Source organism: Glycine soja, chromosome 14 (assembly GCF_004193775.1).
Source record: "Glycine soja cultivar W05 chromosome 14, ASM419377v2, whole genome shotgun sequence".
Lineage (NCBI taxonomy): Eukaryota > Viridiplantae > Streptophyta > Magnoliopsida > Fabales > Fabaceae > Glycine > Glycine soja.
This window is the reverse complement of record NC_041015.1, coordinates 5,060,250-5,202,191: the sequence shown is the minus strand read 5'-3', so window position 1 is coordinate 5,202,191 and position 141,942 is coordinate 5,060,250. Positions and strand designations below refer to the sequence as shown.

Genomic DNA, 141,942 nt, shown 5'->3' with positions numbered 1-141,942 from the left:
TTCTAGTGCCAGCTTAGAGTAAGAGGTATTCGAGAAAACAGTGTAATATAGGAAGGACAGAAAAAAAAAAAAATATTGAGGTTGACTCAATATCATTGGTACTTGTCCTGATATCTCACTTCTCAGTAGTGACTCAAATTCGCAGTGGATACCTAACTCACCACCTCCCCATTACAAGTTTTCAAAGGGACATACGTTTGAGAGAATAAAGTGAAAGGATTAGTCACATAATGAGATTGTATTGTATTTATATTTCATAAACTTTACGGCTTAATTTTTTTTATCGATCAACAATGATTAAATGCATCATTCATTAATCACTCTATTCAACTAATTAATATATTAAAATTAAGATTAAACAATTTAAATAATATTTAAGTTTAATTATTTACGAAAATAATTTTTAATTAATTTTTATCGTTAAACTTCAAATTAGTTAAAGTCTCATTTTATTATTGAATTGAAAGATTAAAAAAAAATAATACACCCTTCATTCATCATAACACATTTGCTCATTTGTTTAAATTAATATTGACACAATCATGATGAAAGGAACCAAATAAAAACAAATATAATTTCTTTAAAGAACAATTGGTAAGAATAGAATTAATGAAATAGGATTTATATATCATTGGTACTTGTTAAATAAAATGGAATTAATAAATATTTTTATTATTTTTCTTACATTATATTTATTACTTTATTACAAAAGTTTAATTTATTTTCAATTTCAATGTGAAAATTTTATTAGTGTATATTTTATAAACATATCTATAAGTAAGTTTTTAGTTTTAATGTCTATCTTAAACTTCTTAGATTCAACTCACCGTAATTCTTTAGAAACAAAAACTAACAAGGTAACTGGATTGACATTATTATCTTATATTTTCTCAAATTTTCACGTCAAGTAAACAAAAAGTATAAATAGTATTCTTGTTTTTAGTAGATTATAATTTTTTCTTTTTGAAATAATCTTATTCAAGTTGAATAAAATTATTATACCGACTTGATGTGTGAACAATAAATGGTGGGTGTTTGTCATCAGAAAACGAGGACTAGCAGAAGCATGGTCCCAAAAGCTAGCTCAAGGGATGAGGGTTGCCCCTCACTTATATATTTTATTCTAATGTGGGAGAATTATCCCTATATATTCTAGTGTGGGAGACTTGAATTATTTCCAACACACGCAACATTAACTATTCACATAATTTACAAATGCATAATTAATTTAATAGATTATCCATCTTAAATTTGCGACTCCATAATGTCATATAAATTTAGAAACTTTATGAAAAATTCACTTTAATACTAAAGTTGTTAACCAAGATACTTAACTTAATTTTCATATAAATTTGCGGATTCTTATTTTTGAAAGTACCTTTTTATTCATAAGAAAACAATTAAGTAACATTACTTGTATAAAAAAAATCACAAGTCAAATGCTTCAATCACAATTTTTGTTAAACAATACGTCTTATTTTTAGCAACTCTCATAAACAACGGGGTCCCACATGTTCTTAGTTGTGCGATTAAAACATTATTTCTTGTGTTGCTGGATTAGTACCAAGGCACCAAAAATTGTGTCTAAGTACAAGTATGCTTGAAAACACTTATTTCTACTTTGATGATTGATCGTGACTATCTTCTCGACATAAGATACGATGTGCATGTTTGAAAACCTAGTGCATTAGTGAATGTTTGTGTTTGATGCCCATGTCCAACAAGAAGCTATCTTCATGTTTTGAAATACATTACATTTTAAACACACATATCTTGTTATTTTCACGTCAAAATCCTCTATCAATAGAGAAATAAAGAATAGTTGTTTTACAAAATTCACATCACGTCAAGCTACGAATCGTTTCCAAGCACACACTAAACAATTAGCTTCCAAGATCTATATTGTGTGGCTGTAATGAAAAACCAAACACAGGCTATATGTGTGAGAAGAAACTATCCTCTTGTGTTTTTGAAATTTTAATATAAATGTAAAAATTTACATTATTAATTTAATAAAATCATGTCAAAATATTTTTTTATTTGTTAAAATGATTTCAAAGTTATAGAGTATGTATGAGTTGTCGTCCAACATGAGACGTGCATTTTAAGATTAATCTAACGGACCAACACAAAAATAACACTCCATATCGATGCAAACGTAATCTTGAAACTTACAAATGGATACTAAAAAATAGACATCTTGCTAGTTTTACACTATACACGAGAAATTACGTCAATAATGAGCGTTAAACTTCAAATTTGTATATGTGTTTAACAGGTTCCAAAATTTATATTTTTACTTCTTCAAACATAAAGATGAAATTTACTTATCACGCTTGATAAAAAAGAAAATTAGTCACACAAATAAGAGACGGATAATGAGATTTTTTATGCATGCAAGACAGTATATGCACTGTAATTTGGCGGATTGGTCAGCGTATAGGACCTTCATTAATAAAATATTCTTCGCCTTTAAAAAAAATAACAAAAATTATCTAAAATGACTCTAGACCATTGAAAATAACATAAAAACACTAAAATCTTACAGTAAATTCTAACATATCACTTAAAAATTATCAAATAAGTACTAATTTTGAGAGAATTAAAGTCTTTCAAAATATGATGTATTTTCACACTATCGTCAATGATAAAATGTCACTACTAACTTTTTTTTATTTTTAACTTTAATAATTTTATGCAATGCCACGTGTCAACCTATTGATTTATTGATACAAATAGATAGTTTTCATTTAAGAGTTTATAACTCCACATATTTTATCTCAAAAAAAAATCCACATGTTTTATTTGTTTAATTAATAACAAATGTTGGATTCTTAGTTTGACAAAGGTTGTTTCGATTTGGCGGGAAAAGGATTAATGAAATTGAATAATGCATTGAAATCCGCCGGCATCGATGCCCACGTACGACTGGTCCACGTCAGCCAGTGCTTGATTCACGGGATTCCTGTGAATACTCTCAGAAATTAGCTGCAATAAATGCACAGGTACGTGAGTTGTTTAATAGTTATTTTAATTTATTTTTTTAACAAAAGAAAAAAAAGTAAAGTACTATATTTTTTCTTCTAATTTTCAAAATCGAATTTATTTTTTTAAAAATGGTTTATCTTATTTTCGTGTGAATTGGAAACTCAACTTTCATTCTTCAAAATGTTTATAATTAATATTAATATTTAATTATAGTAGTAAACCATCACAAAATACATTTTAAAGATCCCATAGAAAGTATTTAGAAAAATAGAACAAATTTTTTAAAAGATTAAAACCAAATATTTAAAAATTAGAGAGAAAAGAACATAGCAGTGATGCAAAAATGAGTCATTCAATAAAGTTTATGTGGTTGGGTACCCCTTAATATCTTGTAACCAGCACTTGGGTTCAATATTCGGCTTCAATCCTATATGTGGTTGAGTATACCTTATACCCTGTAATCTATATATACATATTTTGTGTGATTTGAAAAAAAAAAAGAAAAGAAAAGTCAAGTCAACCTGAATTGAACTACCAAGCATATAGATTAACATTTTCACAGTTCTAGAGTGTACTTTATCCCTCCTGAAAAGTAACACGCAATTGCCTTCATTCATAAATTTACATTCGAACTACCAAGCATATAGATTACTTACCGCATATAGATTAATTGGTAAGTAATTTAAATTTTTAATTAGTAGTATCAAGTTTGGATATTTCATATGCAATTAATTAAACAAAATAAGTGTGTTAATGATTTATTATTTTATTTTTAAATAAAATATTATGATTTTAACTCTTATTAATTTTTTTTATTTTTTACTTTATGTAACTTTTTATAACATAAATATCGTCAACCATTTATATAAGTATCACGTTAATATTAATACATCACATCACAAATCAAAATTAAATTTAATTTTAGACAATCAACTAATAAAAGATCAAAATTGTTATTTGGAAAAATAGGAGAACTATGTCTTGATTTAAAAATAGAATAATAAAAATGATGGATTTTAAATTATAAAGAACAAAAATTACAATTCAACTTATTATTTAATATATTTTAGATTTCAATCAGAAAGCACCTCGGCCAAGTATATTTTGACAATCCGATTATATCTCGGCTAAACCCTAATCCTCTTGGATTAGAAGGCCATTTAGTATTATTCTAATCTAATCATCATCTTAATGTTATTATTAGATAATATCGGATTAAAATTTTCTTAATCAAAAAAGGTAAGGTGCATAGATCCTATGATTCACAAGTATTAATTGTATATAAAAAATTAGATTCTCAATGTAATGTTACACTGTACATCTTCATTATTACATCTTAATAATTATCATATAGAGTATCACTAACTTTTAGTGTCGGTGTGTTCCTGCCAAGTAAACTACAAAAGATTTTGGAGTAGGAGAAACACAACCGAAATTGACAGAACTCTACTAAAGAAAAAAAAATACTTCAATACTCCTGAGTCGTGAGCAATTACAATATGTTTTTACTTCTAAAAAACTTTTTTTTCCTTTTTTATTTGATACATTAAAATTTATAAAAATATCTGTCCAACTTTTATTCCAACAAACCCTTATATTTTGGAAAACAAAGAATTTTAATTAGGGAACCAAGCAAGCACGTTTCGCCCATAAACTGAAAAAAGAGTGTGGAACGAAAACATAAACGTGCACTAGATTATTCCAGACACCTACTTGCGGCGTATTCTAGAGTGTTTAGATAACATGAAGAATTAATTATAGTTTTCAAAATATGACAATACCATGAAAATATAAAAGCGACTCTTTTTATTGTGTTATCTTCACCATAAAAATACAAGTTATTATTTTTTTTATCATAAATATAATCTAAACACATTATTCGTGAATTAGCTTGCCATGTTCAGGAATCACGAGCTGAGCATGCGTAATGGTGTTTCCGCCGAAGTAGCATGGGACCTTGATGTTATCAACTTATTATTGCATGTCAGTGAAGTAGTAACAAACACCAGAATAGGGATATTTTCTGAGTTTTTGACCATGTCACTGTATCTTGGGGTCTCTTTGGCAGTGTGACAGCAGAAAACAATAAAAGGAATGCTAGTAATAAGCACTAATAATGTACAGTTATGAGTCAAATGTACGATGATTATGTCTGATCTTTTGTTTATGAACAGAGTTGGCTAATTAAAGAAACAATAAAAAAAAAATCACAACGAATGGAATGGGTGGGGGGTGCACTTAATTTGTAGTATTTAAGTAGGGGTAGGGAATTTGTTAAATATCTTTAGAATTATTTTTAAAAAATCTTATATATTTGTGTATTTTGGCATCATAAATTTTATAGCGATTTTTTTATTTTTAATTACTTTAAATCAGTCAAATTGATGGTAAAAGAAGAAAAGACTCAGGTAAATTAAGAAGTTAAGGTAACAAAAAAATTGCTAAAATGTCTTTAGAGTGATTTGTGAATTGTATGTTAAATTTTGATTGAATTGGTCTTAAATATGAATCGAGGTAAAAATAATAATGTTTTGTATTTGAGAATAGTATTTTAAAAATTATTTTATTTGAATAGTATATTATAATAACTTTTGAAGTGTATGTAAATAGTCAAAAGGCTTGACCATTAATTTTAACATTGTGTAAAAAGTACTCTTTACAGATATATTTTTGGAAGAAGAATTTTATTTTAATTTCTTAAAATGATTAAATATATTTTTTAATATTTATTTAATTAGCTTTTTTTTCAAGTAAATTTCAAGATAACGCTCTCGAGATTGGATAGGTGAGATTTTTAGCTCTTATAGTTTAACATATTTTTTTGCTTTAAAAGAAATTTAACATATTTCATCCAATGGCAAGGCTAGAATAGAAATAGGTATTTTAATAAAATAGATGATTGAAATAATTGTTTTAATAGGCAAAATAATTAGTCAAATTTATAGAGAATGTAAATCTTTCTTTAAATAATTTATAATGTGGTTTATTTTTAGATTGTAATTTTTAAGAAGAAAAAAGGTTTACCCAAGCATTTGTACATATTTTAAAAGTGATTTTTTTCAGGAAAAAATCTTAAAGAAACAAAGTCTTAAATATTAATTTAATTTGTGGGTTTCATACCCAAAATTAATTATTTTCAATTAAAACAAACAACTTTTTTTAAAAATCAATTTTATCTTAAAACTAATTTAAAAAGCTATAAAAATCATGTGAAACACAATTACGATAGTTGGATCAATTAATTTTAACCACCTACAAACCGTGTTTTTTTTTTACTGCACATACCAACCGTGCTATTAGTATGTTTTTCTTAACAAAAATAGTATTAGACTGTTTAATATTGTAAAATGTATTGGAAAAAGTAAATACATAGATACAATGCTCGTGTGAACAAATCAGAACAATATAGATTGTTTTATTTTGTTTATCCTGATTTTATATGATGATATTTTGTTTTTGGATTTGTTTTAATTCTAAAATATATGGAATATAAAACAGAAATATATATTTTTATAATAGAATTGATATATTTTTAATCTTCTTATATATCAAACACGACCAAAATATAATAGCTGCTGTCGCTAAGGACTATAATATAGAGTAGTCTGTTTCGGCCCATTCAGTTAATGAGACGTGCCTTTGAAGAGAAGGAAGAATCAGGGCCACATGGGGCAGTGTGATTGTGGCATTGTGCTTAGCTTTAAATAAATAAATAAAAAACCTTAAATATTAGGATCAATTAGGGGCACATCTCTTGAAGTTCAATGAAATTGTACTTAATTTTTAATATTATTTTATTTTCCTTCATTTACATAACTTCATAACAAATTAGGAATAGTTTATGTTAATGTTGATGAAAAAGTATATGATATTATATTATAGTTGTAGTTGGGGTTGCAGTAAAAAAAATGTTGGCTAATTTTTTTGATAAACTTAACATCTTCTTTATATACAATTATAGATAATAGTATCGAATTATCTATTAGTTATACCCGGTGTATTTAAATTACTTCATTTTTTTCACTTTTAATCAAATAGAGATGTTGATGAATATATAGTAGCAGTAGTAATAATAATAATCTAGTTATTTTTAATAATCTAGTTATTTTTATTTTTGACACTATAAAAAGTGACAAGATCAGCATTAAGGGACAATATAATTAGAAATAAAACTTATAGCTAGTTTGATTTAACATTCGGGACGTGATTTTTTATGTCAAAGCTGAAACAGTTAGTTCTAGCTTCTGCATCAAAGAGCCTTTAGACCTAAATTTTTTGGGTGCAAGACTCGGTTCCAAACATGCTCTTAGCTTGAATACTATTTTTAGCAACCTCTTGATGATGTGTGAAATTACATATACAAGTAGTAAAGAAAAAAAAAACAGAGAAATTACAAATACAAGTTGTAGTTACTGTGCTTTTTACGGTGAAAGCCACTTTCATCAGTCATAACAATTTAACAAACTATCAAAGCTCCACTGTTTTGTATATCCATATCTATTTATAAGAGTGAAAAAAAAAAGGTGAAATCTCAATTTGGTCTCTTGAAAAGTGGGACGCGGTCATTTATATCCTTGAAAGCATTAAAATTAAAAAATAGTTTCTAAAAGCGTAAATTTATCACTGAAGTTAGTCTCAGTGTTAGATAGAATATGTTGAAGTTAATGTTCATGACTATCTGACGTGTCATTTGTTAACATGGCAAAAATATTATACATGCGGATGACACACAATAATTTAATCATTTAAACTGAAATAAAATTTGTCATTTTTTTAACTTTTTCAAAACTTGTGATGTGGTATACTCCCTTAAAATTACTTAGGTTAACTTATTATTTTGTTGTCTCTAATTTTTTAAATTTATAAATTTGATTTCTTAATTTTTAATCGTAACATTTGGTCCTTTGATTTATAAAATGATAATTTTGATCTTATGGTAAATTATTAATAAATAATTATAATTAATAGAATTATTAAGTTAATAATAAATTAATTTAAAATTTTTAATTCAAAATTATTTTATAAATTTTATGATTTTGGTTCCTTGATTTTTAATTGTAACATTAGATCTCTTAAGCTTATAAACGGGCAATTTTGATCTTATGATAGATTATTAACAAATAAGTCTAATTAATAGAGTTATCAAGTTAATAATAAATTAATTTAAAAACTTTAATAAAAAATTATTACCTTAATAACTTAAAAAACCATTTAATCCTTCACAACATTGTAGTCCTCTTTTTCTTCACAAACATCTTTTTCAACTCTACCACTGCACGCGATCCCACTAACAACAAAATTACATTATGATTAATAATATTTTATTAACATTTTTTAATGATTAATAATTTTTTATTTAATTTATAATTAATATAACAACTCTATTAATCATAGTTATTAGTTAATAATCTATTAGGGGGATCAAAATTATAGTTTAACCTTTTTATTATTATTTTGGTCTTTAAACTCAATCACTCATTCTCATTAAATTACTTTCGATTTTCCAATTAAGTTCATGGGCATCATCATCTTTTTCTTTCCCTTCATTCTTTATCCCTTATATTTTCATCTTTATCTTGTTGTGTTTATAATCTATCTTAACTCTGACCTTCTCCATTTACATACCAAGTCCACCACTTTTAATTTTTAAAACAGGTAGAGTTAAATGCAAGCCATAGGAAAAGTTTTTAATTTTTGTAAGAGCATAAAACTAAGGTTCCATTTGAGGTGGTTTCTAATTTTTAGTTTTAAAATTTTTAAAAATCAAAATCAATTTTAATTTTGAATTTTGAGTTTTAGTTTTATTCCTTGTTTATAATTTTTAAAAACATGTTACATATTAAAGATAAATAAAACGAGTCAACAATTTTTTTCTTTTCTTATTCTATTATGAAAAAATGACAATGACAAGGGTAGCAAGGTGGAAGTGGGGGACAATGACGGTGGTGGCAATAGTGATGGTGTCAATGAAATGGTGGTGGTGGTGGTAGTGATGACGATGGTCGGGTTGAAATAGTAGCAACAATGATGATAACAGTAACGGTAGTAGTGGTGAAATGGTAGTGCCTATGTTTTACAACCTAGATTGACCATGATTGGTCAATCTAGTTCAATCGCAACCCGAAGGTTTGGCTAGATCAAGTTGCCTATCAGATCGATCATACATTGAACTTGATATAACCTGGTATGACCGACTGAGTTTATAGTTAAACTGGTGACCCACTTACCTAGACCAAGTTACACCCAAGTAAGGAAACACATTGGGCCATGTAGGTAATTGAGGTCAAGTATAAAAAATTAAATATGATGCGAGATGGAATAATGGTAGCGACGACGACAACAGTAGCGGTGGCGATGGTAATAACGGAGGTGTGGTGGTGATGGTGGAGGTAGCAAAGGCGAGGTGCGGTGGTGGTGGAATGATGGGAGCGACAGTGACGATGACAGTGGTGGTAACAACAGGTGTGTGATGGTGGAGGCAGCAATGACCAAGTGTGGTGGTGGTTGTGGTGACGATATGGATAGTGACAGTGATGGTGGTGGTGGTATGGTGATGGTGGCTAGAATGTATTTTTTAAAATAAAATCAAATTCAGAAAACATTTTGTCTTGATTTTGATAATGAATGTAAAACTATTTTAAAATTGAGTTAAAATCCATTTCAATTCCAATTTTATTGATTGCGCTTTGTTTTAAAAATTACATTTGAAAATCAAATACTCGCAACCATACCAAATGAGGCCTAAGCTTCAAACAAGATTTCTAAGATGTCAATGTTCGATGCAACCATCCTTCAACACCACCTCATATCACCATCATTTTCACCCACAATACTAATGACCACCATTAGACACTTAAGCGTTAGTCATGCACCCCATGCACACATTAAACCAAACAACGTCTTCTACCCAAATCAAGGTATTCACTTATATGCTATTAATGTGTGAATAATCTATTTTAAATTTTATTTTTAAGCTCTAATGAAAATCAAAGTGTATCTTATGGTTTACATTTGCCTCTGCGTGTTTTTTAAATTTAAATGGTGGATTTGGTATGTGAATGGTATAGGAGTAAGTCAATATGTTCTAGAAAGTTTGGAAAAGGAGGGTGAAAAGTATGGAATGAAAGTAAATGATAAGATAGTAATGTCTATGCTAATAATTTATTTGTAATGTGATACTTAATTAAAATTTTTAAAATATTTTCAAATACCAAAATGATAATAAATGATAAAGTTTAGAGACTAAAATGACAACAATTGATTAAATTCAGGGAATAAATTGAAAATGACACATGTAAAATTATAAGTATTGAGAAGGTAAAAAACTAAACTTCCATATCAGTATAACCAATTGAGTTATCGTGTATCACTTATATATATACCATTAACAATCACATGTGTAAAATTGTCATGTGTCATTCATGTATATTTGAGTTGTCAAATAGACAAAAAGACATATCATGTGGACACAAATATTAACTTTAATAATAAAAAAATTCTAACAATTAGACTATTGTGAGAAACAACTTGCATTTTCAAAAATTAACTTTAAATTTGAATGCTTGTAAGTTTCATGTGAAAATTAGAATATACAACTTAGTTTACATTAGCTACATATCAGGAAAGCAGTTGGATTATGGCCTTTTAAAAGTTAGTTGATTAAAAAGATTTACTCCAAGTCATTGTAATTTTTTAAGTCTAGTACTTATTAAATAAATATAAATGATAATATGTAGGTTTATAATAATAATATAAATATTATTGTATTAAATTTGCAGTATAATATTTTAAAGCTATATTATCTATTGATTTGTTTAAAATGCTTAGTAGGAGTATGCCAAAATAGATATAAATTCAAGTTTATTAACCTATTTAAATAAGTAGAGTACATTTTTAACCTTTAGAAGACTACTATTAAATACTAGTAGTATTTAAATTAAGTCAAACTTTTAAAGACATTAAATGAAACTTAAAAATAATCTTTTATTAAGTATAGTATTTAAGTCAAATTTGAAATTTAAATTTGAAAAATAAATTAGCATCGGGACTTATTTTGTCGATTTGCTCGTAGTGATTAAGTATCAAGTATCGACACACATTCAATGCATTTTCCAAGCAAACAAAAAAAAAGTCCCTCTTCGTTTAATTTGAAAAAAAAAAACACTGTCCATGAACATTACACAAACGACCCCACCGTCTTCAAAATTTACATAAAACCTTAATCTCCAGGTCAGCATCAGCGGCAGATCTAGTCACAGAAAAAAAAAAGAGTCAGAACTCAGAAGCTTATAGGAATTTAAATTTTGAGTGAATTTGGGCAAAGTCCAAAGTTTACCAAAAGCAAGTAGGGACAAAAAAAAAAAATGGAGTCCAGCGGAATTAGGTGAGTGAACTGCAAGTCCATCAGTTGTGAACAGTCCAAAATTTTTGAAAATTTGATTTGAAAACATAACAAACCTTGCAATTTGCAAAGGAAGTAGAACAGAAATAGTAACCAAGCACAAGGATAGCAATTTAAGTTCTTTAAACAAGTGATATATAACCTTTACAAAAAATGAAGTCCATATCTCCAAACATTGCCAATCATATGTAAATGTGGCTCTGCCGCTTAATTAATTTGAAAGATTAGCAGTAATAATAGAGTGGACAAATGGCAGGTGGGTTGCATGCAAGGACAAATGTCCCCAACCACTGGGCCAGCGTTCCAGTTGTTTACAAAATTCCCCATTTTCTCACTTTCTCTTTCATCTTCTTCATACCAATATTTTGATTTTGAACTGTCTCAAAGGGACCATGAAACCTTAATAAAAGCAACTTGTCTTCTTACATTCTATTATCCTCCAACTCACTTCTACTAGACCACCACCCCCCCCTCTCCTTTTTCTTTCTCTCTCTTCCTTTTTCTCTCCTTGGCTGGGTCCCAATCCCTGCACACACAGCTGGTTCATTATTAAATCTTCCTCAACCAGCAACTTCAACTTCCTCGTTCCCCCCCTTCATTACCCTCGTAACTCGTAACGGCTTCATACCCCTTTCTTTTCCTTCGTTCAAGTTAGAATCTTTTGCTTCACTCAGTGAGCCATGGATGACGCTGAGTTGGACGCCGCGTTCGGGTTTCCGTCTGAGTTCCCCTACGAGTTTGACTCGGTTGGGGCCGAACCGGCTGATTCCGGTTCGACCGGAACCGAGAGCAGCGACGAGGAAGACTTCTTCGCCGGGTTGACTCGCCGGCTGAGTCACACCTCACTCAATGAAACAAGGAAGGAACAACAAAAACTCAATGTTCCCATCTGCAACAGCGACAAAACCGAGGTAATGATAACCAAAGCGCGTCGTTTTGGTTCGTCTTTTTTCTTTTCTTTTCGGGGAAGCTAACGTTGTTTGTTTGTTTGTTTTTGTAGAATCAGAAGATGATGGCTCGCGGTTTGGCCGGGTCGCCTCAGTCTATACTGAGCGGAATCGGAAGCTGGTCGGGTCGGAGCGGAGGGTCCGGCGACGGAAGCCCGAACGGGTCTTCCCGTGTTGCGTCGCCAACCACGACGCCGTTTGAGGGCTCAAACGACGCGTTGGATGTGCTGTATGCAGCTGCAGGGCAAGTTGCGAGGTTGAAGATGAACGACGAAGTCTCTTCGAAGTTCGATTTTCAGAGCAGGGGAGTGCTGGGTGGTCTTCCTCCACCTGTTGCGGCGGAGAACGCGTTTTTTGCAAACCAGGGTGTTTCTCAGGTGAGTTAATTGAAATAGTTAAAACCGCGTTCAAGGTGATTGTGAAAATTCGTGAGAATTGCATGTTAAAATGGAGTGTTGTTTTTGTTTGTGTAGGTTCGGTACCAGCAAGTGAGAACAGAGCAGGTGCTGAAGCAGCAGTGTGGTTCGGTTTGGGGGAGGCAAGAGAAGGCTAATTGGGCAACTCAGCAGCACCACCAGCCCCAAGTTCAGAATAGGGTTCGTGTTTTGCGTGAGTTTGGGTATGACTATGAAGCTGTGAATTGCACGCACGTTTTGCCTCACTCTGCATGGCACCCTCTTCAAGTGAAGGACCAGAATACCCAACAGGTGCCTTATTTCGGATCCGGGTCGCGACCCGGGTTGCAAGGTGGATCCGGTGTTACTAAAAGGGGTTGCGCTGGAACAGGGGTTTTCTTGCCTCGTCAATATGGGGCCCCTCCTCCTGAATCTCGCAAGCAAACAGGTAAAATCACTGAATCTGTTTTGTTTTTCCTCCTTGGTTTAAGCTTTGTTTTTGCTTATTTGGTGGTAACTTAAATGTTTTTTTATGTTTTGTTCTGTTCTCTTGTTATAGCTGCACCTGTTTTGGTCCCAGCTAAGGTTATTCATGCTCTGAACCTCAAAATTGATGACCTCAATAGCCAACCACGTTTCTTGGGTGCTTTTGACGTGGACTATGGTAAGTGGGTCTTTAACATAAGAGTAACATTTCGGTTCAGAGTGAAGTTTAGTAGAGTTATTAATTGGATTTTATGTCTGACTAGTGTTTTGTTGTTTTTTCTTGGTAGATGCTTTGTTAGCGAGGAGGAATGCTCTTCTCTTGCAGCAGAAGTTAAGCATGCTGCGAGAAGAGGCAGCTAACTATGAAGCTCTTAGCCTGCCTCAAGAATGGACGTACTGACTCCTTTGATAATAGTGTTCATTCAAACAAGATTCAATTCCTATAAGTTAATCCTTGCTGAAGAAAGAAAGCTAGTGAAATTAGTAGGTTTGTGATAGGGAAGTTGGTTTTTTTAGTTTTTTTATGGTATAAAGATGAGATTCAAGAATGTGTTTGGGTAGTTTAGGGGCAATAAATCATCCGGTTTTTTGAGAGAGATGCAGCTTTTGGGATCTGTTGTTAGTTGAAGAAACAGTGAAAGATAGTAAGCAGTTTAGGGGATTTTTTTTTTAATTTAAATCTATGATTAAGAATATATTTATTATTTGTAATAAGTGGGGTTCGTTTTCTTCCATGTTAATGTTAAATTAATGTTGATGGAAGAAGGGTAAAGGGCTTATTGTGTTGGAAGAGAGGGTTCAAAGTCTAGCTGGGAAAAAGTGTTAGAAGATTGGCCATACTCTTTGTAAAAGCTCTTGCTGGTAATAGAATAGTATTTAATAAGTTATACAATATATGCAGGAAAGGCAAGTCTTGTGTAATTCCTCAAAATCCTCCGTGTCTCTATCCTCTTACTGTTGAAGGGTTGCATTTTAAGCTTTAGTTGGTATTCTTGTGGAATTTGTTCTGCCAAGGTGGGCAAAGGGCAATGTCAATTATGCGTCATTGACACATGACTCGCTCAGTACCTTCTTACCGCATCTTATTGCACATGAATATGTTTGACTTCGATTAATTTTTACAGAAATGCTTACTTTATTTTTTGGAAAGTTAATAAATTGGGGAAAGAAAATCAATAAATTAGTAACACAATGCCCAAAATAATAGTTAATGATACTGGTGGAAATGGATGAAGGCAGAAATTTATAAACTTATAAAAAATTTATCCATACTTATATTTTTCACTGGAATGAAGAAGTCATTAGTCATTGTCAACTGAATACAATAGGCATTGCTTGCTGAAGATGGATTGTGGGGAAATGGGATTAGGAGGGTACGTTCGATGGGTCCCTCTCTGAATCCAGTGTTAGGGCCCCATCCATCTGCATTCCCGCCTTTTTTATTTATCAAAAAAGCAATCTAAAGAGTTGTTTTGAAACTCATGATCTGATTTTGAGCGTTTCTTTTCTGATTTTGACTAGGTCAATCATTTCATTATTAAAATATTGCACTCGTTCTTCTACAACTTTGACATAATCTTTTAATTAAACGGCTTTCTCTATCTAATTTAAATATTTTATAAATTTATTCATTAAACAAAATAAGGTAATTTTTTTCTAAATATTATAAAAATAAAAAATATTAATTATATTTTTAATTTGCATTTTTCTTTAAAGTAAAAAGACCAACATCCGTTTTAGTGTATTTTAACATTATTTTTAACAATTTTTTTTGTTATTAAACAAGTTAGATATATTATAATTTATTATTCGTTTTGTCTTATTATAATTTGTGTTGGAGAAAAAATTATTCTAAAATAATTATTATTTTAATTTTTTAAATGTAATATTAATTATGATTTTTGATTTATATTATAAATTAATGATGATATAAATTAATGATGATATAAAATTAATTTTATAAAATCATTATTGTTTTATCTATTTTGTTTTTTTTTTATTTGTGTGGAACAAACTTGGAGCATAATTATTTTGGAGGAAAGGAGTATTAATGTTTTTTTAATGTGTTATGTCTCTATCGCTTTTTTCATATCATTATTTATATAAGCATTATTGTTGCTTAATAGAATCTGGTAATCCGGCTTTCTACAGGAAACGGAATCTTGATTTTCATTACCAAACACGAAAAGCTGAATATTCATGAATTTATGTTTTACGACAGTATTTCTAGATCACTATGCTCCTTAGAAGTTGGTCATATTATCGTACACTAACGTTTAGTACTCACCGTAACTACTAAGTTGTATTGATATTTTTTAAAGTGAGGTAAAATTGGAAACTAAAAGTTTAAAGAAAAGAATAAATAAAAGTATGCATAACTTATTCATGTAAAATATTAAAATTATAATGAAAGAAAATATTATAAAAATGACATTTCTTTTAAGAGAAGAGAGATCAAGATATTTTTAAAATAATTTTTAATTTAACATATAATTTACAGTGGGAAAAACTATGTTAAGAAAAAAAGCGCAATCAAGTATCCTTATTCTAAATAATAAGGACTCTGTTTCATTAAATAAGTATAAATTTTGTATGATTATATTGATTTACGATGAATGAAAATACAACACATAAATAAATTTTATTAACCTTTGTGTGAATAAATTATTAGGAAGCGTAAACTATTAGAATCGATTTAATGATATACAATTTAGACGATTTACGTAAGGTCCTAAGTTCTAACTTTATTTTAAGGCTTGAAAAAAAACTTTATTTTCGCTATTGTAAAAAAATAAAATAGAAACCATTAGAATATTTTATAGTATGAAGAAGATAGAACTGACCTCACGAATTTTTTTTTTAATAAAAGAAACGACTTATGGACGGCACGTTAGCATTTAGAACACATCAACTTGATAAATTATGCAGTTACTTGCTAGTTGTTCTGCTTGCTTGTTTAAGAATCTAAAGAAGCCTTCAATAAACAGTTATTTTATCAAATAAATCTTAAAATTATATAATGGATTAAGTCATTAGCTTGTATATTTTTAGGTGAGTTGATTTTTTCAAGACCATGAATATTCTCTTTAAGACTTAAACTTAAGACGTATGTGAATAAGTTAAAATTTAGAAAAATTCTATCTCAATTGATTTATACACTCGGTGATAGTTATTAGCTTGTATTAAAAAAAATATATTCTATGTTGTTAATTTAAAATAATTATAGTCTTATTTTAAAAATATTAATATAAAGTAATCTTTTAAACAGGTGTTGAGGTTTGGTTGCATTTTTTTAAGACTAAAAATAGACATATCTCACATAAATAAGTTAAGTTTAGATTATAAATTTAAAAACCAAGTTACGTTTGTTTAAAGATAAATGGACGTGATGCCATCTATTACCGTCCCTAATTGTGACCAAAAGTAATAGTATATTATCCTACATGCAATATCTATTTATTAATCATTTTGGTTCTAAAAAGTTAATGAACGAATAATTCTGGTGAGTTAATAAATCTTTTACGGTGCTTCAAAAAAGTAAAGAGATTGGTGGAGTTTTTTTCTTTTTCTTTTTATGATAATATAATAATATAAATTATGACTATATCATAAATCCATCTTTTTGGTTCAGCACAAAAGAGAAATTCATCTCCAGATTTTTAATTCTACGCGTTACATTGTTGAGTTATATCAAGGAGAGGGTAAACGACAACTACTACGACAGTTTTTTCTTTCTTCTTTTTGTTTGTTGCGTTTAATGAATAATGACCTAAATGTAATTAAAACGAACAAGCTGAACAAAAGGGTCATTGTGATATTCATCCTACGTAAAAATCCGTAACATTGGCTTATATTAATCCTTAGTGGTTGACTAGTGGTGGCGTAGTGGAGTACAGCTATAAAGTTTGTCACAGAGAATACTAACAGGGCAGATGAGTTGGTTCTTTGATTAGGGTTAGGGTTCCTGAGGCTGTGTGTGTTGTGTTTGCATGTGGGGGGGTAAGAGTAGGGTGCACCTTCACTTATTTGGTTTTTGCAACTTATGCAAGCAAACACATCGAATAAAACACACCTCTATGTAGTCTATGTCACTCGTGGTTAGATCAAACAATGAACACCGGAATTGATTGTTTTACTTGGCTACTAATTAAGTTTATAATTGACACATTTCACCTTCAATTCGGTTTTAATTCTTAGGGTATTAATCAATGTACGAGTGTGGCTATTTATTTTTAGTTGCAATAATCGATTAGGAACCATAATAGGCCATTTAGCTGCATCATGGGTGTCTCATATTCAATGGAGAATAAGAAGAGCTGTCTTTTCAGGGATCCAAGAGAGAAAAACTCGTTGAGTTGGTGACAGTTCAGACCATAGTTTTTGTTGTACTCCTTTTCGCTTAATTGACGCTCTTATAGTCCTTGTCTTTTAGATGAAATAGATCAATGTGGTTTATTGGACTCAGCTAGCTAGGAATTAGGATTGGGAAGTGGTTACTTGAAACAGTAAGAGTGTAAAACAAAGCACAATTTGAGGTCGGTGGCGGTTGTTGCATACCATTAATTAGTTTCTTTTGTTTGGTTACTCTTCTTAATCAAACCGAATAGGGGGTGTTAGATTTGTCCCCAGGGACCAACAAAACAAAGCACCGGACTCCTGTCTCCATTAAAAGTCAATTATTGTCATTTTTTTATTCCATAATATTAATATGAAATATCTATTAGTTTTATTAAGATTAATTTCTATCGAAAAATTGCATTGATCACCTCTCAATTATTGTCATTCAAGCCTGCTGTTAAAGTATTATCTACTATACAATTAATTAATTCAATCATAGTATATGTTAGTTTTCATTTTCAACCAATTTATTAGTTGTTCTTTTTTTGTGCGTTGGAGTTGCACCTTGCACGCCCATATGGGTTCAAGAAGGCTCTTTTGATTAGGTTTTCTTGGTGGTGGAATAGCCCCCTTCTCTTTAAAGAAAGAAAGATATATATTGATTGATCAAAGTTTTGTGCGTATTCATTCACTATTATGGACTTGTCTTTGCTACAAAGATACCAAGCAAAGTCTGCAAAATAATTTAAAGTAACGTGCAAGCAGAGATGGGTTGTCAACACGTGGAGGGTCACATAGATGCCATTAGGAGTGGCTGTGATAATATCATGGGTGTTGTGAAGATATTCTTTTTACTTTTGTTTTGTTTTTTTTTTTTTTTCTCTTCCGGCTTTTGATGGATGGGTTCTGCATTGCTTAATTTCTGGCCCATAACTAGCGGTCAATCACGTCCATCTATATTTTAACACTTTTGCTCATACTATCTACAAGCTTTGTAACTTACACTTGCTTTTTTGGATTTGTTAACTTACAAGACAGTTCGCAATACAACATTTGTTTGATAACATACATCAAAATCCTGTTAATATTTAATTGCAATACAATATCTATGCCAAATGCTTGTAGATTTTATCTATACGCACACTTTTAAGCAACAAGTACATAATTTTTTAAGTAAAACAAGAAGTGATTTTGCTTACAACAGATTATATCTAAATGAATTCTTCACTAACAACGGTTCATATAAGTAATAATGATTAATATTTCTTAATTAAAGTAGTTTAAAATTTAAATCCTGATTGATTATTAAGTATGAAATAAATTCTGTTAAGAAGAAAATACTCACTTGATATATACTTATGATGTCAGGTGAAGATTAATCACCTGTCCATTTCTTTTGACGAAATTAAATATGAATACTAAATGAGTGTATGGATTTTGATGAAGCTCGCTAATGTTTTGGCATCAATCATATCCTCCAAGGCCCACAACCACGCACATTCTTCATCGATTCATTGTGTTATGATAAACGCATACACTTGATCCTTATCAGTGACTGGCGTGCACATAATTCAATAATTTGCAGCTACCAATCTGTTAAAAAAGAGAGAATCACATTTCTGGCTTTCGTCAATTGTGAGGAATTTTTTTTATTTGTACCCTCTTTCTTTATTTTTTAGTTATTTAATTAAAGCAATTGATTTCTAAATTAAAGCTTTTGTCAATGATGTATTGATGTAGATGTAGATAATAGACGCAACGAGGGATTGGTTACTTGGTTCCAATTGTGTTTAGAATTATGGCCCGGGAATGATTCGAGACGGATGGATATTTTTGTTAGGATTTAATATATATGGACAACTAATATTGTATGGCATGGTTGATAGATAAGATTATTTCTCAATTGAATAAACATTTTTAGTTGATGTTCTACAACTGTTTAATTGGTATTTTATTTTTTATAAAAAAAGTTGATGTTAAAAATATCTACAACTTTTTTTTCCTTTTTTCACTTATGGTGTTTTATACATAGATTAAAAATTGCCTTTAATTTTTATGAACAATCTGTATAATGATTTTGAAACCGTTAATCAATTAGAAATTATTTTATATATAATTTTTGAAGTAATTATTATAAATACTTAAGAATCCTATTTTTACACATGGTAATCTATCATTGAATAACAAAGTAAAACATCTTTATATTATGAATATGTTCTAATTTTTTTTACACTACTAGTGTGTTTAAATTAAATTATTAATAAATTATGCAATTTGTAAATATTGCTTAAAGTGAAAAATAATTGCAGAATATTTAAATAATTTAAAAGTAAAAAATATTTATAATAACAATTAATTGGATAAATAGTGAATAAAGATGGAAAAGGGCAATTTAATTTATGAATTTAGAATAAGAAACTTTCTATTTTCTTTAAGTAATACCTCTAAGCCAATATTTAACAAGATCTTTTTTCTTTCCTTATGAATGTTGAACACTAATCCTTCACTTTTTTTCTTTTTTGTTGGAATGCAGGGGAACGCTAAGTCTTCACTATTCACTAGCACCGAATAAGATATACCAGCTCAAATGCTCAATGGTGCATGTCTGTAGCTGATCAATCAAATATGAACGCTTGGGCTTTTTACCGAATTAATGAAGTTTATGTTCTTGAAAAGACATTATTAGGCCTAGTCCATCTGTGTTTAGGGCCTACGATGCAGACTAGCCCAATCCAGCTAGCACCTTCGAAATTGAATTACATGTAAAGCACTAAGCAGGCACGTAGCTTGCCAAGAAAAGGAAACAAAAAGTTATCTACCATTTTGTTCCTCCACTTTTTTAATTTCATAAATTATTTTCTCAAATTTGTTCCTCGGTATTTTAATTGTGTAATTTTGATCTGTGTATTAACTTAACATAGGTTAATATATGAATCAAAATTACATAATTAAAATATTACGAAAAGTAAACTTTTATTCAAGGAACGAGGCAAAGTTGTCCAACCTTAATAGTACGTACTATGGAATTATAAAACATGATTCCAAGTAAAACCGAGTGAACATCTTACGGATGAAAAGCGAGCTATGGAGCGTGACTGCCCTTGGCATCAACACTAAACAGGACATGACATTTTTCTGTTGCAACACCGCATATATTTCCTTTTGTTACTAAAAGCCACATATAAAATCGTTTTTTTTAAACATCGATTTTAAAAGAATAAAACTAAAGACATATATTTTAGTAGTATAAAATAAAATATTTGGGATACATAATTCATAACAGCACATTCCTACGCATACATTTATATAGAAAAAGAAAAAAAATATAAATATTATAATATGTATGATATGATAAAAAAAATAATAGAATATTTAAAATAAAAATATTCATATATCAATATTCTTTATTATTAAAAAAAGTTACACAACACGACCAACAGTTCACCACACTATAACAATACATGGTAATAATATCTCACACAACACACCTCAAACTCAATTATTGAGACACATGAATTTTGATTGATTGAGAACACAACTTAGCCTTCAGTGATCTGAACGGGCTTGACATCGGGCTTCTTGACATCCACCTTGGGAACAGTGACAGTGAGCACTCCGTTCTCCATGCCGGCCTTCACCTGATCGAGTTTCGCGTTCTCCGGCAGGCGGAAGCGGCGGAGAAAGCTGCCGCTGGAGCGTTCGAGGCGGTGCCACGTGTCGTTCTTGTCCTCCTTCTCCTTTGTTCTCTGTCCGCTTATCTGCAGCACCCTTCCCTCCTCCTCGATCTCCACCTTCACCTCTTCCTTCTTCAGCCCCGGCAGGTCTGCCTTGAACACGTGCGCCTCCGCCGTCTCCTTCCAGTCGATACGCGTGTTGGCGAAGGCCGCCGTCTCGGAGCGCGGAGCGGAGAGGGCGGTGGTGCCGGGGAAGCCATGGAATGGGTCCCACACGTCGAGGGAGAAGGGGTCGAAGACGTTGGTTCTTCGCCCGGTGCCGAAGAAACTTGGAATCAACGACATTGTTATGTTGGTTTTCAATTTTCTGTTGAGTGTGAGAGAACGGGGAAGTTATATATATATATTGGAGGATTTTTGGTCATTGGGATGTTCGCGATGGTTCACGATGAATGTGCTCTTTGTTTCGCAAACAAAAAAAATAAAGAGGAAGAAATGTTTAGAGGGTTCTGGGGAATGTTTCGGCATGAGATGGCATCGTGGACCTGGTAGAATGATGAAGATGCTTCCGGAACGAACAAATAAGGATTGCCACGTAGAATTATGGAGCCTGAATCCATGCTCTAACTCTTGCCACCAGTGGAAATAAAATAAGAAAGAAAACAAAATTTTAAAAGCTTAATATAAAAAAGTAAATTAAAATTTTAACCAAGGAATCGGGGTAATTAAAAATTTCTCATTTAACTATATACTATTAGATTAGATTATAAATCACGATTCTAAAAGCCCACCAAGCTAAGTGAACAAATTATCAAGGATGAAAAAGTGTTTTTGGACGTGGCTGCACTTGGCATCTACACTCAATACAACCAAACATTTGTTATTGCAACACCTCATATACTTCGTTTTACAGAACACCACATCATACACAAATGTTCAAATGAGAGGGATGGCCTCTATGTTTTTTAGTTTAATTTCAATACATTATAAATATAAAGATTTTGAACTATTAATTAATTAATTAAAATTACATTTGTACCAAAAAAATTAATTAAAATTACTTTATGACTTGTACATAATTATTATATAAACTAATAGTTTTTATTAATATAATAACTCATAATTAAAAATCATAACAATATATTTGAATTAGATTCTTTAGGGATTCACCAAGCAAACAATGGTAAACAAATTATGGGAACAAAACCCAACTTTAATAGAAGTAGAAACCCCTAGAAAGCTATAGAAGGTAATTAATGTACGTGTCTCCATGCATGGGTATCTTTAATAGAATTCCTCGAAAATACTAGACACTGGTCTTGTTTTCTATAAAAAGCTTCTTCCTCTGTTTCTCCTTAGCATTGTAAGAAAGCCCTTCATCAGAGATAACTTGACAAATAAAATCACCATGTCTATCATCCCAAACTTGTTCGGTGGTAGACGAAGCAACGTCTTCGACCCATTCTCTCTGGACGTATGGGACCCTTTCGAGGGGTTTCCTTTTTCCACAGGTCACGTGCCTTCCTCTGGTGGGGAAAGCAGTGCCATAGCCAACACTCGCGTGGACTGGAAGGAGACTCCGGCGGCTCACGTGTTCAACGTTGATCTTCCCGGGTTGAAGAAGGAGGAAGTGAAGGTTGAAGTTGAAGATGGGAGGGTGCTGCAGATTAGTGGTGAGAGGACCAAAGAACAAGAACAGAAAGATGATAGGTGGCACCGCGTTGAAAGAAGCACTGGGAAGTTCATGAGGAGGTTCAGGCTTCCCGAGAATGCCAAAATGGATCAGGTCAAGGCTGCTATGGAGAATGGAGTGCTAACTGTTACTGTGCCCAAGGAGGAAGACAAGAAACCTCAAGTCAAGTCAATTCAAATATCTGCCTAGATCTTTAATTGGTTGTTGCTGTCTCTCATTCCAAACAAGTGTGTTCTGTTCTGTCTTTACTGTATGTTGTTCCATGTATTTGTTTATGCTGTGTGTTGTGCTTTATGTCATTTGTGAGGGTTTAATACTGGGGAAGTTGAAAGTTTTCCGTTAAATGTATCAATAAACTTTTATTGCTTTATCTCGATATGATTTTCTAAATCTCTCATTTTCAATCTTACCTTGGAGTCTTGAGAAGTATTTAGACAATAGGCTTCAAATTTGATCTTGTTGAATGGTGAACAGGCCTTTCAATACGCGTTCAACAAGTAGAGACAACAAACAACTGATAAACTTAACAAAAGCAAAAAAGTGAAAAAACTAACAATTCAAATTGAAAGGATCGGGACAAGTACTCTACGATCAACACTTTATTCAAATTGAACCTACAATTAAGCAACAACCTCAATCGTGTGATAGCGCTATCTTCAAGGAATTTTTCGCCCACATCAATTATTTTGTAGGATGCAACTGGCTCCTTCATATGAACTCTGAGTAATAGAACAAGATTTTCAAGAAAAAAAAATCAAAGAAAGAGTGCATGTGGATGCAGTCAAGGAAACTAATAAATATGATAAAAAAAAATTGCTTGTGGGTCGTCATCTCTCTTGTTGACTCAACGACTAATCTTGTTTATTTTATATGAATCTAGTTCACTTAAGAGAATTTTATTTATGAAAAATGAAATAATTAAATACTGGTGATTCATATTCAATATGTAAAAGTAACATGATCTTATATCATTATTCCATCCTGAAGGTAATAAATATAATAAATGATATAATGAAAAATAAAATAAAATTTGAAAAGTAAATATAACAATTGGTGCACGAGGGCACATGCATATATAACAGTGATAACAGTAACACAATTGCTCTATTGTTTTGTTTGAGTTTGAGGCAGTAATTAATGTGAATAGAGCTAACTAATAGCATAAGGACTTCGAGAGGGTGAAACTTGGAGAGATTAATGGTGAAATGGGTTTAGGAGATTGTTTCTTGTATTTTTTTTTATTAGAGTAAAGCTATGTGATAAAGAGAATTTTTTAAAAATAAAATTTATATTTTTAATAAAAAATTATTTCTTACTAATACAAAAATATTTATTTAAGTAAAATTATATATAAATTTCTTACTAATAACATGATTATGTGAGACAAAAAACCAAAAAAATATTGTGAGAACTAAAAAAATAACTTAAAAATCCCGCTTAACAAATTTCAATTGAAAATACTCTTAATCTTAAAGTCTTGTGTATTGGCGTTATGAGGGAGAGTGAACTTCCCCTGAAATCTACCAACTTTGCGCTTTGCATATAGTGCCACACGTCAATCTTGGTATCATGTTGCCGATGCAGAGCACCCTATCGTACTCTACGACTTCTATCTTCATTGGAGTCTCCTTGCAAGTAGGAGGGATGTTTAAAAAATTCAGTTATATAAAACTAATTCATAATCGTCCATATTTATACCTCTTTGAATTTATTTTAATGGATTGATTTTATATCCAAATCTAGTTTTTTTTAAAAAAATTTAAATCATATCCAATTGAATATTTCATTAGTTTTTCAATTTTATAACATTTTTCTAAAATAATCTTAGTCAAGGATAAAAGTAATTTTTTTAGTTGAGAGGTTGTTTTTTGATCAATATTAATTAAGGTTATTTTTTGATAGATTGACATGCAGATTTTCTCAGCTAGTATCGATTGATAATATTTTTTAACTAACCTCAATCAAGATTATTTTTTGGAGGACATCGATTAGGATTTTTTTTTAGCAAATGTTGGTCGAGGCTATTTTTTGGTCAATGTTGTCCAAAGTTCATTTGACCAACGCCAACTAATGATGTTTTTTGGGCGAGATTATTCTTTAGTTGATGTCAACTAGAGTTTTTTTTTTTTTGCCAACATTTCTCAGAATTATTTTTTGATCAATATTGTCCAGAGTTTTTGAGCTGATGTTGACTGATGATTTTTTTGGTAGGTTATTTTTCAGTCAACGTTGACTAGATTTTTGTTTGATCAAAGTTAGCTGAGACTATTTTTTAGTTGTCATCGACTAAGGTCTGTTTTGGCCGTTGTTGATCAGGGTTAACCAATGTTGATTAGGATTTTTTTAGCCGTCGTCGGTCAATGATGTTTTTTTGTCAACATCGATCATAACTATATTTTCAGTCGACATCAACTAGAATTTTTGGTTGACGTCAACCAAAATAATCCTAACCGATGTCAGCAACGAAACATGATCAATCAATGTCGATCAAACTAAACATCATTGGCTGACATCAACAGAAAAAAATTCTAACTTATGTCAACAAAAAAGTAGTCTTACTTGACCTCAATGGAAAGTAACCCTAGTTGATGTAGGTAGAAAAAATTATTGACAAACATTGATTGAAAAATTTCAATCGATCTCAACCAAAAAATAATTTCACATCGACCAAAAATAGTCCATTTGACGTCAATAAAAAATAAACCTAACAAAAAAAAAAAAAAAATCATGATTAAAGTAAGCTAAAAATAACCCTAACTGATGAAGTAGGTTGAAAACAAATTTATGATTTAAAACTAGATTTAAAATCAAAATAATTTTGATCTATAATCCGATTTTAAAATCATTTTAAATCAGTTAAAAAAAAATTCAAACTATTTTCATCTAATTAAAGCATATATAAATTTTAAATTCAATCCATTTAATTGGATATGAATTATGAGATTTTTGAAAATCCAATCCATGGACACCTGCATACTTTTGTGCCACTTTTGCGAACAAGTCATATACGGGTGCCGCCGCCGCAAAATGCTGATTCTGCCGCCATCATCAGGGATTGATTGAGGGCTAAAGAGAAGAAAGAGACAAGGACTTGTTTAATTTTGTTGGTTCTTTTCTTCCAAAACAGAGAGATTTCTTATGGCTTATGAGCTTTAATTTGTACCAACCTACATTTTTTATTTGCATTATTAAGTTTCCAATGAGCATGTAATATAAATTTTACGTTCTATATTTGTTGAAAGAAAATCACCTTGAAGTAAAGGAATTAAGCTATTTAGCAAATACCATATATTCCCTACAAGCATGACCAAGCCCCACAAATGGGATGGATGGTCTTAGAAAATGTAAGGTAAAGATTTACACATCCTCATCATCAGTTTCACTAGCACTTGAATCATCCACGTTAACGGCAGCTACTTTGGAAACACTAATCTTAAAAGAAGAAGCAGATTGAATTTTATAGGGCAACTTTGAATTGCTTGCAACCACCCGGCACTCTTCTACCCTTTTTTCTTCATCTCTCATCAAATCACGAGGTGGTAGGAAGCAATCCATGGACAACCCTTTGATGTTAAAATCCACTTCTTCAATTTGCCAAACCTCTTTTATTCTTGTCCTAGAATGGCTCTCAGGGCCTTCACCAAACCTTGACAATGCGACCCAAGTCTTCCCCCCGTGTGCTATGTTAATGCCATCTACAGTTCTGTAGTCTTGTATTAGGGACTCCATGTTGGTTTCCCAAAATATGGCATCACTTGCATTGGATTTGAGTTTGAGCAAGTGAGAGTCTTCTAATTGGACCAAAAGGCCTGTTCTCTGGCTGAAGTAGCCCCACACCGTGTGGCGAATAATCTCTACGTTGCTGCTACTTCTTGTTCGAAGTGAATTGGAATCGGCTTCAAGTTTCAATATGAAACATTCTTCATTATTCACTGTCTTCTCTCCTATGCATATGGAGTTGTTGAACAAATTGCCCGTAGACCTTGGATCAAGACCCTGTTCGAAAGGCATTAATTATACCAGAATGGAAGACATTATTTACATTGAAGGGTGTGCTAACAAGGGTCTCAAGAAAAAATATTTATTTTGTAAATTATAGAAAGACTTAAAAAAATCATGAATAACATAATTTTTTGTCATTCAATAAAAATATTTCTATTTTAAATTTTTTAATCAGTACCCTTGACATACCAATTAATATTTGTCTTATATTAAAATTATAATTAAAATGTGTATCTGTAACCTGTGTGATATTTGACACTAGCTACTAGCTAGTAATCTGGTATTTAGGTTTCTTAACACGGTAGATTTTCTTTCCCCTATTTTCTTCTCTCCTATTCCTTAATTGATTGATTGTATGTAGGAAGCCTGAAATGGGGCGTATGACTATGATATGTGAATCATGTATAAAGGAATTGGGGACATCAAATTAGTGAGCGTTCTTTGTGAGTCAAATTTCATGTCCTGGCAATAACCAAAAGATGCCTAAATGCGATTACCTAGCTGTGACACATTAAAAGGCTTGGGAAGGACACAAGAAAAAAAATGCTATTTGAAAAAGTGAATACAAAACAGTAACATAACATAACAAATCCTAATCATAATTAATCATGTTCCATTATGTCAAATATAAAAAAGCACACACATTTCTTTGCAAACTAGCAACTTTAATTAAAGGAAACAAAACAGAAAAACAAAAGGAAACATATTAGTGAACATGAAATTTAAAGGCTCAATTACAAAATTTGTCACTTTATTTTACCTATTACACTAAATTGGTTTTTTTTTTTTTATAAATTTTTTAGCTCACTATTTGAGTCTTTTTATATTTCAAAATATATCATTTTAGTTTCCACAACCGTTGATTGTTAAGAACTAGAATCATAGTCTTTGAAGTAAAAAATATATTCTCTTACCACTACACTCAAGTGTTTATTTGAATATTTAAGGTAAAATATAGTACTAATACAAGTTTTATGCGAAAATAGTTTAAAATTCAATTTTTTTAATTTATTATATTTTTATAATCTTATATATTATCTTTTAAAATATAATATATAAGATTAAATTTTATTTTCACATAAATTAGAATATGTATACTTATATAACCTTTATTTTATATATCATATTTTTATAATTTTATATATTTTTATCACACTATTCAAAACTTATTTTATAAATTAAATATATAATACAAATTTTATCTTAAATGCATTTTTTTATATGAATTATAATTTCATAAAATAATTATATTTTATTATCTTTTTAATATTTATATATGTGATTTAATGACAATATTTTTTTCTTATATTAATTAAGACATTCTTGCTATTTATTATAATAATATTTTTTATTTATATTTGACTTTATTTAATCAGATATGATTTTTTTAAGAATTAAATTATATAATAAAGATACATAATTAAATAAAATGACAATATTTTCTATTTTTAAAAATATTTATTTATGTAATTTATCGACATTATTTTTTTTATCTATATTATAATAAATAACATGAATATCTTAGTATAGATAAAAAAATATTGTCACTAAATCATAAATACTATTTTAAAAGATAAATATAAATAAAATTTAATCTTATATATTATATTTTTAAAAATAATATATAAGATCATAAAAATATTATAAATTAAAAAAGAATAAAATTTAAATATTAAATTATTTTCATATCAAACTTATATTAATATTATATTTTATGTTAAATATTTAAATAAATACTTAAGTGTAATGATAAAAGTATGTGTTTCTTACTTTTGGAACTAAAGATAATATATTTTGAAATATATGGACAATTAAAAATTAAAAAAAAAAATTAATATAACAAGCAAAATAGAAAGAGGGGCTGTACAATTAAGCTAAATTTAAAATTGAGATTACCTGAAGTAAACGCCTAAGTGGTCTTGGTGGGCCACGAGAAGCATGAGAATGGTGGAAAGGTGTTTGCCTCCATGCCACTTTCCCATCACTCCCGGCACTGATTTTGTACCCAGAAACAACCAGTTCCAAACACCACAGTTCTGGCTTCTTCTGCCACACAACAAACCCTCCCAATTCCCCTTTCATCTGCACCTTCTTTACCTTCCCCATCTTCTTGCTACTCACACATTCTTCCCCTGCTGAAAACTCTGACCCTACTCTCACCTCCCCCATTGCATACATGCTTTCCACCGAATTCAAAGCACTCTCTCCTCCCACAGCCGCCACGTACTGTTTCACTATGTATTTCGCCATCGAAGCCTCCTTCACAACACAAACAATCAAAGAGTTAAAATTGAGATGCATATACATCTATATACTCAATTAATCGATTATGATCATTGTATATGTTTAAAAAATAAAAGGAAAAATTTAGATACAGTTCTTTAGGTGTTGTTCTCCAATCAGAATTGGAATTTCATCTAAGTAATCTGCATGATAAAGGTTTGCAATAATAAAGATTAACATAGATTACCAAAATGAAATTCCAATTCTTATTGGAGGACAAGGCTAAAAACGCCTGTCAACAACATAAAGAGAATGTGTTTTGGTCAATACTAACAATGTGATAATGTTATGGGATTGAGAATTGAAGTTTCATCTCAATAATATGTATAAGAAAGGTTTGCATAGACATCAACATAGATTATCAAGATGAAACTCCAATTTTGTTTGGAGAGTAGCACGCTAAGGAATTGCATCTAAATTTTGTCAAAAACAAAAGGAGAGTGTTGTCTTATTAGTCATTACTCACAGTGTTATGGGATTTAATGGTGATAGGTTGGTTGTGAGAGGTTATAGGGAGAGGGATCAATGGCGCTCCAACAACACCAAGCAATAGTTGGATATCTGTGTTTTGGCCTCCAAAGAGTGATGATGATCTTGAAGATTCAACATTTGGCTTCATCCATGACTTCATGTTATGCCAAGCTCTGCTGGTTCCACTTTTGATGGTGAAAATCTCCTCTGGAATAGGAACCTCCAGCACCGTTTCGAGCCCATCCTCGCGAGTAAGATTGGGACAGAGCTTCTTCATACCAGAGAGAGAGAGAGAGAGAAATTAAACAGATGAGTTGAGAAAATGTACTTTGATTTTGATTACCATGAACACAAGAAAGCCTTTGGAGATGTTAAAGGTTGTGTTTATGGCTATAGGTAGCTTATGAGATGGGGAAGTGACGAAGGAGAGGATTGGAGTCTTGAATTCAAAGGGAGAAGAAAAGCGAGCTTGGTAATAGTTATTAATTGGATATTTGAGGAAATTAAGAAACTGTGTTCCTAGAAATCAGGAAACTACTATATTTCAGGGAACTATAGATTTGTATCAGATATTACAGCTACCTGAAATATCCTAATAGTTATGAGTGTTGAGTATTTAGTATGTAACTTTGGAAAAAGAAACCAAACTATGGGGACCCTCACTTGTCTATGTCGTCGTGTTGGCACGCCTCTCATACTATATACTAACTTGTAGGCAACATAACTTACGGTTTCCCTATAAAATTAATGTACTTGTTTGTTTGTAGTGTAATTTTAAGATATTTATGTCAACTTATTTTATTTTGACAAACGGTAAGTAGTGTTCTATGAATATTAGTTAAAGAATTTAAAATAAAAATATTTTTATTAGAAGACGAAAAATTATATTATTTATAATCATTTTTACGTTTGCTTATGATAAATACTTTTATCTTTTCCTTCTTTAACTAATATCCTAAAAACATTAATTAATAAGACTCTTTTATTTTTCAAAAGGGAGCATACGAAAGTAGGTTGTTGAGATTAAGTAACGTATGCTGCTTGGTTATCTCCATTTACTCTGGCAGAAAGAAAGGCCAAATCGTGATAAAAAGTCCTTGAGTTCATACCATGTTTGTTATTACTTTGCTTTTTTTCATGGCCAAATCGTGATAAAATATCCATAAGTAACGTATAAATACTTTTTTCTCCTCTTTTTTTAATCATTCAATCAATCTTATATCTTTTCATGTTTTTGTTACTTGATTGTCTTTCTTTCAACCTGATTTTATTTATCTTGGGATAAATTAATTTGTCAAATTTCCTCTCTCTTGAGTAAGAGTAACGGGATTTAGAATTTGAGAGTTGAGAATCGTAAATCTTAGGTATTTCTTGGTTGGTTTGAGTATTTTTTGTTTTTATTTAAATAAAAAAAGTAAAAAAATAAGAGTAAAAATATGTTTATTTAAAATGTAAAAAATATTTCCACTAAAAATATTTTCAAAAACATGCTAAAGACTAGAAATAACAAATCAAAATTGTCAAAATCTTAAAAAAAAGTGGAAACGGAATAACACCTTAGAGTACCTTTTCTCCCGACATGTTTTTTACATCATGAAAATTCAAAAATAAAAATTATTTAAAAAAAACAAACACTCAAACCAAATGAATTATTCTGCAAGAACTTTTTTACACTTAATAAAAGTAGTTTATATATATATATATATATATATATATTCTTTCTTTCTAGATCATGTATATACTTTACTAGAAACAATTCTTTTCGAGCCTTAATAAAAATTATCAAAATAATTTTTTTATTTATTTTAATCAAGCTTATAAATAAACTTCCAATTATAAGAATTTTTTTATAGAAATGTTTAGCTAAATTACTAACCCAAGTTTGCCCCGAAAGTTGTATCACCAACCGCCTACATTTCACCCAATCGTTTGAGTATTAAATTCTGGAAAATTTGACTAAATTTTATAATGTGTCAACTATTAAAAAATTGGTAACAAAAAAAATTCTTGCCGTACCTAAAGTTTCTTAATTCTGTTATTCCTCTCATGTGGTACTTTAGACTTTAATTTTAAAACATTTTTAACATTAAAAAATAGATGGTATGTAAAACATCAATATTGACTTAATTAAATAAAGTAAATATTATATCAATACAAAACTAACAATCCATCAAAATTATATAAAATTAATGTTTTTCCTTTTTTCTTTTTTATTTCTAGGTAAAAACGTACATGGAAATTTAATGATGTAACAATATGGTATCCTTTCTTTTTCACATGATAATATTATGATTAATTAACTATGTTAAAATTGACATTGTATCGTATGTGATTGTGAGGTGAAATATATATACTTAGTGTGTCCGCTACACAAGTGAGACACTTTCTCTTGAGGCACACACATATACACAATAAGTGAATTTGATTAAGAGGTAAACAACTTAAATTAAAAGTGAAACAAACAAAAAGAAAAGAGAAATTCATTAGTTAAGTTTGCAATTGGGAGAAAAGAGAAGCACACAAGGATGAGCTCGAAAGAGAGTACATTGCCCCACAATTCAAATTTTGTTACCTCCTACAATGACATATACTTTTATAAGGTTTTCTTTTTTTGTCCAATAATTACTAACTAGTTAAAAGGATAAGATCATGCTTATTCAAGATAAGCGCGCTACTTTTTTAACTTAGCATAATGTCGGCGACACATGATATATGCAAAAGAACTTAAAGATGAAGATGTGATTATGCAAGATGCGACCAACATTCTAATTCTAATTGGAATTGAGAATGGTAGCCCATGGCCTTGGCCATTGGTGGTTGCTGGTTACAGGTTAGGATCATATGAATCTGTTCATGTCTCCAATGAACAGGGCCACAAGAGCCATGTGGTCTGATTTTATTTCTGATTATTGGTCTAGTTAAGCTGACAATAAAGGTATTAGGCGACAAAATATACATTGACGTTTTTGGATTCTGAATCATTTCATGCACGTTCATCAAAATGCTGCAGTAAGAGACATGGCTTGGCCACGGGCCGGGTTACTTAACTGTTGTTGTTACAACAATCGAGACGTGTATTATTTATGAAAAACTTTTTTTTTTTTACAAAAATGAAAAAAAAATATTGATACGACACTTTTGTGGTACTTTGTAATTAAGACAGATATAATAGAGAGAAAAGAAAAAATAAGTTGTAAAAATATGTACAAGAATATCATAATAAGTTTCACTCTTTATTTATATAATAGATTTAAATATATTTTTTATACACTTAATATATCATCTTTTTAATTTATTATTTAAAAATTAATTTTTTATTAACTAACATTATAATATCAATTAAATGAAGACGTGACAGACTAATATTATATTTTTTAATAGACTTAAATTAATAATAGATATTTAAAGTAAAAGTTTGAATATAAAAGAAAATATTTTTTAGGTAGTAAATTAAAAAAAAATATTACAAATGTGAAAAACATATTTAAGTCTTATTTTTATTATTACAATAATTTTCATTAATTAAAATATTTTTAATATTAAACATTTTAAACCCATGTACTTTTTTTATCCTCAATGAAATCGTTTTTTCATAAATAATGTTCATTTTGCACACACACATATATAATGCAACCTAGGGGAGTAGGGAGTTCTAGTTCCATACGTGGTGAACTCAGATTCTGCAGATTAAGGTGACAAATCAATGAGCGCTAATCGCGCCGAGTTAATGGCAGCAACTCGTGTTCTGACTCAACTAAATTGCTTATTAATCATAGGATTCTAATGATGCTGCTTCATACTCAACTAAATTGTCATACTCGATCTGTTATCTTCCATCATTCCTAATTTCCTATGTTTGTACAGGTGTATTTACCTTCAGGCATTATTTAGGTGATGCAATGTTAAGAGGTCTATATTTAGGATAATAACAAAAACAAATATCATAACATATAACTTAATTGATTCAACATAATAAGTGAGTTATGATAGAATTATTCACATTATCTTTTATTTGTAATTATCTTATATTTGTAAGGATAAAAAAAAATACTGAATTGTCAGTATAATGTTAGCAATAAAAAAATTAAAATAAATATGATCTTTAAAAGTATATAAACTTATTATATATATCAGATAAAATGTAAAATTATCCAAAAATTATTTGTTCAGATCAAAATGATCAAAAATGTAAAATACATTTACCCATATTTTCATCTTCCCTTATATTTTTTTTATTTGGAAATCTTCCCTTATATTTTTCCCCTAAAACTAAATTTCTGATGATGGTATATTGATATGGACATTTTATGACTGACCATCACATGGCATTCAACACTTCAGATAAAGTCTTTCACGTTTTCCTGTCTTTTCTTCTTTGTTTATTGATTCTTTTTTTTACATTATTTATAGTATATATGGATCTAAATGGTCTGTCTGGATCGTAGAGGGGGACTGAAGGGCAAAAATTAACAGAAGGGGACTGAAATATTAAAATAAGATTCATGTTTTATATGTTCAAAAAAATTTATAATGACATTTGGAGCACTAGAGAAAATAAAGCATTATACCACGAAATGATTAGTGATCAAATGTTAATGTTACAATCATAGAAGACATCATTATATGTTGTTATTGGAATAAAATAATCTATTCAGTGAATCGAATCTCGCCTTTTATAAATTCATTGTTAACCCATGCTCCTAAGTTAGTCCTAATTGACATGGGAATAAAATCATTGTACGAATCTTAGAGGATAAAGTCTCGATCATTCTATTTTTACCTTCTTTTTTAAGTCTTTATGAATGCTAAACATAATTATAAATGTACATTTTTTTATTCGGGGTACAGGGACAATTCTTGTACATAATATAATCTTAATTGGATTGAATTTACTTATAAAGCGATTAGGTGCATGGTAAGGGAATCGTAACTCGTAACTCGGTACTTCTAAGAAAGGACCAAGATTTGAAAATACTACCCTCACTCATTCTCTATTGAAGTTTAGGTTTTTTTTTTTTAATCTTTTTCCCCAAATTATTAATATTTTGTAAAGCTAAAGTCTTTCTTTCTTTTTTTTTATAGAAAAAATGATTGTACATTGAAAGTATATAAAATTTTACACAGTTATCTAATTATAATTTCTCATATATGTTAAGTTTGTTAACTTTTAAAATAATTTAAATAATGATATATAATTAAATGATAATGTAAAATTGTTATACATAGCTATTAAACTCTATTTTTCCCTTTATACCTCATTTAATAATTGGTACATTAAGATATAACAAATAATAAAATATTAAATAAGGATATTTTAAGTCAAACACAACAATATTTTATTTCGAGGGGTGTTCACGGGTCAATTTTTGTCGATTTTGATCAAAACCCAACTCAATTCATTCATGAACGATTTAGTTCGGTTCGGGCCAACGGGTTACTCATTTAAAATTGATTTTTTTTCTTAGAATTACTATTTTATATTATGATTCATCCAAATATTCAATACAATTAACACAATATTATCAAATATTTGAAAGTAATAAAATTGATTCATTTAATATCATTAACCTAATATTCTAAAATAAACTACTACAAATTAAAATAAAATATTCTTCAACAAGATATATTATAATAGTTTGAATCACAACTATTTCCTACAAACTAATTTCTTGCAATAAATTTTGTTGTGCTCAGATTTGCTACAATCAAGTTTGCTAAACAAATTAACAAAATATGATCCATTAATATTATAAACATGACAGAAAAATAAATATGAAAAAAGGTAAAACAAATAACAATGGACCTAAAAATAATACCTTAAAAAATTTAAACACTAGTCGTCTCAACATTTGCACTTCTAATGTTTTGAGTCTCAATATTAACATTATTTAAAATCAAACCAAATAACTCTAAAACTTTTGATCGATTTTAATTGATTTGGTTCGATTTTGATTAGATTTATAAATCTAAACCCACGACTCAACCTGTATATAAATGATTTTGACTGATTCTATTCAATTTTGACTCAAATAAATTATTCAGATCGGGTCAATTTGAGTTGATGGGTAACCTATACTCATGAACACCCTATTTATTTCCTTCTTAATTTGTATACACTAATCTTAAACATCAATAAATATGAAATAGAGATAATATTATTTGTAAGTGAACAAATTATATAACCTCTTTTCTTATACTACACACCCTTTATTCGAACGATTAAGTATCAATTTTTTTTTCTTTTAATGATAACAACAAAGTTAGAACACAAGAATATAACCTCTTTTCTTATACCACACACCCTTTATTCGAACGATTAAGTATCAATTTTTTTTTCTTTTAATGATAACAACAAAGTTAGAACACAAGATCTTGTACAAACTACAGAAACCTCTCATTACAAGACAAATCCTAGTATTTCAATTTAATATCAATTTGATTTAACACTAGAGTATAATTAGATAAAATTAGTTTCATCAAAATGTGTATTTTTATTAAAAAAAATGGATAGACAGTGATAATGGAAGATTATTTTCCTCATTTGCATAATTAATTTTCGGTTTTGCGTTCGATTTTCTCATTTTTATTTGCCTTTGGGGCATTAAATAGTCAACTAATACATAAACATTAAAAACTAGTAGTTATTTTCCCTTCAATGCCTCTTGTTCTTAAAGTGCCTCATGAAAGTAGAGATGGGAAACAGGTCCAAATTCAAGATCCTTGATGTCAATTATTCTGAAACAGTCTAAGTCACAAATCCAATGCTATATTGGTTGTAGCTCACACAACTGAAGTACGATGATGGGGTAAGTGTAAATGGTTTTACTTGGTAATGGAATTATGAGATATGTTGGAGGGCAGAGAAGTAAAACCATTTACAGTTACCTCAAAACATTAGTCTTGAGAAATATTTGAGCCTCAAAGTTTTGGGTTTGGGGTAATAGATGTGGTTGAAACTTATGGATCGCTCAAGGTTATCAAGTATAAACTTCCTGGAGATTATCGTGCATCCACTTTGAGCAATGACTCTATTTTTAGTGTTGCATGTTCTTGATTTCTTAGTTAGATATCTAAGAAATTGGACCACAATTGGAGCAAGCATGAATGAGAAATAAGTTTTCATACAAAGGATAACAATGTAAGTTTGAATGCTATTAGATCTGATATGATCTCATTTTTCGATTAAAACACACACACATATATAATGGTTAGAACTAGGTGGTGCACTAATGTACCCAAAATTGTTAGGTGCATTGTAGAAAGTAGAAACGTCCAAGTTTGACCATCCATTCAAGTACAATTTCTACAAGATCCAGCGAGAATGATATATAAATTTAATTAAGAAAATAGCGATAAACATCCATGGTGCTATTCTAAGTTGAGCAAAATAAGACCAACAAAAATACAACAAATAAAAATACACATATGAACATCATGTGGAAAGAAAGACACAGATCCCAATCAACTAAGCAAGCACAGGTATTGAGTTTGATACCTGTGTTAAGAGCCATAGATTGGTCTAATAACCCACCATCATCTTAATCTGCTTCATCCTCAAGTTACACAGGAATTCAAGAGGGCACATTAAAGTGAAAAAGCCAGGATATGACAAAGGCAAAGACCATACAGGCTAGCAGGAAATTCAAAAAACGGTGACCCTGCCAGAAATTTCGAGTTTCTGTGGGTGGTGCTGGTCCAGATGGTGGGGCCGTGGAAGCATCATTTGCCTCATTCCACTGTTCTGTCATTTGAATTTCAATAGCTCCAGCTACATTGCGTGCAACCGATCCACAGATTTCACAAGTTCTGTTAATCATACAAACCAAATGATTAGTGCATCTAACAAGCCTATAAAAGTAAAACATTCGTGCAGTAAATTTTATTAGTGCAAAAACACAAGCAGAAGTAAACTAACTGCATGGATCAATAGAAACTGCATTCAATACGTGCTATTCCAAAACTTAACGGATGATCAAATTATTGATCTTGAGCCATATTTTATGCAAAAACAATTAAAGCCATCAAACCAGTTTCTGCAATGCTTTGCACACCCAGTTCACTTTAACCAATCTAATTTTGGGATATATAATCTCAGAAATAACAGCAAACAATAACTGATTTGCCAAACTGCTGTCACTTCTTAATGTTCTCTTTGTGTTTGGGCTGGGAACAGATTACTCAAAGGAAAAAAGGCTAAGGAAAACAGTCAAGATAAAGACACAAAAAAGTGTTTATTCATTGAAAGCTAACAATGAGATTATCCTCAATATCCTGTGGATCAACAATTGAGCTTAGAGTTGCCCAACAATGATTCATTGTTAAGGATCTCGATACTTCATAGTGCCGAACTTCCTGATGTGATTTCATAACTAGAGAATTTCCAAACTTAAAAAGAGAAAGGTAAACCAAGAAAATCAGCCTAAGGAAAATTGATGCCAGAAAGTATGAAGCTTAACTGCACATTGAAGTCATATAAGTTTGAACCACAATTTAAAAAGAACAAAATAGTGATCAGATGAAAGTAGCCAATAGATTTTAATCCCGTAATGAATTAGAGACTAAAATTATTTGGAAAAAAAACTTCAGCTATTATTTTCATCTTAATATCTTTCTGTAGAACAACTAAAACTCTTATAAACTTGGTATTTCAGTTCACACTAATAAATATATTATTTAAAAATAAACTAGAGACTGAAGTGTCATAAGCTTCCAATCAAACATTAAATAATTGAACTTATACTTTCTATCAATAACTAATTCCACCACACTTAATACAATAATCCTTTCAAACTTCAACCTTTTCCCCTTCATTCAATCAGTATGCTTATAATGAAAAACCCAAAGTAAGAGGCTGTCAGGAAACTTTTCCAAATTGACAACTATTTTCTCTTATATGATTAGTAGTGGCAGGCTCCTGCCTCTGTCTGACCAGTTGATTTTAAGTTAGTGACTTTTTCTTATGGCTAGATGTTTTCCTCTCCCACTGCTAAAAGAACTTGTTTCTTTTTTAGAAATAGAACAGTAAAAAGAAGGAAATACCAATCAGATATAGGATCTTGATGCAGCAATTTTCATGTTTCTTCCTACTGTTTAACCATTAGATTTATGCATTTTTGGCTTATCTCTACGTTTTCAGAAACCTAATGCAGATATAAAAGAAGCTCATATGCTTTTACAATCTCAAAAGCAGAACTATGAGTAGCTCAAAAAAGACATCAAATCTCAAAGTCTGCAATTTTTTTACGAAATTACTTTTTTCAATGGTCTAATCTGTACATGACAGTTGGTCAGCCTAACAAATACAACCAAATACTAATGATCAACTTTTAGCCCATGTTTGGATGGAAGTTCGGAAATTACTTTTGCAAATTTCAATGCACAATTACGAATTCCAATACACCAACTTAAATCCAAACATAGACTTATATGAGACATTGGCTTTGCTGCAAGTCTTCCTGAAAACCCGTATGCACTCTGAATGTATGAATGCTTTTAATGCTTTAGTGTTTTAAGCACATTTATCTGAATCTGGATGGAAACAGGCTAGACAAGCATCATTTTCCATTTGAAGGCGAAAAAGGAACCAAGAATAAGAAAATATGAGGTCAGCACTACAAGGGAAGAACTATAAACTATGAAAGATCAGAGGTAAAAAACTACTGAGAAAACTGTGTCATGATTACCACCAAAGCAGCATTTTGTTCTCAGATAAATTCCCCAGAGCAATTCTATGCCCTATTTATATGTTGAAAATTCAGAAAGCTAAACTGTGATTAAAAGTTAGTAACATCTAGGATCCCTAAAATGAAAGATAGGAGGCTTAATTTGCAGGTTTCAGATCACAACTACGGAACAAAATGAAGAACTAGAAACAAATATTGGTAAATGAAGAATAAACAAGAACAAAAAATGTCATATAACATTATAACCAAATTTCATACTTGCAGCAGTTTAATTTATTTAGTGCTGGCCAGTAGTGAAAGCCAGAACAAATCAGATCTAGAATGAGTATAATTTGACTATATATTGCAATTTTTCAGTATGCACTCCACCATATTCAGGTGATTTTTTAATTTGGAAATTACTAGATCCTGTCAACAATAGGTGAAACTATTACTTCATGAAATACAGGTATCACAAATGTCCTACATGAATCAATGAATGATACACCTATTCATGATTTCTTTTAAGGAAAAAGAAGAAAGGAACTAATGAATAACGGATAATTATACTAACCTCTATTGAGGTTAACCTTAATTGCATTTACAGCTTTCTTGATTAGAAAACTACACCCATTTCCCTATATTAACTGACACTTTGACATCCTTCTTTTAAAATTCCTCATAACTCCTAAACTTCAAACTTTTTATTTTTGGAACATACATGCAGTCTCATTAAAAAGAACAAAGCAAAGAAGGTCAGGGTAATTATCCCATATAAATAAATGATGGATCTTCATGTCAGTTGACTTAGGACATGTTTACAAGTGAGGTTTCGGAGGAAAAGGAAAGGGAGGTGCAAAATTGTCATTTTTTAATTCAGAGAGTTATATATTGTTCATTCAAATAAACAAAGGATTAGAATATCATTTTATCTCTTTATTTTAAAAATTACCAAAATTACAAAATTTTATTAGAAATGAAAATTTTGTTTTCCTTTTCCTTCAAAACCTTACTCCCAAACATACCAGTCAAAATCCAATCTGTTTACGAGCAACAGAATATACAGAGGTAGAGAAACAAATCAAACAAATATTGTAATAACTGATATATGTCTGGACAGTCAGACCTGCAAATAGGATATTTTCAGTTCCCTTCCAACATTTTCCTGAAATCATTTACCTAAACCATTTTTGGAATAATGTAGCCTAATTTAGCTCACGATATCCTAATGTTAGCAGAAGAAGAATCAGATTCACATCTCCACTATTGGGACACTTCATCAAGCATGACCATTTAATCCACATTATTATCCCAGATTCACACTCCAGTATTGAGACACTTCATCAAGAGTGATCATTTAACTCACATTATTATCCCAAATCCTCTTCGCATCATAAGCATATGCTAAATTGTCAAGGGCAAGTAAGCAGCAAATAGACAAGTCAAAACAGCACCAGATTTGAAAAATAAAATAAAAAATTATCCATGCCTCAAATTAAAGCAAGGACACTATGGTACCTTGGCCCCAATAAAAAAACAAACAAATTAAAATTGGTGAGTAGTAACTAGTAAGTGGTACTCATCAAACTTAAAAATTCAAAATACTTGGCCAAGAACCAAGCCATTCCAAGGACATAAAAGTGTACTTACTTGTTTCCCTTGATCTTGAACCAAACCTCAGCACACTGCTTGTGAGCAGCAGCCAAATCATCCTTGCAAGAGCATCCCAATTCAATGGAAGTCCCAGATTCATGGTTGGTCATATCCATGCTGAGATGGCAAATCCTACAATCCCTCTCCACATTGGCCAAATGCACCTTAACCTCAGGAACCAGATCCACCTCCACAGAACACTCTGATCCTCTCTCCTTCTCACACACTCCCACAATCTCGGTGCCAGAATCATGAGAGGACCTTTGCTCCTCATCTGACCGTTCGCCGGCGTCGGCGAAACCCTCGCCGCCGGCAGAGCTCCGGTGACAACAGCCATCATTGTCTATGGCAACAACGACATGAGACTTGTCCTCAGTAACCAACATTTTGAACACCCAAGTAGAGAATCTTCATGTAATGACTCAGGGAGGCAAAGATCATTAATACCCACCAAGTTTTTAAGGAGAAAGTTTCAGTCTTTCTGAACCCCAGCACGAGTTGTGTGATTTTTTTGCTAGGAGTAGTAGGTACGTGATATTTGTGATCTCTCTCTTCTGAGTCCCTGACACACGACCTTTGAGAGAAAGAGAGAGAAAAAAAATGAATCAATAAAGATGATATAAGAAGAACAGCATTATGATTATGCAGTGATCTGATGGGAGAAATTTAGCAATTTTTTTATTGGTTTGTTTGTTTCTATGTAAAGAATGGGTCTTGAAAATCTAACAGTGTCTCAAATAGTCAACAAAGGTATAATTTTTAATATATGTCTGATTATTTTCTGAATGTCGACGTCGTTACCATAATAACAAGCAAAAGAAACCTTAAACAAGGGAGATATTGTTGAACACGGGTCAGGGTGGAGTGACATGGTGTAATGAGTAATAGATAAGTGGGGCCCACGTCTCTTCTTTTTCTTTTTTTCTCTTGTCGAGTCTGGCGAGAAAATACGGTGGGTTTTTCTACTGTGGGCTCCAAAATCATGAGTGTAACAGAGCAGGAATGCAAGAAAGAAGGAAAAAGGGAAGGAAAATGAAATGAACATTGAGCATTGGGAATAAAATTGAAGAGTGAGGTTATGATTGATAGATAGAGGTCACCTAAAAAGCTCTTTCTTTTGCCGCTGCCAACAACACTACACTACAGATCAATCAAACTGTGAAAAGAACAAAATTCTTTGTCCTCTTTTGGCACTCACCGCTTTCACTTTTCTCTTTTCTATTTTTTCTGGTCTTTTATGTATTTTTTCAATTTTCTTAATTATCTAAACTTAAATAAAATAAAGGTTTAATGCTACTTTTTATTCTTAATTTTTAATTTTATTTACAACAAATTAATTTGACTTATTTTATTTTAACTTTTGATAAATTTATAAATTTTATCCTTTTTGATTTTTCATTTAATATAATTACACTTTTACTATCGATTATTTTTTGACAAATTTTGTACCGACCGTTTTTTTGGAAAGTTTTATTCTTAACTTTTTTATTTATTTAGTAAATTTTATCCCATCTTTTGAACTTATTAATAAATAAATGAGGTAGGATAAAATTTGTAAATTTTTAAAAAGTTAAAATTAAAATGTGTTAAATTAAGATATTAAAAATGAAATTCATCAAAAATTAAAAAAATTATAGATGAAAAAGTAATTAAACCTAAAATAAATATATAAAGTAGTTTTTGGTGAGGTTAAAATACACAGTAGTTGAATGGATGACAATGAAGATAAGTTAAGGTTTTTTTTTTTTTTTAATTGAAGGTAAGTTAATTAGATAAGTTTTTTATGTATACATTATTTATATATAAAATTGTATATTTCCATTAAATTTGATGATTTATGTTTTATTAAGTTTATTAAAAACTATAATATATTATTAAACAATACTATAAAATATGCTGGTAATGCTTATAATTTCAATTAAACTTATTTTAACAGTATATTATGTCTCGCACGGACGTGTATTGTGTATTGTGCATTGTAGACTGTACTTACAACTTATGTAATTATAATGTGATCAAAAAACAAAAATGAAATATAAAAATAATGATATATCTGTGTAACACACGTAAGCTTTTTTTTTTTTTCTCCTAAAAGTAACGCACACAAGCTATTCATAACTTAATAATGTTCTTCTAAAAAGCTAATAATGTTCCTTAAAAGATGTTGACGTATACAAAGCTTAAACTTGATTCATTTAAATACTGAAATTTTAATATAACCTTTAATAAATTTGTTTATCTAAACACATTTATAACCAAACGCAAATAACTCATCTTATTTAAATTCCTAATTTTTACTATTAATTTCAGTTATACTTCATTTACCATCATACCACTTTTTTATAAACTAATAGTTATTTTCAAAGATAAATATTTTATAAAACACTAAATATAAAAATAGAATTTATATGAAATACGAGTCTTTTTTTCCTCGTACTGATATGAGTTCATTTTTAATATACTGTAATATTATTTGACTAACATTCAATATATTATGCAATACTGTACTAATTTCTTATAAAATTCACTATTAGTTTACATGGTTTTAGTGACGTATGGTTAAATTGGCATAACCAAATACATGTGATAATATTCGGTGACAAAGATAATTTGCTTTGCCCGGACGAATAAGAAAAACATCTGTAAGTACAGGTTCTTTAAAGTAAGAAATTTAGTTGAAAAAATATCAGTTAAATAAATAAACCAAAAATAATTTAAATAATTTCATAGTTTATTATTTATATGTAACTTATTATAATCTTAATCTTTAATTTTCTGAAATATTAATTCTTCACTTTATATTTTAATATGTAATTGTTACGCTCAATCATATTATGGATGAAAAAAAATATTTAAAAATATTTTTTATTTATTAAAAGTGATCAATCAATTTTTTTATCTGCAAATATTACTAATAGAAAATATCAATAAATATCTTATATTTATATTACAATTTTTTTTTTTAAAAAAAAGAGCCCTAGCAACAGCAGATCTTGATGGGGTACTGAAGGGATGGTGCAGGTGAGGAGAAGGTGCCACTGAAGGGATATCTTTTTTTTTTAAGAAAAAAAAATTCTAGTGTGGACAAGTCTATGATAGTCCAATACTTATCCCAACAAATACAAACTTTCCATAACTAATTTTTTTTCCCCATCATGGAGGACTTAATTGGCTCTCCAACAATACGCTACTTCCTCGTTTGACTCATTTAACTTTCCCGTTGAGGTGAACTATCCTACATTAAGCCGAACCAACCCATGTCACCCCTTTTTTTTTTTTTAAAGATACTTAATATTTGCTTTTCATTTTTTGTTATAAATGTTAGTTTGATACTTTTATTTTATTTATCTATTCTTTGAATTTATTAAGAATTAATATGTTGCTGGATCTTTTGTATTTATAGTTTTTTGCTTTGTATTTTTTTTATCATTATAGTCACCATGTAAAACTTGTCGATATACTACATGTACATCACTCATGATAAAATAAGTCATCTCTATTAAAAAAAAATTAGTCATCCCGTTACCTAATCGACCTAGATTGCTTTTTTCTTTTTGGAAGTGAAGGGTCAAGTTAACTTACTTTCTGAGAGGTTCATGATGAGAGCCAACCCAACTTTGGAGTTTTGACACCTCTATTACGAATGTTAGGAATAACGTGTTATTCGTGTTTATGTCAAAGGATTCTCTGATGAGACAAATTAATGTCAAAAGCGAATCACAATGTTGATGTTATCAGATATAAATAAATCGTCAGGATAAAAAGTTAAGAAAATAAGAACTGAAATATTCCTGTACAAGATCAAATTGGTAATTTGGTATATATATTTTCAGATTATAGTTACCAAGATGCAATTCAAGAACTCTGCAAGTCAATGAAAACCGAAAAGAGCTACTCACTCTACACGGTGCGCTTGATTGTAGTGAAACAAACTTATACCATCTATGATCTATCTATCCACCCACCACAAAATGCCACAAACTAAGATTGAAATCCACTTGCACATCAAAATAAAAAATAAAAAATCCAATTGAGGAACCTTAAGTTAGAGTTAAACTTCCGCAGGCATTGCATAATGTTGCCTAGCCATCTTTGTTGACAACACTTCTTGCATCGCACCCAAAAACATGCCATGTCCCTCCTCAAATTGCCCGTAGCCATTCTTTAGATCTTGTCCTAAGAAGTTTGTTTGCAAAGCACTGGCAACTCCTCGAGATGCTGTCAAGTTTGCAGTATTCTCAGTTACTCCAGTACTACAATTCTCAAGGCCACTCTTGATCCAAGCTATATTGTTCAAGTCAGTAGCTATAGAAATAAATGCATGACTAGAGGAAGGTGACTCCAAATAGTCAACAAACTCAGGACCTAGAAGTGAACCATGCGTATGGCTTTCCCTCGAGTCTCCTGTGCAGCAGCCATGACCACATTGTGATGGAACCATGGGCTCACAATCAATATCATCAAATAACTTGCAGGATCCTACGTCTGGTTTGGGGGATTGGATCAAAGGGCTCTGCCTTGGGAACATCTTTGAACATGATCCCATTGTTGACCTTCCTGGAGTGTTATAAACACTAAATGCACTAACACGTGCTACTGGTCGATGAAGAGTAGGATGTTCCTCCACTTTAGCATCATCTTTTGTTGGAGGTTTATTTTCATTATCCATCATGACATTTCTGACTTCAGCAGGATTCTTTGAATTGATATCCCCAATTGACATGGTTTCTTCAGAGGATGCTTTTGTTTTATCAAAGCTGCCAGTACCATCTTCCATCCCATCAGCATGTGCTGGGACATATCTTCCCATTTCCATACACCTGCGCTTCAGTGTAGAATTCCAGTGATTCTTGATTGCATTATCTGTTCTTCCTGGAAGAAGCCTAGCAATTGCTGCCCATTTGTTTCCATGGATTGCATGGGCTGAAACTATGATGCTATCCTCTTCCTCTGCAGAAATTGAATTCTCATTAGATATTGATAATTGACAGTCATTATATTCGTAATGACTGCTAATCAGTCAATTAAATGATAATAGAACATATAGCATACAATTGGAAAATTCACTGGTGAAAGGAAAGTACAAGTATTAGACAGGGTCTGACAAGAACTTTCAAGATTTTCTTTCATTCAATTCAGGTGTGTCACACACTCACACATCAACACAACATGGTTGCAAGCTTAAACATAAATAATACCATTTGTTTTATATTTCTTTTTTTAAAAAAAATTCACAGGCGTTCTAAACCAAGCATTCATTTTCAGAGACCACAATTTTTTTTTATCATGTTTCTGATTTCCATATCAACATGGTAGTTGAATTTATTCCCGACCGACCTACTGTATGGCATGTAGATCTTTGATTCACTTCTTACTCCCTATTTATTTGCAAAACCACAAGGGGTCACTGATAAGTGATAACTCTGGGGCATTTCTTTTAATTTTATCTTCTTCTTCATCTCTATAATTAGTAGTTCCCTGATAGAAAATTAGGAATATATGGCAAATTGAAAGAGATTTCTTGTCAAAATAATATCTCAAAAAGCTACTAGAATTATCCTTTTCAGAAATAAACAACAAACTCTAAGAACAAAAAAGAAAACAGGAAGGTCCATTAAGTTCTTTGCCAATGGATCTTGTTAAGTATTACCTGACAAAAACTTTAAGAACCTAAAAATCTAGGGTTCATTGGTGTTCAGACCTCAAGTGACAGGATTGTAAACTTTGGATGGAAAAGTGTGGATTTAATTTATAATTGTTGATTGGAAAATCAACAATTGAAATTATGAAAAATACAAGCATTTGTACAATTAACTACAAGGTTATTAAACTCTAGTTCCTTGATTTTCCGATCAGTGGTTATAACTAATAACTCTGCACTTTCCCCCACTAAGGTGCATGCCTCAGTTTATAGGAGTTGAGTCCTTAACATAATATAATATAATATCAGTGTTTAAAATAGATCATATAATTTATAGCCTAATAACCATAATAACAAGTTACATAAGCAGTATAGCACTCAACTGTGCGCTAGAGAACATTTATCTTGCGATTTTATTCATGACCAAAATCAAATAAATATAGAGATGGTATGAGCCACATTAAATGAATATTTAGCAACTAAAATGAACTAAATAACAACATTCAACTTCAATCCTTTAGAAAACTATCAGCCTTACCAAAGAATAAATGCTAACTACTTTTTTTTAAGAAAAAAATCCAACATGATAAGCTGTAGCTACTAACCATAGTTTACCCAAAAATATAGTCAACATCTAGCAATTTGCAAGCTAGCACAAGGTGAAAGGCACGGTCATTTTATAGAAAAAACCGTAGCCACAAACCATAGTTTACCAACAAGTATGTAAAGATAACACATATGGTCCGTTTGATTTGCAAAAAAGTTTGGTACTGGACAAGATAACTCTAGTTGTTCAATGTTTGATTTTAAAATATATCATGAGACAACACAACTTAAATGCCAATGGACAGGACAAAACTCTGATTATTTGTTATTCCATCTTTGTTCCTAGTACAAACTACTTAAAAGACCAAAACAACCATTTTTTATTCTCTTTTCCCTCTCTCCCACCCCATTATCTTGCTTCTGCACTCTTTCTATTTTTTTTAGTAACTGTTACTTGCTCCATCAAATCTTTATTTTCAGTTCTCAGTTTTTTATATTATATTATATTATATGTTTCTATATATAATTTTTACAATATATATTAAAATATATAATAATATATTTTATAATATATAACAATAATATGAATCACATTAAGATAATTAATACTAAAAACGGTATTTTGGTGATTTTTACATTCTTTTTTTGTGTTGTCCATTGTCCACCAAACAATACACATGACAAAAAAGTTGTCCAATAACTCAACGGTTTGTGCTGTGCTATTCTTCTTGTGTTGTACCTTGGTGTGCATCAGACGGACCCATAATGTATTATGTAGCGTGGCTATCAAAAATAGTAACTAAAATGGTCACTATACAGTTTAAGGAGATAGTATGGAGCTGGACAAGGTCTCACATCATGAGATAATAATAGATGTACAAAATGATTAAAGAAATACCAATAGGTATCAAAGTAGTGATGAAGTTAAAACTGATAGGTGATGATGCTAACACCACTCTACTAGTTTCTGGAACTATTTTAATTTCTTCTTATTGCATAAACTGGTTGAAATATGGTTGCAAACAATGAACATGCCAAAACAACAGAGAGAAAAACAGAAAATCAACCTCAACACCAGGAATAACATACAGCATTTTCAGCTGCCACTATAAATTGCTCTTCAGACTTCCCAGCACTTTTGAAACTATCATAAATCAAACATTAAATGAAAAATATATAACAAACACACATTGGCTCCGAGATTATATCATACTTGATACTTGCACTAATATACTTATATTTCTCAATTGTAAATAGGACAACTTTAAAAAGACAAAAATGCATTAGATATCTCCTTTCCACTAACACATTCTGTTACTATATTTGAAACATATAATGGTATTTTAGCATACAATACAAATAGCATATTAGTATATTGCTCTCAGCTGATTCTATTTGTCAATCCCCTTAATAATCACTCTACTTGTGTGGATAATAGCATTTTTTACATCAAACTTACCACATTGACTCAAATAAAGATAGTGAAACTGAGAGCGAGACTTCACTGTTTTGATAAAATGATTATACTAAAGTAACAGAACAATAGTTATTCCACCCCCCATTTTCCTTGAATATCTCTTTATAAACGGATATATCACTGTCAGTTTCATTATAAATAAGAAAATTCACATATCAGCTCCAACTCCAAATGTCAATAAACAAAAAAGACCATGAAAAAACACAAGCTACTAGCATCATTCAATCCAAAACAAACAACTAAAACCAAAAGCTATACAAATAAAGAGCATTATATTTATATCTATATATATTTAATTCTTCATATCTTTAAATTTAAAAAAAAACACACACACACACACTTACTCATACAGTTCTAACCTTATACCCTAATTCTAGAACCATCGACTTAAAAACAGCGTATCGGTGTGAAACGGAGATTAATTAATTACCAGTGAAGGGCTTGCGTTTCACGCAAGGGTCCAGCTGATTACACCACCGGAGCCGGCACGACTTTCCGGAGCGTCCCGGCACTCCCCGCGCGATCATGCTCCAGTTCCTTGCACCGAACTGCGCCACCAATCGGCTCAGCAGCGCGTCCTCCTCTGGAGACCACGGTCCCTTCACTCTTCCGGCGGCCGTCACCTCAGCGATGTCCATCTCCTCGCCGCCTAGCTCCGTCGAGGCGACGCCATTGTGGACGGTTTCCTGGGCGGAGCGGTCTTCTTCGGTCATGGCGGTTGTAGGTTTGGTTGTTTCGCTATCTGTTACTGTCAGTTTATTTTATTTTCTTTCCTTTTTCTCTCTCTTTTTCTAACTAACTGCAATTCCGATTGGTGCACACGCATAATGTTTCGTCTTCTTTGCCCGTTTTGTAGCCCGCTTTTCTTCAAATGACTTCTTTGTCCCTGTCCTGTCAACGAAACGACGCAGTTTTGAATGAATGTGAAGAGATTGCGTCTGTGCCGTTTCGGAAACGCTCATGCCTTTGGTTGACTGAGAATGTTGCGCGTTGACTTATGACACGTCAGATTGCGGGTTTCGAAATGATGGGTTATTAACCCTATTGCCATCCTTTAACAACCGCCTTGGGAATTTGAATTTTGGAAAAGCAATGGTATTTTCTAGATTACGAGTTTGCCCTTCCAATTACGGATTTGGGCTTGCGGATAAATAAACCCTACTAATGGACCCTCTTCTGAGCCCATTTAGAAGGGTATTGCTATTGGACTACCACTTTTTCTATCGGTACTACTTGTGTGGGTGTCTTTTAACTCTATTCCCAAATTGTCTCTTAGACGAAAATTCAATGGAGATGTGTTTTTGTTACATAAATGGGGTGAAAATTAAAACAAAATTTTATTGTGTAAGTGTGCAATGAAATCATGTTTTCGTTGCATTTTAATTTTTTCATCCCATTTAATAACAAAAATGTGATTTTGTTGCACATTTCAAAAATTACAAAATATAATCATGTTTTTTTTTATATTTTTTTCACCCCCATGTATGCAACAAAAATCATGTTTCATTTTGGCTATCGTCAATCATGTTTCCCCAACCATGTGACATTGTAACTTCATCATAAATAAATGTATTCCAATCCATGTATGATTTACAAAGAACCATTAAGGAAAATTCAGAAATATGAAAAAAAATTCCAACAAAGAAAACCCACAACATAATCATGATTTCGTTGTTGTATGTGTTTTGACACACAACATAATCATGATTTAGTTGTTTTAAAACTCAAACAACAACAAAAAATCGTGGTTCTACTATGAGTTTCAAAAATAAATAAATAAATGGAATCAAAATTTCACTATTTCAAATACACATTGGAATAGTATTCCATTGAATGTTTTTTTTTCTTTTTGGAAAAGTTACCTTTTCTCTCGAATTGGTCTGACAAGAGAGACAAAAGGATGAATTGGAAAGGGAAGTGTTGGGTTGTCGTGAAAGAGGAAGGAAGAAGTGGTGAAGAAGTGAGAGAAAGGGATAGGGATGAAGGAAAACCTCATAAGGACAAAATGATCTTTTGGTAAGGTTTGGTAGTACCAATAGCAATTCTAATAGTAACAACAACAACTCCGCATTTAGAATGGCAGCTAAGCCTTGTTCGATTACCACATTGACCCAAAACAGCCCAAGTAAAATATACAGTTTGCAAAAGATTAAATTTTGTGAGTCGGCATAGTTAATTAAGTTGCAGGACATTGATTGTGAATGCAATGCACTCTGTCAAATAGTACAGATGCAGTTGGGTCTCTTAAAATATGTTTCATGTTTTTGTACCGTATTCTCTCCTTCCTTTTTAATTATTCCGGTTTAAGTGGCGAAAAAAAAAAAAAAACTTCAAACAAGTGACACTGACTTATATCATCTTGTATGATTTTTTTGTTTTGTTTAAGAAAGTAGTAAAATGGGAAGCACCACAATACATTATCAGGAAATATGTTAATGACGTGTTGGAATTGCTAATGAAAGTCCATTGATAATACTTTTAATCTGCAACTAGTTTTACCTAGTTATTGTATGATTTATTTAGCTAGCGGCATTTAACCAGGAATGATTATTATGTTATGGGGTGGATTTTATGGATCACTTTGTAATTGACCTCTATTCATGGTTTAATATTATCAAAATAACCAACACGAGTTAATTTAGCTACTTCATGAAGATGAATTCTTGCTAATTTTCACTTGGAAATTCCAAATGTACACTTTTATAATTTTATTTTTTAGGTGTGGGTGAAAAGAAGAAATAGATAGAGAAAGAAAATTTTAATAGATATGATATATGATTTTTTTTAAAGAAAATATATGATAAATGATATAATGAGAAATGAAGAAAAGAATAAAAAGAAAACTAGGGTAAAAATGAGATAAAAGAAAAATTATGTATATAAATATATATACGATAACTTTTCTCATTTGAGGATTGTAGTTGTAACAATCAAGAGCATGCTTATCCTAGAACATAAATGAACAAGAAAAACCCTAATAAATTCGTCTACAAAATAATAGGAAAAAGACTAATAACAACTTCTTCTTTTCTTTTTTATAATCAAATAAATACTCCTCTTTATTCTTTTCGCTTGGTGGGGTAGTGAAACCAACCATTTCAATTTTTTTTAAAGGCCAACCATTTCATTTAATCGTGCAATAATGGTTCTCCACTGCACTACTACCAACCAATACATATTTTGTTTTATTATATAGCTTATATGTAATATAAAAATTAATTTTTCTATCCCATGTACCAAGTTATCGTGTCCAAAATTAAAAATATATATATTACATTGATAATCTATAACTTATAATATTAAGTTTTTTTTAAACTTATTTCTTATCTTCTGCATCTAATGTATAGAATGGAAAAATCGAAGGGTGAGATTTATTACTAGTGTAAATTTATAATACTTACATCAATAATTTAATTTCTGTTAGAGAAAATTAAAGCTATATTAAAAAGGACAAATTAACACAAGACCTAATCGCATATATATGACATTTTTCTTACTGAAATAATATTTCTCATCTACAACGCTATTGACTTGTCTTTATCTTTGACTACTTTTTATTAAAAAAAAATTGGGAACAAGAAATGGTAGAAAGAACAATTAAAAGAAGTTTGTTTATATATATTCGAACTTTATGAAGAATTCTCAATCAAATCCTCCCTCTCAAAGTGAAGATGATAAAATCCTGAGATCCGAAACTTATGGTTGCAAGTTAAGCCTCACACACTGGGGTACCTTGGTGAGGGTGTACACTTGCACCCCTTATTTTTTAAAATTTATTAATAATTTTTTTAAAATTAAAAATTGTAAATAAAATTTTATATTTTTATATTTTATTTCATATATATTTATATAGTTAAACCCATTGATTTTATTTTTTATAATTTGTTCCCACCGACTTAGGATTTTAGATCCGTCACTGACCTCACAAAGTGGAGTACAGAAGAATGAGAAGAAATTGAGGAAATTAAAGGAGTTTAAATTTGGAGACAAGAGAAGGGCCTTAAGGGCCACTACCCCTGGCACGCTCAGCCAACCCCTTCTATACTTAATAGCACTGTACGTAATTTGTTTTTCCTGAAGAAAAATTAATATGCATTTTATTTTCTTTTTGCAGCTCGTGTCTTCTTCGTAAAGCTTGTGTAGTCCAAGAGGGGGACATGTGAACTACATATTCACACTTGTAGACAATTTGTACACTCTTTTGTCCAAAAATTCTACTTCACCTAGGACCCCATATCATGTACTATTGCAATTCAACGTCATTTCCTTAGAAAATTTGAGGTCCAGGCATCCATGTATATGAGAAAAATGATGACAAAACCAAGCATATATTCTTGCTGCTAGAGGCATTGTTCCATATTTAAATTATTTAGGTAAATGTTAGTAAACCGTGTTTCAACAACAACACTGGTTCAAGAATTAAAAAAAAATTAACTTATTAAAAATATTTATTAACTCACTCTCATTATAATGTTTAGAATAAATAATACTGTATTACATTAACAATGTGAATATTTGTTTACATTATTATTATTATCTAATTATAAATAATTATATATGAAAAATAGTTATGCTGACAGTAGATATCTATAAAATTCTATTCTTTTAACACATGCTAATTAGCATTTTTCTTAAAAAATCCGTTTATTTGATTCGTTAATTAGTAGTATTCTTAAAACAATGTTAGGTATTTAGGTAGACACGATTATTAATGATCTGGTACTTTTCTCTGACCAATAATTTATATTTACTTTTTTACAGGCTTTGTGGAAAATGATTAATGGAAAAGGTTTTGCATGCATAATAGTCAAATTCGAGAGGACAACGGGGAATTCTCAAGGAAACCATTTGAGTGACACTAAAATGGTCTACACAATGTAATTGCATTTCATAGTTGGCAAAAGAGTGACCTGGCAGAGAATCAATTGATAAAAAAAAGAATAATTTTTTCTTTTTTGTTAAAACCATAAAATATGGTGTTGTAGCTTCATTATATAATTGTGAAATGAGTACTGCTCGGCTTAATTAACTATCTCTTTATCATGCCTTATCAAATTCAAATTAAATATATCCGCATCAACAAAATTAAATATGCGCATATTTTTTGACATATATAAAAATTGTGTAAATAGCGCTCTTCTTAATTTATAAGAAATTGACATAATAGGCCATGAAACAAAAGTGCCATCCTTCACAAATGTGTGTACTGTGTTCCTAACTGGCCATCCAACATTAATAGTTTATTGGAGAATTAATCTTTTGTCCTTTCAGGAAAATTGATAAAGAGAGTTAACAGCTCATTCTTTAACAGTAGAGAGGAGGGAAGGGTAGCTGGGGGGGTTGGAACCATGTGATAAAAGCAATCGTGAGGAAAGTGTGGGCTTAAATTTAGAACGTTGGGAGTCATGTGCTAATAATAAGGACGTGTATGATTCCATTTCCTATGGAACACTCAGTGTGAGTCTCAAAGCAATATACAGAATTGCCTAAATAAAAACTTTCACTGCCTTGGATTCTAATTAAAGTCCATAAAACCATGTGGTTTCGGAGTGCAATTGACTCAATCTCAGTGGTTTCAAAATGCCATATGCTACTTCAATTGGCTACAATACTATACTTTTATATAAAGTGCTCCACTTTATCACCAATATTTCGGTTGTATTTTTCTGAAATTATTTACAATAGCTAATTTAAAATTGTAAGGTTATCATATATATATATATATAGGCACTGTGACTGTGAATGTGTGTGACCCATGAAGCCTATTCCAATACTATGGCAACAGCAAACTGTTTGGTTCAACAGAAAATATCATGTCAACATATGACAACTCAAGTGTGGTCATCAGTAAACTATTACTATGAGCGCCAAGTTTGCCCAGTTAGCTTTTGTCCATTAAATGATCATATTCAACCAGGCAAAAAGATGCTCTATCAAAAGGTGAAATTGATTTGTTGAATATATGTAATGATAAAAATTCAAAACCTTCTAAATGGGGTAGAAATGATTTTTTTCCAAGTTAGAATTAATGCATAGAATATGTATCACTCGGCACTGTTCTATTCATACCGATGGATTGCTAATTAACTAACTAGCTTGCTTCCATTTTGCTAGGATTGGACTTGAATATTGTTAAAGTCGCGCATTAAATAAAGATAACGTCGAGATAAATTATAGAAATAGAGAACAATCCTCACTTTACAGTTACATAAAAGGGTTTGTTAAAAATCACACATAACGGTAACCTCTCATAAAAAATTCAATTTCTGATGAATATTATTTTTTATTTGACATCCTCAACTTGTAAGAGGGAGAATATGCGCTTTTGTGACTTTGGAGAGAGATTACTTTTTTCCTTCCATTCATTTCTGAACCCATAAAAAAAGTGCTTGATTAAAATCAAGAAAATTACTCAGAGAGGATGAAATCTTTCTTATTCATCCCATGAAAGATATGAGGAAAGTATCCTTAATTCTTTGGTCAAAGTTGTTTTTAGTCTATGGCTTTAAAATGTCTTACCTCCTACAGATGGAAGATATCTATTAGAAGCACCCCAAAATGTCTATAGCACACTTATCATATAATAGAAAAACATCGAATGGCCATTAATTAATTCATAAATCTTAGTGCATCAACGGCTCCATATTAGTTAAAGTTGGCATTTAACTTTTATGTTGTCATTTTGTAGTATGTTAGTACCCAGCAGTTGAGGCTGACCTCACTCGAGGGTCTGAAATATATATACTGCATATACACTGACATTCATGGAAAACTACTTCAGTAAAATATATATATATATATATATATATACTTGGGTTCAAGAATAATTTACCTTGGTAGGATCCAGCCCCCCCCGGGACTGAATTAGTGGATCTATTCAACCATGCTCAACAAGCATGAATAAGGTATAATCATTAAGTCTTTTTTTCTTCTTCTAAATTTAAGAGTATAATATATGGGGTTCTGTAAAAAAGTTAACTTGTTATCACAGAATGAAAAGAATGAAAAAGGAAAAAAAAAAAACAAGTCAACAACAACAAAAGTCTTATTCCACTGACTACTGAAATTGAATTGATTACATGAATCACACCACAATCCCATCTAGCACAGTTAAAAATAAAAATAAAATAAATAAATAAAAAGAAGAAAGGAAAGATTAAATAAATTGGTTTTGTAAGACCAAGAGAGCAATACCAAGGTCAATATATAATATGGACTTACATGAATCATACCACTCTCTTTCATATGCAGAATGCAGTTTCTAGGCCATGAACTGGGTATTAAGCATCTGATGGTTTCTGATGCAGTAATTAGAGGCAGTCCACCAAAATTAACCATTGTATACAGTAGAAGCCACCAAAGGAGGAATCCAAAGGGATAGCATGATCCCAAATATTGAGAAGGGAAGAGAAATGATCCCAAATATTGACAAGGGAAGAGAAAGACAAATTTATAAATCTGAAATTTGGGATCAATGCGATCCCTTTGGATGCCTCCTCCAGTTGCAGTGGAATATAATAACCAAACTTCACCTTCTTAATTCTTTGGTGTTTCACATAGGTATATATAAGTGTGTGTAACCCTTCTCTCCTCTCTCTGCAGGCTTTTGTGCTGAAGGAAAGTAGAAGGATCATGGATGGCTCTGAGTTTGAGGGTTGAAGGAGAGGCTTTCATACCAAAAGAGAGCTATTGCTAGTGCTTATATTAACAACAAAAACTCTCTTTCCATCATTGTTTCTTTTGTTTCAAAAACTGTCCATGAATTGATTAATACTATATTTATTAAGATTTGCAGAATAATCTGAAAATGTTTTTTTTCTCTCAAGAAATTATGATATTGATTGAGATGTAGACCCCATTCCATAACAATCCAGACACCCCGAAAGAAAATTTACCCGACAATGGGTCAGCTATCCATTATTGGAAATTCTCTACAAGTTGGGCTGGCAATATATATTAGAATTTTATTCCCTGTCTTCCCAAAGAAAAGTAATTTTATTCTCTAATTTTTTTTCTTTTCGTCTTTATTTAAATGAAAGTTTGTGGTCCAAACCATGTTCCCACTCACACACAACAAACTATAATAATACTTGTTTCAGAAGTATATATTATAAAATTTATGACATTGTATGTACGCGTGATTAAATATACTTTATCAATGCATGATATGAATGATCATATATATGACTGAACCAGAGACTAATTAAATATATGGGGGATATATATTTGAAGAAATCCAAGTTGTGTCTATTGGTCAAAGATGCTTAATATAACGCATAACTTATCATTTAATTAAATTACATTATAAAGCATATGGCTGTACATTATTATTTTTCTATATTGCTAACGACTGTATAATTTAGTGGTTATATCAAGCTTCTTTTTCTTAAAAAAAAGTATTTGATTTCATGTTCCATATCTAGCAAGTTCTAATGTCCACACTCGACCGTCCTTTATGACATCAGAATCCTAAGATCTCACCAATAACAAATAAAAAAAATTCTTCTATTTTATTAATTGAATTCTTTTCCCTTTAATACGCTATGGTCTAAAACTTTTATCTATAATATCCACTACATTGTAAGTTAATTATATTACGCATATAAGTACATACAGTTACTCAATCCTAAAATCATTCAACTCGCCGTATAGGAAAGTCATATTCCAAGTTTATGCACGTAGACATTATCTTCTTTTAATGTGTGTGGAAAAGAAAATCTCATTTGTTATAAGGGTGTTTTATTTATTGAAGGAAGAAGTTTGAACCAATCGATTTAATCACCTTAGCAATAGTGAGACACTGTGCATACATGTTGCACATCTTGATAAGATCATCAAGTTAGAACTATTAGTTATTGTAAGAAAATGAGAAATATAAATCTGAAACATACAATTTTATACTATTGGTCAACTTAAAAGTTAATTGGTAACTACATGACCATCAAGTATATATAATTGTTTTCAAATTATATTATGTGTTTTTTCCCTGAAGATTGAGCAAACTAAAGCTGTAAGCTAAATAGTGACATTACAAGTTTAATTTGCAGGAAAAATATTGTAGTTGATGAAATGGTTAGAATAAATTAATTAGTCATAATGGAAAAAATAGAAGGAAATGATTTTTCTTAGATTTCTCCCTTTTAATGGGCAGACAAACACATAATGGGCACCCAAAAGAGAAGCATTTGTTTCCTTCCTTCCAATCCAATCCAGTAAATTTGCACATGGATAGGCACATTAAGCGGGTATTTTAGCTGTCTAGATCCTTTCATATCTTTTCTTTTCTTTCTTTACATCTGATGTAAATCTTCTCCACATGATCACAGCTACTAAATACTAATAGGGCCTAAAAAAATTAATTTTCTTTAACAAATGGCCTCATCGTACATGCTTGTCAATTGTTCCTATCATTCGTAAAGTTTGAGGACTAAGTTTGTCTTCCTTTATTGGGTAAAATCAACAAGTTCAACTTTATCAAAATCTTCACGTGAAACTGTCTTGTGACTTACCCATAAAATATTCAAATCTATCAGAAATTTTTGTTTTCGGAAACTTTTTTGAGTATGCTTTCCAATTGTTGGAGAAAAACATTTTAATCTCTATTGTGTGCAATCTCTATTTTATATAGAGACTAAAATAATAACAACAAAAATATAAAGTACAAGTAAACATAATGTAAAACAAAATTTTAATATGGTTTGATATTCTTAAAACATATTAATCTTATTTAAAAGGAAACAAAATTCAATTTGAGTAATATGAACTTAGTTTCGAGATCAAATCTTATCAAAGGGTTTTGCATCAACTTTAACTTCTTATCCTTCTCCTCCTCCCACGTGTCCTAATTAAATGTTCTTTATTTTAAAAATATAAAACAGTTTTTTTATTGCATATACAGTCATATGATCAATAAATAACTTTTAATCCTAATTATTCATATAATTGTATAGTCCATATTTATTTTTCTCACTGTCATTATAAAAAAAAACTCCTCTCACTTGTAGGATCGGCCCAAGCATGAGACGATGTAAACCCTTGCTTTTGGTCTCATAAAAAAATAAATCAGTATTAATATTTAATTATTTATACAATTTTTTTATTAATCAGTACTACTATAATTTAGGTGTCTTTGTTGTGAGTGAGGCTCGAACCTTTTTTTTTTTTTACAGAAGAGGCTCAAACCTATTAGAGGAAAAAATACTTTTATGTTTAGTAAGGACCCTAATTTTGTATTACTTTTACTATTTTTGTTTTAAATCTCACCTCAACTAAAATAATGTTGGGCCGCCCTGCTCACTTGATATACGTCCCCTGTAGAGAATTGAGGCGCACCGAAAAGAAAACTCACAGACCATGCATTATATAGCTTTTTTTCTTTATTAAATATGTTTTTGATACATATAATATACTTATTTTTTAGTTTACTATCTAAAATATATATTTTTATTTTATTACTTGAAATTTTTAAATTTTTACTTTTGGTACCGTTAGTCTAAGTTTATTAAATGATGACGTGATATTTTGTTAGTTTGTCACATTATTATTCGATAACATGATATTCTGTTAGTTTGTCATGTCATCGTTTAATAGATCAAGATTAACGGTAAATATTAAAAATAAAAGTTTGAAAATATGAGATAATAAATTAAAAAAATGATATATTACCAATATGAAAAACATATTTAATTTTTTTTATAAACAAAAGGACATGAGACTATGAGAGACAACTCACATCATATAACTAATTTGACTAAACGCAGTTATCATGACATGCATATCAAAGTCTATCGTTAAGAGAAGCGGTGATCTTGTAAAGCAATAACAAATCCAAACATAGTCAATGCTGGGGAGACCTAGAATTTGTTGGGTTACAAGTGTGAGTTGAAGTCTCACTTCAGGTAAGAGTAAAAAAGTTAAGTATCATATAAGTGAGGAGACTCATAAATCTGAGTCTTAAGATTTTTAGGTTAAAGTGTGGTGTCAAATTTACTTATATGATTACTTATGATTCATTGGTATAAATTTTTCCAGTATTTACTCCTCTCAAATACAATCATTTATTAATTGACTCATTGAGCTACTCATGTCCATGTACTCCCCATCTTTGGGCCAGAGAAGAATTAAACAAAGAATGCCGGAATAGAGATCTTCTATGTTGCTAGTTGTATAATTAACCCATAAAAGGTGATGCATCGTATTTATGATAATATTGAAATGACTGATCAAATATAGCGAGCTAGGTTAGAGCTATTAAAGGTGAATAAAACAGGAGAAAATTAAAGTGGGCAGAGCTAGTATATAGTATAGTTCAACACAAGCATGGGGGTGTGCGCAGAAATTGGATGGATATAAAACGGCATATGATGATGTATATTGTATAATCTTGCGTGGTCCAGCTAGCTACTGTGCACTGCATGTTACACAAGAGTAGCCACGACAATACCATTAGTGGGATGGCAGTACTGTCAATATTGGCCCCATAGGTGTGATGCTGCATGGTGCCATTGGTGGTGATTGAAGGTGGAGACCCATGTGATGGAGGAAAGGACTCATAATTGAAGTTAATCTATCAGATTACTAAAATAAGCATGAATTTTCACATTTCAATTTTTATACTTGTTTATTTCTGTCTCATTATTTATTGACTACATCTATTTTCTTCTTCTTCTTCTTATTCCTCTCTTAAAAATATATATATATACTCCCCATTAGACTGATTAGAGTGTTAAAAATGATATTTTTCTTTATCAAACTAATATAGTTTATTGTGTTCTTTTTTCTTTAATTTTGATTGGAATTGTTTGATTAATTAACTAGTTATAGTTTTGCTTTTGTACGAATAATTTATATATCTTGAGCAGTTTATAAGAGGTATTGTAACAAAAACTGATTTTGATTCCTAAAAATATTCATTTTTATCTTTCAAAAACGCAAAACCTTAATTTTAAGTCCTTATTATCATAAGACACTCATTAACTACTTGTTTAATAAAAAGTTAAATAAAACTATCCTAAGTAATACCCACTAATGTATGTGCCACCTGCATCAGTGGATATTACCTTAAACGTGCTATTATGTAAACATATAATTCCTCTACAAGAATTTCCTAAAATAAAAATTATTTATCTACTTTAAAATACTGTCGAGGAAAAAATAATAATTTCATATTTTGGAGATGAAAAATAAAAAAAATACAAGAGCCAAACTAATGATTTTTAATTTTAAAGTCATAAAAAACAAAATTTGCTAATTAAAATAACATATACAGACCAGACTAGAATGTTTTACAGATTAAAAATAAAATAAACATAATTTGCTATAACAGATAGATATTGCTAATTGACTAATTTGTTATAATGCCCAAATATATGCAGATTGAAGCGGCTACAAATTTCCCTGTTTACATGTATAAATCCTGAATGTACAACATTGCATAAATTTCATTGCTATTCTGTTTGAACTTTGAAGTCATACTATTTTGGCTATTGCTTCCTGCACTCTTTGGTTGCTGCTTCCTGGCTTCCTGCACTCCCTTTCTGGCCAAATTACATACCAGAATGCACACCTTTTTTTAACTTCCTGAATGACCAATCCCAAAGGTCAAATAAACATTCCAAAAACAATACAAGAAACAACTTGGTAAATGCAAGAAACAACAGCGGTTCAATAACAGTTCTTCTGTAGGAGGTCTTGTTGGGCTTGGGTATGAGATGAAATTAACGGCAAAGCTAAGACCAAATGGAGCTAACTCAACAATAGATAGACGTTATATTGGTCCTCATTCACAATGAAAGGTTATAAATAATCATGATTGTTAACTCGTCCATAATAATATGATCAACAAAACCCTGAGCTCAAGGGTTATACAAGATCACCAAATAACAACAGCAAAATAATAATAATAATTTATCAGCTTAACTCACATTTTCAAAGTAAATTATCTTCTTGAGATAAAATGACCTTTTTTTTTGTCTAAGACAAATATCCAAAAATCATATTGAAATTCTACTAATCTAGATATCAAGCCAAATAAGATCATTATAAATATAACAAAGCTCTCTTTCTAAACTTTTAACTGTATATTTAGGAACTCAAACTTAATAAAATCCACTAGTTAATCTGTGGCCTTGGTGGTTCTTGATGTAGAAAGTGGGAGACATATATTTTTGCATTGATTTTATAGAAGAATATATTTAGTTAAGCAAAAAGAAAGAACTGTAAGTTGTATTATGCTTTCCTTTTAGTGGACTTCGGCATTCAATTTTAGAAGATATATACAGAAAATATGGCTTGCTGGGACATGCATGGTGGGTCAAAACAGAAAATATGATGGCCTTACGGAGTGATTAGTCACTAAACTCTAAAATAGCGATAACAAAAAGGTGAATTTTCACAAGGATGTGCAATGTGTTGGAAATTTAACAAATCAAATAAAATTTAAATACATTAGGTCAGATTATCGACAAGGGTTTAAGAAATATTTGGAGCTTAATCAAACAAACACAATGGAATAAAAACGATCATAGACAATTAGTTTTGTGATCTTCTTTAACTAAATCACCTTATTTCTCATGAAATTATTATTTTTTCTTCGGACTAAGAGGAAAATCTGTTTCTAATTTAATATTTTAAGGATCATAATTGTGCATTAAGTTTTAAATTTATTAGAGTTTAATATTCTCATTATTTTTTAATGAACCAAATCAATTTTTACTCATAAAGTATATATTAATTTTCTGTTGACAATCTAATGAGTTAATTAAATTAAATCAGTTATGTTGAATCTATTAAATATAAATAACTAATATAAATATTACAATATAATATATATTTATATTAATTAATTAAGAATTATAAAATTTCTAAAAGAATGCATGTCTCATCCCTTCACCACTTTAGTCTTCGTAGCAAATGCAAACTCATCTTTCTCTTTATATAAGGTTTGAACTTTGAAGCGTATGGGCATCAAACATTTAGAAGAGTACTCAACGTTTTTGTTTGTTTTACTTTAAGACAAAGATGCATGCACATTTGACACCTTGAGTGGAAAAGTGAGAGAAATATAAATATAACAAGTAATCTTATTTTGTAAAAAGAAACATATAAAAAGAAAAAATAAGTGTCAAACAAGTGTTTGTAATATAAAGTATTTATATATTGTTTCTTTTTGTTTTAATCCTACTTTCTAGTAGAACTTAAAGATTATTTTTTTATCGATAAATCTTAACAGTTAATTTTTTTTTAATAAGAGATTAAAGCTGTGATCTTTTTTTTTCTTCTCTCTCAATTGCTTAACTAACCTTATATTTTCTAAGACCAATTTTAAAATGTTCTCAATTGATAAAGAGAAGAAAATAAAATAATTACACTTTTTTTTCTCCTATTTTGTTAACTTAGTTTCTCTATATTTTTTACTCAAATTTGATTCTCATTATTTTAATTTTGTAAATATAAGTTAATCGTTAACTCTATCAAATTGATAGCAGAAGCACACAAACGTGCTTTTTTTGTGTGTGCATGTGTGTTTAAGAGACATTATGATTTGAAAGGTTTTACATGGGGCATGTTACATGAAAAATAATTCAAGTCATATTATATAATCATACTATCACTTAAATAATAAAAAAAAGTCACACAAATGTGTCAGATCATCACCTTTATTATCAAATATTGATAAATAATCAACATTTGGCTCACACTCACAAATTGTAATAGTGAGAATTAAATTTGCTAAAAAAAACAGAATAATCTAAATTTGTAAAATTGAAAAATAAATAAACAAGAAGACCAAAAGTGTAGTTAAGTAAAAACAATACATATGTTGCGTGAGGGGATACTGTTTCATGATTGTTGCAAAAAGCCAAAAAGGTTGAGAGCACTACTTCCTGTCTATTAATTATCTTTTTTTTTTAATAAAAACAACTTGCCCTTTCACAATATTATTAAATTTATTAATTTCACCAAAAAGCTATAACAATAGTATATTATAATGTAAATTCTATCAACCAATCGTTTTTATGTTAAATTGTTCATTTTCGTGTATATATATGTTACTTGTGAGTGGAAATTTTGAAAAAGAAATTAAAGATCTGGTAAAAAATGCTTCATCGTATAGTAATGGTACAAGTCTTGATGTTTTGCAATTTTCAGTAATCAATGGCTCGAAGAATGAATATTTAGATAGCCCCTGCCTTAAAAATTCCCCAATTGATGATTTTGGTCTGCCTCTTATTTTAATTAATCGATGTCTCACAATTAATTCAAACAAAAAGGATAGACAATATCCCAAAAGCTGAATCAAAATATCAGTGTAGACAACATGATGATGAGGGGTCCTGCTCATTGGATTAATATTTCATGAATTTCATATAGAAATGTAAAAGATGAGGCAAGTAGAATTTCTTAATAACCAATAAATAAGTACAATTGTCGATTGTATCTTAAGTTGTCATCTATAGACTATACTGTTACCGAAAATAAGATTAATTTTTTCTTCTTCTGAAGTCTTTCTCGTATCAGCACAGATTTACTCAACTTTTTTAAAAAAAAAACTTTAAGTGTTTAGGAAGATGTTTATTTAAAAAGGACCACGTAGGTAGTCAATAACTTATAACTTAAAACCTGTCTAAATAAATTTTTCTATAATCACTCATAAGAAAATAAATAAGAATGAAAACTATAATATTTTTTCATAAATTAAAATTAACTTATTAATAATTTAATTCATAAAAGGTTCCTCGTATTCACTTTTTTAAAATTTTATTTTTAATTTATGCTTAAAGTAATTTAAACTTATAAAAATGTAATTCTCTTATTGTCTTTGTCTTACAAGTGTTTGTAGAAAAATCTATTCTAATATACTTTTAAGTCTTATAATTAGTCTAAATCTATAAATTGTTGGTTGAGTTTGATAGATGAAAAAAAAGTCTAAATCTATAAATTGTTGGTTGAGTTTGATAGATGAAAAAAATATGATTAAAAGGAAAAGAATCCTATAAAAAATAATCAATCAAATTCTTCAAAAGAAAATTAATCATTAAAAAGTCAATGAATAGTCAGTAATAAAAATATTATTAAAAAATAAGGGACAGAAAGAATAGAACCCCTATACATGGCCGACCATAATAGTAGAATGGATAAGCAATGCCCTAATGAACAGAGCCAGCTAAACATATTACAAAACCTGAAACAGTGTCACACAAAGAGGACAACAGAAACAGACAGCAAAAGTTAGGCACTTGCTTTACTCATGGAGCAACAATTATTGGGCAATTCTGACTAGCCTAACTGATAAGCCCTACCTCATCACTTCCTTTACTCAAGGCCTGTTAACATAAATTGCCTTCCATCATTCATAGAGTCTCTCTTTATAATAACAACATCCAAAGCAAAGAGCAAAACCCTTTTTTATTTTATCTGTGATAATTGCCTTCACAAAGAAACAGCACGATTCAAGAATACCAAATAAAAAACCAAAGCAAGAAGCTAAATATATTTGTCATCCCAATACAGTAACAACCAATAGCGACTCTAAACCAGCTACAAAAAAATTGATAAACTTTAATATCTTATAGAATGTGAGACCTTTTTATATTAAATAAAATTAAATATTTTAATTTATGAGTTTAAAAAGAATATTTACAAAAAAATGAAAATTTAAATAAAATAAAGTTCACATTAAAAATCAAATTTGCATAATTGGCTAATAACCTTGTTTTTCAAGCATGTCATCAAGAAATTTGATCCTTATTTGGCTCGTATGAAAATATGATATCTGTTGAAAAAATGTCAGCCTCTTAAATAAATTTTATTATCAAGGTTAAATTACTTATTTGATTTTTATAATTTTATGATTTTTATTTTTTTTAATATTTTAAAAGTGATCTTTTTAGTTTATTTTTCTGGAGTGGTCTTACTTCTTATAATTTAATAATTATTATTTTTTTAATTTTTTCAAATTATAAAAAAATTAAAAAAAAAAGAACACTTTGAAAATGATAATTAGAGCAGAGAGCACGTAAGAGTAGGACGATGGAAGCTGATTGTTTCAAATTTGAATGCGATCGATGAACGAGCTAGCTACAGTTGCGGGACCCAGCAAACGAGCAGCTACAATTCCAGTGGCAGCACCCGCCATACATTTGACAACATAAGAAAATTATTGGTCTCTGTTCTCTACCTCACCCCCCACCGCACTCGTCTTGTCTCAAACAAATGCAACAACCACTTATTCTTATAGTTACTATGGACTAGGAACAAGATTTGATTCTCATTCTGATATCAGATTCAGATTTTTTTAAAAGAGACTCACGCTGGCGGTGAAGAACGTTTCTGCGGCGGCGGCGGAGGAGGAGGAACAGGTTAACATGACGCTGATTTCCAATTCCGACGTCGAAAGCCACGCCGACGTCCAAATCCCCGACACCGCGCATCAAATTAGCACCGGTGCGTTACTTCTTACTATTGGATTGCGAATTTAGAACAATAATTGGGAAATACTGATACTAATTTATAATTATTGTTGGTGTGGCAGATTCATGGTTTCAGGTGGGGTTCGTGCTGACGACGGGCATCAACAGCGCCTATGTGCTTGGATATTCAGGGACCATCATGGTTCCCCTGGGTTGGGCAGGGGGTGTGATTGGTTTGATTCTCGCCACCGCAATATCACTCTACGCGAATGCTCTTATTGCTAGGCTCCATGAATATGGAGGAACAAGGCATATTCGATATAGAGATCTTGCTGGATTTATTTATGGTATCTATCTATCTATTTTTATTTTTTTTATCGTCAAATATTAGTTTTGTTAGCAGAAAAGATTGAACTGGTTACATTTTCTCTCTTTCCTTCACCCTTAATCTGTCTATCTATCTAAGATAATAAAAAATGAATAACATAACATAAAACAATCAATTACTGGCTAGTACTACCTAGTTTCCTTATTCTCTTTTCATGTTATGTTGTTGTTTAAATAACTGATAAGCATATATGCTTGTTCTTATTATTATCTCGTTTTTTGTTTCTTATTGCAGGTAGAAAGGCTTATTCCCTCACATGGGCTCTACAGTATGTCAACCTTTTCATGATAAATGCCGGCTACATCATTTTGGCTGGTTCGGCTTTAAAGGTAATCAACCAAGTGTATTAATTGTTAACGATATTATGATTTTATCCTTCTTTTTAGTGATTTTTCTTCTTTTGTTGCAGAAAGTAACACTTTTAAAATCTTTATATCAACTGTTCATCAATCATTAGTGATTTCATTTTTCTGCTTCTCAAGTAGCCTGCTTAAAAATTTGAGCCTTGCTTTCTCTGCCCTTCATTTAGTTTTGTTACTTCTTCTACTTAATGTGTAATATTGATTGGATTATTATATTTATGGACCAGTAAAACAAACAAACATGATATATACCTATTCTGTCAATTCTGCTTTCGCTTTGTGGAGTCATGCAGAACATGTGTTATACAGATTGTGTGCTTTTAGAATTTTTCTGAATCTTGTTTGTTCACTTTTGTGCAGGCCACCTATGTTCTATTCAGGGAAGACGATGGGATGAAGCTTCCGTATTTTATAGGCATTGCTGGATTTGTGTGTGCAATGTTTGCCATTTGCATTCCCCATCTTTCAGCTCTCGGAATTTGGCTGGGATTTTCGACAGTCTTCAGCCTAGTATACATTGTTATAGCATTTGTACTGTCAATTAAAGATGGTAATCTCTCATTCTGTTGTGTCTCTATGTACCTGCATACTTCTATCATGCAATGACTTGATCTTAGTTCAATACCACTACTTCTTTAAATCAATTGACCTTGTTGATCCACTTTATCTCCTCTGAACTTAACAACAATTTGCATCAACATGTCATCTGACATGTAAACATTTTCATTGAATTTTTTTCTATGAATATACTATTGTGTTTGAAGAAAGAAATGTGCAAGACCGATGCTTGGTTTTCTGTTTCCCCGTGCCCCAGCAATAAAGTGTTTCTTTTATTTCCTGTTCATGTTACTACCAACGATAATTAACTGTGTTATCGGAAGTAGAGATAAATAACTAGTGTTCTAGCATACATCTTAAATTCCTGTTTAAATCTTGTTAGTCCGTTGAGTTTCTTCATTCTGCCATCCGTAATCTCATTATCTTTGCTTTTTTCTTCTTCCCATTCCTTTTTTGTGCTTACCAGTGATTATAATGTCCCTCATTTGTGATTTTGGTCTGCTGTTGGTATACTGTGGGCAGCTAATTGTTTTATTGATAAAGGATAAAAATAGATCTTAAAATGCCGCCATTCCTTTATATAATATTTTAGCTTATGTCTAGTATTATGATTAGTTGGTGAGTTTTTTTTTTTTTTTTGAGGAAACTGCATCCCTCATTGTTGATTTACCTTTATATATTCATCACTTGCTGTGTCTAAATGCAAGTCAAAAGGTATTCTTTTTCTGTCTAGATTTTACCTCCACATACTCAGTATTCATGCCCGAGCTGGAAACATCTACAACATGGTGGGGTTAGCTCTCTTAGTAGGGATTTTCTTTTCCTATCCAGGATTCAAACCCACGACCTTCATGAAGGGGAAACAAGTATATACCATTTGAACCAACCAATTGGTGTCAAAAAGAATTCTTTCTTTGAGAACTAGCAAAAGGATATAAGTTATTCTTAAACGATATACAGACTTGCTCTTTCATTTATATACTAGAGTATAGTTCAAACATCAAATCATATTACAGAACATTCACTATAAAAAGGATGATTAGCATCTTTTTTCCTCCCATTTCCCTTCTACCTTGTTTTCAAGCTTTCAATTAGGCTAAAGCATTCTCCTGACTTTTCTTAACGGTTGACTATACTATAATTGAGAATCACAATGTTTTACTTCAGAACAATGGCTTTTCTCTATGCTTAGTCAGTTAAGTTATTATATATTTTTATTAGGTTAACTTGATGAACTCAGTGTGAATTTGCATACTGACCTCCCTCTTTGCATCATTAGGTATAAAATCACCACCTCGTGATTATAGCATTCCGGGGACATCAACCAGTAAAATATCCACAACAATTGGGGCGTCTGCTAATCTTGTGTTCGCATATAATACAGGAATGCTTCCTGAGATACAGGTATCATACAAGCTTATATTTATTTGTTTCTCGAGTTTTATGTGGATTCATAACTCACAAGTCTTTCATTTCTTCATGTGCTCTTGAAACTGAGTTTTATTTATGGTTGTAATCTTAACAGGCGACAATCAGGCAGCCAGTAGTCAAGAACATGATGAAAGCCCTGTATTTTCAGTTTACTGTTGGAGTTCTGCCATTATATCTGGTAACCTTTGCAGGATACTGGGCTTATGGATCTTCAACAGCTACCTATTTGATGAGTGATGTCAATGGTCCAGTTTGGGCTAAGGCTATGGCCAATATTGCAGCCTTTCTTCAATCAGTCATTGCATTGCATGTAGTAACTTCTAAACTTCAATTTTAGTGCTACTAAATATTTTATCTAATTTGTGTCACTGGCCTAATAACCTCTCTTCTGCTTTTGGTAGATATTTGCAAGTCCAATGTATGAGTATTTGGATACCAAATATGGGATCAAAGGGAGTGCCCTGGCTTTTAAGAACTTGTCATTTCGAGTCTTGGTAAGAGGTGGCTACCTGACTTTGAACACATTTGTATCAGCTCTATTGCCCTTTCTTGGAGATTTCATGAGCCTCACTGGAGCTATCAGCACATTTCCCCTTACCTTTATTCTTGCAAACCATATGTACCTTGTGGCAAATGCGAACAAACTAACATCCATCCAAAAGCTCTGGCATTGGATCAATATTTGTTTCTTTGCCTTCATGTCTGTTGCGGCAACTATTGCAGCCCTGCGGCTTATTGATTTAGACTCCAAAACGTACCATGTTTTTGCGGATATATGATTAAATGCATTATATTCTATCAGTAATTCTAATGTTGATGGTTTGTGCTTCAAATATGCGTTCATTAAAAGAAAAATGTACTTTGCATAGCTCAATGTGTAGCTTTAAGTGGCGTTAGGAGTGAGGAATCTTTCATTCTCAATTAAGACTTCATTCGTGCAAGGGTCAAAATCAATTTTGACCAAAAGCTAAGAAAAAAAAGTGTATCTGGTTAGGAGCGAGTGAGGAATCTTTCATTCTCAATTAAGGCTTCATTCGTGCAAGGGTCAAAATCAATTTTGACCAAAAGCTAAGAAGAAAATTAATTATTTTTTGACGCAACAAATAATAACTTTAGTAGCGAATTCATAATGATACTATATTCAACATGATTTTCTAACACAAATCCAAACATGCTTAAGAATTATTGCCATTTAATGTCTTTCGTTAATTATGACACTACAATCTGGACCGCCTAGTGCTTATTTCTTCTCACAAGCCAATGTTGCTTTGCCCCAACAGCTTTCCAAACAGACACTCACTTTTCGAGGAGAGAGATTGTTAAGAATGAGATTCTTAAAAAAATTATAAAACTCTGTGTGGGCTATGCACGAAACCTTTTAAGATCCAAAACGTGAGAAATCAGAAACTAATATGTATTACTTCTGCTTAAACGTGAATATCGAATGCGAAAATTTACTCACGCAACACACCACCAAACGCGCACTTTGCTTGTATATACTTGCCTAAATTGTGGTAGTAAACATAAGCTTTTGCTTTGAGGTAAAAAAAAATCGAAAAAGAGCAAAGCCTTGGTATTGAATCATACAATTTCGTGAAAGTTACTCTAGCAGTGTCAATTTGGATACATCGCCTATCAAGCAAGATGCAGGAAAAAACAAAATGAGAATCTGCACCAGGAACATTAGCAGACGTAATTAATTCTTAAAAAAATGAATCATATAATTTTCTGACTAGTTATGTCTCGAGGGGAAGGCTAATGTGAGAGTTACATAGGTCTCCCACAGTGGGAAACTAAAAATTTACCATTGGATCTATTAGTTTTTTAAATCAACGGTTGAGTCTTTTTTTCTTTGTATTTCCCTATCTACCCCTGTCCACGTTCTCTCTCGGTCTTTTCCTCTCAACGTTGGTTTCAAGGAGGTCAGAGAGAGGGGAGATGGACACGTCGCGGCGGTGGTCGGTTTCAGGAGGAGGCTGCGGCGCCGGCGAGTGTTGAGGTTGGGGAGAATGGGGGGTTTTGGAGTGAGAAGTCACGGTCTGATTAGGGTGAATTGTGTGTGGCAAACAAAGGAGTAAACTAGGAAAGACAAAGAAATGAGTAAAAAAAAAAAAGAAAAAGGAAAAAAGTCTAAACCATCCATTTAAAAAATAAATAGATCCAACGGTAAAAATCTACTACTTTCTCACAGTCGGAGGGAGACCTATCCTGGTCTCTCACCCTAGACATCACCTATGTCACGATGGCAAACATGATTTTAAGAAGACAATAAATAACATCAATGGATCAATATCTCAAAAAAGATACTTTTAATGTATATTTCTACAATAATAGACTTTGATCAACTTTTTTGTAGATTACTACTGTCAAATTTTCCTACCTAAGAACAAATTGAAATAATCTGATGATAACTCCTGGAACCTGCCATCATTAAGAGAGAAAAAAAAAATAGTGTTAAATGTCATGGCCCATCCATTATACCCCTTCTTAATTAGAAAATAAACAACCATATTCTTCAATCTGTGTAAGAGAAAGGACGTAGAAGACAAAAATGCGTAGGTAGATATTAAGGAAAAGGTTTGCTCACCTTGCTAGCAGTGCATGTTTGGTATAAACTATTTTTTTTTAAAAAATCATTTGTTTTTTAAACACTCTCATGAAACTAACATAAATAAGCGATTATTTTTCCAAATAAATTGAATCAAACAACACTAGAGATTATTAACTTCACAATTATCCTAGGTAAGTTTAAAACTATCCATTTAGGCTTAGTCCAAGGTAAATTCCATAACTTCAAAAACAGCCACATTTTCAGCAGTTATTTCATGCTAGTTCTCAACAATCCAAATGAAGAACTTAAAAACCTCCTTGTGACCCAAGTAGCAAACTAAGCTCACAATCTATGACTAAATTCAGTACATGTACAAAGTGTGCATGCGTTATACTGCAATATCTGTCAGAATGCTTCAAACATCACATTTAGAAAAATCAATGTTCTCAGAACTGGATCGGTCATCGAACCGATCAAGGTAATGGTTCAAGGGTCAATGGTCAAACCGGTTTTAAAAAAATAATTTTTTAAAAAATTTAATATAATATCCTAGTAATATTAAACAAAAAATAACATAATGTGCATAAATTGATAATAATAAAAAGTAAACTTCACTTAAAAGTGTCATAAGTTATAATATTTTATTTTTTTTGCAAAAACCAAAACGACATCGTTTTGAAAGTTTTTTAAAACTGGTTAACCCACCGAGTTTTACTGGTTTTTGACCGGTTCAGCGGTTTTTAGCGAGTTTAAGGACACACTGGTTTTTAGAAAGCGTTGGACTGGACACGTGACTGGTTGCTGGTCGAACTGGCTGATCCAGTCCGGGTTTCAAAACAATGAGAAAAATACGTTTGTCTGAAATGTCAACATATATAATTCATGTTTGTGTGTTTTGTTTATTAGTCAAACATAAGAAAAGCTCAAGGTGACTTGAACAACAGATATTGTTATGATTAAAGTAAAATTTAGCATCTGAAAATAATAACAATGGCAATGCACTAGATACGTGTCTAAAGCATACATATGTATTGATTTCTCACCTTGTCAGGCATCATCCAGAAACTAACTTCACGATAATGAAGACAGAGTTGAGAAGTAAAAGAGGAAATCTTAGGTACTGAGTTGCATAAATGAGACCTATAAGCTGGCCTTTGAAAGATTTTGTCTGTCCAGCTGAGAAATCTGATAAGCCCCATCCTCTAGGTGTGAGAAAGCGGTCCTCGTTTAGTATTGCTAGTGCGTTTGCAAGAAGCAGGAACCCCTCAAGTAAGGTCCACAATCCCATTTCCCTGCATTATAAAGAAAACCAGTTGATATGTTAGGACAAAGACTACTAGATGCTTTACAGAAATGCCAGATGGCAGCAAAGGAGTGGAGGAGGAGGGCATGTGAATCATGAAGGAATCATGCAAGAGAGAAGAGAGGGGGAATATGGGCATGAGAGGGGATTGGAACAGGTATCGGATATCATTTCAGGGAATTTTGGGGGTGCTGAGTATAGGAGCAATTCCTATCTCAGCAAAAAGGAGTCACTATCTTCTTATTTTACACTTTTTAATTTGATCATCTTGTAAGGAGCTAGTCTCCATTCATTACATTGTTCTTCTTCTACTTTAGCTTATAGGTAATCCTTGTACCGACTATTGAGGGCACTTCCTCAGTGTTCCTAAAGCATTAGAATACCATTTCAGTTCAGTAATTTAATTCCACTTCTGGTACCTATCATATGACTAATGAATTACCGAAAATTGGGAGATATGATAATGATACGTTAGAACAAAGACGAGTAGATGCTTTACAAATCACTGAAAACCTATGCACTGGCAAGTAAGAAAAAATATCAAGTTCATTCTAAAGCATTGATTGAGACAGATAACAGCAAGAAGCATCATATGAAATCAAGTGTTAGCTACTACAAAACCACTAACCAGTAGTTCCTCCATTGACTTGTCTCTATTAAAATGGCCAATGATCATTGATGCAGCTGATGTTTGGAGGAAAAAGGAATTATTAACCATGAGCATGAAAAAAACTAGCAGCACTATGTAAGTGTTTTACATAATCAAATCCTAGACTTCCAGACACCAGTTATCCTCATAGTGCCTCATCTTCGGTAAATTATTGCAGTTATAAATGCTGATAAAAAGTAACCATAATTCATAACCAATAACCATTAAATTGAAGTGAAGCATGTTATCCCTGAATCTGATTCAGTAGATAATACTATTTGTTGAAATATATGTAGGGGAAAAAGCAGTGGGGATGCTTCCATTGTCAAAGAACTGACAGACTTATAACAGACTTGACCCAATTTCCCTTAGGCCTTAGCAGAAGCCTAAAAGCAAGAAAAATCAAAATTCCTCTAATAATCACATAAAGGACCTAAAAAATCATTCCATGTCATTTTGTAAATAAACTCTTACTCTCAATTGAAGAATTTCGAATTCAATGATAGTAGTTATCTTTTGCGGCTCTGTCCCTTTTTTTTATCTGGGTGTCAATAATTGTTGTGCAAAGTACACACTTCAAACACATTGAAACAATTGGCAGGCACACGTGATTTTAAGGCATGGATCAGAATTCACAATAACAAAGGAACTCAGATCAAATAACAGACGCAAGACTGATCTTAACAAAGAACAGAACCCTAGATCTGCCAACAAATCCAACAACCAAAAGTGCATATGATCAAAGTGATTTTTAAAGCGGAACAAACTAAAGGACCACCTTCGATTGAATACGGTCAGAAAACTGAAGCACAGTAGAATATAAAAAACAATATGGAGGAATGGAGAAGGTGAAGGAGGTAACCTAAGAAAGGAGCAAAAACGAAAAGTAGATGGCGGTGGCGGTGGCGCCGTGGACGGTGGAATCAGAGAAGACAACAAAAGGTAACCAATGAGAAGACAAAACCCCAAATTTGCCAAAGCGCACCGTTTTTCTTTCAATTGCTTTGCGTGTTTTTTTTTTTACCTCTCTCTGGTTTAGATTTTAGAAACAAAAATAAAACATTTAAACATGTTTTCGGTCATCTATTAAATTTGATTTTTTTTTTGTAAATTTTAAATTTTATAGATTCAAAATTTTTGGAAATAATTTTCATTATTGATTATTATTAATTAAAAATGTCACGTATATTTAGTGTGATTGTTACTTTGTTTACCTGATTAATCATTGTTACCCCATTTCCAAACAAGTTTAAAAGAAAAGGCATGACTTAATTTGTAAAATTTAAGATTTTATATTGAAATTTAAAAACTAAAAGTACAAGAAAAGAAAATAAAACTAAAAAAAATATTTTTAAAAGATTTTTAAACTTGATTCTGAAAAACATAGCAAACAAACCTAAGAAAATGATTGTTTGTGACCATTGAAGCGCAAGAATCTAACTGTCTTTCTACCATGATGATCCCAAATAAGACATCAGCAAGCTGCTTTGCCTAAATTCTCATAAGAGCACCATCAACATTCAACTTAAAGCGATCTTGAGGTCTAAGATTGAGATTTAGCTCAATAAATTTCTTCTGAATCATCAAATAATTCAACTGACATTAGCAAATAAGTCATTTTAGGTTGTTTTAGAAGACTTAATGTCATTTCAAATTCTAATGATTGAATAGCATAACATTCAAAGTACATTTCAAAAATTAAATTACAACTCGAAATATGACTATGATACAGGTTAATGTCAAAACCACCAATTAGCCTACTCTGTCTACTTACTTTAATATACAATTCAAAATAGTTATTTGGCTTTTGCAGCTCCAATTGCCAAAATGCTCTGCATATTTACAAATCTAAAGCAGTTATGTCTCATCTCATGACTCAATACCATTTACTATGTCATGATTCGTGACTTATTTACATCATCATCATTGTCTCACGACGCTCACAAATGCAACCAGGATAAGGGTTTGCATAAAAGCTCTCTTCCAACTTGGGGTGTCGATTAACTTTTCTATGATGAGGACCTCCATTTTTATTTGCATGTATGCTCTTAACCCTCGATGAAAACTCATCCCAAGAAATCAAACCGTTGTCCAACTGATCAATCAGCCTCACGAACTTTTGCCTGCAGCATATTAAGGTGCAACAATTAGAAAACCAGATTGGATTAATATCAATTTTGAGAAAAAAGATTATATATCAATAACGTAAAATAATTTTATATTTTTATCCGATCACAGATCAACATTATGGTAAATTTGTTAATTTTTACAAATTACCTTAAAAATCATACCAACCATGATTTGTGATTAGATTAACAATGTACCATAAACTCATCAACTATACTATAAATATACTAAAATGGAGCCTAATATGTTGTTTAATAGAATTAATACTTGTCCGGGCTAATAGTTTTTCGAAACCCTTCAAATGCGCGATGACCTCGAGCTGCTTTGGCCATGTGCCCATCATAGCTGTAAATGAAAACATCACTCTCTACTGCTATGATGTAATCCAAAGCAGCAAGTTGGTTTTGGTGATCCTTAAAGGGTAGAAGCTCTTCTTTTGTGGCTAAAGTGGAGTGTGTGAGCAAGTAACGATACTTGCTTCGGAGGGACTTCATTTCATCTATACCATAAATCATGCCTGCAGCTACATAAATTTTTGTGTCATAAGGATAGCCAAGAGCTTCAAGGAACACTGCAACCTCTCTTGGAGTCATGGGGCAACCACCACGTAAGCGCCTTGATTTGCTATCAATCTCTTTCACTTTCCAATGTTTCACTTTATATCTCATTTTCTTAAGCTCCACGGCTTCTTCTTTAGTCAGATTATGGCTGCAACCTGTAAAAGCAAGCATGTCCTTTTCATATCTGCAATATTCACATGTGCTTGTGAGAGAAATGTTAATTATTTTTTCCGAGTCAATGTGATAGTATGTAACTCTATCAATTAATTAAAGCAATAAACCATATTAGAGGAATTACCTTAAATGGAGAGCAATGTAAGGGGTGTTGTTGTCTCTAAGTCTATTTACTAACTTCATTCCAAGCTCTTCAATTGGAACTGTGAATTTAAGCCCCTCATACATGGCACGACAACGTACACTCTGAATCGGAGTAGCTAAACCATTGTTGACTAAGCGAGAATCAGTATGGGTAAATTTGATCACTTTGTGTTTCTTCAATAATTGCAGCACCTCCCCTGCGTAATAACCTGCCTACATGATTCAAAACGGTCACAGAATTTAGATTAAAAACCGAAGTAGATACATTGTGAATGTGCTAGAAGTTTCTATGTAGATAATGTGTGGTATTGCCTTGGACCAAGAAACCGGAGCCTTCAAAACTGGCTTAATTGTTGCAAATTCTGGTGGTAGAGATTCCACTATTTGAACATCAGCTTTTAAAACTTCAATGAAGTTCTTCCAGTCAAAAATTTGCTTAAAATCACTGAGACAATAAAATTAGAACAATAGGAAATCAGAGATGCGCATATTTTTGACACAAAACTCAAGTAGATGAGATTCCATACCTAGAATCTGTCCAAAAGGAATCATGATCCAATGTAGGCAAAACCAAAGTGGCTTTCATAATTTTTGCAATAGCAACCATGTCACTTATCTGCAATTGGATGGAAAATATACTAATATATATGTCATAGGATCAAAGTAAACAAGAAATTTGAAAATAATAACCCTAAATAAGGTAACCATTGGCATGGCTCTAAAAGCAATTTAATAGCGTACTCCAGATTTCATTTGATTTAATCCTCCATTGGCATGGACCATAAGGTAACCATTTGTGAAGTTTTCTTTCCCTGTAGAATAGAAATTCTTCCTAGTTACAAAGATGGCAGAGTGTGAATCACTTGTAATGAACTTTAATTTACTCAAAGTTTGATGAATAAAGAACTTTGGACTCACGTCTGTCACTTTCTGATCGATCCATGCATTTGTAGTAGTTGTCACTGTTGGGATGCTTCCAAATTTTAAGAGTCTAACTAACATATATCAGAGGAAAACTAGCATCACAATCTAAAGGTAACGCCAAGTTATATTTACATTGATTATATTGTGAAGTAAAATATATGAAGCAAACACAAAAAATAATATAACACCATGTGTCGGTCCAATATGATAATTTTGACCAACTTTTTGTAAGGCAACAAAGGGTGAAAAGATAACTTTGATATTTTCAGTTGTTCAAAACAAAAGAAACAAAGAAATCAATAGAGGGAAAGTTATTTCCATTGTATAAAAAAAATAATGGGAAGGGGAAAAAATCAAAGATTTTTTTTTCGGATGAAAGTTTATCTAAAGAGCTTTTCTTATACTTTCTTTTCACCCGCCAAAACAAATTAAAACCTTAGCTTTAAACCACATTAAATAAATAAAATATATACACTTCACTTACACTTAGGCATGTAACTACTAAGTGCATATTTGAAATGATTATTTTGATGAAAATAATTTTTTATTTTTCAAACGGTTTTTTTCGTTAAGAAATTGACAACATACATAATTATTTTTTTAAAACAAGTAGATGAAACACACTGAAATTCTCCTAAAACAAAAGTTATATATATTTTTCCAATGAGAAACAATGTAATAGTAAAAAAGGCGTTTGCTAACTTAAGCTAGTAAATTTTTATACCAGTGAATACAAGAGCCTGAGATTAAATATGCATTCAACTTTCTTCCTCTGCGAGTTTAATATGTGTATTGATCTATATGTATTCTTTGAGTTATGTGAGTGAGCAATTTAATAATTAGTTGAAAAGACAAAAAAAATATATTTGAAATAATTGTGAGATTACATGTGAGATTTACGAGAGAAGATAGATTTTGTATAGTTGTAACCTCCAATGGATAATAAACAGAAGAAAAGAAATGTGTAATGGTAAATATTAAGAAACCAAGCAACTAAAAATCCTAGATAACCAAGAAAAAAACAACAACCCTATACATGATTGACAAACTTTCTATCCAACCAACTAAAACAATACCAATTACACCCAATTCATCGTTAGAAGATGTTAGAAGCAATGAAAGAAGAACGTTAAAAAAAAAAAAGCGATGGAAAAATAAGATGAATCATAAAATTCATGAAAAAAATATAACAACAAAATGGGGTAAAAAATATCACGTAGAACAAATAATTGTATACCGGTGACTTGTTTGGTGAAGGTACGTGTTTCACCAGGTTTGCATGTATTACAGGATCCAAGGCGAGTTGATCAAAAAGCATATTCAACAACACAAACTTGGTAAGCACACACATAAAAACCAAAACCATTAAGGCTAAAAACATGTGACGTCCAAGCTTGAGCCTGAAAAGCTTTTGCCAATCTCGTATTATTTTACGTCGCGTGGAGGACATGCCTCTCATGCTAGAAGACATCAACCCATATCGTTCTTCTGTGCCATCTAATAGACCCCTCCTTACCTTGAACATGGTGCACAGGATAATTATTGATTAAGAGCCACGCTTGGCAAAGAGATAAAGATAAGATATTATTAGAGAGATTAAGGTCAAGGAATTAACAAAGGGAGAGTGTGAGGTCATGAGAAACATGCAACCATGCATAGGTCGAAGGTTGGCTTGTGGGATGGACTTTGCTTTCTTCATTTGTCTTTGGTGAGGCTTTTGTATAGTTAAATGATTTGTCCATATGTCATGGGACCGAAATATGAGGCGATACACTCTCTCTATTTCATATGTTTTTAGTTTGTGTGCTATATCGAGTTTAATAAAATTTTATAATGTGTGGCAAACTATTTCATGTATGCATTAAATTGACAACAATACACTAGTAACATAAAAATAATTTTTTAAACAAAGAGAGATTTTTTTTTTACATTTATATTACATTTTTTTATATGTGGCATAAGGAAAGGTTTGGTTATGATTAAAAAAAAGTATGTTCCTTAAAGAAAAATATTTTGTTAGGTTGATGAAATTAAGGACTTGTAACCTTTTTTGCACACCTCTATGACTCTTCTCTCTCCCTTTCTCTTTCATTATATCTCTGTTCTGTTCATTCTCTCTCTTTGTCTTCGATTTCTTTTGCTATAAAACAACACCACAAGAGAGGATCTGTTTTGGTATTTTAGCCAAATTTTTTGTAATGGAAAAATCTATATCAATCTTATTTTAATAGCATGACTAAGTGAAAGTGGGATACTGTAAATGATTTTACCTAGTGATGTACGTCGAGTTGTTCTTATATAAAGGATAGGATAGATAGGATTATAATGCGGACAAATCATAATATAAATATGCAAGCATACTTATAAGATAAATTCAATATGATATGGAACTTTAAGTTTTTTTTTTCTTCACAGATCTCCTTCTTCAAAGTACTAATGTTTGAGACACAATCCAACATTGAATATAAATTCTTTTAGCGAGAATTAAAATCTTGATTCAAGACTAATTCATTCTATTAGACCTAATCTTAACTACTGTAATATTTTGAAACTATCTTGATATAAGTAACACAAGTTGACTAATCAACTTCCAGTCAATAATCATATTATTTAACGCTCTTTAAAAAAACACATATTTAACGCATCTCTAATCAAGAAATTCTATCGTGTTATTAAATTTATTTTATATAATTTTTAGACATTTCTATCATATCAAAAAAAATTATTATATTAAACAATTCTATCATTTTTATTTTATTTTGACCCTTATATTATATTATTCATCACTACTTCAATACAATTTAAAAATTACTATTACAAGTAAAAAGCTATTATGGAATTCATTAAGGGTTTATTTGATGGTAAAGGTATAGAATATTATATAAGAGCAAGATAAAATTAAAAAAAAAAACCTCCACTCTCTTAAACTTTAATTTATTTGACTTCTCATTTTATTTTAACTTTAAATTATAATAACATTTATTAATAAACTAGAAGTTTCTTTATATTTTTGAATTCTTTTATTTAATTTCAAAATACATTATCTTTTATACTTATTTTTTTATATAGATATATCAATAAAATATAAAAATTATTCATTCCTACATTGACCGAGTTAAAAATATAGTATGCAGTATGTATAGCTACTAGTTTATTGGGAAAACAAACAAGATAAATATGGAACATTTAAAAATAAAAAAAAAGGCAAAGCAAAAGGCCGCGGGAAGCCCAATTGAATGGGCCTTGCAGAAAACCCTAGTTAGTTCGCTCCGTTTGACTATGTCTATAAGAACCCCGAAACTGATGCAATTGTTGCCACTGCTTCCGCCGAGCTTAGGAGAATAGAAGAGGAGCAGGAGGCATCACCATTGCCACAATGGTTAAAGGTCGCCAAGGAGAACGTGTAAGGTTTGCGATCTTACTCTTTCCTTTCATTTGCTATGTTTATGGCATCGCTTTTAATCTGTGGGTTTAGTGTCTCCTAATAATAATTTGATTTTCACAAATTTTAGCAGTTGTTGGTACAACATGCGTAATGCACATATCATGAATATTGGTTAACGTTATCGTTGTTTTTCTTGTTTTTACCAGACTCTACGTCAGGGGTTCAATTCTTGGATACAAGAGGTGCGTTTTATTTATTATTAATTAATTTAAAGGTTTTCTGGAGATTGTACAATAAACAACAGTATTAGGTTTATTGATTTTCTCATAAATAGTTTCAATCTGTGCCGTGTATTGGATATTGATATTGATTGATGGTGGTGTTGTTCAGGTCCAAGTCAAATCAATACCCAAGCACCTCCCTAATCCAGATTGAGAATGTAAACTCTAAGGAAGAAGTTGCGTGGTACTGTGGGAAGCGCATGGCTTACATCTACAAAGCGAAGGTAAAGAAGAACGGAAGCCACTATCGCTGCATTTGGGGTAAGGTCACCAGGCCTCATGGTAACAGTGGTATAGTTCGAGCTAAGTTCAAGTCCAATCTGCCACCTAGGTCAATGGTAATTTTTTTGGACTCGGAATTGGTTCCTTTTTTTGGCATTTTTTGTGGTTTCTGACGGTTGGGTGTTGATGCGTCTGCAGGGTGCAAGGGTTAGAGTATTCATGTATCCAAGCAATATATGAGGTAATGTTACCGTTTTTGTTAACATTTTAAGTTATTTGTATGCTTCATCAATTGCCAACCATACTAGTGTACAGTGTCCTATTACTAATGTGATTCTGAAACTCAATGATATGAATGGAATATTCATGGAAATAAAAGTATTATATTTCAGTTATGATGGGGCTGTGGTAGAAAGTGATGAATAATGCAGGTACTTCTGATGACATGTCTAGCGCTGTTCTCTTGGTGCAGCCGAAGTGGCTGTGCCGAGCATCTGCACTGTGTCTGCGTGAGTTACATTGACATCTGCCACTGATTTATTCACTGCCCCAAGTTGTTGCTCATGCCAATGTGCAATCACAAATTGTGTTATGTTTTTTGCAAATAGAGCTTGTGCAATCACAATGTGTGTACCTACCTTGAAAATTTTATATTTTTAAAAAAGAAATGAAATTCTAAGATAAAACCTATCTGATAAGTGTGTAGATGAAACTGAGAGTTCAATTGCAATGGTTTTTGCAATGATGGGTACCCCACTCCTCCATTGAATTTTTGTGGGCCTTTCCTAGCATTACTTCATGCTAGGTGCATTTGTGGTTGATTGAATCATTATCATACTTCATTTTTTTTTCCCTTCCCTTAATCAAACCCCATTGTATTGTCTGTGTTTTATCTGTCCCATTTCCTTAATTCAAGAAATGAAATGGATGACTTGAACACATTCTTAAAAAATTGCACAAAGTTCTTCTTGGGAACCCTTACAAAATCAATTCCCAGGATTTTATCTGTGCGGATAGCAAGTGAAAAACCTTTCTGCTTGAGCCTTCTCCTTTATCCATGGAGATAAGCTCCAATGTAATTGGCTTACAGTTTCATTCATTTTCTGAAAAAATTTATTATTTGTTGCTGTGTTGTGGTTAGTAGGCATGTTTAATAATAGTTTTCACATTGCCTCATAATTTATTGTTACTTGTATTGCTACCTTATCTTACTTGGGGACAAAGCTACTTCCTTTTTCAAAAACTCCATTGTATTGTCTATATGTTCTATCTGTCCTATTTCCTTATTTCAAGAAATAATGTTGATGACTTGAACACTTTATCATTATTAAAGTTGCACATAGTTCTTCTTGGGAACCTAATATTAATTCCCTGGATTTTATTTGTGCAGATATTAAGTGTAAAACCTTTCTGCTTGAGCCTACTCCTTTATCCGTGGAGATATGCTCCAATGTAATTGGCTTACAGATCCATCCATTTGTGAAAAGTTGATTGTTATTGTGTTGTGATTTTGCTGTTTTTGCACATAGTAAGGTATTAAAGGCATGATTAATGGTAGCTTTCTCATTGGTTGAGATTGTTTTAATTTATTATTAAAGGCATGATTAAAGGACATGAGGTGTGTTTTGTTGGACTGTTTAGTTGTTTGAAATTGATTCAAAATGTACCTTTTTTTTTCCAGCTTCTGTTTCCTATTAGTGCTGTCAGTGACTTGGGAATATCTAATGAATTATCATGATGCCCTTACTTTATCCTCTACATGATCTAATTGACGTTGAAATTGCATGTTGGTTGTCTTTGCAGATTCTCAGGATTCGTGTGTCGTGGGGCTAGTTTGTCAGAGTATTTGAAAGGAATTTGCATTTTGCGAGTTAAATGTGTGTTTTTCTTTTTTGGTAGCTCTTGAGCAGAATAGTATCTTTGTTTAGGATGGAGAATGAACCCCGTGTTTTTCTTTATTCTCACTGCCATGGTTATTAAGGAGGATTGAGTCTCAATTTTATAAACGGATTTTTCTCCTCACTTGTTGCATTTTCCCGTCCCCTTAAAATTCGAATTGAAGAATTCGAGCTCGCTGTTCTCGGGATAAAAAAATTGGAACTTTTCATCTCCATCTTGAGGAAATGTGTCTATTGGATTAATTGTTATTGGAATGAAGTTAAAGGGATTAAATTGTGATCTCCCGGAAAAGTCAATCGTGTATGGTATATAAAATTTGTGATGAGCGTTTAGAGGGAACTGAAAACACTGTTTTGAGTACATGTTTTTTTTTTATATATAAATGACTTTTTGCACTGCATTTTGACGGGAAAGCATCTTTCATTGGTCATCTAATTTGTCGGCGATGGTGTTTCTGTGACAGCATTCAACTGAAAGCAACTGGCACGTGAGAAATAACGAGATTAAAGTGGGGTAAAATTTGTCGAATTTGCTTTGTGCAAGTCTCAGTGAAATTACTGGCATTAGAGGAGTTGCACTCAACTCATCCAGTCTATTGAAACTACATCACCGATTCACCATTCAAAAGTAAATAAATATAGTCGTAACTATTCATATTTTAAAAATAATATTTCAACTTTTCTTAGTTAGATATAATTAGTAAATTATCCCAATCAATTACGTTTAACATTTCTGTTTTAATTAATAAAAAATTCTCCAAAGCAATGGCTACTAAAATTTGTTAACATTATTCTATAAATAATATATGTATTTAACAAAAAGAGATCAAGTTTTTTTTTTATTTTTGACTGGTAGATAAATCTTTCTTGTGCTATTAAGTATGTGAATTTGATGTATCATTTTCTACTTTTACAGAACATTACTATGCAGTTGGATGCAAAAGTAGATAATTTACGGTAACGTTTCCTTAGTACATGTACGACTACTACCTTTCTTAATTCTAATCAGTGAAAAGTCCAAGTTTTTCACCAAGTAGAAGAAAACACAAACAAAAATTATGATAATGAGAGAGTATAAGTAAAGATAGGGAAGGGAAAAAAGAATGTTACTAATCAATGGAAAAAAAATGGATACAAATAATATTATTTTTATACGAATAGGAGGACCTTTTTATAGAAAAAATATTAATTATTTCCGACAATATTATTTATTATGTACTTATTACTTTTAAAGATATTAATAACAAATAAAAATATTTGGCTCACTACCAAAAACGAGGGGATTACATTTACTCACTTTATTCTGCGCGGAAGTCAAATTGAAATGAAATGAGATCGTATTTCCATTTTCAATGTTAAAAGCGGTCCCCCTAATATCTAATATAATTTTGAACTAAACTCTTTTAGATCCATAATGAATTGGATGATTCACCATAACTCTTTTAGATCCATGATGTTATAAGAGTAACTTTGTGATAGATTTCAGATTGAAATCTTAAATCACTTTTTAGTAAACTCAAGGTATCATGTAGAATTGAAAATCTTGTAAGGTCTGTTATATATTTTTTAATGATAAATCTTATTTTAAGATGCTCCTCTTGCTTACTTGGTTTGGACTCTTCATAGGTAAACACTTTAAGTGCACTGCTTTAGGTGGCTTTGCATTACTCATCCACCTTCAATTCCATGAAGTAACAAATTTGGACCTAACAATAACCTAACTCTGCTTTGACTGATGGGTAGTGGGAAACACGACACAGTCTTACCTATGGTTTGGAGTTTTCCCACTTGAGAAGCACATCCGATCCAATAATAAATATTATGAAAATATGTGTATCACATGATTCACATTACTTGTTATATTCATTAAGAAGTTATTAATCTTTAAAATTGATTCATACATTTAAGAACACTTTGATTCACTTTAGTATATGATTAGCTAATATAATAACTATAAGTTAGTTTGGATAGACTTCTAATAAATACTTACAAGAAAATGGAATAAAATAAACCATAAAACTAAAAGGAATCAAACTTTTTCTTTTATATATTAAAATTAACTTATACATCTGAAACTTATGGACAAGTTAAATAAAAGAGTATGGAAAAGTTTAGATGTACAAGTTAATTTTAATTTTAAGAAAAGTTTGATTCAATTTTACTAGTTATTGTCAATAATTTATTCAAACAAATTCTATATAAATTAATTGATACTCAATAAGGTTAGCATAGTGGTAAATAGTTTGGGTAATATATATGAAAATTTAGGTTAAATTCTAAATATTATCATATTAATTATTTGATCTAAACACTACATTGTATAGATTTATCTATCAAATCTACAAATATGTCATTAGTTCAAATGGAGTTGAATAAGATCTCAAATTTAAACTATATGAATTAAAAAATGTGATTGGTGGAAGAAAAAAAAAACCTTCACTGAAGCTATATTATTTGATAAAAATTAGTTATTAATAAAACTAGGATATATTTTGTACCAATGACATAATGATATTTTTTAGATGTGATATATATACAAAAATTCATGCAACAATTTATTCAACATAATTTTTGTGTGTTTACTTCTCTTCATGACTATGACATACAGAATAAATGATGTGCACAAGATATGAAAAAGAAACACTTTTATACAAATTGAAGTATAAATAACATTTCTCATTTTTTTTATCAAATCTATACTTGTATTATAAATTTCAATTGTTATTATTAAATAAGACTATTTTTAAGAGTCATTATCCAACTTTTATCCTTAAAAAAAGAATCTTTATCATTTTCATTATGTCATGTAGCTCTTATTTCGAACAGTCCATTTCCTTTCTTAATTTTTAAATACAATTTCTTAAATTTTGTTTCTATTTTAATTTAATTTAATGTATTTTGATCTCAGTTCTTTATTTTCATAATTTCTTGTTAATTTAATTTTAAAATTTTCACTTTTTAAAATTTTCTATATAATACAATATATTTTTTTTATTAATTATGGAAGTACTTATTATTTTCTTTAATTTGTCTTTAATTTCAAATTTTATTTAATTTAAAAATATTTATACGTGAAAAACATAATATACCATGCTATTTTAATATATTGAATAATATAAATTCTATAATATTAAAATAAATAACACTATAATATTAGTCACGTGTTGAAAAAGATGAGAAGAAAATGGGATAAAAAAGAGAAGAAAGACAAAAGCGGTTGTATATTTATTTTATTGTAAGAAAAAATATATTAATAATAAATTATATGATTTATTTATTAAAAATGTATTTATTTTTGTTATACAAATTGATTATTTATTATTTTTAAATTTAAAATTCGATAAGTACTTAAAAAAAATTATTTATTTTTCTTAAATATAATATAGTGGACTTTTCCATATAACTCAAACAAGACAAGTGGTTTAATGGTTTAGATGGTGAAAGAAAAGGATTAGATCATGGGTTCAGATTTTATAACATTGAAAGACCAAAACTATAGAAATAAAAACTAGAAGACTAAAATTTCATATTGAGAGTTATAAATACAATTTAACCAAATTTTTATATTGTTAAATTAACTAAGCAAGTATGATTTAAAAAAAAAATTATAAATATCAATAAATTTTCATATATATGATAGTATAAAATTAGATTTACTGTAAGTATATTTCAATTAAAAAAACAATTCCTTGGATATAGTTTACTTAATCAAGTCGTTGTACATTAATTATGACTACATGAATTCAATTTTGATATGAACGCTGTCATTTTCGCTTCCTCTATTTTTCCTTTTTCTTTCACACGCTTACAGTGGTAAATTGGCGTCAGGTGAGGGTCCTACACAACTTGGTCCAGAATCAGACCGTACCAACTTTCAGAACGGTGTTTCTGCATGAAACCAATTTTCTTCACAAATTGCGCCACCCCAAAGCATGCTTAATTCATAAAGAAAATAGAAAACGACGGTGGGTATAACATTATCGAGAGTTTTTATTATTATTGGTAAATATTAATTTATTAATTTTATTATAAATATTTAAGGATTCAAAGTTCAAACCCATAGTTTTTTTCTTCCTCTTTTCTTCTTTCACTTTTTCCTAAACACTGAAACCCACCTTATATCAACATTAAGTGCATGTTTGAGAACCCCTTTAGAATCTTGATTACATGAATTCCAATGTGTCTAAACAAAAAACACACATTTTTAGACAAATCTTGTGAGTGTAACCTTTTTTACAATGTTTGAACCCAAGTAACACTCAAGTATATCTTAAAATTTATCACAATCTATTTATTGCAAGTTAACGAGACATGGGATGAGAGTTTCTCAAAACTCAAATTTAAAAAGAAGAATGTTTGTACACTTTCAGTGTAAAACACCTTTACACAGACAAGCAATTGCAATTTTTAAATTTGATGCAATCTAAGCCATGAATACTTGGTCCTGATCATTTCGGGAGCAAATTTATGAATATCATTATTGATCTTCAAAGAACACAAGATAGAAAAACAGAAAAGATGAAGAAGATGAACAAAACGATGTTACAATCCATAGATAATTGATAAGTTAAAGGAAGATTTGTTACAAAGGAATAACTTCCTTGATAAGATTCAATTTGGTTTTCAGTAAAAAAAACCAAAGAAGATGTTAACTTCTCTACAAGCACAACCTTAATTTCAATTATGCAAAAAGTTCCTACAATTAAGAGTTTCTGAGAATTTATAGATCTAGGCTTAAGAAAATAATCAAGCTTCTAATAAGATCTATTTACATCAAGCTCATGTTCATTGCACAAATAAACAAAAATTAATAATTTTCGTAAATTCATGCTAAAGGTGTGTGCTAAGCTAGACACTTCGTGCTAAGCCCAATTTCTCTTTGGGTTGGAATTGTGTTAAGCCCAATTCCTCTTCAGGTTGGAATTGCACTAATCCAGACATTTGCGTTTAGCCTAATTGCTGAAATTGCGCTTAGTGAGCTAACGCGGCTAAGCAAGTTGTTCAACAATCTTCAACGTGTTTCAATTCAGCTCCTTGTGATTTTCTCCTTCCTTGCCTTTGATGAGTAGTCCATCCTTGATTCTCTTGGTCATCTCTTCTTGTAGAAGTTTGGCTTTGAACCTTGTCATTGGGCCTTTTAACTCATGAAGTGCTTATAGGTTCTTATGTTCTTTGAATAGTCCTCTATCAAATTTGGTCATGTAACTTTTATTGTGTTTTAATTAATTAAAAAATAAAAAAATGGAACATGTTCTATTAGGTTACTTTGACACATACATCCAACGCATCCCTAGTTCCATGGCGGAAGAGTGTTCCAATTTTCAAGAACTCAAATTGTAGAATTTAATATTTTTTATAGAATAATTTTTATTAAAATTATATTGTTCAAAATCATTTTTACATTTAAATACTTTATTAATAATATTATTTTTGAAACAAATAAAAGTATTTTTTCTTTATAATTTTCTTAAATATTTATTTTTTTATTTATACATGAATAACTAGGGCGTGTATCACTTTCACTTGCATAACTAGGAAATATTATACAAATTAGATATTATATTTAAAACTAATTATATATATTTTAAATTTCATTTAAATTAAGTTATATAATTAAAAAATAGAAAAATAATTTGACAAATAATTGTAAAATTTATACGATTAAAATAATTTATAACCTTAGGAAATAGTGTGATATGATAATGATGAGTTAATTGTCATATGCGTGTAAGAGTGATAAATTAGATAAGAGATATTTTTCAAATATTTAAAAATAAATAAAATATTTTTGAAATTGAATAAAAGAGTAAAACATAAGTTCAAATTAAATAGTAAGGATCAAATTGAGAACAAAAAAAAAAATTAATAGCTTTTAAGTTAGCTTATTTTTCATAAGTTACTTCAAGTAACTTATCGAAATAAGTTACTTCAAGTAGCTCATGAAAAATAAGTTATTAAAATAAGCTTTGTACCAAATAAGCTTATTTTAATTAAAGCAATTTATAAGCTAGTCAAAGGAGTTTGTAAGCTCCTCAAAGGCCTTATCAAACATAGTCTTAGGTCTTAGGATCATTAAACCATGGATCAATTGATGTGATGTTGTTTTAATTTATTGAGTGGTGGCAATATCGATTTTGAATATACAATTACAATAAATACTTAAAGATAAAATAAAGTTATCCCCTGCGAGGCCTACATGCGCCTCTTATGAATTGTTGACGAGGCCTCTGACATGGATTCTCTCCTTGCTGACACTAGTACCACCTCCGGTGAGACCCTTGAGGATTATGATGATCATGAGGATGTTTTTCACCCACAAAAAGAGAATGTTATATTCGCATGCGCTTTAGATGGTTGGAGATCTGGGTACTCTGATGAGGAGGACGATGTGCTGGAGCGACTGGAGGAGCCGACAATAGAGGATGGCAATGGCACGATCAAGAAGAAAGGGAAGAAGAAAAAGAAAGAGAAAAGGAGAAGGAGAAGAAGGGGAAGCGGAAAGAGAAAAAAATTAAAATAATAAAAAATAATGTAACACTAATATAGCGTGATAACGTAACATTCTGTTTGTCACAATAATAATTGACAAAAATGAACTAACAATAATAAATTTAAACATAAATTTTTTTCATACACTTAATTAAAAAAATAAATATTAGATAATAATATAAAAATGATTTATTTTTGAAATATAAAAAACTTAATTAAAGTTTCTTTTAATAGATGAGAAAATAAAAGGCGATTGTTTCCGTAACATAACATCACCTACCCCGTTTATTTATATTATTTCCCGTCATACCCGAAATAAAAGCGAAGAAAAAGAATAAAAGAAACGAGCGGCAGTGAGGTAGGTCCCTGTTCCTGTTGGAATACACACGCGCTTTTACCTTTCTCATCAATTCATTCATCAAAATCACTCCCTACGCTTTTAAATACAATCGAAGAGAGAGTATTGTTCTTAATTTCTTAATCCTCCGTCGTGGGTGGCGATGTTGTTCTTCTCCGGAGCGGATTCTCAGATCCATGGAGCAGGCTCATATTATTAAGCCAAAGCCTCTCAGATCCGCGGTGGCGGCGTGACGGAAATGAAGTCCTCAAGCCGTCTCTTCACGATCGGACTGGTGTCGGCGTGGTACTCCTCCAACATTGGGGTACTGCTCCTCAACAAGTACCTTCTCAGCAACTATGGCTTCAAGTATCCTATCTTCCTCACCATGTGCCACATGACCGCCTGCTCCCTCTTTAGCTACGTTGCCATCGCCTGGCTCAAGATGGTCCCCATGCAGACCATCCGCTCCCGCCTCCAGTTCCTCAAGATCGCCGCCCTCAGCCTCGTCTTCTGCGTCTCCGTCGTCTTCGGCAATGTCTCCCTCCGCTACCTTCCTGTGTCTTTCAACCAGGCCGTCGGCGCCACCACCCCCTTCTTCACCGCCGTCTTCGCTTACATCATGACCTTCAAGCGCGAGGCCTGGCTCACCTATCTCACCCTCGTCCCCGTCGTCACCGGCGTCGTCATTGCCAGCGGGGTAACAAGCCGCCATCCCCCGATCTTGCTTAATTGCAATTTTCTTGCTTGTTTGTGGCGGTTTGTTTTATTTTTTCATGAAATTATTATAAATTTAAATTATCTTTTTCGTTTTCTTATTGGCTAATTGAGGGATATGATATTATAATTACAATTATAGCACCACCGACACTTACAAACAAGTCTTCAAAGACTAAAGAAGATATGTTCCACTTATTATTTATTTATAATGAAAAATAAAAAATCTTGTTGAAGTCGCCTTTATCCAAATACAGTATTTTATAATAACTAGTATATTAAAAAGTCTTAAATAGTAAGGATGATTTTTCGTCTATTGACTGTAAAAGCTTTGATACTGTTTGTGTATAGAATATAGACGATTTACCTCTGTTATTTTTGGAGGTTTGAGTTTTTGATTGGTGGCACTTGCTTGTACGATCATAAAATGTAGGGTTATGCTGCTGCTCCATTTGGAAATGTTTTTTACTTTTCAGTAAAGTGGTGTGTTACTCGGATAGTACATAAGAACTTGTTCTCCTATATTTTACTTTATTTAGAGAAATGTCTGGTTTAGGTTTGTTTGAGAAAGCAGAGCTGACATGCTTTATGTGATATTCAATGACATATTCTTGATTTATGTTGTGTAGCATTCTTGGTTGTCAGTATACTTATTTGGTGTCCTCAGTTTGATGATTGATTTGTTTGAAAAGAAACTAGGAAATTGTCATGAATCAAATTCAACTTTGCAGAGAGACAGCTTAAGCAGAGCTAGATATTTTTTCCTTTTATGTATTATTATTCAAGTGATATTGATGAGTAAAAAACAAAAATATAATATATGGCTTCTGATGTATTTGTTCTTTTGTTTCTTGCTTATAGGGTGAGCCGAGCTTCCATTTATTTGGGTTCATAGTATGCATTGCAGCTACTGCGGCACGTGCCTTAAAATCTGTGTTACAAGGAATTTTGCTTTCTTCTGAAGGGTGTGTATAAGGAACATGCTATTTACCTCATTACTTTGTTTTCTTCTGTTGTCAGATTATATATATTAAATAGCTACTGATATCTTTCTTGTCTTATATCAGAGAGAAGTTGAATTCTATGAACCTTCTTCTTTACATGGCTCCAATTGCTGTTGTTTTCCTTCTTCCTGCTACACTTATAATGGAAGAAAATGTGGTAGGTATTACATTGGCTCTTGCCAGAGATGATGTGAAGATCATTTGGTATCTGCTATTTAATTCAGCACTTGCTTATTTTGTCAACCTGACCAATTTTTTGGTCACCAAACATACCAGTGCTCTTACCCTTCAGGTATGCCTTACTTATTCATATAGGCATATGTCCTTGTTTTTTTAAATTTAATATTTTACTCAAATGAACATATCTGCTGTCTTTTTAGTTGATACATCAAAATTTTGTGCTTGTCATACACAAGTTCATTGTCAATTCACAGATATTATATTCAGCATGTTATTGTTTATTCTAATTCTTGTTTTATTTTTTTATTTGTTCACTTTCATATGTCCTTTAGTGCTGTCATTTTCGTGTGGTTGTGATTTGTCTTGGTGTCTTGTCATTGTTATTTTTTCATTTCTCTATAAATAAAATTCTTTGGAAGCAAATTTACCTATCATAAGAGTTTCTAGATTGTCTAGTAATCAACTTTCTGAAAATTCTCGAGTACTTAGTTTTCCAGTTTCTATTTCATAAGTAATTCAAACCTCTTGGAAAATGAATCCGTGGATTACTGCTGAATATTTTATGTTGTATTTCTAAAACTAGTGCTAGGACAGTATTTTCAAATGCCTCTGTTGCTATTGACAGACATCTAGTGCTAATGGTGTCCAAATTATTTAGTGAAATTCTCTGTAAATTTTAATTTTTTGACTTAGAGTTGCTATCTGTGTTCACTGTTCAGTGACATTTCAGGTGGTATTGATTAAGTTCTGGGCCAAGTTGATTAATAGATATATAGTTTTTTAAGAACTGTAGGAGTTATTATTTGGAGGTGTTGTGGATTTAAAATTAGTTTCTAGGCTATTTCTTTTTTAAATGGTGTTTAAATTGTCACCATATGTGTGATTCAAATGTGGATAAATTAATCAGTGGCAATATGTACATTTTTCCTGTAATCCAGTATTTGATATTTGCTTAAAATTATGTTAAGTTCATGCTTTAACAACTATTAATCCAAGAGTGGGTTCTTTACTCTTGCAGGTACTTGGGAACGCTAAAGGGGCTGTAGCAGTAGTAGTTTCGATTCTGATATTTAGAAACCCAGTGTCAGTCACAGGAATGATGGGTTATTCACTCACAGTCCTCGGAGTTGTACTTTATAGTGAAGCCAAAAAGCGAAGCAAGTGATACTGATGGTGTCATTCATGATTCTGTGGAAATCAGCAGTGAAATCCCTATATTTGTTTTCATCTCTGTGCGGACAACCTCCAGATACCATGAGGCAAATTTGTTATCATGATTATGACCAGAATGTTTCAGACTCTATAAATTTTTGGCCCTACATGGAAAAACGGGTTCCCCATTGTATTAGTACCTGTGCAGAAATAGCCCACAGTACAAAGTTTCAATAAGTGACTGATCTCTCTAATATATACCCATGTTGGCATATAATCGAGGAATGTCTTTTTGTCATTTATTCTTTGAAGAAAGAGTTGTAGAAGGATCTCTACTCATTTGTTGTTTACATTGCTTACATTTATTTATTGATGATAAAATTTGTATCTGGGATGCGCCAACAGCATCATGCACATGAATTAATATATTGATCTTTGCAACTTTTTAGTTTTTTCGTGTGGAATCTTCTGCATGTCTGATACATTTTGTTTGCGATTTTAGTTTTTCGTTTTTATGAACAAGTGGCAAACCTATGAATGCTTTGTAGATTAATTTCAAAACCATCAAAACTGATTTTAAAACGCAGAATTATTAAACTTAAAAGATACTATTGAACTTATTCTTTTCCTTTTTTCCCTCTCGTCAGGAAATAGTATAGAAATGCATAAACATAACATAGAGTATTTGAATTTACGTTTCAATATATTAAAGGTCCATTCATTTGAGTTCATCAAGAGAGAAGCTTTTCCATTGAATGTAACATGTAAGAACTGGTATTCAAACACACCCTTAAACAACCCATTGAATGTAGCGTATTCTTTTCAAAACCTTTAATACATTTTGATAAATTACTTTAAATCCCTGCTAATCTTAGTTAGATAAACCCATTTAAAGTAAAATCCGTTTCCTATTATTTTCATGCAGAGTATTTCACAATTTGGTGTTAAATTAGATATACCACAATTTCAGTGGATTCAAAAGAGAGGATACATGAACTTCAGATACGCGACATCTTGCAAATCACACTATTATTACTGAATGTGCATTGGTCAAATACATCACACACTGTAAATTGCACACTAGCGACACCCACATATAAAGTGAACAAGAAGGAAACTTGTCATGGTAAGTAGAATCAAAATGAAAAAAACACAAACACTTATTCCAAAGATGATAATAACAACAAAAGACAACACCATGACTCAAGCTTGTGGAACAGAGTTTGCTTCCCGTTTGATTGATGCAGATTTAATAAGATGATTATAGCTCCCTTTCTCCTTAAAAAGCTGGGAAAAATGGTGCTTGCAATACAAAACGCCCTCCAGGGCTGCATAGTTGGATGGAGTTATGGGACAGCTGCCATGTGAACATTTGAAACAAGATTTGTGATAGGCCTGACCTTCCACTGTTACCTACACTCAAAACATGAGATAAACTTATACATGACAAGCAGAAAATTTAAATCTTCTAATTCAGGCTAACTGTGCAAACATGCAACAAATGACTAATTAGAATCACTATTTACTATTTATTTGACATGGACAGAAGTCGCACTTACTTACTTGCCTTATAAGTTATAACCAAGCACCTTTGACATTGATGTAAAATACTAAAAGCTACTTGTTCTCATCTCTAATTTCGACCAACCCAACAAAATCAGGTCACCAGGTATAAGTTACTGCCAAATCCAAATGCTACTTTTGTTCTCTTGTGACAATTATGATTTAAAACACAATATACTCTTCACCAACGTCTAAAGACAGAAAAATATATAAATACAATTTCTTCTCTAAACATTTTTCAGCTGAACCCAAGAAGTTCCTTAAACAGAAATGATATTTCTGCAAACAACTCTCCCCATGAAACAAGGAAGCCGTATCAAAGTCTACTACTTATGGGCCACATATTGATAATGGATTTCAAACTTTCTACATTTGATACTATAGTTTGAAACCGTTGGAAGAAATGGTAAAACTAGTATGTTTTTTCAAACTGGTAATTTAGCCCAAAACTAAGTGAGTTATTTCCAAAGAAGGGAGCAAAGAGACTTTTCACATAAACTTGATGCTCTCTACTAAACCCCTCAATTTTCAGAATGACAAGTGAATGCTAAATGTTTTGGTCACTCACAAATCATACAACATTACAACTAGTGAACTAGAGAAAGAGGAGATGTGAATATTAATAAAGATCCCTGTCCTTAGTCCTTAGGGCATGAACAGTGAACACTTATTCATAACCAATATAATATGTAACTGAGGTGTTCATGACCCCTACAACGAATATCATCAAACCATTTGTTAATGAGATATCTGAATCCTACCTTCTCCAAAGGATAAGCAGTTTTGCCACATGTAGCACACTTTTCTTGGGTCCCAGAAAACATGCTAGCAGCTTTACTAGGAGACCTTGTCTAGAATAACCAAAAGATGCCAACAGTGTAAGCAGAAACACCAAATGTCATAAGACCCATTTCTAAATTGCTCATTCCCAACAAAGTTTCAAAAAGCCAAATTCAAGATTTTTACCAGCTCAGGAGTTGTTTTGACAGCTTGCTTAGCAGCTGTTCAAATTGAAATCATCACCAATTAATCTGATTCAGAAATCACAAACAGAAATCTAACCTAGAAGAAGAAGAAAAAGAAGAAGACGTACGTGACTGGAAGTTCTTCTTGAAAGATCCTGTCTCCTTGAAGAGTTGCTCATAATGAGGCTTACAGTATAGAACACCTTCCATGGAGGAATAGTTGCTGAGCTGAAACATGAAAATTTATAAGTGAGAAGTTAAATACCCAAAAATTAACCTCAAAATTTGTTTAATATCATAAGAACTAGTAATGCATTGCAGCAATCAAGTAACCTTACCCATTCTCTAAATGTTTTTCTTTTTTTTTGTGGGATTTTTTATAATGTGTCAGCGGCTGCCAGCATTGAAAAAAGGCAAGGATTTTTGAAATAGAGACCAAAATTTTGAGAATGAAGAAATATGTTCACAGTGCATTAAATCAAACCAATAATGCAGCCTAAATGACAAAAGCAAACAAATGAAAGAAAATAAAAGCAAAACTACCTTCAAGGTTCCTTTGCAATGAGAGCACTTGAAGCATGCTTTGTGATAAGCAGTGCCATCAGCAGAAAGCTGATCAACGGGGTACACTGTTTTGTCACAAGCCTCGCACTTTTGTTGAGTGCCAATAAAAGACATCTTTCTAGCTTTTAGATCTAAGTGCACCAAACCTACCACCACCAATTCCAAATGCCCAAACCAATACAATGTAGCTTCTTAATTAGACCTTTACAATATAACCTCAGCTGCTACATGAATTGAAAACCACCCCAGTTGGCAAAGTGAAAGATAAATATCTTACTATTGGTCAATTTAGCTGCAGAGAAACTTCAACATATCGAGTCAAATTGTACAAAGTTGTTATGAGTGAGAAATGGCAGATCGGTGAGGTTGTGAAGAGAGACACTGAGACAGACAAGGACATTCAGGACTAAGAACTCAGGTGGAAGGATATGAATATATTAAATTGATTGATAACAACAAATCAAATGATGATGAGTAATGACCAGTGTCAAGTAATATAGTATTAACCATAAACTACTATTTGGGAGATAGGATATAGATATTAGATATCTTTCCTGCCTCCACTGTCAGCTCTTGTCTACTCCCAAAACCAATTAAGTGCATAGGACCATAAGCAACAACTAAAGTTTGAGAAAGTATCCCATAGGTTTGGATCAATCTATGTCTATAGTATTGAAATGCATATGGGTTTTTAATGTGTGAAAAAAAAAACAATTATATGGGTTTTTAATTTAAATGTTGCACTTTCTTTAACATTAGTCTTATCACTACTAAAAAAAAAGAATAAACCTTTTGCTAAATGAAATATCAGAAAACCTTTGCTTATGTCATAACTATGGAAATAAAATCTACTTCACATAAGAAAAGAAATAAAATTAGAGCCCTGTGATCACGGATGAATGGCTGGTTTAATAATTGGACGGATAGGGCCAGTAGGTAAAACAGTTTTGATTATGACAAAACTTAACTACAGTGATATTATAAGGCAGGGCACATGTTTTTTAGCTGCTTTTTCAATAAGTTTTATTAACCACACATGGTATGCTTCAGCTCCTCCAAAATGTGCTTGCTGTTTTGTCATGTCTGATATATATTTTTACACAAAAAATGGAAAAACCTTAATTAAGGACACTATCATAAATGCTATTTTATATTATTTTTGGTTTAAAATTTATTTTAATAATTGAAGTTGACCTTTAATTTTAAATGAAATAATAGCTAAAAAATACATATGATATCAGTTATGACACCTAATTTTCTCGTTTTCAATCTTGAGAGAAAGAAAACTTACAAGGTCATTTGACTTAAAAAATAGATTTATTTATTTTAATATATAGATGTCGAATTTTTATTTTATTTTCTATTTTAAGAAATTTATATAAAAATAATAAAATAAATTTTTTATATAAATTGGGATAATGTGTTATGTTCTTTTGTTAAATAAAACATATTGGATTATGACTAGGGAATGTTCACCACATGAATGGATTGATTCAAAAGTAGTGAGTATCGTGATTTGTCATCCTTTATCTGTTAATATCTTTTTTTCTTTTCTTTTTTTAATAACTTTATTACATTATTTATTTTATTTTATATACTTTTTTTTATATAATTATAAGAAAGTTGTACAAATGAAATTTGTTAAGTAATTTTTGCTTATCAATTTTCTTAATTATACACCATTGTTACATGCATTACTGTTTTTAAATAACAGGAAAACATAATGATTTCAACACACATTCTTTCTCTTTCACCTCCCACATACAAGTAAAATATAAACACGGCATAATTAATTTGATAAACATATCTTCAAAATGTCCCTTGACTAAGGTCAAACATAGAGACAAACAAAAAAGTAAAAGTCTCCCTCTAAAGATAGAAAATACAAAAACATCTGGAAGCTCCAATGATGATATATGGACTTTATAGTTGTATGGGAACTATATTATTTTCAACTTTGGTATCGTGAACTTTGATAAATGCATGAAAATGATTAAAATTAGGAGTTAGTTATGGATTAAGGCTAACTTTAAAACTATTTTAATTAATGAGTTATTATGAGATTAAGTGGTGACTAGATCCTTTATCTTGTTTATGCTCTCATTGCATTTTATGTAAGTAGGTTGCTGTATTATCTTCATGTAATTGTAAGGATAATACTCCTTTGTACTCCATTATCAAGACATTTTGCTTTATAAATATTTCAATACCAACAGTATATTTGCACAGCAAAACTTATACACACATATATATACTTTGATTGAGCGTGAATGGTAAGTTTCTGTAGAGGCCATGCATCGTGAAGTTGAATTTAGTCCCATCCCCTCCTTATCTGTAATGCAAATCAGAAATTAATCCATCTAAAGTTCTAAACTACCTCAAAGGTTAAAGACGTTCTAAAATGATTTATTTTATTAAAATAAACAATTATTTAAAGTTTTTAACAAAGTTTCCCTTAATTATATGATGATCACTTTGAAGTTTGATGAGTATAAAATTCAGAGATAGCTGAGTCTGGTGCTAGTGGCTTAGTGCAGCATGATGACTACTGATGAGGAAATTAGAAACATGAATTAACAACTATAGATCCCACCATATTCTAAAATTTGAAAGCCTCTCCTCGATCCGTAAGTAATTCCGGGCGCTCATAGTTTGTAAGAAGATGAATATAGCAGCTCGATGTTACTTTGTATGAACATGCATGGAATCCTTGGTTTTGTGATAACAGCTTACGGAAGTTTTTATTATTCGGATCAGTCGAATTCAAATTTGCTCTTGCATAAGAAACTTATTGCCATGCATATTTTAAGTGTATATAAGTGTCAGGTTCTTTTTAAGATTGTGAGAATGCACCCAAATGAACATAAGTTAGAGTTTCATTTATACTTTTATATTGAAAATAATTAATAATTTTATTAAGTACTCATAAAAAATTTATTTATATTTAAGATTTTAGTAAAATTCTTTTATAAGCGGCACATGCATGCATGTGCATATCCAAGAGTCATAGAATTATCTAAGAAGCAGTAATGCTATGTTCAATTAAAACAAATCTGTTACCTACTTGTCTTTGGCAGACAATGACATGTGATTACAACATCCCTAATATGAACAATGGAAGATGCAGAGAATTAAACTAGTGAGCAAAAAATTCAATTATATATCCAGCATCTATGCTCTCTTTTGCTGCTCAAACTTGTCAAATATAGGGTCCGGAAGCAAAACAAATCTTATTCCTCTATCTGCAACAGCCAAAGCATCCATTTGACTGCTCATGATACTTTTTATGCGGAAGCCCTTCGTCTGTATCACATTCCTTTGCCTAGAAAAATACTCATTCCCTTTGGTAGATTCTTCATCTTCTTCACTGCAAAAACTAGATCATAGGTTGGCTATTGTTTTGGTGGGGAAAGGGATGTTTGTAAGGTAAAATTTAATTTAAGACCACCAATTTTAAACATGGTTATAGGATCCAGGAGATTTCAAAGAGAGATTAGAAAATGGAATATCCACATCGACAATGTTAATTAATAAGCATTGAAATCATTTGAGAATTCAGAAGACATAAAAGTAAGAGAAGGGTATATATTCTTTTATAGTGAGGTTTAGATATCTACCATAAGGTCTAAACAAACAGAATTTGAGATATTCCTTTAATCATTATCCTGGGTATACGAAAGGAACATAATAAATACTAGTGACACATACCTCATCATCAAGGAAGACCAATCTCTAAATCCAGCGGAGAGAAGATGACTGATGGTGACATTTTGGCGTGTTCCATGCTCTCTTGATAACAAAATTATGGACCACCCACCAGCTTGAAGGTTCATGTATAATCTTAAAACAAGCATCCTCTTTAAATTCTTTGCCTCTAATACAAAATTGTTAATGCTGCTGTTATCATGAAAATCACACAACAAAAAGAAAACCATATCAAGTTACAGCCAAAAAGATATGCAGATCTGCATCAAGTTGGATAACCTACTTTAAAAATACATAACAACAAGGGGGTTGTGCACAAAAAATATTTGGGGTAAATTGATAAGTTGGAGTAACAAATAGTTTACATAAAAATTTTGGACACCATAATTCCAGCTGTCCATGATCTGAGCTTTATCCAATTTTTATATTATCTATAATTGGGGAACATAAATGGGGATTTACAAAAATAAATGACAAAATCCATCAAGATTGAGATTACATGCCACCACAAGAATTTCTTCAAAGTGGGGGGATGTATTATGTTTAGAAAGTAGAATTTCTTTTACAGATACCTAAAACTGAACCACTAGATATAAGATTCCTCCTTCGGTGAGATTATGCCCTCAACACCGGGGATAAGATGGATGATAAGATTACCTTTTAAATAAATTGGAAGAATGGGGATTTGGTGGAAAGATGCCATCTATGTCTATCAACACCACATCAAGACCATCATCTGATGGTCTAACACTGTTGAAGTAATCCTCAATCACAGACTTGGTTGAATCCAAGTCTCTAGCATATTGACCTCCCTTGATATACTTCATAGCCAGGTCCTTGCAGAGGCTAGGAAAATTATGTCCTTCCAAGTTATTGAGCTTAACATGCAGAGAATAAACCTTGCAATAATTGTACTGATCATTTATATTCTGAAGCTCAATGATTCCAGCATGGCTACTTTGACAAGATTGCAGCATCATTGCAAGTGAAACCAATAAAGTAATCAATAGAAGTCCTGCAGCGGCTAATGCAGCAACAAAGATGGTGGCGACAAAGGATGTGATATAGAATCCTGATTCCAACACAAAACTGCTCCTCCTCAACTCTAACCAGGAAAGAAACCGGATAAATAATCATCCAAATCATTCTAAAATAATAATTTCGAAGCGTAATCATAGCTGAAAGATAAGATAGATGGGAACAAGCTCTGTATTATCTGGCTTCCAATGTGATTAAACATTAAATAATTCTAAATTCTCCTACAACATTCTTGTGCAAATTCTCTTACAAGATGAAGTAAGTATTGAATACTTTTTATGTTTCCAATACATTGAATATATACATGGGTGGGATCTACTATACATGATAATATTTCTTATTCATTTAGAGTCCAAGAGTGACAAAGCTGGCATTACATACCAGAACCACCACCTGAGAGACTCCGTGCAGAATACATCTGCTCCATTTGATGGCCATAAGCAGACATAACTTCAAGCTGTATCTAATATCTATCCAGAATCCAGTTGAAGTAACACCTACAGCTTGTGTCCAGAACCAGAAATCAAAGGGGCATCCTGAAATTTTAGACAAAAAACTTGGTCATCATTCATAATATCAGTCTCAACTGATGCGATTGGATTGCTATGCATTCTACTTTTGGCATAATCAGAAGTTACAAGCAAATACAGTGAAAACTCAACACCTTCTCTCTCTCTCTCACACACACACTTTCTCTCTTTCTAGCCCTTCCCAAGTTTTTCTGAAAATTACACATTTCAAGGGATGGGGAGAGGGGGAAGAAGTCATCAGAATTGTCCCACCACTGAATCACCTGATTCTATTACTGAATAAATGAACCTTAAAATTTACAGAATATAAAAGATGTAAGTTGTGTTAGATAAAACTTTCAGCTGGCACACGATCTGGGGTGTCTATAAGTTCCTAACCACATTGGTTCCCAATCACACAGCACACAGCAAACAACTCAAATTGATTCAAAACAAAAGTCAAAGAGAAAAAGTAGAGACTGACCCAAAAAGAAAGCTGTTTCTGTTTGTTACATCCCAGTAAGCTTCAAAACCCAAATCCTGTTAAGAGATTTAACACAAGACAAGCAAATCAACCGTCTTGTGAATGTATGCTGTTAAATTGGTGATTTGGGAAGGCAGTGAGAGAAAACAGCACACGAGAAAGGCATTATTACACGCCAAAGGGAATTATGGAAGAAAAAAGAAGTTGACTGGAATGGTATATAGATCAAGAGTGCCACAGGACAGATATTTCGCCATTGTAATGCTTGATCTATTTATTTAATGTGTCATTACATGATTGAGGAGTGAAATAATTTCATTGAGAGAACAGTGAAGTCACTGTAACCATAATAATAATAATAATAATCTTTTCCTTTATCTTTTATCCTTTGTTAGGGATAAAAAGCAACGAATTGGTGGTTTATTCAATTACGGTGCGTATATTCATACTCTGTCATTTGTTTTCCTACTCTGTCACCAATCAAATTGTAACAAAACAACACTTCAAATTTGTTTTCCTACTCTGTCATTTTCCAGAAGATAAATATACCCAACTGAAATTATTAATTTTGTCCAACTCCAATAGCCTAATAAAGTTTTTTTTTTTTTTTTCTTTTAGTGGGATTAGCGTAACAAAGTTAAACACTAGCAAAGTACGATGTTGTGAGAACATGTAATATTATTGATATTGTTAGATACGTGTCACTGTCGCAGGTTGCATTCAAGACTGAGAAATTACGCACATAAGCCCCACTTGGCGTCCATAGCACATGAGTCAGGTTGGTGTGGGGTAAAGTTATTAGTGGCTAGCTAGATTCTAGATTAGAGTCCCACGTAATAAAAGAAAAAATAATAATGCACAATAATAGAATAGTCGCTTGGAGCAATCATAGAGGTTGCAACCTTTAAGACCATGCTTACTAATAAAAACAGATTTCACACATTAAAATTATCAACTAATGCTGTCCTTTTACTACCTCTTACAAGTAATTAATTAATTAATCACATTAAAATACTAACTTAACAACACCGTCTCTTCTTTGTCATAATTAGATACAATCACGAGCTGACTCAATGCAGAATGAGCCTAAGTTATTGGATGCAAATGCAACTAATATAAAATAACATCCAAAATTTAAAAATTATATATAAAAAATAATATTGAAAAAAACATGTTGGAAACTATTTTTTTAACCAAATATTAGTGGAATATTTGCAAGATGCAGAAATCAGTAAACATTTGAATAGTCTCACGTTCCTTTTTACATTATAAAAGAAAAATGAAAAATTATTACAGGTTCCATCATTATTTATATAAAATTTATTAAGCTTACTTTTGTTTGTTCTCTTTAGTAAACGATCATTGACAAATTGCTATTACTAAGAGCTTACAGGAAAATGAAATCGACCAACAGTAAATTCCAACCTTTAATATTTGATTGCAGGATAAAATACCTTTACACTATAATCAAATTCCAATTAAATTCTTGTAAAGAACCCAGGTTGTGTTTATTAAACTCACCTGAAGGGAGAAATATAATTTTCAAATGCCTGTAAAATACTCACGATATTTGTATGCTTCATCAGACCCCTATTTTAATATTCAGGTCTGGCACTTTAAACTCGTACAGTACAAGTTCCCTATGTTAAAAAATCCTTAACACCATTCTATGTCAAAATAGTTTTAAAATCAGGGAATATAATTTTTTTTCTCCCTTTTTCCCCAATGGAACGTCTTATTTAAAAGTTCATATATCAACTAATAGCCATTTGGTCAATGGTGGTGAGGATGCAAAATTGCCTTGCCAATAGTCTCATCAACTCATTAATATCTCAAGCAAACTGCTTCAACCACTTGTTTATTTCCTAGATCTTTATTCCAATCACAGTATTAACCACATTTTCCACTGTTCTAGCCAATTCAACAGCTGCTCCAACATAAGTATCAGGTGTTAACTTCAACAGATTATTCTTTGCTTCTTCTGGAATATCTAAGCCTTCAATGAAATCTCTTATGCTCTCTTTGGTAACTGCTCTTCCTCTGGTTAGTTCTTTTAACTTCTCATAAGGCTCAGGAACACCATATCTTCGCATAACCTGAATAAAATTTGCAAAATGATGATAGTAGAATTTTAGGGGGAGGGGGGGACAGCAAGCAACATCAGAGAAGTACACATGAATCCAGCATAAATGAGGGCATTTCATTCATAAACGCCAGTAACTTTACAAATTTAGAAAATTTCTAACAGAAAAGAAAAATTGTTTCAACATGGGACCAGCAATATATAACCATTGATACAAGAATGCCTAAATTTTTACAATTAGCATTTGGAATTTCAGAAGTATATGATAAAAACCTGAAACCATAAGGGAGAAGCAATTAGACAAGTTGAGCAAATGCCATACGGTGTTATAATTTTTTCTTAACTTACTCTATGTCCCCTCATTTCCTTTTTTTTTACTCCCCTCCCTTTTTTTTTCTCTGAATGAGTAATGCCTTTACTCAATAAGAATTTATGCCCATTGCTTAACCGAACCTAAAACAACACACTCCCGTATATAACTTACTCAGCATCTTTATGAATATAATAATAATAATAAAAGACATTTCACATTCCAAGCAAGGTCTGGATAAGATGCTAAGTTAAAAGGTTATTCAATTTCCATAGAAATTGAGTCTAAATTCAAACATGCTTACGTAAATACTATTTAACTAGCAAAAAGGCTTCAGATCATTGGTTATGCTTCAAAAGCTAACTTTAGAAATCAGTTTTGATAAGAAAATGATAAAAGCTTGAGATCATTGAGCCAACCTTTCATCTCCCAAAGGGCATTAACTAGTAAATTATATTATCTTCAAAGAGTCAAGTTAATTTGCTTCTTTTTTATACTTGAACCCCATGAAGTAAATAGCATCACCACAAAGAACTCAAGACTTCATTATATTTTAAGCATTCCATATAAAATGCAAATAGATTAAACTAAATAAACATATAAAGCCAGAAGCATATACTTACAGTCTGAATTGGTTCAGCAAGCACCTCCCAGCACTGGTTCAAGTCTTCACTCAAGCGAGCTTCATTAACCTAAATTGTAAATTAAAATATGACAAGAAAGCTCAACAAAAATACAAAAACCTACTGCCTTTCCTCTAGATTTAATAGAAAACTAGAGAAACTTGCTCTATAGTTATGCAAATAGACAGTGATAGGAACTTTGTACATGCATCTTGCTCAAATGAACATTATACTACAGTCAAAGAAACAGTTGCAATAACCAAAATATATCATCTAATAATGCTATATTTCCAATAAAAAAAAGAAAGATAATCATGCACATAGTAGGAGAAAAGCAACAATCCCATGTTGCACTGCATACCTGAAGCTTCCCTATTCCTTGAAGTGTGCTTTTGTAGGCAAGAAGAGAATGACCTATACCTACACCCATGTTCCTTAAGACAGTTGAATCAGTCAAGTCCCTCTACACAAAAGAAAAAAATGAATATAGAAAACAACAATTATTTCCAAGAGCTAATCACAATTAGATTATAACTACACTAAATTATGCTCAAAAGTCAATAGATTACAACAAGGTTATCAACTAAAGATTCAAACTGTGAATTGTCAAGATAATTTTTGAATCTTGAACACTCATTTATATGAAAAATTTAAACTAGAAATAGATAAAGCAACTTAGCCATAAGTCTCATAAAGCAAAATTATAGTTATATGAGTTTGTGAAGCCTCTATTTTAGGAAGGATGAAAACAAAGCAATGAAACAGCCAAATAGAATGCACGCATTGAATGAGTGAGTGCCAAAAAGTGTAGTGAAATAATCAAATAGGATAAGCTCAGTAGTGTTTCTCTTCAATTCATTTTCATTTTCATTTAACAATTTTAGCTTATATTACTTTTCAATTTCTTTGAGAAATGATGAAAGATAAGTGAAAAAATAAAATAAAATAATGAATCATTAAATCGTGTGATTCGTATCAATGATATGAAATCGTACGCTTACCAATTCATTCATGTATTGTAAAATTTAAAATCATTTTGTCACAAAAAAGATTTAAAATCATTTGTTATGATACAAATCACTAGCTAGCCAAATCACACTATGGATAACAATAGCTCTGGTAACACTTTCCACAGCATATAATTTGGCAGTGTGTGTACAGAAAATTACACAAACCAATTTCCAGAAGATATATTAGTAAAAACCTCTTGGCATCATAGTGTAGAATAATAGCAATACCAAAATGAGCATAATAAAACCAAAAAAAGAAATCAAAATCAAGAGGTCTTGCCTGCCAACGTGAAATCGGCAACTTCATGCTTAGATGAGACAGACCTCCATTAGCTACACCTAGATTACCTTCGCTGTTCTCAAAATCAATAGGATTCACTTTGTGAGGCATAGTTGATGACCCAATCTCCCCAGCCTTAGTGGTCTGCATAAAAAGTTTTGTAAATGAAAAGATTATTGCTGCTCTTAAAGTATAGCACCATACTCTGGTTAAGTTTACCATATAAGAAAGCTCACCTGCTTAAAGTAACCCAAAGATATATAGCCCCACACATCTCTATCAAAATCGATTAATATATTATTGAACTGGATGAGCGAATGAAAAAGCTTTGCCATGTAGTCATGAGTTTCAATCTGTTAACCAAGTGGAGTAATATAATCAGCACCATACATTAAGTTACCATCTCAAGTTGGCATGATCAGATGATCATGAAATGACAAGTCAACTTAGCTTTGATTGTGTAAGTACTCAAGATATAACTATCATAATATAAGGGAAGAACTAACCAAAAAACTAACACAGGCTTCATTGACAATTGATGAAAAAATTTAAAACAATGCACATGTACATACCAATAGAGATAGCAGAAGTCTAAAATTTTATGATTCAGTTTTTTTTTATAAAAAAAATTGCACAAAGATCTGGTAAAATTGAACAGAAAAAAAAGATAAAAAAGTGGAAAGGTAAAACCATACCTGAGCAACGTAAGGATTAAAACTTAATCCAAGAGAGTGTACAAACTGTTCTGCAATGTGAGGCCAGTTAACATTGGGATATGCAACAACATGTGCATTGTAATTTCCAACTGCACCAGCAAATTTCCCCAATATCTCAACCTGAGACAGATCTTTCCTTTCTCTGCTTAATCTTGCAGCAAAGATCGCCATTTCCTTTCCCAAAGTAGTTGGTGAAGCTGGCTGGTAAGTAGTGCAGAAAAATTGCAAAGGTCAATCACGACTGTTTAAAGATGAAGAACTAAAAACCAATAAAGTGGAAGAACAATAACACTAATGAATTGCAAAACTGTTTAAAAAGGAATTATCTACCAATCCAATTGTTTGTCACATCAAAGTTAAAGTATTTGCAATAGCCCAATATTACATCCCACAATATATATTGATTCTTAAAAATATGCAACAAATGCACAAATGAACATACCTGTCCATGAGTGCGAGAAAGCATAGGAACATCCGCATTATCTTTAGCCACGTCACACAAAGCAATCATTATTTTATCCATGACAGGAAACATGACAGAATTCATTGTTTCCTTCAGCATCAAGGCATGGGCAAGATTATTTATATCCTCAGATGTGCAAGCAAAGTGGAAAAACTCAAGCACCTGCGAAAAGGTTTAGAATAACACAATCCATCAGAACCCTTAATCAAAACAGTAAAGCAGTGCACAGCCTCAGAGTACAAAGAAACACAAAAGTGAATCCCGACCTTAGCCACTTCAGCATTGGATTGACACTTCTGTTTCAAGAAGTACTCCACCGCTTTCACATCATGATTCGTGACCCTCTCAATGTTTTTAACCTCCGAGGCATCCTCAACACTAAAGTCATCAATCAGACCTTGTAAGAAAGATTTAGCACCGTCACTGAAACTGGGAACCTCAACAATTTCAGGAATTACAGACAGCTGCAGCAACCATTTTATCTAACAGGAAGCACACACACATATACCACATCAGAGAGCAACAATACACAGAAGAGAAAATTCAAAACAAAAAAGGGTACTTTAATCAAAAGGCTCTCAGAAAAGAGGGGAATTAACGAAAGGGTACCTCAACAAGAACCCGAAAGTAGATTAAGCCATATTCACTCAAAAAAGGAGCAAGTTCCTTAACTTTGCTCCAATAACGACCATCCAATGGGGACAAAGCCGTCAAAGCAGAGAGCTCAAAATCGGTGGAATGGGGTCCAAACATGTTGTGGGTAGAGGTGGGTGTGCGGGTGCTGAGAAGGGCTTTGCATGAGCAATCTCTGCGAGAGGAAGAAGGGAAAGAAGCATGCCGAAAAGGAAGAGAACTTTGAAGGTTGGTTCTGAGGGGGTTGAAGCCCCCAAGTTGGGTAGCGTTAGAGAGTGCCGCGAACTCCATGAAAAGCTTTGGAGGAAGAAACAGAAGAACCCTTTCAAGCAGTCAAACAGAAAAACGCCATCTTCTTCTGTCTTCCTAGTAAAACAAATCACAAAACATGAGAGGATTTAACAAAAATAACAATAGTGATTTTAAATAATATCTTTTTTAATATATCATTTTTTATTTATTTTTAAGTAAAATTTTAATATTTTTTTTAAAAACATTATTAAATAAAAAATATTTATTTTATATTTAAAACATAATCTATATGTCAAAAAATATTTATTTATTATAAATTTAATTACAATATAATTTTTATATGCAAGTATTTATTTATTATAAATTTTAATTATATAAAATAAATATTTATCATGTGTATTTTACAATTTAAACACTAATATAATTCATATGTTCAAGATTATTTATTTTTATTTATCATGAATTTTAGTTTATAAAATAAATATTTACTTACACAGATCATATGCAATAAACTCAACCGTGTTGTTCCCCACAATTCTTATTTTTATTATTTGAATTTATTTTATCCTTTTATTCCAAATCAGTCTTGTTCAAAAATAAAGCTAAGCTGACCCTTCCGAATTGGAAAATTTAAAAAGATTATAACTAAAATGATTCTCCGAGGCTAATTGTAGGTGTGAAGTAAACGTAAAGCCCAAAATTAACTTTAAGTCCATTTGGTGACCAAGATATTAAAGATATGATATAATTATTATATTATAATTTGTTGTGTCAATAATGATAGTCATTTTATATTAATTGATATTTAAAAAAATATTTAAATTCAAATTAGTATTAAAGATGTTAAAAACTGATAGATTAAAAGAGATAAAAAAAATGAAGGTTTGATTATCCATAATTTTTTAATTTATCCCTTTTGATCTTTATAATTAATAAATAAAATTTTTAGTATATGAAGTTTATATTTTAATTCTCAAAAAATCTCTATGGTTAAAATTATTTAACTATTGGTCATAAAAATATTTAATAACAAGGATTTTTGAGAATTAAAATATTTTAAAGACTAAAAAATTCACTTATTAAATTTCAGAACTAACAAATTTATTTATTAATTATAGAGACTAAAAGAAATAAGTTTAAAAATTATAAAAAATAAATAATTAAATCAAAATTAAATTAAACAGTTTAATATTGAAACTATAAGATGATAGGATCATATTTAAATTTTAAACATAAAATACTTAAAATTGGTTTCAGTTGCATATTATTAAAATTTAAAAGTATAAGATGATATGCAGGCTAGTCTAGGGGAGTAAAGTTTATAATTTCATGAGAGAAAATTATAAGTATATGAGGAAGAGTGAAAAGAATGTAGACATGACAACGCAGACAGATTTAAAGGAGATATTATAATAGTTATTATATATTATAATGATTTACAAGATTACAAGTCTAGGATGCTATTAATATTTAGCTTTTGTATTTCACTTTAACTAGTATACAAAGTTCGGTATTACCTATGTTTTGATATATTTCTCTTGTTTTTGACAAAAATAAGTTAATTAAGTTTTTAAAAAGTATTGTTTCTGAAAAAGAAAGTATTGATGAATAAAAAAAATGAATGACTAAATAGTAAAAAAAAATTATAGAAAATCCAAAATTTTAAAGGAACTAAAAACTTGATTAAAAAAACACAACAGATTTAATCCCAGCTAGCCCACTAATCAGGAGGTCTTGCTGGTAAATTACTGCCCATTCTAACCTTCTGCGCAGATTATTCGAGTACCCCAGAACTCCTTTTTTTTTTTTTCTAGGATCAATTTCTTTATTTCTACAATGAATTGGACCTTAGATTTTCATCTCAATAATAATAATAATAATAATAATAATAATAATAATAATATGGCATCTCTTAAGTGCTCAGAAGTACATGGGAGGTCCAGTTGAAGTTATGAGATCACTTTGCTACTACAAAGACCATTACATTTTGAAACCTCAATATAAACTATGTAGCAAAAAATACACAATGAGATATACTGGAGAAATGGTGCATAATACATGACTTTGTTCCTTTTTTGCTAGGTAAAATGGGATGTAGGTGGGGATTAGATTAGGTATAAGGGGGTATGGAGGAATGGAACCTTCCTACCTTGAACCCCACAACCCTTGGAGTCATTAGTCTAAAAGGCCATTGGCAATTTATTTATATATAATACCCTTGTTTTGATATTGCTAAGTTGATGGTCAGCGTATCATGATTTGCTTTCAAAATGTCTCCTTGTGTGCAGATTATTGTAAAGAGAAGTGCATAAAGGGACATTCCCATCAGCCAAATCCAGGGGAGACTCCTTCAGGATTTTTAATTGAAAAAGCTGGAGGTTTCAGCAGTGATGGTCATCAGATTCAGATGTGCAGGGACCATATAACATCATAGACATTGTGTAGTTTTTTTAAATTACCACCCTGGTCGTCAATACTTTTATAGTGATAAAAGTGATCCTGAATTTGATGAAAGATCCTTGTATCAGTGTTACAGTTACACTAACTATTTCACCAATTATAATTATAGTATATAATAAATTGAGGTACGAAATTAATATAAAATTTTATTAAAAACTTCGTACCCCATTGCCCAGAAGCTCTTCGCGATGCAAAGGTATGGAGGAGGGATATTGTACGCAGTCTTACCCTTGCATATGCAAAGAGACTGTTTCCGGATTCGGACCCATGACCAACAAGTCACCAAGGCACAACTTTACCGCACCAGGGCTCATTTAATTAATATAAAATTTTATTAACACGATTTATTTTAATAATATGAACTTTGAATCCAATAATAAATTTTGAGATGAAATTATTCAATGAAATCATCTAAGGTATACTTAGAATATCACAAGATCATAAATAGTAATTTAGGCATCAAATGGTGACAACTTTCAAGACTGACATTGGAATTATCAGTCCAGAAATGGAAGTAGCCGAACTATTTTGTATTTTTCCTTTAAACATGACAAATTTTGCCTTGCATCTCCCGATTAATTTGCGAGATAGATGTTGCGTTCATATGGTATAACGATAAGTATTTAATTTGCTGTAGAAAGCTAGAGTTCGAGCTGTTATCAACTTATGCTGCTATTTTTTTGGCTGATGACTAATAAGGAATTAAAGAGTTTATGGTATCACCCTTCATATAAAAGTGCAAGTGATTAAAAGATGAAACAGTGAAGATCCTTCCAATTAATTAGAAATAAAGTTATACACCAAAACAGGATAGGATCATAGAATTAAACATGGTATGTATACACATGTTCTGATATGATTCACAGTAGTCATTGAGTCACCTTTTCCTTTGCAATTTATGCACTCTGTTGAAAGATTATATGTTTAGTTTCCTTCTCTTAGGTGAAGTACATATAGACTGAAATTTTTGGTACTTACTCTAACATTGCACTGTCAATTGTCATTCAGTACAAGCCTGCCTGAACTATATATTATTGTGTATTTGTGTTATAGTTAGAGATGATTTTAATTTAACCTTAATTCATGTCTTGTAGGCTATTGAAGTGAGAAATGGTAAATGGCAAGGTTCAGTTGGTGGCATAGTTTGTGTACCTATTGACAAGGTTTGGACCTTGGTCTCTCAAACTAAAAGACTACCCGAATGGATGCCAATGGTAGAAAGATGCAGTTCCTTGGCTGGAGATGACGATGAACCGGGCTATGTTAGGCTAGTCTCGGGTTTCATGTTTCCTCAACAAGATGGAGAAAGGTCATGGATCAAGGAGAGGTTGGTTTCACTGGACTCATCATCACATAGCTATGTTTACAGAATGGAAGCAAGCAATGTAGGTCTAGATGGATCTGTAAACTCTCTAAAACTAGTTGACTATGGGGATGAATCAACTCTTATTCGCTGGTCATTTGAGATAAACCCTTTAGAAGATGTATCTGAGGACACCATAGTGGATTATCTAGGATTTCTCTACAAATCTTGCATCAATAAGATTGAGGGTGCAATAGAAGCAGCATCAAGAAATGTTTCACCACCATAGTGAACATCATTTTATTCCAACCATTATAAGCTTCTTTTCAATTCATATGTATGCAGATATAGATGGAGTCGTTCTTCATGCTTTTCTTTTCCCTTAAGATATAATTTGGAGTCATAATGTTAATGATGAATAATAATTGCCTGGTAATGGTAACAATCTAATATTTCAATTCTCGTTGACTATTGCTTTTAAGTTTGTCTTGGTTCAAAATTGTCTTCCATTATTTTCTTACCTTTTTTACGAAAGTGCCCTTAAATAGAGATGCATTAGTTGATTAATTAAGCAGAAAGAGATTAAGAGATTTGAATGTCAATACTTTTAAGGACAATTCTAATTCTAAAAATATATATATAAAATGGTGACAATTTTAATAATATTAATTAAATTAACTAAATTTCTTAATTTTTAATTGCTAAGCAGGCATTTTTCATTGAATCACGTAAGAGCAGTAGTATGCACCGATTAATTGAAGCCACAAATTGAAGTGGAAGCAGACAATTTACATATATACCCTATCTTATACTTTCTACACAAATGAATTTTTCTAAATATATTATACTAATATGTGTATTTAAAGCTATAGATAGGCTACCAGTACAACTATCTTGTAATTAAAATTTTCAGTTTGAAACAATGTGTTAAATCTCTTCCTCTCCTCTCTTGCTTCCGTGTGAGTTTAGTTTACTGCTGTTATGTCTCACGGGTATCAAAGTCAAAAGGGACTAATTATATACAAGAATTGGGGTAGAATATGACAAAGAAATCACTTGGTAATAGATATTCAAACGATAAAATGAAAATATTGTAAGGATTCAATTGGTAAAGGAGAGAGTTGAGGAGGGGAATTCTTTTAACAAAGGAGGTACAGTTTTGGAAGCCGGCATTAAAGTGATAGCACCATTACCTTTCTTGCTGGGGTTAAATTACTTTGTTGTTGCACGGTTTGGTAATTTTGTTGTTGGAGATCATATAACACAGTCAATAACATGTTTCTAGTGTGATTGATCCAACTTTTATATATATATATTTAAGTTATGTGAGTTACTTGGTTGTTGCGCGGTTTGGGTAATTTTGTTGTTGAAGGTCATAAAACACAGTTAATAACATGTTTCCAATGTGATTGTCCAAACTATTTTTTTATATATAAGTTATGTGAATAGGGCTTTGTGTCATTTTCTCTGGGTTTCAACTTGGGGTGTAGCCAACTGTTTACTTGTAAAGGAATTTACTCACCTTGTTAACTTGACACATGAAACATTGTGCCTCTTCATATCCTTTTAGTTCTGAAGTTTGATGGCCTATCAAAAATTTTATGAGGACAGAATTATAAAGAAGATCAGAGTGCAGATGATATTACCAGCAAGAACTAAATAATCTTGCAACTAATGTGGTATCGAATTTGTCATTTACGAGAAATTATTGTTTAGTATGAGACCATGTGGTTTTGGAAAATCTTCACTTTCCTAAATTAAAAATGATTGTGTCACATGAAGATTAGTAGGGATCATGCAATAAATTCTCTTCTTTTAGGCAGAGTTAGTTTGTAGAGAAAGAGGGTGAAAAAAGAGAGAAATGAACAATAAAAGGATGAGACCCATACTTTTACACTCTACTTGAATTCAAAACTTTCATTTCAATTCACTTTCTTTTCATTTCGTTCCACTCAACTGAATAGACCCTTTCTCCGTTCTGTTACAATTTTCCTTTCTTTCCTTTAACTCTCCGGTCCCTCCTTCTGCTTTGTTTACGGAATGAAGGCAATTGAGCTATTGGGCAGAATTGTTATTGCGTTGGTTGGCTCCTTTTCTTCTGTAGCTGTACTTAATCTTCTAGCATACATATCCCTGTGCAAGTGGCTATGTAATTTGTTTGTTTTAATAGTTAGAAAGGAGGTGGCATCTCTTTCAACCAAACTTCTTAGTTCACATTTCAAATCTACACAAGAAAACAGTTGAAGTCCTTAACCGTGTATTGATTGCTAACTTTGTAAGTTTTGAGGATAAGCCTTTTTAGCAGTGGTAATAAATCAAAATTATCAATTCCAAGTTCCAACTAATGTAAGGAGATGAGAAGGATTGAGCTTTATTTAACAACGCCAAAAATGTGAGTTAATTTTGAACATCTTTGCCAGGGAAAGTGATTTTAGTGAAGTACAAACACAGCATCTTTTGACAAAGAATCATAAAAAACCACATTGAAAAAGATGCGCCATTTGAATCATTTAGTTGGTTTTGATGACCACAAGATTGTGTAAATTGTCTGTACTCTTCTTAAGCTTTGAAACATCCAATCAAGGGCATGAAGTGGATGAGCTGAAAATCATAGCCCAACCATAGAAATTTTATATCAACGACATCTTAAAGTCTGTCTCTAAATGTGAATGGAGATCATTACCCGCTGCTACAATCCAACAGTGTATGGTGTATCTTCTCGAAGAGAGTAGACCTTCAAATAAATACATACATGAGAAAAAGATGGGTAGGAAATTTAAGAAACATGCTCTAGGTAAGGATGAAAAAAGAAAAAAAAGGTATTGCTGAGAAGTATTTTTCAACTTATAGAAGGGTTTCTGTCGACTGAAAATAGCCTAAATGGTTCACATCGAAGTAGACAACTAAGGATTATATTGTGTAGCATGCAAGAAAACTTGGTAACGCTTAAAATGCATGACTAGATAGCATTATTTAATAGTCACCTACCACTTGTAAAACGACATAACATCATAGATTGTTCCATTATAAGGTGGCTCTTGGTCATGTGTTAATTAGTATTGAAAAGAGAGGAGATCAATAAGGGCAAAGGAAGAATTGAAGAGACACACAAAAATATTATTTGCTCAAGTGAATGGAGCCACGCCTTCTGACAATATTCTTTGTGGTTCTTTCATTCTCACCATTTGTTCAGTCCTTGGTGCGTCATTACAAGTTTAGTGTAAGTACTTCCTATGCTGGCACTGTCTAACACAAGTGAAAATTACTGAAAGTCCTATGCTACTCTTATGATAAAATAATACTATCGTAAATCATTATTTGCTAGGCATTTGACCAATTCATGTTGGTCAATGTTACAGGTGGTCTTGAAGAATACCACTAAGCTTTGCTCCACAAAATCATTTGTCACGGTCAATGGACAATGTCCAGGGCCTACTCTCTATGCAAGAGAGGATGATACGGTTATTGTAAAGGTCACTAACCACGTTAAGTACAATATTACAATCCACTGGTGAGAATTTCCACTATTATACAAATTGCAAGGAACCAAGAAAGTTGGCAATAAAAAAAATTGACTAGATCATAAATTTTGGACTATAACAGGCATGGAATCAAACAGCTTCGAACTGGTTGGTCTGATGGGCCAGCATATGTTACACAATGTCCGATTCAGCCAGGGCAGAGCTATGTCTACAACTTCACCATCAATGGTCAAAGAGGCACACTTCTCTGGCATGCACACATCACGTGGCTAAGAGCCACGGTGTATGGTGGCATTGTCATATTGCCTAAACGAGGCATTTCTTATCCATTTCCTAAACCTGACAAAGAAAAGATAATCATTCTAGGCAAGATTTATGTTAGAATAAAATGTTTTTGGTCTTAAGTCAAAATTGGCTTTAGTCTCTATGTTTTAAAAATGATGGTTTCATTTTGATATTTCTAAAATGTGGTGAATTTTGTCTCTGATCATATACTTCATTTGACTTTATAAGAGACAAAATCCACCAATTTTTTTAGAAATACAGACTAAAACCAACGTTTTAAAAAATTTAGAGACTAAAATCATTTACCCCTTATGGTATTGATTCAACTATGCTTCCTTAGCACTTACACGTTATATTCCTTTTTATTAAGTTTGATTTGTATGAGTTACAGGTGAGTGGTGGAAATCAGATGTTGAAGCAATTCTCAATCAGGCTGAAAATTCTGGTCTGCCACCGAACATATCAGATGCTCATACCATCAATGGTCATACAGGACCAATTCCCGGTTGCACTTCTCAGGGTATTAATATAATATAATGGAGTTTATTACAGCCTAACTATTTGTTTTTTCATAGCTTAATATTACCAACAGTGCTATTCATTTCCTTTTATGGAAAGTCTTATGAATGGCATCTTAATCGATCACGAGTGAAATGGACACTAATGAAGAATGAAGATCTTATTTTAAGAGGGAAAAATTGTTTTAGTTTAGAGATTCTTTGAGTTTCACTAATGTTGTTTCATATCTTTTAGCAGTTTTTTCTGTTAAGGGCTAAACTTTGATACGGTTTTTGGTTCAAGTTTTACCTCAGCAAAGTGTGTAATAAATGTTTGCATTTTAAAAATTAAAAATGGCTTTTAAATATATAAATCAAGCATACCCATAATTTACTCAAATGAAACTCATCGTGATTGGATAATTTAAGTTCATCATTGTCCTTTTGTTAATAAAGCATGTTATTATGATTACAGTTTTATCAACCTGTGTTTAGACATGTCCTGAAATATAGAGCTTTATCAACCTGTACAGGTTACACTCTGCATGTTGAAAGTGGCAAGACCTATCTTCTACGCATAATAAACGCTGCTTTGAACGATGAACTGTTCTTCAAAATTGCGGGGCACAAGTTAACAGTGGTTGAAGCAGATGCATCTTACGTTAAGCCTTTTGAAACAGACACAATTTTCATGAGCCCAGGCCAAACCACCAATGTCCTATTAACCGCTAACCAAGTTGTTGGCAAATACCTAATAGCAGTTACTCCTTTCATGGACGCCCCTATAGGCTTTGACAACGTTACTTCAATTGCTACACTTCGCTACAAAGGCACACCACCTTATCCCAAAACAACACTAACCACCATTCCTGCACTAAATGCAACTCCTTTAACAAGTGACTTCATTGATTCCCTAAGAAGCCTTAACTCAAAAGAATACCCTGCAATAGCTCCCTTAACCGTTGACCACTCTCTTTTCTTTTCCATAACTGTAGGCCTTAACCCATGTCACACGTGTCTCACTGGGGCCAGGCTTGTGTCTGCTATTAATAACATCACCTTTCTAATGCCAACAACCACATCACTTCTTGAAGCACATTACTATAACATAAAGGGTGTTTTCACTGATGATTTCCCTTCATTCCCACCTATAGCTTTTAATTACACTGGTACTCAACCAGCTAATATTCAGACAAATAATGGCACAAGACTATACAGATTGGATTTCAATTCAACTGTTCAGATTATTCTCCAGGGCACTGCAATGATAGCACCAGAAAATCACCCTTTTCATTTGCATGGGTACAATTTCTTTGTTGTTGGCCAGGGGCTAGGGAACTTTGATCCAGAGAAGGACCCATTGAGTTTTAATCTTGTTGATCCAGTTGAGAGAAACACCATTGGGGTACCAAATGGTGGATGGGCAGCAATCAGATTCAGAGCAAATAACCCAGGTAGTTATTATTCACTTTGTATGTGTAGGTGTGTTTCTTTTTTTCTGAAGTACAAATAGCACCTAAGGAGCTATATATGTTGTCTTTTTCCAAAAAAGACAAAGCTTTATACAAATTTTATGGGTGTTGTTTTTGTTTGGTTGTTTAGTCAGAATTTGAGTTTTACGCACCTTCATAATCTATAATCTCTGTGTAATAAAGATTTTACTTAAATAAGTTTTTTATGCTAATAAATATTTAATTTTTGTTTTTATTTGTTGATAAATTTTTATTTTATGATGAGTCTTTAATAAAATAATAATTTTTTTATCCTTGATATTTATTTTTAATCCATAATAAATTAGTCAATTTTGTGTTTATTTTCTTATAAATTTTTTTATTTATTATTAGTGGAGGCTAAAACAAAATTTATTAATTTATTAAAAAAATATAAAATTTACTAATTTATCAACGACCAAAAATAAGTATAAATAAATAAAAATTCAAATATTTATTCGGATGAAAAAAATAATTAAACCTAAAGATTTGTATTAAAGATTTAGGAGATTATCAAACTGAAACTCCATTTTTATTGGAGAACAATACAAACTGCACTTAAGGAACTGTAAATAAGTTTTGTACTATAATTTTTATGCTCCGTTTCTTCTAGTATGCAAGATTTAAAGTTATGCTACAGATATGAAAAGAATATTATAATATAATCAACATCTAGTTTCTGTTGCCTAATTGATGTTTATAATGTGTGTGAACTGTGAAGGTGTTTGGTTCCTGCATTGCCACTTAGAAGTACACACCACATGGGGACTTAAGATGGCATTCATAGTAGACAACGGGAACGGTCCCCATGAGTCCTCGCTTCCACCACCCAAAGACCTTCCAATGTGCTAAAGTTTCTGATGAAATTTGGAATCTGAGAGAGACAATGAGAGTGTACATTATTATGCTGGAGAGGTGATGTCACGGCCTAAGGGGAAGACATCAAATTGTTTGTGACAGTTTGTGAAGTTGGATTTGTAGCAGAAATCAATAAAAACTTGCTGTAGATAGCAATTCAAGGCCTTTTTATTCTATTGTCAAGTTTAGGATACTAATGTAAGTTTTGGGTTCATAAAAATGTGATGTATGTGCTTGGTAAAATTTCAATTTGATAAAAATGGTCTTTTAGAATTCCTATTCCTTATCTATGTTCAACTTGAGAACAATCTGTCACCGTGTCAAAGATTCATCCGTTGCTTCAAAATGTTCTAATATTAATATATCGACCAATTAGTTTGGTTGGTAGTTGTTGCTTGGATACAACTCATCCAAGAGAAAGTAAGTAAATGAGCAGAAAAGACCAAAAATAAAAAAAGACGCTCCAGATAGGGGGCGAATCTACGACCTTCTGCTTAGGAAAAAGACTCTCTATCCACTGAGCTACAGGCCACCTTTTGAAGTCTAAAATATACATAATTATAATTATCAACAATATATTAAGAATTGACTCCTCTATTTGTATGAAAAAGGCTCCGTCGAGAATAGCACAATTCACTTTCATATTTTCTATTTTTTTTTTTATAAAATCTAGATATGTATTTCCCTACAGTAAAAAACTATGAAACTAATCTTATGAGAGAGTAGAGTACTAATTTCTATCATACATGCTCCTTATATAATCAAACATCAAATTTCTATCATATTTTTAAAGAGTTCAAACTTCTAATCACTTGTAAATATAATATTAAAAGCAAGTTAGGTAAATAGATGAATGGTAGGGATGGGGCAAGTTAGGTAAATAGATAGCCGACTTTACTCTGTTTGGATGATAATTAAATTATAAAATTAAGTTTACATGTTTATACTAACAATGATTTGATTCTTAAATTTCATAATTTCTAACACTCCTAACATTAATTTTTTTATGTATTATTTAATCTAAATATATACTCTTAAAATTATGTATCAATTGATCATCTAATGAGATGAGGACCGGTTTAGGGATGAGTCGTCCTCATTAATCACCGCTTTGTTATCCTTATTAACTAAAATTTTAAAATTCATTTCTCTGAAATAAGGATGAATTAATTAGTTGATAAAAAGATTAAGAGTTGATATTTTAACATTCGTATGATTTATTATCTGTGCGTATATAATATTAATGATCAGTTTTCTCATTAATAATTGATATTACTTACTTTATCTTTTAAATTGTAACAAAGATATGAAAGAGAAAGAAATAAATAAATAATCACATTTACTAAGGTACCAAATAAATAAGGAAAAAAAAATCTATGTACACCTCTCTTGGTATAGATACTAAGACTGAAATAAGTTATTACTATGATTAAAAAATTGATATGATAGAAGACAGAAATATAAAGAATTGAGAAATGTTAATTGGGTGTTTATTTTAAATGTCTATAAATCAACACTCAAAAAATAATGGAGCATTAGAAGTTACAAACTAGATAGACTTGTAAATATGCATGCCATTTGTAATATTGAATAAAAATCAGTAACAAGTTGTTCACGTTTTTCTCTATAAATATTTGAAAATAGGAAATAAAATGGTAATTTTGTAATTAATTATAAAAATAAGAAATAAAAATTAAAAAATATTTTTCCAAATCAAAGATTTTCTAACTTCTCATTTTTATGTTGTCTTGATTGCTATGTTAAGAAGAAAAAAGAAACACAATAGACCCTATTAGATTAAGGTTAATTTGATACTTGCACGACACTGTAAATAGACTAAATATCTGGAGGGGAATTATACTTTCCCCTGAAAAAGTTTGTGTATTTACTATATTTTTACCTTTATCTTTATTTGAATCTCTTTGAATACAGTGATTAAGAACGGAACTTTGTCGTTAGTACTTAATAGGCTAATAGCTACTTTCAATTGTGACACTCTAATCCCAACCTTATTCCCTTAACAAAACCAACTCTCACCTCAAATACTTCCCATTCTCTCTTTTGAAATCACTACACAACACCAAGAAATCCAAATCTAATTCCTTATCTCGTTTGATATCCTGATTTCTACTCTCTCAGTTTCCACTCTATTGTATATCTGTATATGTATGTATGTGATGAACTGATGATATTTGCATTTGCTTTTATAGTTTGCTTGGTCACCAAGTAACGACAAAGGGAAACAGTTTCTAGCTTTTTCTTGGCTGATTGTAAATAATCTCTCTCTTTTCTATATTGGATCATAGCTTTCTGCACCCTCTTCCTCTTAGGTTCTCCTATTTTTCTCTCTTGTCGTGGACCTCAACTTTGTAGGCTCACCTTAGAAACAAAACTTCTTTTCTTTTTGGCGGGGGTGAGAGTTGCTATCTTATTCCTGGTTTCATCTACAAGACACTAACATCTTTGTTGTTTTTAGTTTCAGAATTCGTTATACTCACCCACACACCAAAATTCTGGTACACCATGATTTTTCCAAGGTTTTGTACGAATCTAAAAGGTATGGCTTTTATAGATTCTCAACTTTATCTTGATCACACAGGTAAAAGATTCTGAAATCTGTGCACCTTGTGAATCAAAGCTCTATAATTTCTTCCTTTCTGTGTTTCTGTGAGCACCCTTTTCTAGTTCCTCTCCATTTCCATCTCTTTAGGAACTTAATTCAACTAAGTTTTTGTATGCTTGTGGCTTGAGATATGGAATTGGAAACCATCTACCCTCCTTGTTTTATGCCAAATTCAAATTGGTTTGTGCAAGAGAGCCACAGCACAGAGTGGACTAGAGAAGATAACAAGAAGTTTGAAAGTGCCCTTGCTATATATGACAACGACACCCCAGATAGATGGTTCAAGGTGGCAGCTATGATCCCTGGGAAGACTGTGTTTGATGTGATCAAGCAGTATAGGGAACTGGAAGAAGATGTGAGTGAAATCGAAGCCGGGCGTGTTCCAATTCCTGGCTATCTTGCCTCTTCTTTCACCTTTGAGCTGGTTGACAACCACAACTATGATGGATGCAGAAGAAGGCTTGCACCTGTCAGAGGCTCTGATCAAGAGAGAAAGAAAGGAGTCCCATGGACTGAAGATGAACACAGGTGAGTTTCACCAATTTAGAATATCCAATAGTTTATCTGACTTGACCTTTTGCTCCCTTCTGTAGTTGCTGCAAGATATTGGTATTGAAATTCTGCTGATCGAACATGATTTTATTGCCCTACCAACCAATTAGTCTTGGATTAAATATTTAATCATTGTTCATATCATTTACCTTGAATTCCAATGTTTTTATCACTGATCCAATTGTCTTCTATACTAGCTATTTTGTCTATCTAGCAAAGCAGCTATACTATAATTTGATCAGTGAGTTTTTAATTTTTTAAAATAATTTGCAATTTGAACTTTGGGCATGGCCAAAAGAGCCGGCATGTCAAACATAATTTTGAGTTTTTTTGTGTGTTTCCTATATAAACTTGTTGCTTTTCATCTTATCTGTTGTGCTAAGTGAGGTATTTCAATCTCTATCCTTTTTGGTTCCTGTACTTGATGACTTTGGTTTTAAATTACAGACGTTTTCTGATGGGACTTTTAAAGTATGGTAAAGGAGACTGGAGAAATATCTCTCGCAATTTTGTGGTCACTAAGACTCCGACACAAGTTGCTAGCCATGCACAAAAGTACTACATAAGGCAAAAGGTTTCTGGAGGGAAAGATAAAAGGAGACCAAGCATTCATGATATAACCACTGTTAATCTTACAGAAACTTCTGCATCAGATAAGAACAAGCCTCAGTTATTTAATGCGTCTCCTGTGCTTGCACCACAGCAGAAGCTGAATAGCATATCAAAGGTACAGCTGGGCTGGACTAGTAGCCACTACAATGATGGATCATTCATGGTTTTCAACCCAAATAGTGATGCCTTGTTTGTGTCATCTTCACCTGATGTCACTTCTATGGCCCTGAAAATGCAAGGGCAAGATCTCTATGACTGTGCTTTACATGAGGCTTATGCCAAGGTAAAAGTTCCAGGTTTCAGCATGGCTCCTAGAGACTTCAATAATGAAGCTGTTTTTGGTATTCATGCACTGTAATGCCAACCCTGATGATGTTAAACAAAGAAAATTCCACGTCATAGATCATTGTTCTGTAGGATTAATGTAGATGACCATAAGCTAGCTAGCTACTTTGTTCATGGTTAGTGAACAACCTAAAAGAAAACTAGAATAATGTTTCAATCCTTAAAAACTGAATTTGGAATGAACTTATTTTAAAGTTTTCCTCTTTATGTCTATTTCTTTGGTGACCCGATCAGAATCAATATGATGTACCATTCAGGCATGCTATGTCTCAAAAGCAACATGGCAAACATCACTAATAATTGAACTCAATTATCACACGTATATTACTATATAGGTTCAAATATCATAAGCTCTCATCCTTATCCAACAAGCTACAAATTGAACCGCATAAGTTGTCCAGCCCTCAATATTTGAGGCCACCCTCAAATTTGATGGTTTTCTGATACTAGCCACAGGGTAGGCCCAAAAAGTAAGACATGATACCCTCTAGCCATAATGGGCTTATTAGATATTCCAAAACTAACACTCCTCGTGCCTTTCAAAATGAAATAGTAATTAATAACCACTGCACAAAAACTTGAAAAGCAAGTTCATTTGCTGATGTGGCTGACTCACTTGAGCACTTGCATTGAAATTTTTGGGCAGCATGGTAACGTATTAAGCCTTGTGTGTCTTTGAGAATCAGATGATTATTAATCATTTTCATTGTGAGAGCAATATGGCCAAGTTGACCATCTTTGATTAGGATCACACTTTACTAGTCGAATCCGAGTTTGCATTCCACTTAGCTAGAATCCCATGCTTCATTGGTTCAGAATATAGGCAGATTAACGTAAGCATGCGCCAATGTGGTTCACACTATCACAGTGAACTTTTATTAATTTTGATTCTCATCCAATCTTGTTCTGCCTTTTCTTTGATATTTCGGTGGTGGCAACACTGTTGCGTTAGCCATGTTCCTTCTTTTACTGGTCTCTCCAAGCATCATGCTTTATTTTGATTCTTTGTTTTGCTTGAGAACCCCATAGCATATTCTAGTCCTATGCATTATGCTCATAATTTTGTTCATACTAAAACTATTACTACTTTCCTTTCTTTTTTTTTATATCTACTATTACAACTTTCCTAGGAATAAAGCAACCGACCTTGGACTATATATATTGCAGAATGGGCTCTTCAAGATCTGGAAGGACTATATTCATTAGTCTTTCTGAGAATATAAGCTTATATACATTGATATTCCCGAGTTTAGATTAGAATTGTTTCTTTTGATTTTGTTCAGAAATTAGTGGTACTAGGAGTTTATAATTCCAATATATTCTTTAAAAAAAATTATAATAACTTAAAGTTTTACCAAATGGATTCTATGCCATTTCTTACGAGTGCCTGGCACTACCTAAAAATCAGAAAAACATTGCATATATATGTATATGTGTACACGTATATCTAGCGATAAAGTTATTATAATCATTCTATTATTTTTATCTGTGCGTAAACTGCTTAATTTATTAAATGTTTAAATACTTTTTTCGTCTGTGTAGTTTAGTGTTTTTTTTTAATCTTTAGGGAAAAAAAATTGTTTTAGCCTTTAAATATGTTTATTTTATTTTTTTTCCTAAAAGCGCTTTAGATTATATTTTTTATTATTTAAAGTATTTTTTACTATTCCATTGAATGTGTTAATTAAAGTGTTTTAAAAATTAAAAATAAAATAAACACATTTTATAATGATTAAAAAAATTAAAAAATTGCTAAATTACAATGAAAAAAAAATATTTAATCCTTTTATTAGACCATGTTACTTTTAATTTAATACTATATTCTAGCACGATTGGTTCCTAGCAATATAAATAATAAATGATTGCAATATGATAGTATTACCCAACAAGAGCAAATTAATTTAGTTTAATTTTACAAAAAAATCTTTTATTTTCTCTTAAAAGAATTTTTTTTTAAAAAATATTATCAAAGTTTACACTCAACACCAAACATGTTGTTTTGGAGGTACGTCTCAAGGTTTCACTCTTTTGGATCTGTATATCCTTAGTCTCCAAACTGATAAAAATTGTACCCCTTTGAGTGGCATAAAAAACACGCTTACGTAGGTGAACAATTTTTCTCATTGTATCTCTAAATCCTAATCCCCTGATGAAAAATTGTTACCAAATCCATTACCTATTTATCTATATAATATATTATTGGATTTATTATTTTTTAGTTCTTAAATTATTGGAATTTTTACTTTTGATCTTAAACTTTTCATTATTTAGTTAAGGTTTCTAAAGTTATTTTTCATTCATAATTTTAATCATTAATTATCACTGATTTCTGCGTGGTCGTACATATCACCATTTTTTGGTTGTTGCGTGTAAAATTAATGACTTGACATTTACAATTTTACATGTTTATTTTTGTTGTATAGTTAAGATTTCAAAACTTATTTTTCATCTGTATTTTTAGTCATTATCATCTATTTTTATCATTAAATACTGACATGGTCATACACATCTACAATCAGGTGATGCCATGGCATCTAAACAGTTATATTGTGACATTTACACCACACAATCGTTTAGTCATGTGCATTTAAGTAACAAAAAGAAAACAAAATCATTAAAATTGATTAAGTTTGTATATATGAATATTCAGGATTGATTTATTTTTATGAAATCATACAAATTCATTTAGCCATGAATATATGAATATTTTTTATTGATTTACTTCTATCAAAGGAATTTGTATTGTTTTACTTTTATAGATGATAAGGACTAAAATTATAGATGAAAAATAAATTTAGGAACCTTCAATAGTCAATAAAAATTTAAGGACTTAAAATAAAAAATTTTAAAAATTTAGAAACTGAAAAGATACATGTAAATTAATGTCACGTCATTCAATTTTTACATGTGACAACCGAAAAATTATGGCAACATCAATGTTTAAAGATAATAATAATTAAAAATATGAAAAAAAAATTAGGAGATATATTGGATTAGAATTTTAAAAGATTTTTTTTATAAAAAAAAGTCTTGTAATATTCAATTTAAATATTTATTTAAATATTATAAATAAGTATTGTGATATTTAATTAAGACTTTTAATGAATGTAACAAAATTTAATGGTATTTAATTATGATTTTTTTATACCTTATAAAAAGTCTTTTGGTATTAAAAAAATACACAAATTTTGATGGATTATATTTTAAAAAAAAATCAATGGATTTCATTGGACTTTTTAGTATTAAATATCTATAAATAATTTCACTCAAATCTTTGAAATTTTGATAGATTTTTTTCTTTCTTTTTCTATTAGTTATCAAATTTCCTTTTATCTCATCACAAATATCATCTTTTATTTTTAATATTTTTCAAAATACGTGTGTCACATATATATTTCTTCTATTATTTTAGAATAAAAAAATATTAAATATACTATGTTCTTCTACATTTTTTCTTTTATTTTCTAAATAAAATAAATTTTATCCTGTTAAGACTAATCTTATTTTTTCTTGTATGTTTATCACGAATTTTTTACTCTCACTACTCTCTTCCAGTACATATTTATTATTTATTATTGTATCTCGTTTAAAAATATATGTCATTAGATTTAGTAATTAAAAAATAAAAAAATTAACGTATAAATTTAAATTTATTGTTCAAATCTAAAAGTAAAAATGAGAAAATATTATTACAAGAAAAATTAGTATATGAGAACATAAAACTAGAATCAATATAACTATTAAAAGATTAAAAAATTTGTATTAGTTTTGTTTTATTTTTATCCAAACATTATCATTTCTTATTTCTTATTTCTTTTCATTATTTATTGTAATTTTGAATGTATTTTTAAAAACTCATAAAATCTTTTCAGATCTTATAAATTTATAAAATTCTTTTAAATTTTTTAAATTCTTATAATATAAATTTATTAAAATCTAAATTATTATAAAAGTTTTATAAAAAATCTAATAACTCATAATATTCTTACATATATTTTAAAATTCATGATATTTTTTATATTAATATAATCTTTTAAAATCTTAATACAATAAACACCCTTAGATATCTAACCGTCAACAAAAAAATTTAAAAAAAAAAAAACAGAAAATCTAAATGTTTAGAGACAAAAGATAGTAAACTCTACTGTTTGATAACGAGTTTATATATAGGTTGATTGATACAGTGATACGGACTTTATCTATTATTAATTCAGAAAAGTGTAGGCCACACCTTTAAACCAAATTTGATCAGAAAGATAATCGTACAACTTTGACATCTTTATCTTTCATTTAATCTCTCAAAAGAGTTTAGGACACAAATTTTGTAACATCTTTTTTGGACTTACCTCTGCAACGACAATGGATAATTAACTGTACCAGTCACTAAGGAAAAAGATTGTTCCACTGTACTTCCATTTGACCCACGTGGTCATGGATTCTTTCTGTCCATGGATTCTTTTCACTATATATGCATAACATCTTTTTTGGACTTAGCTATGCATAACACGTCCGTGAAGTTTCATTTCATATATGGTGAAGATAATCTCATGTAAAAGATTACTTTTTCTATTTTTTTTTAAAAATATCCTTCTTCAAAAATAATTATATTTAAGAAATTATTATAAACTAAAATTAAGTATTTCTTTCAAACACAAATTCGACCATAATTTTTAACATTGTGAAGGATTTAAGTCCCTTCTATTATATTCAACAAAAGTTTAATTAAGTTTTTTTTTCTTAGAAAAAGGATTTACATCACCTCAAAAACCACGAGGGAAATCAGGAAACTGAAAAATTCTTGCATTAACGACAATACTATATCTGCGCCTTGATTTCCCTATGGGAGTGTATAGAGCCACTGAACCTGTCCTTCCTCAGCACATATCTGCATGATATTAGCTATAAGAGGGGCACAACTGTGCAAAGGGTAAAGGGAGCAGCCATTAAAATGTCCTCTAAACAGAGGGTAAATTTTATGTTGTTGTCCTTTAACCGGCGTCAATATGACCAAAAATCTTCTGTGTTTGATATTGTAAGAATTTTAAAAAAAAATTATGAGTTTGAATCTTATTATCATTCCAAAAAAAATTAACAATTGAGTAATAAAAAGAGAGAGTAAAGACACATGTATTTTATCCTGACATTTTCCCTCTACTTTTACAAATAAAATTCATTTAAATCATTTAGAAATAAAAAAAAATTCATTTAGAAATAAAAATAAAACAAAACTTTGGCAATGAGCCAATGAAATAATAAACCTCAGTTTTGCATTTGAGTCAATATCATTTATAGTATATTCTCATCCGCTTTTATTTTGAAAATCCAACAAAGTAAATATCTGGTGGATCTTAAAACCGTGGCCTATAATGGTCATTTGTATTAGTAATTTTTTATTTACAATTTGTATTAATATGTATATCCAATAACAAATTTAATTCTAATATTTTATATCACATCAGATAATAACCGAATGAAAAACTATTCAATGACAATATTATCTTCTTTATCTCAGGATATTCCCGACCAATAATTAGACACTAAAATCCGAGATGCTGACATTCATTTAATTCAAGAGCTGTATGGTTTGCAGTTTTCTAAAAATTTAACAAAATCCGAAATATTTTATAACAAAATTCAGCCTATCAAAATTATAAATCAAATGTGTATTATTACTGCATTTTGCACCTCACGTATTTATTTTTCAATCCGCAAATGTTCCCTTTTCCATACAATGGTGAATGGTGATGGGCAATATTGATGGTGTAGTGGTCACAAAAGTGACAGCACCTTGATAGCAAGGTGGTTGCAGAAAAAGATTTTTTTTTTTTTTAAGGCAGGGAGAGATATTACTTAAGAAAAGAAATTATGTATATATTAACGTGAGCAACCAAATTTTGAAGAAATTATCATTCCATTCTGTTCCAAACTTTCTACTAAATTGTTTCACCCTTTCACTCATTCGCATTTCACTCTCATCACTATCTCCTTCATCAACCTAATTAGAACATCATTTTCAAAAATTTCTTTATCCTATTATAAAAGATTTTTTTAATTTTTAAATACATTAATTATTTTTTCCTCAAATATTAATAATTAAAATAAATAAATAAAAAAATACAATTTTAAAATAATGGTGCAAATAATTTATAGATTTAATATAATTAATTAAATTAACTAATTTTTTCGAGAGACGTGAATTAATTAAAAAAATTATAATTAGAAAAAATATTAAACGCGCAATCATTGTGCAGAAAAATTTAATTTAATTTATATCTAATGAACCAAAACATTTGTTATAGATTCTACGGCATGAAGCAAATCTGAACTCTTCGGCCCCTTGAAAACCTCTACACATATTTTTACTTTTATGTTGTAGGTACTCTTCTTTAATTTGTTGCTTAGTCAGGGGGTGAGGAAACGATTCAACCAAGCAAAACATGTAAAGAATAGACATGGCAAGGACGGCGTAGGACGGGAATTATCTAGCATTCTCACTCTCCAACGTATACCTCTACTCTTTTTCAATATCCAACGGGTTAAAATTTGTTATCTCTAATTTGATATTTTCGTTCTTAGTATAGATTTATAATTTTTTTTGTAATAAATTATATTAAAAATCTGATTTTTAAAAAATTAATTGATACACATTTATTTTTAACTACTTGTATTTGCAGCGTATTTATTTAAAAAAAATCATAAAAAAAAAATATTAAATTATGTAAAAATTATAAAAAAATTAACAAGTAATTAATAAAATTTTAATAATTTCATCATCGAAAAGTTACGAGAATGAGTATGAGACGGATAGTAACATCTCCGTCCCCAACCCCGATTAAAAAAATCAGATAATTCCCGAATTCAAACCCGTAAGTCAACTCCAATATTTCCCATCAAAATCGGAACGAGTTTAAGCAAATACTCACAGATATACGAATTTCATTGCCCATTTCGGAAGCCCAGGGAAGATGAATCTCACACTTAAAATCCTTAGAAGGCCAGAGAAAATTTTGCAAAATTACAAATTGGAACAAAAAAAACAAGGAAAAAATAACAAATAGAAACAATACATGCTTTTATATTCACAAAATTGAGCATCTTCAGTGGAAAAGGAACTACCTTCTGCAAGAGTTGATAAGAAGCAAAGAACACCAGTTTAGGAATTGCAGAGAAAATTGAAACCCTCTAAACTAAAACACTCCCACCACTTACAAACAAGATTTGAAAGGAGAAAAAAAAAACCTTGGAAAGAAGAAGAAGAAAAAAAAAATGGTATGTACAAGTTTAGGTGTCAACATATGTTGCAGGATCCAAAGGTATAACAGTATCTGGAAAATCTGTTCTTGGGCCAGCAAGAGAGTAATATGCAAGAATATGAGCCGGGTGCTCAACAACTACGGGCTCTTCTTGCTGATTGCTAACAACAACGCGTCTAGAAGGAATCAACTCAATGTTCCAATAGGGGCGAGCCATTGCCAGAAGATCGCGTCCAGATGGAGATGCTCCATACCCTTGCACCCATAGGTACCTGAGAGAATTCAGTTGAGTTGCAGCAATAGCTAGTGCATACTCACTGAAAAAGGAACATCCCCTCATCTCAAGTTTCTGAAGACTGGGGCAACCCTTAGAGAATTCCAAAAGCCCTGCATCAGTCTCTCCCACATAACCAAGAAGCATCCATCTCACGTTGGGGCTGTATTGCCCTATGTAACCGAGCCCTACATCAGTCAATCCCCCAGGTCTGAGATATAGAGCAAATCTTCTGAGCTTGTCACAACCCCTCAGTAGAGCCCTCACTCCGTTGTCAAGTGGCAAATCAGTTATTTTCTCTTCGCGGTCTAGCAAGACAAGGCGAAAATCACAAAGGTTTTTCAAGTGAGTACCAATGTGTTCTAGAGATGCATTTGTAATGTCGGATACGTAGACGGCCAAGTATTCGAGTTCTGGACAGCCATGTGACAAAGCAATTAGTCCTCTCTGGGAAACAACACCTTCTTCATCCTCCATTCCTTGATCATCATCTCCCCGTTCAATCCTAAGCCTTTTAAGCCTCCTACAACAGCGAGCAAGCACTTCTAATCCTCTGTCTCCAATTACATTCCTTGACTGCACACAAGGAACGGCTATTAGTTTATTATCAATACTTCAAAAGTTGTTCTAGTAACTCAATATAACCCATTATCCCAAACTTAGCATCCACATCCATTTCATTTATTTCATTATTTTTACAATTTCATGTGTGCTTTAATCTAAAGCGTTTGGGGTTGTAGAGAATACTTAAAAAACTTAAAAGCAAACATTAATACAAATAGAGAGGTATATGGCTAAATGTGGAGGGCTAGATCAAAAGAAATTAAGACCACCAAAACATCATTGCAAGAATTTGAAGAGTAAGCAAATATAATGAGAAAAAGTTATGGAAACTTGCCTCAAGGACCTCCAAGTTGGGGCACCTTTGGATTAACGTACAATGGTCCTCTGTATCCAGCATTGCATAGAGAAGATCCAATTTTTTCAGTAAGGCTGCATAAGGGAACACCATGGGCATTTCATTCTTTGTAATATATGTCAAACCCAAACGACTTAATTTTGCTGGCAATGATATAGCAGAGTACTTCTCCGATTCCTCGTTGTAGGAACCTCCACAAAATTCTTCTAGAGCAGATGCATATCGAAAGAAGTTCACCAGATCTAATACTTCACAATCAGTAATTTTCACAGAGTTTAAGTTGGGGCAATTTCTGGCTATAAGTTCAAGGTCCTGGATTCTGACGTTGGCAATATCAGTCAAGTAAAAATTCAGTGTCTCAAGAACTGTATTATTCAAAGCAAGCTCATGGAGCCAGTCACCATCATTCTCAACAAGTGAGCTTTCCTCTAAAAACAAGACTCTTAAGTTCCTGCCAAAAAGAAAATTTCAGTCAGAGTCACACTAATTTATAATACCAGGCATGAGTTCCTACTTCCAAGAGGCAATGAAACACTTGAAAAAAATCTGTCTAGTCCTAGGCACTCCCTCCCTCATATTAAAAAGATATAAAAAAAAAAACCCTTATTTTGAATGACTGGAAGGCAATGGATAAAACAAAACTACATTGAACGCGCTTTAAATAAGCAGCAATCTCCCCCAAAGAGTCCAGTCTAACGGTAAGAAAAATTTAAATCCTCTTAGCACACTTTCTTACTTACCTTACTGCCTACTATTAATCCAGTGAGTACATGAAATAGTATTAAATATTAAAAACAACACTTAAAGAATTAATAGGAGAAAATTTTTATATTAAAAGGTCTAAAAATTTGTGTTACTAATACTCCGGTGATTTCCAAATTCCAATAATAACTTTTTATTTTATTATGATTAACAAAATTACATTTTCAATATAAAGATGAAAAAGTGGAACTTTGTATTGATAAAGAAAATATTTATTAGAGTATATCAGAAATAATAAAATCATTAATTTCCTTTATTTCTCAATAAAATATTTTCATTTTTATATTCTGAACAAGTATTAATAGAAGAATTTTATATAAAAAAGTATTAATAGGAGAATTAAGGTAAAAGGCCCAATGAAAAAAAAACTAATTACAATAAAAGTGAGTCACAACCTAAATAATGTAATTAACGAGGGCAAAAAAGCATAGACTTGGAAATGAGGGAAGTGTTTGGCAGTAATCAGTTGCAAACACAATTACAGCACTCCTAGAATAAGATGTGAAAAACAATTTTCATTCTCCAGGGATTAAATTAATTGAACCAGTTGGTAAATTCTCCCGCCGACTTGACACATACTACCATAGATTTGAATCGTATGTCATCTAAATCCTAAGTAAGAAAATAGATAAAGATGGCCAACTCAAACTATACAATACAGTTTCCAAAATTTAAAGAGGCAAGGACAAACGGATAACGTATAGGGTGTTTTTTTTTCCTATTTTTATGAAGCCTAAAAGTATAGGATTGAGTTTGATTATATCGAGAACAAAGGGAAGGAAGAACACTTTACACAAGTTTAAATCTATTATGCAATACTCCTTCACACAGATCAAGAAAATAAAAATTCTTTGAGAATTAATATTTATAAAGGAACAATTTTATTAAAATACCATTGTTTTTTTCCTTAATTTCAATAAATATATTATCAAATCTTTTAAAATGACATTACTTGTTACAGAACAAAATTAGAATAGATATTTTAATATCATATTGAAAAATAAGAACATCGATCAATTTAAATCTTTTTACAAAGAATAAAAAATTATCATTTTGAGAAGGAGAAAATAATAATTAACGACTTTCGCACTATGTTCCTCACGGGCTATAGGGAATTGATCAGCGTAGTCTTAATCAAAAGTTAAAGAAATTTCATCTTTTTCTTATTTTTGGTTTATAGGAATTTTATATTCGTTAGACCTACTCATCAATGATTAATTACTAAACTTCTTTTTGTACAATGGTCCTCTTCAGTTCAAACCTATGACTTTATGCATTTTAGTCCAATCCCACCTACCAGGCCAACCTAGCAATGATTAATTACTAAGCGGTTCAATGAATTTGTAGGATTGGAAACTGCAGCATCAATAAATAAGCCAATTCATTTCAAGTTCACGGAAGATGAACCAACAGACAATTGTCAGAGCTCCTCATCAACAGATAATTATCTTACGGATAAAGGAAAGGGAAAAAAACTTCCTTCTAAACAATTTGAACTTCAACATAACTGTAACAGGGCAGAAGATTTACAAAACCAACACTTGGGCGTGGGGTTACAAATGAAGCATTAAAAATTCCAACAAAAACAGAAATATTATCTCACCAAAACTTGGAATATTAAAAAATAATAAAAATTTGAAAACACAGTCTCACCCATTAAAGCATCTGGCGTTACGAATTAAAACATTGCCCATTTTGTTAAACAACTTAACTATGCAATTATTGGTATTATTATGTTCACAAGTTGAATATAGTGTTTCTTAAAATATGCTACAAAGGATTGATAAACTTCCCCATGAATTTTACGAGAGTTTAATTTCTACGTACAGTATAAAAAATCTTATACTCAATCAATTAAAAATAATCGTATTATATATAGAAATTTATCATTGAATGGCATGACTTGTATGCATGTTAATATGAGTTTAACCAAAAATCAACAAATTTTTCATATATAAAAGTTTATAATAGAATTACATGACTTTCATGCAGTGTAAAAATCATCAAATTTACTTATCATATATATATAACTTTATGATTTAATCTATATATTATATTTACTCATTTTTATTATTGGTATGAATCCATGAAACTTAATAAAACAGAATTAAAAGTTATAACTTTTTTTTTTATTTTGAAAAATTGATTTGACTATTTGATAAATAAGCTTTTAAAATAACTTTTGAAGTTTTTAAAATATTATGTGAAGTAACCTCTTTTAAAAAGTCCATTTCTAATTTTTTATATTTTTTTATTTTTATCTTTAATATATTTATCTAATTTTTTTTATCATTTTTTAAAATAAATCATAATTTTATTATATTCCTCAAATCATAATTTTATTTTTTTCCGCTTCCAACCAATTTTTTAACTTTCAACCATATCTTTTAAGTTCATTCATGGAAGCCTTTTCTTTTTCTTTTTGTTAACAAAACGAAAAGGAACACGATACAAAATCCAAAAAAATTAAATGAATCACAAATTCAAAATCCTCCAACCACTCTACGAATCACAAGCGGGAACAATCGTGATATTCAGAATGTTTCTACTCATACCAACAACACGAAAGGAATGACAACAACAACAAAAAATGAAACTAAACAAACAGAATTAATTCATCCAATATTTCCGCGATAAGCATCCAAAACTGAAGCAAAAAACACAGTAAGGAAGCCAAAAATAAATAAATACCTGCAATAACGACCGATATAGTAGAGGCCATCGGTGGAGAATCCAGAGCACTTATCCAGCTTGAGTGCTTGAAGTATGTGTCCGCGCGAACGAGCTAGAACTTGAAGATCCGAATCCCTTACAATCATACGCCGAAAGTGAAGCGACTTCAAGCAATCGAAGTACTGAGAGATCTCTCTGACCCAAGGCGTGACGAAACCTCCCCAATCCTCCGGTATCAGGTTGAACATCGCCGCCCGCGGCTTTCCCTTCAGGTTTAACGACTCCAGGTGCGGGAACCGCCGCCTTAAACGGTCCGGCGTGGTGGTGTAACACAGTGCGATTGTCACGTGCTTACGCGTGAGCGAGTCGAGCTCGTACAACCGGCGGCACACCTGCGACACGGCGTCGCGGTCCTTGGAGTCGTGTATGTACGGCATCACGCAGTCCAGAACCACATCCGATAACCTCGTCGCCATCCGCTTCGCGTCCCGATCCTCCATAACCGCCAAAAACGGTGCGTTTCAGAGATCTGGAATTCTCGTTGCGGATCCAAAAAAAAAAGTGCAACGATTTGAGCACACGTGCGAAAAGTGGCGCCGCCAAATCGGTTTCGGAATAACAAGAGAGGAAGATTCGGAGCGCGATGAACGAAGAATTTTCAGAAGGAGGAATTTCGCACTAAAGACGAGCCAATCAGATCGGAAACGAGCCGCCGAACCGGCCAATCGGAGAGGAAGAAAGAAGAAGGATGAGGGGAAGACATAGTGGAAGGGTGAGTGAACGGACGGTGGAGATTGCGAGGATCAGCGGTATCGGACGGTGACAGTTGGAACAGTTTGTGAGAAGGGGATTGGATCGGACCCTGATATATGAGAAGGGTAAAATAAAAAAATAAAAAAAACAAAACAAAAAACAAAAGTAGGGGTCAGAATTTTTAGTACTAGTTGTTTTTATTTTATTATTATTGTTGTTGTTGATGCAAGTAACTAAAGGATTGCAAGGTAGAGGTGGAGATGATGAGTGAGAAAGCCAACTAAACGACAAAACTTGCCCTCTCAATTGCCAATAATGTAAAACGAAATCGTTGAGGGACTCAGAGAGAGTGATGTATTACAATTACTTCTTTTTTTTCTCTTTTATTTATTTTATAATTTTATTATTTTTTCTTGCAATTATGTCTTTTTTATTATTTTTTTCATTTTTAGATTTTGTGCCTCACATAGGATGTAGAGGGAGGATATTATAAAATAAATGTTTGGAGCGTCTCTATAGGTCACTCCTGATGAATGATGCTGCACTGAAAACAAACTGAATTTCAGCAAAATGATTACATGTAGTGGGTGCAATGAAAAGATGATCTAGATTTTGGATTCATCCACCGTGGTGACGAAAATATTTATAACATGTTTGGATATAATCATGATGACTACTTCAAAATTATAATGTTATCATGATTTTTCAGAAGTAATTATATGTTATTTTATATTTACCTTGATTTTATAATTAATTTTGATTTATCTTATTGTCAAACATGTTATTAGTTAGTCAAGAAATCGCTTTAGTTAAAAATAAAATATAAAATAAAAAAAAATCACTTCCATTGACATTTACGTGTGTGATACGAGTTTTGATTGGTACTTACATGTGCTCCAACTAGTAATTATACCTAACAAATATATATATATATATATATATATATATATATATATATGACTGATTTTTATAATTTATTTTATATTAAGAATATTAGGGTAAGTCGAGATCTTTCTATTTTTAAAAATAGCAACTTATTTTTAGGTTCTGTTAAGAATTAAGATTTTCTTTGGAAAAAGACTTCATTTTGATGTTAATGTCTGTTTAATAGACAATCAGCATGAGTACGTATTATGTTATCGTGAATGAGTAAATAATCATTCAGAAACCCAAAAAAAAATGAGAAAAAATCTCAGTTATTGAAATTAAGTCTCAATTTATAATTTTTTTTCAAAAACAATCTTGTAACATATTCTTGTTGTCCATAATTGAAAAATCAGTATCATATCATCGAACAATTCTTAAAAATTTGTCATCTTGGAAATATCCGAGCAAACACCTTTCCCCGCCACATTAGTTATTGCTGGAAGCATCAATTTCTTTCAACTCCCGTATATCATGACTTGAAACATTGATAGAAAAACAATTTCCAGAAATGTGAAGGCATACGAAAAAACAAAACCCGATCTCTAGTTCTTGTCTGATGAAATACAATAAATGCTTTTTAAGTTTTGTGTTTCCTTTGGAAGAGATAGACAATGTACTCAAATCACAAATTAAACAAACAATGTAATATGCATAAAAAAATATAAACACTATTATTAAAAAAAACATGAGAGAAGTATTATGTGAAAAATATAAAGTTGGTTTGATGATAAAGGATGGAAAAAGGATGGAATAGGTTATGAATTTGAATTTTTTTTACTAGTAAATTAATAATTAATATTTGTTGATAAAAGAAATTTCAAATAAACGATTTGACTAAAATAACTTTGGGTGATAGTAGAGGCTATCTTGTTTTTTAATTTACTCCTAATTGTATTCTTAATAGTCTTATAAGAGCTTATTCAGCTCATATTTTATTTCCAATAGGCTTTTAGTCCTCTTTTTGTAATTCACCCAAAAGAAATGATTTTGTATTCAGTGGAACATATATAAACAAGTTATGAAAGAAAATTGTATTTTATTCTTTAACCTAAACAAAAATTCAATGTGTGTAAACTAAGTCATAGGTAAATAACACCTATTTTTTTGAGACCACAACTATTCTCAAAAGGAGACAATATATTGCGAATACATAATAAATTTCTTATTTAGTACCTAAAGATGTCATTCATTGTCATTTTAATTCTTAAATTTAATGAAATTAAAAAAATAATTCCTAAATTTGCATTATGTTCATTACATTTGTCCAATCATTAACCTATCCACACTAACTTTGACAGAGATTCTATGTGACACATGTCACATCACCATTTTTCTTAACTTTGCTTCCATAGAAGCTTAAGTCCTACTTCCTATCATTTTAAGGACTTGTTTAGATTAGATCTTTATTTCCTCAAGGATTCCAACAATAGGTGTTTATTAATTATACCCAGACCTTGGCAAGTAAGTTTATTTCTACTGACACTAATTGTATAGAGTTTACATTGATATGAATATTTTTTAATTATATTTTTGGTTTTGGTCTCGAGTCATACATTCTTTTCTTTACATTAAGATCAAACATTAAAAACTTAGTGTCGAGGATAGTAGCTAACTTTTTCTCTTCTGAATAAAAATTCATCACCACGTGCACTATAGAGACAATTGCCTACTCTAATGGTCGACCACTATTGAGCCATTATTGAATCACTCATATATAAATGTCAAATTTGTAAGTTTTACATTTAAAATATCTAATTATCGAGATAAATTAAAGGGTGTATGGACCGAAATAGTATATATTGGAAGCAAACACCTTTATCCCATAAGCTAACTTTTTATATTGAATTAAACTTAAATCCAAAGTTTAAGATATAGGTCATCATTTATAATATTTTTTACTTGACTTGTTTGTTTCAACTAATGTGAAATTTTATGTATTATTGGTACTTAAATTTTCAACACAAAAATTATTGAATTTAAAATGATTCTTAGAATATATGTGTTTTTGGAGTACAAGTGTGAAATGAAGTCTTATATCATGTAAGAATAGGAAGATTGAATACTATATAAGTGAAGATAAGACCCATCAACTTGAGTCTTAAGGTTTTGGGTTAAGGTGTGATATCAAATTTATTTATATGGTTACTCATGATCCATTTATGTAAATCTCCCCAATATTTATCTCTTCCCCTTTAATTTTACAACAATTGGTATCAGAGTCAAGTTTGACTTAGTAAGCAAGATTTATGAAATATTATTTTTAATAAACATAAAATAATAAGGTAATCTATTTATAAGTCTAATTACTTCATTTAGTAACTTTTTTTTTACTTTTCCTATATTCTATCTTTTATCTCTATACATGTGTTTTTCATTTTGTTTCGAAGATTCATGAAAATTTCATTTATTTTTTCTGGCTATGAAAAACTACATCCTATCATTCTATATAAAACAACAAGAAATAATGAAAATTAGGTATGAATAGAATAAGAGAATAAAGGGATAAAAGAGTAAATGGTTAGATGAGTTGGGGCGGCCACCATTAAGCTCAAAGACCACTATTGGATACTCATAAATGAAAAATAGCTTCCATTCAAGGGGGAGGCTATCATGTGGAAGAGACTTACACTTGAGGGGAAGATTGTTGAAGTACAAGTATGAGGTAAAGTCTCACATCAAGCAAAAATGAAAGGTTGAACACCATATAAGTGAAGGAAAAACCCATGCACCAGAACCTTAAGATTTTGAGTTAAAATGTAATGTCAAGTTTACTTATATGGTTGTTCATGATTCATTGGTGTAAATCTCTCTAGTGTTTACTCCCCCCCCCAAATTTCTCCCATTAATTGATATAAAAGTCAATGGTGGAGCGATAGTGCAAGTATCTAGAGCATGTAGCCTTTAATAGTCACCATGAAATATTTGTGGATGATAATGACTTTCGCTCAAAGGGGAGACTATCATATGAATGAGACTCACATTTGAGGAGAGAATTGTTGGAGTACAAATAGGAAGTGAAGTCTCACATCATGTAGCAATGAAAAAATTGAACATCATATAAGTAATGATAAGATCTATAAACTTAAGTCTTAAAATTTTGAGTTAAAATGTAATGTGTGATTTACTTATATAGTTACTCCTGATCCATTAGTATAAATTTCTCCAGTATTTATCTCCCTCAATTCCATAACATGTATTTTTTTTTTAAAAAAAAACTATCAAAACTTTTCTAGTGAACATATTATGTTAACCTTTTATTTTGTCATATTTTTTTATTAGTATAAACTTTAGAATCCTTCATAAAATGGATGCAAAGTGATAGGGTAGGATTCGGCTTCGAGTTCAAGCAGTCGTTTTCTTAAAAAAAAAAAAAACAAGTTATGACTCTTGAACGATTTGTTAATTGATGCAAATAGAATTTTGTGCTACTTTCATCATATTAAAGCCCTAGTTGTAATCCAATGATATTCCTTATTCTTTTTAAACATGGCAAGCCCATATAGAATTTCAGAAAAGTAACGGAAAGAGCAAAACGGGGAAAGACAGCACAAATAACAATTAAAATGCACAAAATTTATTATGTTGCAACATAATTAATTATCCTTCAATTTTTTTTTTATTTCTCATCTATTTCATTCTTACCTAATTTCATATTATATATTTCTTTTTTACGTATCAGGAGTACCTTGCTAACACATTGTAAGTATATGCTCAAACAAATATTTCATCATAATTGTACTCTTTTGTTTTTCCTCATATATATATATATATATATATCATTCCAGAAATTCCCGGCTAATTGAAATTTTTGTTTGCATTATGAATATCTTATTTTAAACAGATTTAATGATATGCGCAAGTTATTAAATTATTTATTACTAACAGGATAATAATTAAAATTAAATTTCGATAAAAATGACAATAATAATAGTAATATACTATGATAAACTTAAAGATCAAAACCTTTTTGTAGATAATAAATTATTATTATTATTATTAAATATTAGATTATTTAATTTGAATTTGAATATAGTTAAAAATACATAGCGCATTTAAGATTGAAATTAGAAATATTATACATGTGTTTTAATATAAATCGAACGAATAAAAGTCAAATAAATGTAAGGATTCTGATCTCTTAATAAAATTATTTTTGTCTCAAAAATATTTTTTCACTTGATTTTTAAATATGCACGTAGTCAGCTCGAGATATAACAGCCTGATACTCAGTATGTATTTTGCTGGCCAAGAATCCCTTGAATCATTTACACAACTATGCTACTATCGTAGCTAGACATTGTTCATTCCCCAGGGAATTACTACGCATATCATCTAAAAAAAAACACTACTTTTGCAGAGGTTAACTTTGAGGCGCCACCATTGCACCTCCTATAATGTCAACAAACACATTTTAATTACTAAGTTTTTTTTTATATAAAAAGCTCAGAAAATAAAAATGAAGGAATTTACCTTAGAGGATAAATAATAAATAAATGTGAAAATTTTAAACTTGAAAAAAAAAATTGAATCAAAATAATAATAACAGACTCATCATTGTACACCTTCCCGCACCCAAGCAATATTGTTTCATTAGTTTTTCCAAAAGTTGGTTTTTAACTTGAATAAAAGTTAATTTTAACTTAGGATGAAGTTTATTTTTTTTTATAAATATTTTTGGAAATTTTTATACAAACTATATATATATATATATATATATATATATATATGTATGTATGTATATATATAGTTTTTTATATAACTTTTTTATGTATGGTAATAAAAAGAAAATTCAATTGCACTTGAAGATATCATCATGTATATATGTGTCGTCTGTTTGAATTGAATACTCAACTTAGATCCCAAAACAAAAAGGGTTTTCCGCTAGAAGATGATGCCACATATATTTGGTTTAATTATCTTTGATGCTTATAATTGTAATAATTTTTTTTTAGTTTTTATAATTTAAAACATTTTATTGTGATCTTAATATTTGTATTTTTTTACTGTTTTAATCATCTTTGTCAGCAGTTAATTAACATCATTTAAAATAAATAAGATGTGACTTATTTAATGTATCAGTAGGTTTTGAATGAATTATGTAATGAGAATCAGACTCTCTCTTCATATCCAATATTTTTATTAGACATAAGTAAGTATTTGTTACTTATGTTTTGACGTGTTAATCACGTTAAAGAATTGAAAGCAAACATACATTATATTTATGTTAAATGGTGTTAAATAACTTTAATGATGATGAATTTTTTTTTAAAAAAATTACAACTATAAAAACTAAAATTGAACGTTTTAAACTGCATATTCTTATCCAAAGTGCATCACTTTAACACTAATATGTATTCCTTTATACGATGTCAATTGTATTAAAGTTTCTAATCTCACATCTTTTGATACTGGTAATTGGTAAAGTCTACTTTATGAACAAAAGTTATTGCCTTTTTTTAAGAAAGTAATTGTTTGATTCTAGACAAAAAGTAATTTTCCAATTGGTGTAGTAGTTGCTCCCAGGGTCCACCATAGAACCCACCGGTTGTCAATAAGATCCTTCAGGACTAAATTAATAATGGTTAATCATCATCATTCCAAATATTTTATGAAATTTCAACAATTATAGCTGACTTTTTGACATTTAATGAGAAAGATCGATTCCATTACAAATTGTGTGTGCCCATCGTGTAGGTTTTGTTTTTATTTTTATTTTTTATCCATGGGAATTAAAATCAATTTGAAAAATTCACAAGAACTCATCAATCAATT

At 31.1% G+C, this 141,942-nt stretch overlaps 18 protein-coding genes across 35 annotated transcripts; 8 read left to right on the top strand and 10 right to left on the bottom strand.

Annotated features, from left to right (window-relative positions):
- The first annotated feature begins 11,749 nt into the window (after nt 1-11,749).
- Nucleotides 11,750-14,197, top strand: LOC114385384. Its single transcript, XM_028345438.1, has 5 exons — nt 11,750-12,300; nt 12,390-12,713; nt 12,810-13,179; nt 13,291-13,395; nt 13,505-14,197. The coding sequence occupies exons 1-5, from the start codon at nt 12,070-12,072 to the stop codon at nt 13,615-13,617; spliced, it is 1,143 nt and encodes a 380-aa protein (XP_028201239.1). The 5' UTR covers nt 11,750-12,069; the 3' UTR covers nt 13,618-14,197.
- Nucleotides 14,198-20,924: 6,727 nt separating this feature from the next.
- LOC114384327 (17.3 kDa class I heat shock protein-like) lies at nt 20,925-21,783 on the bottom strand. The gene has a single exon (XM_028343991.1). It carries the CDS (start codon nt 21,572-21,574, stop codon nt 21,095-21,097), a length of 480 nt encoding a protein of 159 aa, XP_028199792.1. The 5' UTR covers nt 21,575-21,783; the 3' UTR covers nt 20,925-21,094.
- Nucleotides 21,784-22,567: 784 nt separating this feature from the next.
- LOC114384485 (18.2 kDa class I heat shock protein-like) lies at nt 22,568-23,298 on the top strand. The gene has a single exon (XM_028344157.1). The coding sequence runs from the start codon at nt 22,638-22,640 to the stop codon at nt 23,109-23,111; it is 474 nt and encodes a 157-aa protein (XP_028199958.1). The 5' UTR covers nt 22,568-22,637; the 3' UTR covers nt 23,112-23,298.
- Nucleotides 23,299-26,151: 2,853 nt separating this feature from the next.
- LOC114384372 lies at nt 26,152-30,314 on the bottom strand. Its single transcript, XM_028344039.1, has 3 exons — nt 29,674-30,314; nt 28,821-29,183; nt 26,152-26,918 (listed from the first exon to the last, which is right to left on the bottom strand). The coding sequence occupies exons 1-3, from the start codon at nt 29,953-29,955 to the stop codon at nt 26,280-26,282; spliced, it is 1,284 nt and encodes a 427-aa protein (XP_028199840.1). The 5' UTR covers nt 29,956-30,314; the 3' UTR covers nt 26,152-26,279.
- Nucleotides 30,315-36,910: 6,596 nt separating this feature from the next.
- On the bottom strand, nt 36,911-41,675 carry LOC114383529. The gene is made up of 2 exons (XM_028343215.1): nt 40,991-41,675; nt 36,911-37,484 (listed from the first exon to the last, which is right to left on the bottom strand). Exons 1-2 carry the CDS (start codon nt 41,377-41,379, stop codon nt 37,250-37,252), a joined length of 624 nt encoding a protein of 207 aa, XP_028199016.1. The 5' UTR covers nt 41,380-41,675; the 3' UTR covers nt 36,911-37,249.
- A 3,112-nt stretch (nt 41,676-44,787) lies between these two features.
- Nucleotides 44,788-49,505, bottom strand: LOC114383467 (transcription factor MYB25-like). The gene is made up of 2 exons (XM_028343148.1): nt 49,088-49,505; nt 44,788-45,943 (listed from the first exon to the last, which is right to left on the bottom strand). The coding sequence occupies exons 1-2, from the start codon at nt 49,368-49,370 to the stop codon at nt 45,045-45,047; spliced, it is 1,182 nt and encodes a 393-aa protein (XP_028198949.1). The 5' UTR covers nt 49,371-49,505; the 3' UTR covers nt 44,788-45,044.
- Nucleotides 49,506-65,684: 16,179 nt separating this feature from the next.
- LOC114385092 (proline transporter 1-like) lies at nt 65,685-69,622 on the top strand. Its single transcript, XM_028345063.1, has 7 exons — nt 65,685-66,102; nt 66,191-66,415; nt 66,691-66,785; nt 67,179-67,368; nt 68,656-68,780; nt 68,902-69,117; nt 69,209-69,622. The coding sequence occupies exons 1-7, from the start codon at nt 66,024-66,026 to the stop codon at nt 69,584-69,586; spliced, it is 1,308 nt and encodes a 435-aa protein (XP_028200864.1). The 5' UTR covers nt 65,685-66,023; the 3' UTR covers nt 69,587-69,622.
- Nucleotides 69,623-70,500: 878 nt separating this feature from the next.
- Nucleotides 70,501-74,346, bottom strand: LOC114385093 (immediate early response 3-interacting protein 1-like). 4 transcript variants are annotated; one of them, XM_028345065.1, is made up of 4 exons: nt 74,173-74,346; nt 73,290-73,345; nt 72,402-72,650; nt 70,501-71,228 (listed from the first exon to the last, which is right to left on the bottom strand). In XM_028345065.1, the coding sequence occupies exon 3, from the start codon at nt 72,644-72,646 to the stop codon at nt 72,413-72,415; it is 234 nt and encodes a 77-aa protein (XP_028200866.1). In that variant the 5' UTR covers nt 72,647-72,650; nt 73,290-73,345; nt 74,173-74,346; the 3' UTR covers nt 70,501-71,228; nt 72,402-72,412. The 4 variants fall into 4 exon arrangements, with proteins under 4 accessions (XP_028200866.1, XP_028200867.1, XP_028200865.1 ...); XM_028345066.1 differs by lacking the exon at nt 74,173-74,346 and adding an exon at nt 73,785-74,048; XM_028345064.1 differs by lacking the exon at nt 73,290-73,345.
- Nucleotides 74,347-75,034: 688 nt separating this feature from the next.
- LOC114385266 (O-fucosyltransferase 19-like) lies at nt 75,035-78,764 on the bottom strand. Its single transcript, XM_028345283.1, has 8 exons — nt 78,477-78,764; nt 77,234-77,306; nt 77,057-77,127; nt 76,843-76,931; nt 76,628-76,760; nt 76,296-76,528; nt 75,705-76,181; nt 75,035-75,433 (listed from the first exon to the last, which is right to left on the bottom strand). The coding sequence occupies exons 1-8, from the start codon at nt 78,762-78,764 to the stop codon at nt 75,223-75,225; spliced, it is 1,575 nt and encodes a 524-aa protein (XP_028201084.1). The 3' UTR covers nt 75,035-75,222.
- Nucleotides 78,765-80,527: 1,763 nt separating this feature from the next.
- On the top strand, nt 80,528-83,158 carry LOC114384987 (60S ribosomal protein L35a-1-like). Of its 3 annotated transcripts, none has more exons than XR_003660820.1 (6): nt 80,528-80,647; nt 80,831-80,866; nt 81,015-81,243; nt 81,326-81,368; nt 82,518-82,579; nt 82,931-83,158. XR_003660820.1 is itself a non-coding variant. In XM_028344875.1 (5 exons), exons 1-4 carry the CDS (start codon nt 80,616-80,618, stop codon nt 81,365-81,367), a joined length of 339 nt encoding a protein of 112 aa, XP_028200676.1. In that variant the 5' UTR covers nt 80,528-80,615; the 3' UTR covers nt 81,368; nt 82,931-83,158. The 3 variants fall into 3 exon arrangements, 1 of the variants encoding a protein (XP_028200676.1); XR_003660819.1 differs by having other exon boundaries at nt 82,518-82,660; XM_028344875.1 differs by lacking the exon at nt 82,518-82,579.
- Nucleotides 83,159-89,840: 6,682 nt separating this feature from the next.
- LOC114384985 (probable sugar phosphate/phosphate translocator At3g11320) lies at nt 89,841-93,357 on the top strand. Its single transcript, XM_028344870.1, has 4 exons — nt 89,841-90,551; nt 91,430-91,533; nt 91,636-91,864; nt 92,771-93,357. The coding sequence occupies exons 1-4, from the start codon at nt 90,111-90,113 to the stop codon at nt 92,915-92,917; spliced, it is 921 nt and encodes a 306-aa protein (XP_028200671.1). The 5' UTR covers nt 89,841-90,110; the 3' UTR covers nt 92,918-93,357.
- Nucleotides 93,358-93,916: 559 nt separating this feature from the next.
- Nucleotides 93,917-96,653, bottom strand: LOC114384986 (LIM domain-containing protein WLIM2b-like). 3 transcript variants are annotated; one of them, XM_028344874.1, is made up of 7 exons: nt 96,504-96,652; nt 96,274-96,377; nt 95,976-96,142; nt 95,561-95,660; nt 95,434-95,468; nt 95,229-95,318; nt 93,917-94,317 (listed from the first exon to the last, which is right to left on the bottom strand). In XM_028344874.1, the coding sequence occupies exons 3-7, from the start codon at nt 96,108-96,110 to the stop codon at nt 94,108-94,110; spliced, it is 570 nt and encodes a 189-aa protein (XP_028200675.1). In that variant the 5' UTR covers nt 96,111-96,142; nt 96,274-96,377; nt 96,504-96,652; the 3' UTR covers nt 93,917-94,107. The 3 variants fall into 3 exon arrangements, with proteins under 3 accessions (XP_028200675.1, XP_028200672.1, XP_028200674.1); XM_028344871.1 differs by having other exon boundaries at nt 96,274-96,652; XM_028344873.1 differs by having other exon boundaries at nt 95,976-96,653.
- A 2,293-nt stretch (nt 96,654-98,946) lies between these two features.
- On the bottom strand, nt 98,947-102,077 carry LOC114385189 (uncharacterized protein At2g39920-like). Of its 5 annotated transcripts, none has more exons than XM_028345211.1 (5): nt 101,733-102,077; nt 101,133-101,275; nt 100,359-100,806; nt 99,705-99,893; nt 98,947-99,372 (listed from the first exon to the last, which is right to left on the bottom strand). In XM_028345211.1, the coding sequence occupies exons 2-5, from the start codon at nt 101,185-101,187 to the stop codon at nt 99,168-99,170; spliced, it is 897 nt and encodes a 298-aa protein (XP_028201012.1). In that variant the 5' UTR covers nt 101,188-101,275; nt 101,733-102,077; the 3' UTR covers nt 98,947-99,167. The 5 variants fall into 5 exon arrangements, with proteins under 5 accessions (XP_028201012.1, XP_028201008.1, XP_028201007.1 ...); XM_028345207.1 differs by having other exon boundaries at nt 99,705-99,890; nt 101,121-101,275; nt 101,733-102,076; XM_028345206.1 differs by having other exon boundaries at nt 101,121-101,275; nt 101,733-102,070.
- A 1,162-nt stretch (nt 102,078-103,239) lies between these two features.
- LOC114385024 (adenylosuccinate lyase-like) lies at nt 103,240-108,246 on the bottom strand. Its single transcript, XM_028344954.1, has 9 exons — nt 107,827-108,246; nt 107,484-107,699; nt 107,197-107,379; nt 106,734-106,955; nt 106,275-106,391; nt 106,039-106,182; nt 105,110-105,211; nt 104,749-104,817; nt 103,240-103,828 (listed from the first exon to the last, which is right to left on the bottom strand). The coding sequence occupies exons 1-9, from the start codon at nt 108,139-108,141 to the stop codon at nt 103,598-103,600; spliced, it is 1,599 nt and encodes a 532-aa protein (XP_028200755.1). The 5' UTR covers nt 108,142-108,246; the 3' UTR covers nt 103,240-103,597.
- A 2,987-nt stretch (nt 108,247-111,233) lies between these two features.
- Nucleotides 111,234-112,315, top strand: LOC114383351. The gene is made up of 2 exons (XM_028343011.1): nt 111,234-111,395; nt 111,657-112,315. Exons 1-2 carry the CDS (start codon nt 111,393-111,395, stop codon nt 112,152-112,154), a joined length of 501 nt encoding a protein of 166 aa, XP_028198812.1. The 5' UTR covers nt 111,234-111,392; the 3' UTR covers nt 112,155-112,315.
- A 2,595-nt stretch (nt 112,316-114,910) lies between these two features.
- On the top strand, nt 114,911-118,759 carry LOC114383006 (laccase-4-like). Its single transcript, XM_028342576.1, has 6 exons — nt 114,911-115,085; nt 115,225-115,376; nt 115,469-115,713; nt 116,024-116,152; nt 116,663-117,583; nt 118,341-118,759. Exons 1-6 carry the CDS (start codon nt 114,999-115,001, stop codon nt 118,469-118,471), a joined length of 1,665 nt encoding a protein of 554 aa, XP_028198377.1. The 5' UTR covers nt 114,911-114,998; the 3' UTR covers nt 118,472-118,759.
- A 1,718-nt stretch (nt 118,760-120,477) lies between these two features.
- LOC114385323 (transcription factor DIVARICATA-like) lies at nt 120,478-122,822 on the top strand. Of its 7 annotated transcripts, none has more exons than XM_028345353.1 (4): nt 120,478-120,643; nt 120,954-121,034; nt 121,188-121,628; nt 122,100-122,822. In XM_028345353.1, exons 3-4 carry the CDS (start codon nt 121,231-121,233, stop codon nt 122,620-122,622), a joined length of 921 nt encoding a protein of 306 aa, XP_028201154.1. In that variant the 5' UTR covers nt 120,478-120,643; nt 120,954-121,034; nt 121,188-121,230; the 3' UTR covers nt 122,623-122,822. The 7 variants fall into 7 exon arrangements, with proteins under 7 accessions (XP_028201154.1, XP_028201153.1, XP_028201150.1 ...); XM_028345352.1 differs by having other exon boundaries at nt 120,478-120,747; XM_028345354.1 differs by lacking the exon at nt 120,478-120,643 and adding an exon at nt 120,754-120,890.
- Nucleotides 122,823-129,655: 6,833 nt separating this feature from the next.
- On the bottom strand, nt 129,656-135,392 carry LOC114384718 (coronatine-insensitive protein 1-like). Its single transcript, XM_028344460.1, has 3 exons — nt 134,509-135,392; nt 131,035-131,506; nt 129,656-130,712 (listed from the first exon to the last, which is right to left on the bottom strand). Exons 1-3 carry the CDS (start codon nt 134,988-134,990, stop codon nt 129,891-129,893), a joined length of 1,776 nt encoding a protein of 591 aa, XP_028200261.1. The 5' UTR covers nt 134,991-135,392; the 3' UTR covers nt 129,656-129,890.
- Nucleotides 135,393-141,942: the final 6,550 nt, after the last annotated feature.

Bases quoted from the DNA above. Each gene is read 5' to 3' on its own strand.
- LOC114384987 (XM_028344875.1), top strand. From the start codon at position 80,616: ATGGTTAAAGGTCGCCAAGGAGAACGTGTAAG. The intron at 80,648-80,830 runs GTTTGCGATCTT...TGTTTTTACCAG, and splicing joins CGCCAAGGAGAACGTGTAAG to ACTCTACGTCAGGGGTTCAA. The intron at 81,244-81,325 runs GTAATTTTTTTG...ATGCGTCTGCAG, and splicing joins ATCTGCCACCTAGGTCAATG to GGTGCAAGGGTTAGAGTATT.
- LOC114385384 (XM_028345438.1), top strand. From the start codon at position 12,070: ATGGATGACGCTGAGTTGGACGCCGCGTTCGGGTTTCCGTCTGAGTTC. The intron at 12,714-12,809 runs GTGAGTTAATTG...TTGTTTGTGTAG, and splicing joins CAAACCAGGGTGTTTCTCAG to GTTCGGTACCAGCAAGTGAG. The intron at 13,396-13,504 runs GTAAGTGGGTCT...TTTTCTTGGTAG, and splicing joins TGCTTTTGACGTGGACTATG to ATGCTTTGTTAGCGAGGAGG.
- LOC114383529 (XM_028343215.1), bottom strand. From the start codon at position 41,379: ATGTTGGTTACTGAGGACAAGTCTCATGTCGTTGTTGCCATAGACAAT. The intron at 37,485-40,990 runs GTAAGTACACTT...TATGATTAACAG, and splicing joins TTCAAGATCAAGGGAAACAA to AACTTGTGAAATCTGTGGAT.
- LOC114384485 (XM_028344157.1), top strand. From the start codon at position 22,638: ATGTCTATCATCCCAAACTTGTTCGGTGGTAGACGAAGCAACGTCTTC.
- LOC114384372 (XM_028344039.1), bottom strand. From the start codon at position 29,955: ATGAAGAAGCTCTGTCCCAATCTTACTCGCGAGGATGGGCTCGAAACG. The intron at 29,184-29,673 runs GTGAGTAATGAC...TGTGTTGTGAAG, and splicing joins CCATTAAATCCCATAACACT to GAGGCTTCGATGGCGAAATA. The intron at 26,919-28,820 runs GTAATCTCAATT...CCTTTCGAACAG, and splicing joins CACTTAGGCGTTTACTTCAG to GGTCTTGATCCAAGGTCTAC.
- LOC114385323 (XM_028345353.1), top strand. From the start codon at position 121,231: ATGGAATTGGAAACCATCTACCCTCCTTGTTTTATGCCAAATTCAAAT. The intron at 121,629-122,099 runs GTGAGTTTCACC...TTTAAATTACAG, and splicing joins TGGACTGAAGATGAACACAG to ACGTTTTCTGATGGGACTTT.
- LOC114384986 (XM_028344873.1), bottom strand. From the start codon at position 96,110: ATGTCTTTTATTGGCACTCAACAAAAGTGCGAGGCTTGTGACAAAACA. The intron at 95,661-95,975 runs GTAGTTTTGCTT...TTCATGTTTCAG, and splicing joins ATTGCAAAGGAACCTTGAAG to CTCAGCAACTATTCCTCCAT. The intron at 94,318-95,228 runs GTAGGATTCAGA...TTTTGAGTGTAG, and splicing joins CTGCTTATCCTTTGGAGAAG to GTAACAGTGGAAGGTCAGGC.
- LOC114385093 (XM_028345065.1), bottom strand. From the start codon at position 72,646: ATGGGATTGTGGACCTTACTTGAGGGGTTCCTGCTTCTTGCAAACGCA.
- LOC114384985 (XM_028344870.1), top strand. From the start codon at position 90,111: ATGAAGTCCTCAAGCCGTCTCTTCACGATCGGACTGGTGTCGGCGTGG. The intron at 91,534-91,635 runs GTGTGTATAAGG...GTCTTATATCAG, and splicing joins ATTTTGCTTTCTTCTGAAGG to AGAGAAGTTGAATTCTATGA. The intron at 91,865-92,770 runs GTATGCCTTACT...TTACTCTTGCAG, and splicing joins CCAGTGCTCTTACCCTTCAG to GTACTTGGGAACGCTAAAGG.
- LOC114384718 (XM_028344460.1), bottom strand. From the start codon at position 134,990: ATGGAGGATCGGGACGCGAAGCGGATGGCGACGAGGTTATCGGATGTG. The intron at 131,507-134,508 runs GTATTTATTTAT...TCTTTTTGGCAG, and splicing joins TATATCGGTCGTTATTGCAG to GAACTTAAGAGTCTTGTTTT. The intron at 130,713-131,034 runs GCAAGTTTCCAT...CCTTGTGTGCAG, and splicing joins CCAACTTGGAGGTCCTTGAG to TCAAGGAATGTAATTGGAGA.
- LOC114385189 (XM_028345206.1), bottom strand. From the start codon at position 101,187: ATGTCTGCTTATGGCCATCAAATGGAGCAGATGTATTCTGCACGGAGT. The intron at 99,894-100,358 runs GTAATCTTATCA...TCATGATAACAG, and splicing joins TCTTCCAATTTATTTAAAAG to CAGCATTAACAATTTTGTAT. The intron at 99,373-99,704 runs GTATGTGTCACT...CCTATGATCTAG, and splicing joins TGGTCTTCCTTGATGATGAG to TTTTTGCAGTGAAGAAGATG.
- LOC114384327 (XM_028343991.1), bottom strand. From the start codon at position 21,574: ATGTCGTTGATTCCAAGTTTCTTCGGCACCGGGCGAAGAACCAACGTC.
- LOC114385092 (XM_028345063.1), top strand. From the start codon at position 66,024: ATGACGCTGATTTCCAATTCCGACGTCGAAAGCCACGCCGACGTCCAA. The intron at 66,416-66,690 runs GTATCTATCTAT...TTCTTATTGCAG, and splicing joins TCTTGCTGGATTTATTTATG to GTAGAAAGGCTTATTCCCTC. The intron at 68,781-68,901 runs GTATCATACAAG...TAATCTTAACAG, and splicing joins GAATGCTTCCTGAGATACAG to GCGACAATCAGGCAGCCAGT.
- LOC114383006 (XM_028342576.1), top strand. From the start codon at position 114,999: ATGGAGCCACGCCTTCTGACAATATTCTTTGTGGTTCTTTCATTCTCA. The intron at 115,086-115,224 runs GTAAGTACTTCC...TCAATGTTACAG, and splicing joins TGCGTCATTACAAGTTTAGT to GTGGTCTTGAAGAATACCAC. The intron at 115,714-116,023 runs GCAAGATTTATG...TATGAGTTACAG, and splicing joins AGAAAAGATAATCATTCTAG to GTGAGTGGTGGAAATCAGAT.
- LOC114383467 (XM_028343148.1), bottom strand. From the start codon at position 49,370: ATGACCGAAGAAGACCGCTCCGCCCAGGAAACCGTCCACAATGGCGTC. The intron at 45,944-49,087 runs GTAATTAATTAA...CAATTTCTGCAG, and splicing joins GAAACGCAAGCCCTTCACTG to AGGAAGAGGATAGCATCATA.
- LOC114385024 (XM_028344954.1), bottom strand. From the start codon at position 108,141: ATGGAGTTCGCGGCACTCTCTAACGCTACCCAACTTGGGGGCTTCAAC. The intron at 107,700-107,826 runs GTACCCTTTCGT...GCTTCCTGTTAG, and splicing joins ACTTTCGGGTTCTTGTTGAG to ATAAAATGGTTGCTGCAGCT. The intron at 107,380-107,483 runs GTCGGGATTCAC...ACCTTTTCGCAG, and splicing joins CCAATGCTGAAGTGGCTAAG to GTGCTTGAGTTTTTCCACTT.
- LOC114385266 (XM_028345283.1), bottom strand. From the start codon at position 78,764: ATGTTCAAGGTAAGGAGGGGTCTATTAGATGGCACAGAAGAACGATAT. The intron at 76,761-76,842 runs GTATGGAATCTC...TTATTGTCTCAG, and splicing joins TCCTTTTGGACAGATTCTAG to TGATTTTAAGCAAATTTTTG. The intron at 75,434-75,704 runs GTATTAATTCTA...AATATGCTGCAG, and splicing joins AAAACTATTAGCCCGGACAA to GCAAAAGTTCGTGAGGCTGA.